Here is a 130,317-nt window from a genome sequence, read left to right as displayed (position 1 = left end):
CTCATTAGCTTCTAGCCTGTTGGTGGCACCAAGTATGACTCATAACCTTTCATTAACAAAGCAGGAACAGGCAAGTTCTGGTTTTTGTGACTATGCCTAAGACTATGCAAAAGCCTTTGACTGTGTGGGCCACAGCAAACTATTGGTTTATTTTAAAGAAATGGGAGTGCTTGACCACCTCATCTGTCTCCTGAGAAATCTCTATGTGGGACAAGAAGCTATAGTTAGAACTGGGTATGGAACAACTGATTGGTTCAGAATTGGGAAAGGAGTACGACAAGGCTGTATTTTGTCTCCCTGCTTATTTAACTTATATGCAGAATACATCATGCGAAAGGCTGGGCTGGATGAATCCTAAGCCGGAATTAAGATTGCTGGAAGAAATATCAACAACCTCAGATATGCAGATGACACAAAATTGATGGCAGAAAGTGAGGAGGAATTAAAGAACCTTTTATTGAGGGTGAAAGAGGAGAGCGCAAAATATGGAATCTTTTATACAGTGGTACCTCTGGTTGTGAATGGGATCTGTTCCGGAGGCCCATTCGCAACATGAGCAGAACGCAACCCGCAGCGGTGTGTCTGCGCATGTGTGGATTGCGATTCGCCACTTCTGCACATGCGCATGACATCATTCTGCGCGTCTGCGCATGCGCAAGCAGCAAAAGCCAGAAGTAACCCTTTCCGGTACTTCCAGGTCGCCGCGGGACGCAACCTGAAAAAAACGTATCATGAAGCAAACTTAACACGAGGTATGACTGTATTGGCAAAGGATTTTCCCCAATTTTTTTGGGGGGGAGAACCAAACCCAACAAACTGGGCAGAATTAAACCCATTTCAGCAGGCTGCTCTGGAGTGAGATGGTGCTGGAGGAAAATGTGTCTGTTTCATCATGGCTGTTAAGATAAATCACACTGCCCCCACACGGGCCTTGGACTTGTCTGTTCATTCCCAACAGCAAGGGCTGGTGGACTGGGCTCTGTCTCCCGCTTGCTTGCTTACCCCAAAACCACCTCAGCTCCTGGCACCTAGCACCCCCTAGCCAGCCCCAGAGGCACCATTCGCCTGCAGAGCTTGTAGCCATGGCTGCTGTAATGAACAGCCATGCGAGCCTTGGGGAGGTAGACGTGTGAGGGCATGAGAGGACAGAGGGAAGGAAAGAGGGACAGAGGCAGGTGTTGCCCATAGCACCCCTGACCTTCATTCAAGGCACCCCAGGGTGCCACGCCACACTGGCTGAAAACCACTGCTCCATGCAATTAAAAGGTTTCTCCCCTGTGAGTTATTTGGTGCAAAGTAAGGTGAATATTCTGAATGAAGCTCTTTCCACACTCCTTGCATTTAAACGGTTTCTCCCCGGTGTGGATTCTCTGATGATTAATAAGGTGGTTGTGCTGTCTGAAGCTCTTTCCACACTCCCTGCACTGGAACGGTTTCTCTCCTGTGTGGGTTCTTTCATGTGAAGTAAGGCTACTTCTGTCGGTGAAGCTCTTTCCACATTCCATGCACTGAAATGGCTTTTCACCAGTATGGGTTCTTCGATGTATGGTAAGACTACTGCTGTGCCTGAAACGCTTCCCACATTCCTTGCATTTAAATGGCGTTTCCCCTGTGTGGGTTCTTTGATGTTCAGTAAGGCTACTCCTGAAACTGAAGCTCTTCCCGCACTCTGTGCATGGAAATGGCTTCTCACCTGTATGTGTTCTCTGATGACGAATAAGGTGAGAATGCCGTATAAAGGTCTTCCCACACTCGGTGCATTTAAATGGTTTCTCTCCTGTATGAATTCTGCGATGCCTATTCAAATACGATTCATATCTAAATGTTTTCCCACAGTCTGGACACGTTTTCTTGTTTTTGTCTTTTGGATCTTCTTGTAGTATCAGGAGTTCTTGGACGTTGATACCCTGAAAAATCAAGGATTTCTTCCTCCCATTCTTTGACTTGTTTCCTTCATGTGTTTCGGGTTCCTTTTGTGTTTCGAACTTATTTTTTCCTGCTTCATGCATAATTGTTTCTGAAGACACCACAGATGAGTCCCTGTAATTCCCATCGTTCTGCCAATCATCTGGTGGGGGGGGGGAGGCAGAGAAAGAATTTCATGTGTGAATTTCAAGGGATAAAAAATGGCAGAGAAAGGCGTGTTCTTAGATCTTCTGCCAATGCATAGGGCAGGGCTTGTAGATCTAGCAGGATCCACCTGGTATTTGTGAACAGGCATGGTGGAAGCCAAGCCATATTTCTAACTATGGGGAATATCTCAACATGTGGAAGGGAAACCGCAAGCTGGAAGACATCTTTATAAGAAGAGTCCCACAGGATCAAGCCAAAAACCTATCTAGTAGAGTAGTGGTGGCCAAACTTGGCCCTCCAGCTGTTTTTGGACTACAACTCCCATCATCCCTAGTTAACAGGACCAGTGGCCAGAGATGATGGGAATTGTAGTCCCAAAACAGCTGGAGGGCCAAGTTTGACCACTACCGTAGTATAGCTAACAGTCTTCTCCTGCTGTTGTTGTCCTGATTCCAGAGGTATCAAGCACATGGTCACCATAACAAGTAGCCTTTGGGAGCTTTCTCATCCATGAATTTGTCTGATCCCCCTCTAAGTCCCACTGGGTCTATCTGCCCTGGATGATATTACACAGGAATGGAAAAATCCTTCCCCCAAAATGCCCCGTAAGACATCTAAGATACCTATTGATATCACCACTTCTTTGGGATCATGAATGAACGGACCTTCTCCTTCTTCCCAACAGGAACTGAGGTCCAATTCTGCAAAGGACACAGAAGAGACTAGTTACTTTGGAACTCAAACTATTCAGCCAATCCAAACTGAGCCATTGCTTATGACCTCAAGCCGAAAAAAGAGGAATAATTTTGATATTATAATTCCTGCACCACAGATAGGACAGGGCTGTATGGTCACAGCAGGATCAGTCTGGCACTTGTGGAAATGTGATCACTGGATCTGAAGCTCAGTGTGATCTACCTTTTGGAAATGATACTGGAGAATTTAACAAACCCCAATGCTTTCCTTCATTTTATCACACAATATTTTTTAAAAATCACCCTTCCTTCTCCTCCAAAAGTGATTCAGTGGTATATCCCCCAAAAATTACACTTTTCAGTGTTGTGAGAATGGATTTGCAATTGATTCATGGTGGCAGCAGGTGGAAAAAGATATCTCTAATATCACAGCTCTGAAACTGAAATAATGGTACACTGCACATTAATGGTCCCATTGTAAACATGTCCCCCCCTCCGAAGAATGTATTTTTCAGTTCTTCAGAGACAACATTCAAATGAGCATTGTGGGATTGCAAGCTTCATTTTAATTTCCAGTTTATGACTGTTATAATTCATATATTGACAGGAGTGGGGCAGGTTGATTGAAAGATGTTTTTGCACCGGTTATGCAACAGATAAATTGGGAAGGAGTTTTTTTTATATCCCACTTTTTCCAGACCTAAAAAATACAACTCATTAAAAGGGTTTGACAGGGTTTTCCAAATTAGTATGCCCTGTAACATACAACAATGTATTTAGGGGTGATGTAGTGAGAGCCAGTGTGGTGTAGTGGTTAAGAGCGGTGGTCTCGTAATCTGGTGAACCGGGTTTGCTTCCCCGCGCCTCCACATGCAACTGCTGTGTGACCTTGGGCCAGTCACATTTCTCTGAAGTCTCTCAGCCCCACTCACCTCACAGAGTGTTTGTTGTGGGGTAGGAAGGGAAAGGAGAATGTTAGCCGCTTTGAGACTCCTTCGGCTAGTGATAAAGCAGGATATCAAATCCAAACTCTTCCTCATCTTGATCTTAAATTTGTTGGCGTTGAAAGGCGCCGAAATAAGACGTTAAGTGTAGACATTTTAAGTGTTGGCATCAATGATCCAAAAACCCTCTAAGGCTACAGGAAGTTGCATGTCAGACTCTTTGTCTTTTGAGGCCCAGCACTGACCACTCAAACTAGGACTGGATCTCCAGGATATTGGGCAGAGAAATGTATTTCCTATCAGTTGCTCCCTGATCCTTTACCCCTCTAGCACATGCGTAGGCAAACTAAGGACCGGGGGCCAGATCCAGCCTAATCACCTTTTAAATCTGGCCTGCGGACAGTCCAGGAATCAGCATATTTTTACATGAGTAGAATGTGTCCTTTTATTTAAAATGCACCTCTGGGTTATTTGTGGGGCCTGCCTGGTGTTTTTACATGAGTAGAATGTGTGCTTTTATTTAAAATGCATCTCTGGGTTATTTGTGGGGCATAGGAATCTGTTCTCCCCCCCCCCCAAAAAAAAATATAGTCTGGCCCTCCAGAAGGTCTGAGAGAGAGTGGACCGGCCCCCTGCTAAAAAAGTTTGCTGACCACTGCTCTAGCATCTTCTGCATATAAATCAAGGGCCTTCCCAAATATCCGGAGCACATGGTCCAGACCCCCGTCTCCATAACAGCCTCCCAACTGTGCCCAAGTAATGATTTCAAGCCTTCCAGCACCTAGCAGTCATAGAAATAAGACGCGTGATGTTTACCTAGAGAGGCCACCATCTCATAATTCTCCTCCATGACTTCTCTGTGCAGAGCTCTTTGGCCAGGATCCAGCAGAGCCCACTCCTCCTCCGTGAAAAACACAGCCACCTCCTCAAAGGTCAAGAGGGCCTGGAAGAAACCCTGGGGAAAGAGAATAAAATATGGTTTCTTCAACATCTTGGGGGTGTGTGTGTGTGTGTGGAGTGGGGATCCTGGAAATTATAGGCCAGTTAGCTTAACCAATATTCTGGGGAAGCTAGTGGGAGACATTCCAGCATGTCTTGTGCAAAGTTCAGCCTTGTCTTAACAAGCATGTAGAGGCGCTTCAGTTGACATAGCAGACTTTCTTTTCTTAAAAAAAATATTTTTATTGAGTTTTACAAATAATTTCCGAAAATCATATCCCATACTTTTTTATCTTATACAATGTTTTTGGACTTCCATCCACCGCATCTGAAGATTTTTCAATCTTTATCACTTAATCTACATTTCTTAATTTCTCTATTACTTTTAATCGTCCTTAAGTAATAACTCTCTTCATAATCTTCCCTGCAATATTTCACATAATTCTCCTTACAAAACTTCTTGCAGTCCTACTAGCGTAATCTGTTTATTACAATTGCTTTTCAAATAGTTCAAATATTTACTCCAGTCCTCTGAGAATCTCTGGTCCCGTGACATAGCAGACTTTCAAACGGGTTTTGACGAACCAGCTCACTAACAATTACTGAGACACTGTGTTCTCGTTTTGTATTTTTATGTTGTGAGCTGTGCCCTGTGATCGTCGGATGATGGGTGGTAAAAGGTAAAGGGACCCCTGACCATTAGGTCCAGTCATGGCCGACTCTGGGGTTGCGGCGCTCATCGCTTTATTGGCCAAGGGAGCCGGCGTACAGCTTCCGGGTCATGTGACAGGGGGAAGCATCTGCACTGCCTGCTTTGCGTATCCCCAATTATCTTTCCCTTACCTGAGATGGCTGCTTGGAAGCTGTTTCTACTCCTCCCCAAAGAAAAGAGGGTTCGGGTGGTGCCTCTGAAGCCATTGTGCTGGATGGAGTGAGAGACATAAATTGGGCCACCTCTGGGACTCTCACAGCAGTTGCCACGATGCACAGGTGCACTTCAAAAGAGGGAGAAGCTATCCAGTACCTGGGGGAGAGATGGACCAAGGGAAGGTCATCCTTTACAGTGGTACCTGGGTTACAGACGCTTCAGGTTACAGACGCTTGAGGTTACAGACTCCGCTAACCCAGAAATAGTACCTTGGGTTAAGAACTTTGCCCCATTAGCTAAAGTGGTACCTCAGGTTAAGAACGGTTTCAGGTTAAGAACAGACCTCTGGAACGAATTAAGTTCTTAACCCAAGGTACCACTGTATATAAATTTGGGTTTCATTGCTTTAAAAACTATAAAGCTGCTGAAGACAACTGTCGCTTTGCACCTGTGGGAGGCTGTGGGGGAATCCTTTTGGCTCCTAATGATGATGATGATACTAATACTAATACTAATACTAATAATAATTTTCTTTATACCCCACCCATCTGAATGGTTTTCTCCAGTCATTCTGGGCAGCTTACAGAATATATAAAACATAATAAAGCATCAAACATTAAAAACTTCCTGATACAAGGCTAACTTCAGATGTCTTCTAAAAGTTGTATAGTTCTTTATCTCCTTGACATCTGAAGGGAGGGCGTTCCACAGGGAGGGGGCCACCACCGAGAAGGCCCTGTGCCTGGTTCCCTGTAACTTCACTTCTCGCAGGGAGGGAACCAGCAAAAGACCCTCGGAGCAGGACCTCAGTGTCTGGGGTTGAGCGATGGGGGTGGAGACACTCTTTCAGATATACTGGGCCGAGGCTGTTTAGGGCTTTAAAGTTCAGCACCAACACTTTGTGAAGTGTGCTCAGAAACTTACTGGGAGCCAGAATACATCCTTTAAGACCAGTGTTATATGGTCCCGGTGGCCGCCCCCAGTCACCAGTCCAGCTGCCGCATTCTGGATTAGTTGTAGTTTCTGAGTCACCTTCAAAAGTAGCCCCATGTAGAGCACATTGCAGTAGTCCAAGCGGGAAGGCCTGATCTGTATCAGGATTTGCCAAAGAGACTCCCAATCAACTGTAGGAAGGATGAGAAAAAGTGATACATTCAGGCGACGGCTTTCTTCTCTCTCTTCCACACATTTAGGAAAGCTTTTAATGTTTGATGCATTATTGTATTTTAATGTTTTGTTGGAAGCCGCCCAGAGTGGCTGGCGAAGCCCAGCCAGATGGGCGGGGTATAAATAAATTATTATTATTATTATTATTATTATTATTATTATTATTATTATTATTAGTCCTAGAACAATAGGATTCAGAATGCAGCAGTCTGATTGGTCCTAGAACAATGCAGCAGTATGATTGGTTGGCAGGAACTACCCAATCATGCTCCAGATAGAAGTGAATCCACAACCTGATTGGCTTACAGTAGAATTCCGGAATTAGCCAATCATGTGCAGCCCAATGTGTAAATAATGTATATAAAGCAGATACTTTGAGGGGACATTCATTCATTCCTCCTCACCACTATGAGCTGAATAAAGAGCATGAAATCACTTTGCGACTCTGAGTATATTTCATTATTATTATTATTATTATTACAGGCGGAGGAAGGAGAGAAAGGAAGCAGAATGGAAATAATGTAGCCAGCAGAGAAAGGTTTCGGAAAGCTCAATCTAGCTGCAGTTTCAAAGAGGGAGCAAGGGACACACAAAGGCTTTCACCCACATTTGAGAGTCTCTCCCTGGACCCCCATCCTCCACCTTTCAGCAGAGAGAAGGTCCAGGGTGCTTTAACTGAGTTTCTTTAGCTGAAATTCCTGCACTGCAATGGGTTGGAACAGATGACTTTTGGGGTCCCCTTCCAACTTTGCAATGCTACGAAATCCAAAAGGTGTTTCGCCCTTGTTAAGGAAAAATCTAGGTGCAAGGCTGCTCAGTCACCCAGCTCATTGGGCAAAGCCCGCGGGTCCCTGCAGAATAAAGGAAGGAGTCCAGCCACCAACCGGAGCAAATAGCTGTAGACCAAAGTTTATTGTGCAACAGGTTCAAAGAATAATTTTGAATCCTGAGGATGGGATGACAAGGACTATTGAAACTTTCCCACCATATCCCAGAATACAGCATCATTGATACAGCATTGCTACATCACTGACATGTCACAAAAGGGGAGGGGTAGGCAGGGGTTAGGGACGCGGGTGGCGCTGTGGGTTAAACCACAGAGCCTAGGACTTGCCAGTCAGAAGGTCGGCGGTTTGAATCCCCGCGACGGGGTGAGCTGCCGTTGCTTGGTCCCTGCTCCTGCCAACCTAGCAGTTTGAAAGCACGTCAAAGTGCAAGTAGATAAATAGATACCGCTCCGGCAGGAAGGTAAATGGCGTTTCCGTGCGCTGCTCTGGTTCGCCAGAAGCGGCTTAGTCCTGCTGGCCACGACCTGCAAGCTGTACGCCGGCTCCCTCGGCCAGTGAAGCGAGATGAGCGTTGCAACCCCAGAGTCGTCCGCGACTGGACCTAAGGGTTAGGGGTCCCTTTACCTTTACCCAGACAGGGGTTACATTAATTTAACCTTGGCAAACATGTCCAGACAAGTCCTTGGTAGAAGATTAGCATAAGCAGATATGTCAGCACAAGACCAAGGTGTAAGATGAGCAAAGGCAAACACCTCTGAAGTCCCACCTCCCAAAGTACAATATAACTTCCTTTGCATGTCTGGACCCCTTGGCAAGTTATAGTGATGGGATTAGGCTTTCCTTGGCCAACAACCAGCTCAGGAATTGTCACCTCTGGGCACTTCCTGGGGTAGGAGGTGTGCTGGGGGAGGTGGCAGGGAAAAGAGTCATTTTTTCCAAGGGCAAAATAGTGCTGAAATGGAGAAAACTGGCAAAGGAGTTGATTTTATATGACGGTTAAAGCTAGGTAACTTCCCTGAGCTGCCAAGTCGAAAGGATACATTTATGCATAATATTTGTAACATCTAACAACTTTACAGATGTGCCCCCCCCCGGATTTCCGAAACAGCCAGTGGGGCCCAATCCCCACACAATTTGTATCCTTGCTCGATAGGAAAGCATCCTTTCCCCCTGCCTAAGTTGCAGGTTTTATCTCATTCCCTCCTCTGCAAAAAAAGCAACATTTCCTCCATCACCCCCAATTATTGCACCTTTTTCCTCCTCTGCAGCCTCCTCCTTAACCAAGCCTGTTTCTCCTCCCAGGCTGTGAGCGGGGTACCTCTCCCCCCCCCAATACTGTCTTCCCTCCCCCCCTTCCTTTCGATGGGCGACTTCCTGCCTCTCTAAGAACCAGAGCTCAGTTCCTTGGCCCAGGAAGAGGACCGAGTGGCAGGAACACCTCCCCTCGTGCAAGCCTCAAGATTTCCCACCGCTGCTTAGTAGTGTTACCGGAAAAATCCGAGGGCTCCCTTGGACAAAAGTAAAGACACCAACCAGGATAATTTGGAGCAAAACAGCAGCCTGTAGGCTTGGTCTTTATTGAACTGTTGCAACAGGGTGTTCCCCTCACTTGCAAGAGAGAGGAAAGACCCAGAAAAATAGTGTGCAAGGTCTTATAAAAACTTTTTGAAATTCCCCTCCTCTAGGTCAAGCCCACCCCCAGAAACATCATGCATACATTACAGAAAGGAGGGGTTGAGGGAGGAGTTGGTGGTAACCTGAGTGTCTTGTCACCTGGCTGGTTCCTCCTTTCCCCCCTCCCCATGAGTCACTTCCAGGAGACAAAGGGGAGTTTGCAGTTTCCTGCCCCCAGAGGGAAGATCTGATCATTGTCCTTTGTTTCAGTCCATGCTGAATCCACTCCCATATGCAAGTTCTTTGTGATCTTGATTGTCTTCTGTCTGGGATCATCAGGGTTGGCATAGCAACTGGGCAGGGCTCCTGTGGATGTGCTGAGAAGGTGAAGGGATTATGGCTGACCAGGACCAAGCCACCCCCCCTTTGATAGTTCTTGTCATATGGAGTAAAATAAAATGGAACAGTGCAAATCCGATGTATGGTTGATTTTCTATGAATTTATAACAGAAATGTGGCGTATGTAGTGTGTGAGTGTGTGTGTGTGTGTGAAGTTTGTACAAACAGAATGATTGGGGTGGGGGGGTTCCTGCTACAGTTGTGACTTATCAAGCTTGGAAAAGTTGGACCACCGTTTCTGCCGAGTTAAACTAAATCGTTTGGATTGGGTTTTGCACAAGTGTGCAATTCACTTGCTGTTTTGAATTTATCTTTGTTAGCAGGTTGTGCAAAGTGTCCCTATTTTCCAGGGAAGGTCCTGGATTTACAGAAGCTGCCCCAGTTTCTTGACTTTATAGAATCATAGAATCGTAGAGTCGGAAGGGACCCGAGGGTCATCTAGTCCAACCCCCTGTGATGATGATGATACATTTTATTATACCCCACCCTCCCCAGCCAGAACCAGGCTCAGGGCGGCTAACACCGGTAAAATTACAATAGAAACATAATGGGGGGAAGGACCAATTTAAAATACAGGTTAAAATGCAATTTAAAAAGCAGCCTCATTTTAAAAGTAGCCCATAAATTGAAACCGTATGGGGAGGGAAGACATAAGGGTCCAACTGAGTCCAAACCAAAGGCCAGGTGGAACAGCTCTGTCTTGCAGGCCCTGAGGAAAGATGCAGGACCACGCAGCTGTCCCGTGCGGGGATCGAACCTGCAACCTTGACATCCCTATTTCCATAGGGTTCGGGTTCCCTAGTGGCTAGGGAAACCAAGCTGGATGGGGAGGGGAAGCTACCAGCATGAGTCTGAGCAAACTACGGGAAGCAGTGGAAGACAGGAGTGCCTGGCGTGCTCTGGTCCAGGGGGTCACGAAGAGTCGGACACAACTAAACAACAACAACAACAACAATAATAATAATGTATGAAGTTACATTGAAAGACCTACATTGGCTCCCTGTACGTTTCTGAGCACAGTTCAAAGTGTTGGTGTTGACCTTTAAAGCCCTAAACGGCCTCGGCCCAGTATACCTGAAGGAGCATCTCCACCCCCATCATTCTGCCCGGACACTGAGGTCCAGCGCAGAGTGCCTTCTGGTGGTTCTCTCACTGCAAGAAGCTAACTTACTGGGAACCAGGCAGAGGGCCTTCTCGGTGGTGGCACCCGCCCTGTGGAACGCCCTCCCACCAGATGTCAAAGAGAATAACAACTACCAGACTTTTAGAAGACATCCGAAGGCAGCCCTGTTTAGGGAAGCTTTTAATGTTTGACGTATTAATATTTTTTTGGAAGCCGCCCAGAGTGGCTGGGGAAGCCCAGCCAGATGGGCAGGGTATAATTTATTTTTATTTTTATTTTTATTAGACACCCCCCAAGCCAAGGAGATAAGTAACTCTACAACTTCAGAAGACATCTGAAGGGAAGTTTTTAAAAAATGTTTCATGTTTTATTATATTTTTATCCAAGGTGACTGGGGCAGCCCAGTCAGATGGGAAGGGTATAAATAATAAAATTATTACTATTATTATTATTATGGAATAGGGCGTGTTACCGGAAAAATCCGAGGGCTCCCTTGGGCAAAAAGTAAAGACACCAACCAGGATAACTTGGAGCAAAACAGCAGCCTTTATTGAACTGTTGCAACAGGGTGTTCCCCTCACTTGCAAGAGAGAGGAAAGAACCAGAAAAATAGTGTGCAAGGTCTTATAAAAACTTTTTGAAATTCCCCTCCTCTAAGTCAAGCCCACCCCCAGAAACATCATGCATACATTACAGAAAGGAGGGGTTGAGGGAGGAGTTGGTGGTAACCTGAGTGTCTTGTCACCTGGCTAGTTCCTCCTTTCCCCCCTCCCCATGAGTCACTTCCAGGAGACAAAGGGGAGTTTGCAGTTTCCTGCCCCCAGAGGGAAGATCTGATCATTGTCCTTTGTTTCAGTCCATGCTGAATCCACTCCCATATGCAACTTCTTTGTGATCTTGATGGTCTTCTGTCTGGGATCATCAGGGTTGGCATAGCAACTGGGCAGGGCTCCTGTGGATGTGCTGAGACGGTGAAGGGATTATGGCTGACCAGGACCAAGCCACCCCCCTTTGATAGTTCTTGTCATATGGAGTAAAATAAAATGGAACAGTGCAAATCTGATGTATGGTTGATTTTCTATGAATTTATAACAGAAATGTGGCGTATGTAGTGTGTGAGTGTGTGTGTGTGTGAAGTTTGTACAAACAGAATGATTGGGGTGGGGGGGTTCCTGCTACAGTTGTGACTTATCAAGCTTGGAAAAGTTGGACCACCGTTTCTGCCGAGTTAAACTAAATCGTTTGGATTGGGTTTTGCACAAGTGTGCAATTCACTTGCTGTTTTGAATTTATCTTTGTTAGCAGGTTGTGCAAAGTGTCCCTATTTTCCAGGGAAGGTCCCGGATTTACAGAAGCTGCCCCAGTTTCTTGACTTTATAGAATCATAGAATCGTAGAGTCGGAAGGGACCCGAGGGTCATCTAGTCCAACCCCCTGTGATGATGATGATACATTTTATTATACCCCACCCTCCCCAGCCAGAACCAGGCTCAGGGCGGCTAACACCGGTAAAATTACAATAGAAACATAATGGGGGGAAGGACCAATTTAAAATACAGGTTAAAATGCAATTTAAAAAGCAGCCTCATTTTAAAAGTAGCCCATAAATTGAAACCGTATGGGGAGGGAAGACATAAGGGTCCAACTGAGTCCAAACCAAAGGCCAGGTGGAACAGCTCTGTCTTGCAGGCCCTGAGGAAAGATGCAGGACCACGCAGCTGTCCCGTGCGGGGATCGAACCTGCAACCTTGACATCCCTATTTCCATAGGGTTCGGGTTCCCTAGTGGCTAGGGAAACCAAGCTGGATGGGGAGGGGAAGCTACCAGCATGAGTCTGACCAAACTGCGGGAAGCAGTGGAAGACAGGAGTGCCTGGCGTGCTCTGGTCCAGGGGGTCACGAAGAGTCGGACACAACTAAACGACTAAACAACAACAACAACAATAATGTATGAAGTTACATTGAAAGACCTACATTGGCTCCCTGTACGTTTCTGAGCACAATTCAAAGTGTTGGTGTTGACCTTTAAAGCCCTAAACGGCCTCGGCCCAGTATACCTGAAGGAGCATCTCCACCCCCATCATTCTGCCTGGACACTGAGGTCCAGCACCAAGTGCCTTCTGGTGGTTCCCTCACTGCAAGAAGCTAACTTACTGGGAACCAGGCAGAGGGCCTTCTCGGTGGTGGCACCCGCCCTGTTGAACGCCCTCCCACCAGATGTCAAAGAGAAGAAAAACTACCAGACTTTTAGAAGACATCCGAAGGCAGCCCAGTTTAGGGAAGCTTTTAATGTTTGACGTATTAATATTTTTTTGGAAGCTGCCCAGAGTGGCTGGGGAAGCCCAGCCAGATGGGCAGGGTATAATTTATTTTTATTTTTATTAGACACCCCCCAAGCCAAGGAGATAAGTAACTCTACAACTTCAGAAGACATCTGAAGGGAAGTTTTTTAAAATATGTTTTATTATATTTTTATCCAAGGTGACTGGGGCAGCCCAGTCAGATGGGAAGGGTATAAATAATAAAATTATTACTATTATTATTATTATTATGGAATAGGGCGTCTCAATTTTCTTTGATGAAATGTTGCAAGGTATTCCAATTAATGCTTTTTATAGGATATTGGACACGGTGCGAGTTTATGGCTGCCAAGTATTGGCCTGAAAGGAAGCGCAGCCGGCGTCATGGAACTGCCGGAGGATGGAGCTTGCAAGTGTTAGAATGCAAAACGCGGACAGGTTCAGGCGCGCAAGAAGGTGGGGGAAAGGGGAGCCCGGATGGCTCAGTTTAAGAGCACGGCGCTGATAAGGCCAAGGTTGCAGGTTCGATCCCTTGTAGGGGGCAGCGGCGTATTACTGCATTGCAGCGGGTGGGACTAGATGACCCTCGGCTCCCTTCCAGCTCGACAGATTCTATGAAAGCGCATGGAGCGCGGAAGTTGCATTGCAAGTAGTACGCAAGGGGGGGCGCAAGGGTTGCAGAGAGAGGGAGGGAGGGGGGACTCGGTCCTCCGCTGGACGACTGACCCGGCCGGGCTCTGTTTCCCAGGGAAGCAGGAAGTTGCAATCGAAAGGCGGCGGCGGCGCTGGGGGCGTTGCAGAAGCGCCCTGCTCCCTCTTCCGCGGAGGGAAACGCTCCTGCGGAGGCGAGAGGCAGCGAGGAGGCGACGAGGTGAGGCTTTTGTGGGGGAGTGAGAGGCAAGACGGGGAGGGACCCCAAGGAGGATTTGCACGAGGGAGAATGAAGGGGAAACGCGCCTCCCACGCGGAGCACTTTTCCCCGGGAAATGCACGGGGTGGGGTCGTGGCTGATCCGTGCTGCGCGCTCGCGTCGTGCGGCCCAAAGTGCTGCAGGATCGCCAATGCAAGACCCCCTTTTAAAACCTCCCCCTCCCCCAGCTCTGAAAAAAAGGGGAAAGGGGGAACATGCAGCCCAGAGAGAGGGAGGAACCCGCTATGGGGGAAGCAGCCTTGCTGGGGTGGATTAACATAAATCAAATATCCTTTATTAGGCATAGCAAACCACACATTTATCAAACAGACACCGTATACAAATTGTGCAGAATACGAGCTCAGCATAACAGGGTTTGTCCCAGTCAGATCTTTAACTCCAGAGGAAATCAATTTGCATAAATAATACAGTACAACACTACCACTATATATACTATATATTTCTTAATGCACCAACTTGAAGAAGTCAGTATTTGCAAGCAGCGAGCTCAGGTAAGGGAAGGAGGATTGGGGCAGGCAGAGCAGGCGGCCTGGGTTCCTCCTTCAGTCTTGAGTGCTGAATATGCTTCTTTTTTTTGTCTTTGCTGACCTAGTTATAGGGCCTAGTAGTGATTTGGTGGAAGGCTGTTATCACCTCCCATTGGAGCTGGGAGGATGGAGCAGGAAACACAAGAAAATCCTGCTGGGTTGACCACGTTTCAGCTTTAAAATACACAAAATGATGAAGGATCATTTCCGACAGATCCTCTTCGAACTTCTCTGTCTCCCTTTTTGTTTTAGCCGCCCTGAGCAATTGTGCAGCCACAGCTCACATGTTCTCATTGCTCACCCTGAACTCTAAATCATTCTTGATCTGTTTTGAAAGACAGGTTCTGAATACTTATCCCTCATAAGAACAGATATGCTCTTCTAAATCCTTGCTATCTGTCTTCAGCCAAACTTTCTCGCAATGTTCCCAGTATATCAGTTAGCCTGTAATTTCATTTTTTAAATATATAAATTTATTTATTTGGTTTCTCAGATTAAAATTTTACAGTCACATATACAACAGAGAAACAAGATTCCAAAGAATCTTCTGGACTTCCTTTCTCCACTTTGTAGGTCCTATTGGTAGTCCTTTCCTCCTGCATATTTTATAATAATCCAAATATTTTACCTCTCCATTGTGTCCAAAATTCACCATGAAACTACAAGTGTTTTTCCAATCCTACTAACTATTTTAACTACTTTCAATGGTTTTTAAGAGAAATTATAAATTTCCCCCATTCCTTATTAACATTTTGGTCTTCCTGATTTCTGAGTCTTCCAGTCATTTTAGCCATTTCGGCATAATCCATCAATTTGATCTGCTGATGTTCTCTGTTAGGGACTTTATCTTCTTTCCATCGCTCCTGGTATGTCCCGTGGAGGACCTTAAGGTCCACAAAAGACAACATTTTGGAGGTCCCAGGTCGCAAGGTGGTTAGATTGGTTGCAACTAGGGCCAGGGCTTTTTCAGTACTGGCCCTGACTTGGTAGAACGCTCGTGTCACAAGAGACTAGGGCCCTGCGGGACGGGACATCTCTCCGCAGGGCCTGCAAGACAGAGCTGTTCCGCCTGGCCTTTGGTTTGGACTCAGTCTGACCCTTATGTTTCCATCCCCTTATGGCAGGGGTCTGCAACCTTTAAGACAAAAAGAGCCACTTGGACCCGTTTCCGAAGAAGAAAAAACTGGGAGCCGCAAAACTCGTCATTATAAACATAACTTTTTTGTCACTTTTTTATTATTTCTTTGTTTGACCCCTCAGAATTACTCCTCCTCATAGAAATACACGTTAAATTAACAAGTTACCTTTTTTTTGTGTGTGTTCTTCACTCCCCTTCAAAACAGTGACCAGCATACATGCCCCTTACAATGTAGCGGGCGGGCGGGAAGGTGACGTCGGGACGGTGCGTGACTAACGCACGCACCGCCCCCATGCGACGTCACAGCCAGTACAGCGCCCGCCACAGTGGGGAGTGTCGGGGCACACAATGCGCCTCCTCCCCTCGCTAGTATCCACCCCGGTACCGCGGCAAAGGTGTAAAAGAGCCACATGCGGCTCTGGAGCCGCGGGTTGCAGACCCCTGCCTTATGGTTTTGATCTATGGGCTACAGTACTTTTAAAATAAACTTTGTATACAGTATAAACATTGTATACATGCTGAAAATTATATTATAATAAGCCTCGTGATGTAATATGATAATGTTTACCGATGTAACATAAGAACGTTAATAAATAATTAAAACTCAAAAAGAAAAATCAAGAGCAGGTGATGTCAGGTACTCCCAAGGCCCAGCTAAGGAACCTCTCCTGGCTCTCTAGCCAGTAAGTCTCATTCTGCATCTTCTCATCAGTGGGAATGACGTGCAGAGAGAGAATTTTATCATTAGAGCTGCCTTTTAGTCCAGAAGGGACGCGGGTGGCGCTGTGGGTTAAACCACAGAGCCTAGGACTTGCCGATCAGAAGGTTGACAGTTCAAATCCCCACGACGGGGTGTGCTCCTGTTGCTCGGTCCCTGCTCCTGCCAACCTAGCAGTTCAAAAGCACATGAAAGTGCAAGTAGATAAATAGGTACCGCTCCGGCGGGAAGGTAAATGGCGTTTCCGTGCGCTGCTCTGGTTCACCAGAAGCGACTTAGTGATGCTGGCCACATGACCCGGAAGCTGTACGCCGGCTCCCTTGGCCAATAAAGCGAGATGAGCACCGCAACCCCAAAGTCGTCCATGACTGGACCTAATGGTCAGGGATCCCTTTACCTTTAGTCCAGAACCCCTAATGCAGCTTCCTAGTGCAGTTTATGAGCAGTGCTGGGAGCAGCTGGGTCCTAGCTACAAGTCCTGGACTCAGAATCACTGTCAAGGCTCATGGCATGCCTAATGGGGGACAGAAATTCTGGAAAAACAACAACAACATTGTTGTCTTCCGTTGGAAAAGGAAGATTCTCTTTTTCAAATTCACACATGTTCAGGTTCATAATTTGCATCGCTTAATCCAGATGAATTTCTTTTTTTGAGGGGGGGGAGCATTCTGCCTAGCACGATTTTTTACCCTACCTGTGCCTCCATTTCTCGATCCCTCTTCATATACAGATTAAGAAGATCCCTGGATATTTTGTTCCCAGAAAGATCTAGCTTGGAAAGAAATTCTCCCAGTGGACTTGATGTCTTCGTTGGAAGGGAAAGAACCAGTTTGCCAAGTCTCTAAGGAAGGAGAGAGAATGGCAGGTACAGATTTTTTAAACCCATAATGGGGAAGGTTATAGTGGGAATAACACAAACCTGCAAACCTGGGTTGCATTGACCTTGGGCCAACCCTGCCTTAATGGCATAGCTGTCAACGTTTCCCTTTTTTAAAGGGAAATTCCCTTATTCCGAATAGGATTCCTCACAAGAAAAGTTGACAGCTATGCTTGGTGTTGGTGGTGGAGAACCCAGAGATCAGTGTTAGAACTGTTAGCTTTTTCGCAGATTAGTTGGGCTGCAGTAGGCGTGCTGGGGAGACCACACCAAGTAACTTTTGCTTGGTTTAATAACAAAAAACAACAACTCATTTTACACTAAATTACATTATATCAATAAGTGTAACCAATCCACCAGGGTACTGAGAGAGATTCATGCTGCTCTTAAGATACTGTACCCAAGAGCTTAATTAACAGAACTTAACAGCACCTGCTACAGTGGTACCTTGGGTTACATACGCTTCAGGTTACATACACTTCAGGTTACAGACTCCGCTAACCCAGAAATACTGCTTCAGGTTAAGAACTTTGCTTCAGGATGAGAACAGAAATCGTGCTCCTGCGGTGCAGCAGCAGCAGGAGGCCCCATTAGCCAAATTGGTGCTTCAGGTTAAGAACAGTTTCAGATTAAGAACGGACCTCTGGGATGAATTAAGTACTTAACCAGAGGTACCACTGTATACTGCTTCACAGCTGTAAAACTAGGTCATGTTATTTGCTCAGGCCCTTAAAGATATACACATCTTGTGAAACAATAATGAAACCTAAAATTTAAAGAAACCATTCAACAGGAACACAGTCTTTGGATGTAGAAATCCGAAGGTTCAGTCCTGTCCTTGCAATCAACAGTGTTCCCATCTGAAACCCTGCAGAGGGTGGTTTTCAACCAGTGTGCTGTGGCACCCTGGGGTGCCCTGAATGATGCTCAAGGGTGACTTGGCCAACATTGGCCTCTGTCCTTCTTTCCTTCCCTCCCTCCTCGCATGCCCTCTTGCGTCTCTGTGTCCCAAAGGCTTGCACAGCTGTTTGTGGCAGCAGCCCTGGCTACCAGCTTGCCAGGTGAATGGTCCTCTGGGGCTGGCCAGAGGGTGCTTCCCAGGCCCCTGTGGGGCAGTGTGAGGAGGCAGTGCAAGGAGGTGGGGCAGCTCAGAGACCTGGCCAGGCAACAGCAGCTGCCCAGAGGTCTCCCAAGGAGAGGAGGCTGAGGGAACACTCCACAAGGGTGTTCAAAAAAGGATGAGAGGCTGCCAGCTCTGCAGGCAAGGGGTGGCGTAACTGGGCTCCTGAGCCCCACAGGGGTGCTGCAGAATGATTGCAGTTGGTTGAGGGAGCCTTGGGCCCAAAAAAGGTTGAAAACCTCTGCTGCAGAGGGATCTGAAGACAAGGGAAAAGACACACCTGTGCCTGCTGAGGTGAAGTGGGATATTGGCCTGGCTGGAGTTTATATTGTCCTCCTGGAGGGCAGCATATTCAGAAGGCAAACCCAGCATTTGGTGTCTGCAAATAACATTAAATAATGCACCCATATACACAAAATTTGAAATCCTTTGTTTTCTGCTGGAAATTCAAAAAAGTTTCCTTTTTCTCAACCCCCACCCCAGATGATGGGCAGAATAATGGGAATTCTATGCTGTCGTCAGAAACTCCTGCAGCTGAAGAAGGAAAAGAGATGGTTGCAGATGAAAGTGAACTTAAGAAGCACGGAGAAGAGAAATCCTCACCTCCTATGGAGGTTAATGCCCGTGAACCCCAAATCCTGCAGGAAGATGGACAAGGAAACAGCCAGAAAATATGCCCTGTGTGTGGGAAGATATTTAGATACGAGTCAAAGTTAAATAGGCATTGCAGAAGCCACACGGGGGAGAAGCCATTTAAGTGCACTGAGTGTGGAAAGAGCCTGAGCTCCAGCTGCAGCCTTCTTAAACATCTAAGAAGCCACACCGGCCTGAAACCGTTTAAATGCATGGAGTGTGGAAAGAGTTTCTGTGAGAGCAGTACCCTCCTTACGCATACGAGAACGCACACTGGGGAGAAACCATTTAAATGCACGGAATGTGGGAAAACCTTCAGTAGGAACATGCAACTTACTTTGCATCAGAGAACACACACAAGGGAGAAGCCATTTAAGTGCTTTGAGTGTGGACGGACCTTCAATCAGCTCATTAATCTGACTTCACATAGCATTATCCACACAGAGGAGAAGCTATTTAAATGCATGGAATGTGGGAAGTGCTTTGGCGACAGCAGCGGCCTTACTCAACATCAGAGAACCCACACAGGGGAGAAACCATTTAAATGTACAGAGTGTGGAAAGGGTTTCAAGCAGCCCAACCACCTTACTATACACTACAGAACGCACACCGGGGAGAAGCCATTCAAATGCATGGAATGCGGGAAGAACTTCAGCCAGCTGGTTAACCTTACTTCCCATCAGAGAATACACACCGGGGAGAAACCCTTTAAATGCATGGAATGCGGGAAGAGCTTCACTGATAGTAGCGGCCTTGCTCAACATCAGAGAACCCACACAGGGGAGAAACCCTTTAAATGCACAGAGTGCGGAAAGCGCTTCCAACAGCCCAGCCGCCTTACTCTACATTATAGAATCCACACGGGGGAGAAGCCATTTAAGTGCACGGAGTGTGGAAAGAGCTTCAGGCAGCTCATTAACCTCGCTTCCCATCGCAGGACCCACACAGGGGAGAAACCCTTTGAGTGCAGGGAGTGTGGGAAGAGGTTTTGTAACAGCAGCAACCTCAATTCTCATAGCAGAACACACACTGGGGAGAAACCGTTTAAATGTGCAGAATGTGGGAGGAGCTTCGCAAAGAAGAAAAGCCTTACTTTACACCACAAAAAACACACAGAAGGAACCATTTAGATGTGTTGGACGTGGGAAAAAGCTTCTGTAAGCTCAGCTTACTTTCCATCACGGGACACAGCTTTCTGGGTGGGGAAAGCTTTTACGTGCAGAGAATGTGGAAGGCTTAGTGTGAGCAGTAGCCTTCCTTTAAATCGAAGAAGACACACAGAGGATAATGAGCACATAAAAAGTGTCTTGGCGGATCAGGCCCATAGTCTATTTAGTCCAGCGTCTGATTTTCACAACCAGTAAACACATTTGAATGTAGAGTGAAGAAAGAGTTTAGTGTTAGCAATGTCCTTCCTTTACATCAAAGAATGCCCAGTGTGGAGTTTTCTTGAGGGTCCAGGCCTTCCTGTAGAAAGTACTCCTCTTTCTCTTCCTCAAAGGACCCACAAAGAGAAGGAAACCTATAACTGTATGAAATGGGGAAAGCGCTTCAGGGACAGGAGTTACCTTCCACGAAAGAATGCACCCAGCAGGAATCCCAACAAATTACCGTATTTTTCGCACCATAGGACGCACTTTTTCCCTCCTAAAAAGCAAGGGAAAATGTGTGTGCGTCCTATGGAGCGAATGCAGGCTTTCGCTGAAGCCTGGAGAGTGAGAGGGGTCGGTGCGCACCGACCCCTCTCGCTCTCCAGGCTTCAGGAAGCCATCCGCTAGCCGTGGGAGACCCAGCTCTCCCACGGCTAGCGGAGCGCTGCATTAATCCCGAAGCTTGGGGCTTGCGGAGCTCAGCGCGCCCCAAGCTTCTGGGTGCCGGCAAGGTCTCCGCTAGCCGTCTAGACCTTGCCGGCACCCAGAAGCTTGGGGCGCGCTGAGCTGCGAACGCCCCAAGCTTCGGGATTAGCGCTCCGCTAGCCGTGTCTAGGCTGCGGATAGCAGCCTGCTTCCCGGAGCGTCGGGCGCCCTGAAAGCAGAGCGCCCGGCGCTTCGGGAACACATCCGCAGCGTGGGGAGAATTAGCTGTGGGGTGTCAGAGCGGATGATCTTTATAAAAGGGGAAGGGAAGGGAAATAAAAGATCAGGCTGAATTCAAATTAAAGGCCAGGCGGAATAGCTCTGTCTTACAGGCCCGACAGAAGGAAGTTAAATCCTGAAGGGCCTTAGTCTCATGGGACAGAGCATTCCACCAGGTCAGGGGTCCCTTTACCTTTACCCAGACAGGGGTTACATTAATTTAACCTTGGCAAACATGTCCAGACAAGTCCTTGGTAGAAGATTCGCATAAGCAGACATGTCAGCACAAGACCAAGGTATAAGATGAGCAAAGGCAAACACCTCTGAAGTCCCACCACCCAAAGTACAACATAACTTCCTTTGCATGTCTGGACCCCTTGGCAAGTTATAGTGATGGGATTAGGCTTTCCTTGGCCAACAACCAGCTCAGCAATTGTCACCTCTGGGCACTTCCTGGGGTAGGAGGTGTGCTTGGGGAAAAGCGTCATTTTTTCCAAGGGCAAAATAGTGCTGAAATGGAGAAAACTGGCAAAGGAGTTGATTTTATATGACGGTTAAAGCTAGGTAACTTCCCTGAGCTGCCAAGTCGAAAGGATACATTTATGCATAATATTTGTAACATCTAACAACTTTACAGATGTGCCCCCCTCCGGATTTCCGTAACAGCCAGTGGGGCCCAATCCCCACACAATTTGTATCCTTGCTCGCTAGGAAAGCATCCTTTCCCCCTGCCTAAGTTGCAGGTTTTATCTCATCCCCTCCTCTGCAAAAAAAGCAACATTTCCTCCATCACCCCCAATTATTGCACCTTTTTCCTCCTCTGCAGCCTCCTCCTTAACCAAACCTGTTTCTCCTCCCAGGCTGTGAGCGGGGTACCTCTCTCCCCCCCCCCAATACTGTCTTCCCTCCCCCCTCCTTTCTATGTGCAACTTCCTGCCTCTCTACGAACCAGAGCTCATTTCCTTGGCCCAGGAAGAGGACTGAGTTTCAGGAACACCTCCCCTCGTGCAAGCCTTAAGATTTCCCACCGCTGCTTAGTAGTGTTACCGGAAAAATCCGAGGGCTCCCTTGGACAAAAAGTAAAGACACCAACCAGGATAAGTTGGAGCAAAACAGCAGCCTGTAGGCTTGGTCTTTATTGAACTGTTGCAACAGGGTGTTCCCCTCACTTGCAAGAGAGAGGAAAGACCCAGAAAAATAGTGTGCAAGGTCTTATAAAAACTTTTTGAAATTCCCCTCCTCTAGGTCAAGCCCACCCCCAGAAACATCATGCATACATTACAGAAAGGAGGGGTTGAGGGAGGAGTTGGTGGTAACCTGAGTGCCTTGTCACCTGGCTGGTTCCTCCTTTCCCCCCTCCCCATGAGTCACTTCCAGGAGACAAAGGGGGGTTTGCAGTTTCCTGCCCCCAGAGGGAAGATCTGATCATTGTCCTTTGTTTCAGTCCATGCTGAATCCACTCCCATATGCAACTTCTTTGTGATCTTGATTGTCTTCTGTCTGGGATCATCAGGGTTGGCATAGCAACTGGGCAGGGCTCCTGTGGATGTGCTGAGACGGTGAAGGGATTATGGCTTACCAGGACCAAGCCACCCCCCTTTGATAGTTCTTGTCATATGGAGTAAAATAAAATGGAACAGTGCAAATCCGATGTATGGTTGATTTTCTATGAATTTATAACAGAAATGTGGCGTATGTAGTGTGTGAGTGTGTGTGTGTGTGTGAAGTTTGTACAAACAGAATGATTGGGGTGGGGGGGTTCCTGCTACAGTTGTGACTTATCTAGCTTGGAAAAGTTGGACCACCGTTTCTGCCGAGTTAAACTAAATCGTTTGGATTGGGTTTTGCACAAGTGTGAAATTCACTTGCTGTTTTGAATTAATCTTTGTTAGCGGGTCGTGCAAAGTGTCCCTATTTTCCAGGGACGGTCCCGGATTTACAGAAGCTGCCCCAGTTTCTTGACTTTATAGAATCATAGAATCGTAGAGTCGGAAGGGACCCGAGGGTCATCTAGTCCAACCCCCTGTGATGATGATGATGCATTTTATTATACCCCACCCTCCCCAGCCAGAACCAGGCTCAGGGCGGCTAACACCGGTAAAATTACAATAGAAACATAATGGGGGGAAGGACCAATTTAAAATACAGGTTAAAATGCAATTTAAAAAGCAGCCTCATTTTAAAAGTAGCCCATAAATTGAAACCGTATGGGGAGGGAAGACATAAGGGTCCAAGTGAGTCCAAACCAAAGGCCAGGTGGAACAGCTCTGTCTTGCAGGCCCTGAGGAAAGATGCAGGACCACGCAGCTGTCCCGTGCGGGGATCGAACCTGCAACCTTGACATCCCTATTTCCATAGGGTTCGGGTTCCCTAGTGGCTAGGGAAACCAAGCTGGATGGGGAGGGGAAGCTACCAGCATGAGTCTGACCAAACTGCGGGAAGCAGTGGAAGACAGGAGTGCCTGGCGTGCTCTGGTCCAGGGGGTCACGAAGAGTCGGACACAACTAAACGACTAAACAACAACAACAACAATAATGTATGAAGTTACATTGAAAGACCTACATTGGCTCCCTGTACGTTTCTGAGCACAATTCAAAGTGTTGGTGTTGACCTTTAAAGCCTTAAACGGCCTCGGCCCAGTATACCTGAAGGAGCATCTCCACCCCCATCATTCTGCCCGGACACTGAGGTCCAGCGCCGAGTGCCTTCTGGTGGTTCCCTCACTGCAAGAAGCTAACTTACTGGGAACCAGGCAGAGGGCCTTCTCGGTGGTGGCACCCGCCCTGTTGAACGCCCTCCCACCAGATGTCAAAGAGAAGAAAAACTACCAGACTTTTAGAAGACATCCGAAGGCAGCCCAGTTTAGGGAAGCTTTTAATGTTTGACGTATTAATATTTTTTTGGAAGCTGCCCAGAGTGGCTGGGGAAGCCCAGCCAGATGGGCAGGGTATAATTTATTTTTATTTTTATTAGACACCCCCCAAGCCAAGGAGATAAGTAACTCTACAACTTCAGAAGACATCTGAAGGGAAGTTTTTTAAAATATGTTTTATTATATTTTTATCCAAGGTGACTGGGGCAGCCCAGTCAGATGGGAAGGGTATAAATAATAAAATTATTACTATTATTATTATTATTATGGAATAGGGCGTCTCAATTTTCTTTGATGAAATGTTGCAAGGTATTCCAATTAATGCTTTTTATAGGATATTGGACACGGTGCGAGTTTATGGCTGCCAAGTATTGGCCTGAAAGGAAGCGCAGCCGGCGTCATGGAACTGCCGGAGGATGGAGCTTGCAAGTGTTAGAATGCAAAACGCGGACAGGTTCAGGCGCGCAAGAAGGTGGGGGAAAGGGGAGCCCGGATGGCTCAGTTTAAGAGCACGGCGCTGATAAGGCCAAGGTTGCAGGTTCGATCCCTTGCAGGGGGCAGCGGCGTATCACTGCATTGCAGCGGGTGGGACTAGATGACCCTCGGCTCCCTTCCAGCTCGACAGATTCTATGAAAGCGCATGGAGCGCGGAAGTTGCATTGCAAGTAGTACGCAAGGGGGGGGGGCGCAAGGGTTGCAGAGAGAGGGAGGGAGGGGGGACTCGGTCCTCTCCTGGACGACTGACCCGGCCGGGCTCTGTTTCCCAGGGAAGCAGGAAGTTGCAATCGAAAGGCGGCGGCGGCGCTGGGGGCGTTGCAGAAGCGCCCTGCCCCCTCTTCCGCGGAGGGAAACGCTCCTGCGGAGGCGAGAGGCAGCGAGGAGGCGACGAGGTGAGGCTTTTGTGGGGGAGTGAGAGGCAAGACGGGGAGGGACCCCAAGGAGGATTTGCACGAGGGAGAATGAAGGGGAAACGCGCCTCCCACGCGGAGCACTTTTCCCCGGGAAATGCACGGGGTGGGGTCGTGGCTGATCCGTGCTGCGCGCTCGCGTCGTGCGGCCCAAAGTGCTGCAGGATCGCCAATGCAAGACCCCCTTTTAAAACCTCCCCCTCCCCCAGCTCTGAAAAAAAGGGGAAAGGGGGAACATGCAGCCCAGAGAGAGGGAGGAACCCGCTATGGGGGAAGCAGCCTTGCTGGGGTGGATTAACATAAATCAAATATCCTTTATTAGGCATAGCAAACCACACATTTATCAAACAGACACCGTATACAAATTGTGCAGAATACGAGCACAGCATAACAAGGTTTGTCCCAATCAGATCTTTAACTCCAGAGGAAATCAATTTGCATAAAGAATACAGTACAACACTACCACTATATATACTATATATTTCTTAATGCACCAAATTTAAGAAGTCAGTTACAGAAAGGTAGCCGTGTTGGTCTGCCATAGTCAAAACAAAAAAAAAAATTTTTTTTACCAAACTTAAAACCATGGAGAGACCTGGTCTGAACAAAGACATTGGATTCTTATCTCATTATACATGACAAAGCCATTTTTCACCTTCTCACCCCTTGCTTTTTCCTGTAAGACCTATTGCAGTCGTTAAGAGTCGTCAACAGGCTCATCACAGCTATCTGCCAATCACCCATTCCCACCACCCTTCTGAGTAATACCCCTCCCCACCTTCTCACTATATAGAAGGATCTGGCAACTTCTGTTTCAGTGTATCTGAATAAGTGTGCATGCACACGAAAGCTCATACCAAGAACTAACTTAGTTGGTCTTTAAGGTGCTACTGGAAGGAAAAAAAAAATTTGTTTTAAAGAAGTCAGTATATCCAAGCAGCGAGCTCAGGTAAGGGAAGGAGGATTGGGGCAGGCAGAGCAGGCGGCCTGGGTTCCTCCTTCAGTCTTGAGTGCTGAATATGATTCCCCCCCCCCCTTGGTCTTTGCTGACCTAGTTATAGGGCCTAGTAGTGATTTGGTGGAAGGCTGTTATCACCTCCCCTTGGAACTGGGAGGATGGAGCAGGAAACACAAGAAAATCCTGCTGGGTTGACCACGTTTCAGCTTTAAAATACACAAAATGATGAAGGATCATTTCCGACAGATCCTCTTCGAACTTCTCTGTCTCCCTTTTTGTTTTAGCCGCCCTGAGCAATTGTGCAGCCACAGCTCACGTGTTCTCATTGCTCACCCTGAACTCTAAATCATTCTTGATCTGTTTTGAAAGACAGGTTCTGAATACTTATCCCTCATAAGAACAGATATGCTCTTCTAAATCCTTGCTATCTGTCTTCAGCCAAACTTTCTCGCAATGTTCCCAGTATATCAGTTAGCCTGTAATTTCATTTTTTAAATATATAAATTTATTTATTTGGTTTCTCAGATTAAAATTTTACAGTCACATATACAACAGAGAAACAAGATTCCAAAGACTCTTCTGGACTTCCTTTCTCCCCTTTGTAGGTCCTATTGGTAGTCCTTTCCTCCTGCATATTTTATAATAATCCAAATATTTTACCTCTCCATTGTGTCCATTAAACTACAAGTGTTATACCAATCCTACTAACGATTTTAACTGCTTTAAATGGTTTTTAAGATAAATTTCCCCCATTCCTTATTAACATTTTGGTCTTCCTGATTTCTGAGTCTTCCAGTCATTTTAGCCATTTCGGCATAATCCATCAACTTGATCTTTTGATCTTCTCTGGTAGGGACTTTATCTTCTTTCCATCGCTCCTGGTATGTCCCGTGGAGGACCTTAAGGTCCACAAAATACAACATTTTGGAGGTCCCAGGTTGCAAGGTGGTTAGATTGGTTGCAACTAGGGCCAGGGCCTTTTCAGTACTGGCCCCGACTTGGTGGAACGCTCTGTCCCAAGAGACTAGGGCCCTGCGGCACTTGATACCTTTCTGCAGGGCCTGCAAGACAGCTGTTCCGCCCGGCCTTTGGTTTGGACTCGGTCTGACCCTTATGTTTCCCTCCCCTTATGGTCTTGATCCATGGGTTACTTTTAAAATAAACTTTGTATACAGTGGTACCTCGGGTTACATATGCTTCAGGTTACAGACTCCGCTAACCCAGAAATATTACTTCGGGTTAAGAACTTTGCTTCAGGATGAGAACAGAAATCGTGCGGCGGCAGCCGGAGGCCGCATTAGTTAAAGTGGTGCTTCAGATTAAGAACAATTTCAGGTTAAGAACGGACCTCCGGAACGAATTAAGTTCTTAATCCGAGGTACCACCGTATAAACTTTGTATACATGCTGAAAGTTACCGTATATTATAATAAGCCTCGTGATGTAATATGATAATGTTTAATGATGCAACATACATACATAAATAAATAAATAAATAAATAAATAAATAAATCTCAAAAAGAGAAATCAGGAGCAGGTGATGGCAGGTACTCCCAAGGCCCAGCTAAGGTGCCTCTCTAGCCAGTAAGTCTCAGTCTGCATCTTCTCATCAGTGGGAATGATGTGCAGAGAGAGAATTTTATCATTGGAGCTGCCTATTAGTCCAGAACCCCTAATGCAGCGTCCTAGTGCAGTTTATGAGCAGTGCTGGGAGCAGTTGCATCCTATGTACAAGTACAGTGGTACCTCAGGTTACATATGCTTCAGGTTACAGACTCCGCTAACCCAGAAATAGTGCTTCAGGTTAAGAACTTTGCTTCAGGATGAGAACAGAAATCGCGTGGTGGCAGCGGGAGGCCCCATTAGCTAAAGTGGTACTTCAGGTTAAGAACAGTTTCAGGTTAAGAACGGACTTCTGGAACGAACTACCGTATTTTTCGCTCTATAGGACGCACCGGACAATAGGACGCACCTTGTTTTAGAGGGGGGAGAACAAGAAAAAAAAATCTCCCCCTCTCTGCCCAGTGCCCCTTCAGCGAAGCGGCAGGAGGCACTGCGCAGAGAGGGGAGAATCCCCCCCCCCCTGTTTCCCCCTTCTAAAACAAGGTGCCGTTCAAGGTGCGTTCAGGCGGCTACCTTGGAAGCCTGGAGAGCGAGAGGGGTCGGTGCACACCGACCCCTCTCGCTCTCCAGGCTTCAGGTTCCTTTCGACCTGCTCTTTGGGGCTGGTGGGGGGAAGCCCACCACCAGCCCCAAAGAGCAGGTCGGGGAGCAGCGGAAAGGTGCGCAGCGGAGAGGCTGCTGCCATAGCCGCGCGCCACCTCTCCAGCCGGGAGAGGGTCGCAGGGCTATGGCAATACCCCCACCTCCCGCAAAAGCCCACAGCCTTTAAGGAGCACGCGGCTCCTGTGGGCTTTTCTACGAGGAGGGAGAAGGGACTGACTGGCCGCGTCAGTCCCTTGTCCCTCCTGAGGAAAAGCCCGCAAGAGCCGCACGGAGCTTGTGTGCGACTTTTGGGGGCTTTCCCTGTCTGCCTCCCCCCTGCATTCGCTCCATAGGACGCACACACATTTCCCCTTCATTTTTGGAGGGGGAAAAGTGCGTTCTATAGAGCGAAAAATATGGTAAGTACTTAACCCGAGGTACCACTGTACTGGACTCAGAATCACTGTCAAGGCTCATGGCATGCCTAATAGGGGACAGAAACTCTTGAAGAACAACAACAACACTGTTGTCTTCCGTTGGAAAAGGAAGATTCTCTTTTCCAAATTCACACATGTTCAGGTTCATAATTTGCATCGCTTAATCCAGATGAGTTTCTTTTTTTGAGGTTGGGGGAACAGTCTGCCTAGCACGATTTTTTACCATACCTGTGCCTCCATTTCTCGATCCCTCTTCATATACAGATTAAGAAGATCCCTGGATATTTTGTTCCCAGAAAGATCTAGCCTTGGAAAGAAATTCTCCCAGTGGACTTGATGTCTTCGTTGGAAGGGAAAGAACCAGTTTGCCAAGTCTCTAAGGAAGGAGAGAGAATGGCAGGTACAGATTTTTTTTAACCCATAGTGGGGAAGGTTATAGTGGGAATAACACAAACCTGGGTTGCATTGACCTTGGGCCAACCCTGCCTTGGTGGCATAGCTGTCAACGTTTCCCTTTTTTAAAGGGAAATTCCCTTATTCCGAATAGGATTCCTTGCAAGAAAAGGGAAAGGTTGACAGCTATCCTTGGTGTTGTTGGTGGAGAACCCAGAGATCAGTGTTAGAACTGTTAGCTTTTTCGCAGATTAGTTGGGCTGAAGAAGGCGTGCTGGGGAGACCACACCAAGTAACCTTTGCTTGGTTTAATAACAAAAACAAAAACTCATTTTACACTAAATTACATTATATCAATAAGTGTAACCAATCCACCAGGGTACTGAGAGAGCTTCATGCTGCTCTTAAGATACTGTACCCAAGAGCTTAATTAACAGAACTTAACAGCAGCTGCTATACTGCTTCACAGCTGTAAAACTAGGTCATGTTATTTGCTCCCGCCCTTAAAGATATACAGTGGTACCTCGGGTTAAGTACTTAATTCGTTCCGGAGGTCCATTCTTAACCTGAAACTGTTCTTAACCTGAAGCACCACTTTAGCTAATGGGGCCTCCTGCTGCCGGAGCACAATTTCTGTTCTCATCCTGAAGCAAAGTTCTTAACCTGAAGCACGATTTCTGGGTTAGCGGAGTCTGTAACCTGAAGCGTATGTAACCTGAAGGGTATGTAACCCGAGGTTCCACTGTACACATCTTGTGAAACAATAATGAAACCTAAAATTTAAAGAAACCATTCAACAGGAACACAGTCTTTGGATGTAGAAATCCGAAGGTTCAGTCCTGTCCTTGCAATCAACAGTGTTCCCATCTGAAACCCTGCAGAGGGTGGTTTTCAACCAGTGTGCTGTGGCACCCTGGGGTGCCCTGAATGATGCTCAAGGGTGCCTTGGCCAACATTGGCCTCTGTCCTTCTTTCCTTCCCTCCCTCCTCGGATGCCCTCTTGCGTCTCTGTGTCCCAAAGGCTTGCACAGCTGTTTGTGGCAGCAGCCCTGGCCACCACCTCGCCAGGTGAATGGTCCTCTGGGGCTGGCCAGAGGGTGCTTCCCAGGCCCCTGTGGGGCAGTGTGAGGAGCAGTGCAAGGAGGTGGGGCAGCTCAGAGACCTGGCCAGGCAACAGCAGCTGCCCAGAGGTCTCCCAAGGAGAGGAGGCTGAGGGAACACTCCACAAGGGTGTTCAAAAAAGGATGAGAGGCTGCCAGCTCTGCAGGCAAGGGGTGGCGTAACTGGGCTCCTGAGCCCCACAGGGGTGCTGCAGAATGATTGCAGTTGGTTGAGGGAGCCTTGGGCCCAAAAAAGGTTGAAAACCTCTGCTGCAGAGGGATCTGAAGACAAGGGAAAAGACACACCTGTGCCTGCTGAGGTGAAGTGGGATATTGGCCTGGCTGGAGTTTATATTGTCCTCCTGGAGGGCAGCATATTCAGAAGGCAAACCCAGCATTTGGTGTCTGCAAATAACATTAAATAATGCACCCATATACACAAAATTTGAAATCCTTTGTTTTCTGCTGGAAATTCAAAAAACTTTCCTTTTTCTCAACCCCCACCCCAGATGATGGGCAGAATAATGGGAATTCTATGCTGTCGTCAGAAACTCCTGCAGCTGAAGAAGGAAAAGAGATGGTTGCAGATGAAAGTGAACTTAAGAAGCACGGAGAAGAGAAATCCTCACCGTCTCTGGAGGTTAATGCCCGTGAACCCCAAATCCTGCAGGAAGATGGACAAGGAAACAGCCAGAAAATATGCCCTGTGTGTGGGAAGATATTTAGATACGAGTCAAAGTTAAATAGGCATTGCAGAAGCCACACGGGGGAGAAGCCATTTAAGTGCACTGAGTGTGGACGGACCTTCAATCAGCTCATTAATCTGACTTCACATAGCATTATCCACACAGAGGAGAAGCTATTTAAATGCATGGAATGTGGGAAGTGCTTTGGCGACAGCAGCGGCCTTACTCAACATCAGAGAACCCACACAGGGGAGAAACCATTTAAATGTACAGAGTGTGGAAAGGGTTTCAAGCAGCCCAACCACCTTACTATACACTACAGAACGCACACCGGGGAGAAGCCATTCAAATGCATGGAATGCGGGAAGAACTTCAGCCAGCTGGTTAACCTTACTTCCCATCAGAGAATACACACCGGGGAGAAACCCTTTAAATGCATGGAATGCGGGAAGAGCTTCACTGATAGTAGCGGCCTTGCTCAACATCAGAGAACCCACACAGGGGAGAAACCCTTTAAATGCACAGAGTGCGGAAAGCGCTTCCAACAGCCCAGCCGCCTTACTCTACATTATAGAATCCACACGGGGGAGAAGCCATTTAAGTGCACGGAGTGTGGAAAGAGCCTGAGCTCCAGCTGCAGCCTTCTTAAACATCTAAGAAGCCACACCGGCCTGAAACCGTTTAAATGCATGGAGTGTGGAAAGAGTTTCCGTGAGAGCAGTACCCTCCTTACGCATACGAGAACGCACACTAGGGAGAAACCATTTAAATGCACGGAATGTGGGAAAACCTTCAGTAGGAACACGCAACTTACTTTGCATCAGAGAACACACACAAGAGAGAAGCCATTTAAGTGCTTTGAGTGTGGACGGACCTTCAATCAGCTCATTAATCTGACTTCACATAGCATTATCCACACAGAGGAGAAGCTATTTAAATGCATGGAATGTGGGAAGTGCTTTGGCGACAGCAGCGGCCTTACTCAACATCAGAGAACCCACACAGGGGAGAAACCATTTAAATGTACAGAGTGTGGAAAGGGTTTCAAGCAGCCCAACCACCTTACTATACACTACAGAACGCACACCGGGGAGAAGCCATTCAAATGCATGGAATGCGGGAAGAACTTCAGCCAGCTGGTTAACCTTACTTCCCATCAGAGAATACACACCGGGGAGAAACCCTTTAAATGCATGGAATGCGGGAAGAGCTTCACTGATAGTAGCGGCCTTGCTCAACATCAGAGAACCCACACAGGGGAGAAACCCTTTAAATGCACAGAGTGCGGAAAGAGCTTCCAACAGCCCAGCCGCCTTACTCTACATTATAGAATCCACACCGGGGAAAAGCCATTTAAATGCCTGGACTGTGGGAAGAGCTTCAGGCAGCTCATTAACCTTGCTTCCCATCGCAGGACCCACACAGGGGAGAAACCCTTTGAGTGCAGGGAGTGTGGGAAGAGGTTTTGTAACAGCAGCAACCTCAATTCTCATAGCAGAACACACACTGGGGAGAAACCGTTTAAATGTGCAGAATGTGGGAGGAGCTTCGCAAAGAAGAAAAGCCTTACTTTACACCACAAAAAACACACAGAAGGAACCATTTAGATGTGTTGGACGTGGGAAAAAGCTTCTGTAAGCTCAGCTTACTTTCCATCACGGGACACAGCTTTCTGGGTGGGGAAAGCTTTTACGTGCAGAGAATGTGGAAGGCTTAGTGTGAGCAGTAGCCTTCCTTCAAATCGAAGAAGACACACAGAGGATAATGAGCACATAAAGAAGTGTCTTGGTGGATCAGGCCCATAGTCTATTTAGTCCAGCGTCTGATTTTCACAACCAGTAAACACATTTGAATGTAGAGTGAAGAAAGAGTTTAGTGTTAGCAATGTCCTTCCTTTACATCAAAGAATGCCCAGTGTGGAGTTTTCTTGAGGGTACAGCCCCTACTGTAGAAAGTACTCCTCTTTCTCTTCCTCAAAGGACCCACAAAGAGAAGGAAACCTATAACTGTATGAAATGGGAAAAGCGCTTCAGGGACAGGAGTTACCTTCCACGAAAGAATGCACCCAGCAGGAATCCCAACAAATTACCATATTTTTCGCACCATAGGACGCACTTTTTCCCTCCTAAAAAGCAAGGGAAAATGTGTGTGCGTCCTATGGAGCGAATGCAGGCTTTCACTGAAGCCTGGAGAGTGAGAGGGGTCGGTGCGCACCGACCCCTCTCACTCTCCAGGCTTCAGGAAGCCATCCGCTAGCCGTGGGAGACCCGGCGCTTCGGGAACACATCCGCAGCGTGGGGAGCCTTGAAGGAGTTCCCCGCAAGGGTCCCCACGCTGCGGATAGCAGCCTGCTTCCCGGAGCGTCGGGCGCCCTGAAAGCAGAGCGCCCGGCGCTTCGGGAACACATCCGCAGCGTGGGGAGCCTTGCAGGAGTTCCCGCAAGGCTCCCCACGCTGCGGATAGCAGCCTGCTTCCCAGAGTGTCGGGCGCCCTGAAAGCAGAGCGCCCGGCGCTTCGGGAACACATCCGCAGCGTGGGGAGCCTTGCAGGAGTTCCCCGCAAGGCTCCCCACGCTGCGGATAGCAGCCTGCCGCCCGGCGGGTGGGGCGCCCTGAAGCAGAGCGCTCCGCGCGCCAGGCAGACATCAGCCAGCCCCACAAGCTCGGGGGACAGCAGGGAGGCGCAGCGCCACTATCCCGCTGTTCCTCGACCTGGTTCGGTTTCCCTGACCTGCTTTTGGGGGGGAAATAAAGGGAAAATTTTTTTCCTTTATTTCTCCCCCAAAAAACTAGGTGCGCCCTATGGTCCGGTGCGTCCAATCGTGCGAAAAATACGGTAATTGAACCTCAAAAGAGCATCAGTGACAGAGCACTCTTGTTTGTTTCACATGGAAGAAGCTACCCCAGGAAGACCGTATGAATGAAGGGAAGTTCGAAAGAGGTCTTTCGACACCTGAAAATCTAAGCACATTGATTGAGGAGCACGCTTTCATTTCCTACAATCAATTAGATGCTGGACTAGTGGTTCTGTAAACAGTAACGTTTGAGAGAAATGAACGGCAATGTAATACATGCAAAAGTATTATGAACTGTAGAAAATAGAATGTTTGACCCATTTCGTTACTAGCATTCCTGTGTCAATTATAGGTGTAGTGGAATAGCGAACCGTGATCACAATTGATTGCAAAAGAACTGCTTGACAAGTTCTTATCAGGGTCAGCCCCAGTCATCCTGCAACTTAAGGAAAAGGTGTTGGCCCCTCCCTGTTCCCTGGAGAGAACCCAACAGGGCTGACTTTAATCTTTCTTCTGCACTAGAGAGGTAATAGCATCTTTCACTTCTCTGAAGAGAAGAAGAGTAGAAGAAGAGTTTGGATTTGATATCCCGCTTTATCACTACCCGAAGGAGTCTCAAAGCGGCTAACAATCTCCTTTCCCTTCCTCCCCCACAACAAACACTCTGTGAGGTGAGTGGGGCTGAGATACTTCAGAAAAGTGTGACTAGCCCAAGGTCACCCAGCAGCTGCATGTGGAGGAGCGGAGACGCGAACCCAGTTCACCAGATTACGAATCTACCACTCTTAACCACTATACCACACTGGCTCTCTGGAGTCAACAGGCCAGGAATTTGGACCCTAGGATAGGCAGGGTGGCCATAGAGAGGAATGACTTCCGGGGGGGGGGCAGGAGAAATAGTATGTGGGAAAATCAGCTGTAGTAGTAATAATAATAATAATAATTTTTTTTATTTATATCCTGCCCTTCCTAGTTCAGAAACCGGGCTCAGGGCAGCTAAACAAATTTAAAACACTTAAGTATAAAAGCAGCATAAAATACAGTATAAAAACATGCATAACAATAAAATTCAAAAATAAATTAGATAATCCCCAGGGCTAGCTGGCTGAATTGGTCCTACTTGGGCCAGCGAGGAGGCCAGGGGAGAATTAGCTGTGGGGTCTCAGAGCGGGTGATCTTCATAAAAGGGGAAGGGAAGGGAAATAAAAGATCAGGCTGAATTCAAATTAAAGGCCAGGCGGAATAGCTCTGTCTTACAGGCCCGACAGAAGGAAGTTAAATCCTGAAGGGCCTTAGTTTCATGGGACAGAGCATTCCACCAGGTCAGAGCCATCACTGAAAAGGCCCTGGCCCTGGTGGACAATAGTCTGACTTCCTTAGGGCCCGGGACCTCTAAACTATGGTTATTCATAGTTGGTTTTTGCCACTAACATAAGTTGGTTTTTGCCACTAACATAAAAATGGGGAATTTGGGGAGAGATTTAGGGCCGACCTTAGCAAAAGATTGTCAAGAATAAGTGTTGGGGTATAAAGACTGAGATTTTTAAGTTTAAATAGGTTAATTAAATTGATGGGGGAATTTAGGAAAAGTATGTTAAGAATAAGTTTTGAAATATAAAGATTGAGGTTTAGAAGTTAAAATTGATTAAGTAAATTTAATTAGAGGAAATAAGGTAAAGTGGGGGGGATAAAAATTGCTGAGCTAAAAATTGGAATTGGAATACAAGAAGGGCAGGTGTGGGGAAGTCAAGGAAATTGGGTATGGAATGTAATTAAGGTGAACTTTTTCAATTGTTGTCTTTTCTTCTTCTTTTCTTTTTTCTTTCTTTTTTTCTTTTCTGTTTTTCTTTTATACTCTTTTGAAAATTTTAATAAACATAATTTAAAAAAATAAATAAAATAAACTATGGTTATTCATGGACCTTAAGGTCCTCCGCAGGGCATACCAGGAGAGGCAGTCCCATAGTAATGAAGTGAGCAGACATTGTAGAATTTCTTGCAAGGGTCTTCAGCTTATTTTAGAAGGGATGGTCAAGGATCTGGAAGCCGAGCCTTGTGAGGAATGGTTGAAGGAGCTAGGTATGTTTAGCCTGGAAAAGAGGAGACTGAGAGGAGGCACGATATCCATCTTCAAATATCTGAAGGGCTGTCACATGGGAGATGGAGCAAGCTTGTTTTCTCCTGCTCTGGAAGGTAGGACTCGAACCAATGGCTTCCAGTTACAAGAAAGGAGATTCCGACTAAACATATGGAAAAACTTTCTGACAGCTTTTCAACAGTGGAACAGTCTCCCTTGGGAGGTTGTGGACTCTTCTTCCTTGGAAGTTTTTAAGCAGAGGTTGGGTGGCCATCTGTCAGGGGTGCTTTATCCAAAATTCCAGCATTGCAGGGGGTTAAGATCCTATGATTCTATGAAAACATTGGGGAGAGGAAGGTTTAACTAGGGTTTGGGAGTGATGAGTTTGTAAATGAAGAACAAGCACAGGGATGAAAGCTTTCTCAGGCTTCTCAAGGAAGCTGACATTTCCCTGTAGCCAGCAAACCTTGGCAAAGCAGACAATAAAACCTAGCAGAACTTCTAGGGCAGGAAATGAAGATTTAGTTGGGATGGGGATATACCTGTCCTTTGCAAGATGTGAATTGTTGCAGGAAGGAAGGAGGGAGGGAGGGAAGGAAGGTAAAGTAAGTAAGTAAGTATTGGAGAGAGTAGAGATTAACTTTCAGGAAGTGATGGGAAGGATGGCAGAAGTGAAGAGGCAAATTTCGGGACCACGTGAGTTTTTTTGAGAATGTAAATAAGAAAAATGGGAGGCAATCCATGATCTTAATTCCTGGGCTGCTTCCTGCAATCCTGCGTGTAAAACCCCCAGAAGCCTGTTCCCTTCTAATGCTTTGAAGTCAAGGCAGATGAAAATGTAGGAAACTTTACCTAAAGGGTTGGGGAAATTTAGATGGGCCAGTGTAGGATTTAGCAGTGGATAAGTTGTTTTTTTTTAAAAAAAAGTTGCTTGATGTAGCACAAATGTATAACAGCCTCTACCTAATACTTGGATATAGTTTTATTTTCCCACATAATCTTGGCATCCTAATAGTTTCTATGTATAATGCACCTTTGATTTTCCTTGATACTTTGTGGGTTAAACTTACGTCTTTCATAAACTGAAATGCATTCATTTGTCTTTTGTTGACGTGTTTTTAATAAAGCAGATACCACAGAAAAAGAACACTTTTTGAGGATGTTGTACAGCACACAGCTGATGTTCCAGGAGGTCCTAATCTGACACTCCATATTGGCTTTGATTATAGTACTTTGATTAATAATAATAATAATTTATTATTTATACCCCGCCCATCTGGCTGGGTTTCCCCAGCCACTCTGGGCAGCTTCCAACAGAATATTAAAATACAATAGTCTATTAAACATTAAAAGCTTCCCTCAACAGGGCTACCTTCAGATGTCCAAGATCCAAGATCAGCAGAGATAGAGGGCAGCCCTGCTTTGTACATCTCCTCAGCTGAATGTGGGGAGACTCCATACCATTTGTGCAAATGGCTGCCCACAAAGTGGAACGCATTTGGTTAAGATGCAAAAAGTGTTTTCCAAGTCCTAATTGTGCCAAGAAAGCCTTGAGGATTCGCCATTCCACCCTGTCAGATGCCATAAAGGCGTCCAAGAACATTAGAGCCGCTGGGAGCTTATGTACATTAATTGTGGGTATGGTATTTAGTTGGCATCCATCGGTTTTGGGAGGTGTGCACCTTTGGGGGTGAAATCTGCTGTTGGAAGGTTAGAAAACCTACAGTGGCTGCAGAGATAGATAGGGGAGTGATCTATTCCATTGCAGCTTGGGCAGATAAAGCTGTTCAGTTGCGCTTTTGCAGATGAACCATGGCGTCTCTTCTCTCTGCACTTCTCCCAGACATCATTCCTCCTCTGGTCGCTGCAACGGATGCACAACCTGATTGTCCCCAGGCACTGCGGTTGTCTGCAAGGGATTCCCACATGGAGGGATTGGTGTTGCAGGCCTGCATGCAGCGCTTGCACACATCTTTGTAATGTAGAGTTCGTCTGCCCGCGGGTCTGGTGCCTGAAGCCAGCTCTCCTTGGGATCTTGCCATTTTCCATTCTCTGGACAGGACCAAGACAGCGTGGATGTTGCCAAGACAGGTGAAGATGCTGGGAAAGTTTGCTTGGAGAGTGCATCTTTCTTTGATGCTCTGTCCCGATATTTAAAAGCCCTAGAAATGACACCCGTGGTGCTGTTGGAAGGGATCAAACTACAGTGGTACCTCGGGTTACAGATGCTTCAGGTTACAGACTCTGCTAACCCAGAAATAGTACCTCGGGTTAAGAACTTTGGTTCAGGATGAGAACAGAATTCGTGCAGCAGCAGGAGGCCCCATTAGCTAATGTAGTACCTCAGGTTAAGAACAGTTTCAGGTTAAGAATGGACCTCCAGAACGAATTAAGTTCTTAACCCGAGGTACCACTGTAGTTTGGTAGGTGAAATGCGGTGACCAATGAAAATTTAGGCAATTAACCATTACCGATGACAGGATTTTTACATCCTGGTTAGTTGGGCAGTAAGAGCTTACTAGCTGAAAGTTCCTTCCCCAGCTGCTCTGGGCGGCTCCCAACAGAATATTATTATTAATAAAGCGATAAAGTATCAAATGTTAAAAACTTCCCTAAACAGCCTTCAGATGTCTTCTAAAAGTCAGATAGTTGTTTATTTCCTTGACATCCGGTGGGAGGGTGTTCCACAGGGCGGGTGCCACTACCAAGAAGGCCCTTTGCCTGGCTCCCTGTAACCTCACTTCTTGCAGGGACGGAACTGCCAGAAGGCCCTCAGAGTTGGACCTCAGTGTCCGGGCTGAACGATGGAGGTGGAGGCGCTCCTTCAGGTATACTGGGCCAAGGTCCGTTAGGGCTTTAAAGGTCAGCACCAACACTTTGAAATGTGCTTGGTAACGTACCGGGAGCCAATGTACGTCTTTCAGGACCAGTGTTATATGGTCTCCTCAGTCACAAGTCTAGCTGCCACATTAGCACGCTCCAATATGCTGCTATATGACCAGGTGAGCCACAGTGCTGGTTCAGTTTTAAATGCTTTATTAAACATGTAACTGGTTGTCCCAACCATCAGTGGAGCTGGGCCTTGGTAGCAAGTCACAGGCTTCTCTTAGACCAGGCTTCCTCAACCTTGGCCCTCCAGATGTTTTGAGACTACAGTTCCCATCATCCCTGACCACTGGCCCTGCTAGGTAGGGTTCATGGGAGTTGTAGGCCAAAAACATCTGGAGGGCCGAGGTTGAGGAAGTCTGACCTAGATGAAGTGGCTCAATCACTGTAGCAGAGCTAGAGGAGGAGCTCCACTATAGCCTGCTAGGAGACACCAGAGGCATAGCAAAGTAGTTAATATATGCTGTAAGCTACCTAGTGTGGCTGGGGAAACCCAGCCAGACGGGTGGGGTATTAATAATAATAATAATAGCAATTGCACATAGCAGTGCGTGCCAGAGACTAAACCTTTGAAGTCGCTGCAAGCGAGGAGCCCTGTGTATTTGTGTAGGCTACTCAAACTAAGAATTTTGTGGAAACCCCAAGCATACTCCTGCAGACGGTGGTGGTTTCTGCTCCTGAGACTGCAAACATAGAGTCCTTATTGCTGGGTTTAGATGCAGAGATCCGTGAGTGTAATTTCTTTCACACAAGCACTTGTACATATGTAGAGAAATTGTGAGCGTTCTCTTTTCTTTCTTTCTTTTATTAATATTTTATTGAAAAGGTTTCAGAATAAAGTGATGCAAAGAAAAAGAGAAGAGAAAAAGGCACAAAAATGGGTAGGGACCCCCCCAAATATACAATATACAAAAAGCACCCTAACCCACACATTCTTTTATAAACAAAAATTTTTTTTCCTTCCAGTAGCACCTTAAAGACCAACTAAGTTAGTTCTTGGTATGAGCTTTTGTGTGCATGCACACTTCTTCAGATACACTTCTTCAGATTCTTTTATAAATTTGATATTACTATCCTAATACATATGTAAAGATTAATAGGCAACTACATTTTGTATAAACCCCTTCCAAATACTGTTGTTATTTATCCAAAGAAAGTTTATGTCCAAAATCTAGGGCAGAGCTTTCCTAACTTTTCACGTTGGCGACACACTTTTTGGACATGCATCATTTCGCAACACAGCGATTCAGTTTTGCAGGCAAACCAGAGGTTAAACTAACCCCTTTAGTTTGAGTTACAGAAAGGTAGCCGTGTTGGTCTGCCATAGTCAAAACAAAAAATTTTTTTCCTTCCAGTAGCACCTTAAAGACCAACTAAGTTAGTTCTTGGTATGAGCTTTCGTGTGCATGCACACTTCTTCAGATACACTATCTGTATCTGAAGTGTATCTGAAGAAGTGTGCATGCACACGAAAGCTCATACCAAGAACTAACTTAGTTGGTCTTTAAGGTGCTACTGGAAGGAAAAGCCCTTTAGTTTGGAAAGTTCTGGTCTAGGGTTTCTATCTCCTTTGTAGGTCAAGTATCCTGAAGCAAACTTTGCATAAAGGGAACCCCCAAAACGGCCTAGTTTCCACCTCTTTCTCAGTCTCCTGCAAAAGTACTTCTACACAACCCACAGGCACCCCCCCATTGCCTTGTCACATTGTAGGGGAGTCCAAAATTTGATGCCCCTCCCACTTGCACAGCCTTCCGAAAACTGGGGAAGTGAAGTGTTGGGCTTTGGGAAGGAGGTGAGAGGCTCTGGCAGGGTGTGGTGTAGTGGTTAAGAGCAGTGGACTCGTAATCTGGTGAACCGGGTTCGCTTCCCCGCTCCTCCACACGCAGCTGCTGGGTGACCTTGGGCCAGTCACACTTCTCTGAAGTCTCTCAGCCTCACTCACTTCACAGAGTGTTTGTTGTGGGGGAGGAAGGGAAAGGAGATTGTTAGCCGCTTTGAGACTCCTTAGGGTAGTGCTAAAGCGGGATATCAAATCCAAACTCTTCTCCTCCTCCTCCTCTTCTTACCTAAGCTGGGGAAATGCTTACTAGAGTTTGGGAAGGAGATGGTGTGAGGGGCTGGGCTGAGGAGGAGTGGTGGAGGCCCCATCCTGACCCTTTCAGGGAGGAGGAAGACAGTACAATGGTACCTCGGGTTAAGTACTTAATTTGTTCCGGAGGTCTGTTCTTAACCTGAAACTGTTCTTAACCTGAAGCACCACTTTAGCTAATGGGGCCTCCTGCTGCTGCCGCGCTGCCGGAGCCCAATTTCTGTTCTTATCCTGAAGCAAAGTTCTTAACCTGAAGCACTATTTCTGGGTTAGCGGAGTGTGTAACCTGAAGCGTATGTAACCTGAGGTACCATTGTACAGATTTACAACGGGTTTGAGGTTACAACGGCTTAGAGGCAGATGAGGGGGAAAGTTGGGAAATGATGGGAGAGGCAGAGCAGCAGCAGGCTGATCAGTTGCCACTAGAAAGCATTTCAGACCCACCATCTCCCAGAACCCGGCGAGCCTTAAAAGTAGGAGAACAAAGAGCTCAAAGACAGAGGGCATGTGGCACCCGTAGAGGAGGCGATGATGATGAGAAAGTGGGAGAGACTGGGGGTGGAGATTCACTCGGGACAACGCCATTATCCAAGAGGCTGGGTTTTATGGCCTCTCTGTAAGCTTGGGAGGGAGGGGAAAGGACTGTAAGAATTTTTTTCTTGTCTTTATACTTTCCTGGGCCAGGAGCTGCTGACTGCACCCTGACAGGTGGGAAGACTTTAGGACCCCCTCAGAGCCTTCATGCCTCCTTCCCAAAGCCCAGCACCTTGTTTACCTGGCTTTGGGAAGGGAGCAAGAGGGATGGGCGGGGGGACGTTGAATGTTGCCAAGGGCAAAAAAAGGCCTCAAGGAATGAAACTGATGCTGTCACAAAAGTTCTTTCCACGCATGAAGCATTTAAAGGGTTCCTCTCCAGTGGGTGTTATTGTATGCAGTCTATTCCTGTAAATAAACTTTCTCCCACATTCCCCGTTTCTAAATGGTTTCTCCCCAGTGTGTTCTCTAATGTAATGTGAGGTAAGCTGAGTGAGATTACAGTAGTTTTTCACACATTCCATGCAACTAAATGGTTCCTCCTGTGTGCGTCTGGTGGTGCAAAGCAAGGCTTCCATTCTTCCTGAAGCGCTTCCCACATTTCGTACACTCAAATGGTTTCCCCCGTGTGTGTGTTGTCTGATGTATAGTAAGGTGACCAGACTGGCTGAAGCTCTTCCCACATTCCAGGCATTTAAATGGCTTCTCCCCGGTGTGGGTTCTGTAATGTAGAATAAGGCGACTGGGACGTTGGAAGCCTTTCCCGCACGCGGTACATCTAAATGGCTTCTCCCCTGTGTGAGTTCTCTGATGTTGAGCAAGGCCGCTACTATCAGTGAAGCTCTTCCCACATTCCATGCACTGAAAGGGTTTATCCCCTGTGTGTATTCTTTGATGTGAAGTCAGGTTAATGAGCTGGCTAAATCTCTTCCCGCATTCCATGCATTTGAATGGCTTCTCCCCGGTGTGTGTTCTGTAATGTATAGTAAGGTGGTTGGGCTGCTTGAAACCCTTTCCGCACTCTGTACATTTAAATGGTTTATCCCCTGTGTGTATTCTTTGATGTGAAGTCAGGTTAATGAGCTGGCTGAATCTCTTCCCGCATTCCATGCATTTCAATGGCTTCTCCCCGGTGTGTGTTCTGTAATGTATAGTAAGGTGGTTGGGCTGCTTGAAACCCTTTCCGCACTCTGTACATTTAAATGGTTTTTCTCCTGTGTGGGTTCTTTGATGTTGAGTAAGGCCACTACTATCAGTATAGCTCTTTCCACACTCCATGCATTTAAAAGGTTTCTCCCCCGTGTGAGTTCTCTGATGGGAAGTAAGGTGAGTGTTCCTACTGAAGGTTTTCCCACATTCCATGCATTTAAATGGTTTCTCCCCAGTGTGTGTTCTCGTATGTGTAAGGAGGGTACTGCTCTCACTGAAACTCTTTCCACAGTCTACACATTTAAATGGTTTCACCCCTCTGTGGGTTCTTAGATGTGTAAGAAGGCTCCAATTTGAGCTCAAGCTCTTTCCACACTCAGTGCACTTAAATGGCTTCTCCCCCGTGTGGCTTCTGCAATGCCTATTTAAGTTTGATTCGTATCTAAATATCTTTCCACACACAGGGCATATTTTCTGGCTGTTTCCTTGTCCATCTTCCTGCAGGATTTGGGGTTCATGGGCATTAACCTCCGGAGACGGTGAGGATTTCTCTTCTCTGTGCTTCTTAAGTTCACTTTCATCTGCAACCATCTCTTTTCCTTCTTCAGCTGCAGGAATTTCGGACGATAGCATAGAATTCCCATTATTCTGCCCATCATCTGGGGTAGGGGTTAAGAAAAAGAAAACTTTTTTGAATTTCCAGCAGAAAACAAAGGATTGTGAGCTTTGTGTATATGGGTGCATTATTTAATGTTATTTGCAGACACCAAAAGCTGGGTTTACCTTCTGAATATGCTGCCCTCCAGGAGGACAATATAAAATCCAGTCAGGCCAATACAGTGGTGCCCCGCAAGACGAATGCCTCGCAAGACGGAAAACCCGCTAGACGAAAGGGTTTTCCGTTTTGGAGGTGCTTCGCAAAACGAATTTCCTATGGGCTTGCTTCGCAAGACGAAAATGTCTTGCGAGTTCCTGCGGGCTTTTTTTCCTTTCCCCCCCTTTTCCCAAGCCGCTAAGCCGCTTAACAGCTGATCCTCTAAGCCGCTTAACAGCTGATCGCTAAGCCGCTTATCAGCTGATCCGCTAAGCCGCTTAACAGCTGATCCGCTAAGCCGCTTATCAGCTGATCCGCTAAGCCGCTTAACAGCTGATCGCTAAGCCGCTTATCAGCTGATCCGCTAAGCCGCTTAACAGCTGATCCGCTAAGCCGCTTAACAGCTGATCCTCTAAGCCGCTTAACAGCTGATCGCTAAGCCGCTTATCAGCTGATCCGCTAAGTCGCTTAACAGCTGATCCGCTAAGCCGCTTAGCCGCTTATCAGCTGATCCGCCAAACCGCTTATCAGCTGATCCGCTAAGCCCGCTAATAGCGCTAATCCGCTAATGGGCTTGCTTCGCAAGACGAAGAAACCGCAAGACGAAGAGACTCGCGGAACGGATTCTTTTCGTCTTGCGAGGCACCACTGTATCCCGCTTGACATCAGATGTGTCTGTTCCCTTACTTTCATATCCCTCTGCAGCAGAGGTTTTCAAACTTTTTTGGGCCCAGGATTCCCCCAACCAACAGCAATCATTCTGCAGCACCCCTGTGGGGCTCAGGAGCCTAGTTATGTCACCCCTTGCTTGCAGAACTGGCCGCCCTCACCGTTTTTCGAACACATTCCCTTGTGGAGTGTTCCCTCAGCCTCCTCTCCTCTCCCATCTCCATGGGAGACCTCTGGGCAGCTGCTGTTGTCTCTGAGCTGCCCCACCTCCTTGCACTGACTCCTCACACTGCCCCACAGGGGCCTGGGAAGCACCCTCTGGCCAGCCCCAGAGGACCATTCACCTGGCGAGGTGGTGGCCAGGGCTGCTGCCACAAACAGCTGTGCAAGCCTTTGGGACGCAGAGACGCAAGAGGGCATGCGAGGAGGGAGGGAAGAAAGGAAGGAAAGAAAGAAAAAGAAAGAGGTGGGTGTTGCCCAAGGCACCCCAGGGTGCCAGGGCACACTGGTTGAAAACCACTGCTCTGCACTGTAGCAGGAACCCCCCCACCCCAATCATTCTGTTTGTACAAACTTCACACACACACACACTCACACACTACATACGCCACATTTCTGTTATAAATTCATAGAAAATCAACCATACATCGGATTTGCCCTGTTCCATTTTATTTTACTCCATATGACAAGAACTATCAAAGGGGGGTGGCTTGGTCCTGGTCAGCCATAATCCCTTCACCGTCTCAGCACATCCACAGGAGCCCTGCCCAGTTGCTATGCCAACCCTGATGATCCCAGACAGAAGACAATCAAGATCACAAAGAACTTGCATATGGGAGTGGATTCAGCATGGACTGAAACAAAGGACAATGATCAGATCTTCCCTCTGGGGGCAGGAAACTGCAAACTCCCCTTTGTCTCCTGGAAGTGACTCATGGGGAGGGGGGAAAGGAGGAACCAGCCAGGTGACAAGACACTCAGGTTACCACCAACTCCTCCCTCAACCCCTCCTTTCTGTAATGTATGCATGATGTTTCTGGGGGTGGGCTTGACCTAGAGGAGGGGAATTTCAAAAAGTTTTTATAAGACCTTGCACACTATTTTTCTGGGTCTTTCCTCTCTCTTGCAAGTGAGGGGAACACCCTGTTGCAACAGTTCAATAAAGGCCAAGCCTACAGGCTGCTGTTTTGCTCCAAGTTATCCTGGTTGGTGTCTTTACTTTTGTCCAAGGGAGCCCTCGGATTTTTCCGGTAACAGCACAAAGACAGGACTGAACCTTCGGATTTCTACATCCAAAGACTGTGTTCTAACACTGATCTCTGGGTTTTCCCCAAAGGGAGTGAGTGGCTCAAGATTAACGCTACCCAAATTTGCTACTTTGTGCTCTTCCCTTTTCTGTATAGCCTTTTCCCTTGACGGTTCAAAAATCTGTACCTGCCAATCTCTCTCCTTCCCCAGAGGCCGGGAGAATTGGTTCTTCTCTTTCCATAGAAGACATCGAGTCTTGCTTTGAGAATGTCTTTCCAGGAAACACAGCAGGCCGAGTCTTTTCCTGAGAACAAAAAATCCAGGGATCCAAAGTAAACCCATTGCATTGCTCTATGAAACCATCCCGGAAGCCGACCTCAGTTTTAAACACGCGGCGCCCCGTCCCGCCCACTATTTAAACCCGTCAGGCTTTCTGATGACCTCGGGCATTCAAAGCTCCGGGGGCGCAAAAGTCTCACGCAAACCCCCCACCCTGCCCCCACCCCCTCAGCAAGGCTGTTTTCCCCATAGCGAGTTTCTCCTGTCCGGGCTGCATGTTCCCCCGCTCCCATCAATGAAGGCTGCGCCTTTCTTTTCCGAGCTGGGGGGTGGTTTTAAAAGGGGGGGTCCTTGCATTGGGCGATCCTGCAGCACCCTGGGCCGCACGACGCAAGTGCACAGCGCGGATCATCCACGACCCCACCCCGTGCATTTCCCGGGGAAAAGTGCTCCGCGTGGGAGGCGGGGGGGGGAAAGGTGTTTTCCCCTCCATTACCCTCAAACAAATCCTCCTTGGGTTCCCTCCCCCGTCTTTCCTTTCAATGACCCACAAAAGTCGCACCTCGGCGCTTTGCAGCCTCTCCTTTGCGCGCGCGCTTCCCCAGGGCGCTTCTGCAACGCCCCCAGCGCCGCCGCCGCCGCCTTTGGATGGCAATTTCCTGCTTCTCCGGGAAGCAGAGCCCGGCCGGGTCAGTCGCCCAGTGGAGGACCGAGTGCCCCACCTCCCCTTTGCCTTCCGCTGGTTGCAACTTCCCCCCATTTAATGTGGAGAAGAAGAAAAATACCTCTCCTCTCGCGTCCATCTGGCGCTCGGTTCCTCCATGAAGGCTCGCTGAGTATTCCTCCAGCCCCCACACACCCCGGTGTTGTATTTTAGCGCAGGGAGCTTATGGGGAGGGAGAGTTAAGGGTGCGGAGGGGGGGCACGTTCCCCAAATGGGACAAAGAGAGCTGGAAATGCCCCTGTGCAAAGGATCATAGGGGATCTTCAAAGTGACGCAGCGTTTGCATTGCAAGATCATCTTCGGGTCCCTGTGGATCAGCTCAGTCTCCCCTGGGTAGGGGGTGTTATTCAGCTTGGGAGGGAAAGGGCACAATCATGCAGGAGAAGCATCTGAAGGCAGCCCTGTTTAGGGAAGTTTTTAATGTTTAATAGACTATTGTATTTTAATATTCTGCTGGAAGCCGCCCAGAGTGGCTGGGAAAACCCAGCCAGATGGCCAGGGTATAAGTAATAAATTATTGTTGTTGTTGTTGTTGTTGTTGTTGTTTAGTCGTTTAGTCGTGTCCGACTCTTCGTGACCCCCTGGACCAGAGCACGCCAGGCACCTCTGTCCTCCACTACCTCCCGCAGTTTGGTCAAACTCCTGCTAGTAACCTCGAAAACACTATCCAACCATCTCGTCCTCTGTCGCCCCCTTCTCCTTGTGCCCTCCATCTTTCCCAGCATCAGTGTCTTCTCCAGGGAGTCTTCTCTTCTCATGAGGTGGCCAAAGTACTGGAGCCTCAGCTTCACGATCTGTCCTTCCAGTGAGCACTCAGGGCTGATTTCCTTAAGAATGGATGCGTTTGATCTTCTTGCAGTCCATGGGACTCTCAAGAGTCTTCTCCAGCACCATAATTCAAAAGCATCAATTCTTCGGCGATCAGCCTTCTTTATGGTCCAGCTCTCACTTCCATACATTACTACTGGGAAAACCATGGCTTTAACTATACAAACCTTTGTTGGCAAGGTGACGTCTCTACTTCTCAAGATGCTGTCTAGGCCTGTCATTGCCCTTCTCCCAAGAAGCAGGCGTCTTTTAATTTCGTGGCTGCTGTCACTATCTGCAGTGATCATGGAGCCCAAGAAAGTAAAATCTCTCACTGCCTCCATTTCTTCCTCTTCTATTTGCCAGGAGGTGATGGGACCAGTGGCCATGATCTTCGTTTTTTTGATGTTGAGCTTCAGACCATATTTTGCGCTCTCCTCTTTCACCCTCATTAAAAGGTTCTTTAATTCCTCCTCACTTTCTGTCATCAAGGTTGTGTCATCTGCATATCTGAGGCTGTTGATATTTCTTCCGGCAATCTTAATTCCAGCTTGGGATTCATCCAGCCCAGCCTTTCGCATGATGTATTCTGCATATAAATTAAATAAGCAGGGAGACAAAATACAGCCTTGTCGTACTCCTTTCCCAATTTTGAACCAATCAGTTGTTCCATATCCAGTTCTAACTGTAGCTTCTTGTCCCACATAGAGATTTCTCAGGAGACAGATGAGGTGATCAGGCACTCCCATTTCTTTAAGAACTTGCCATAGTTTGCTGTGGTCGACACAGTCAAAGGCTTTTGCATAGTCAATGAAGCAGAAGTAGATGTCTTTCTGGAACTCTCTAGCTTTCTCCATAATCCAGCGCATGTTTGCAATTTGGTCTCTGGTTCCTCTGCCTCTTCTAAATCCAGCTTGCATTATTATTATCAGGTAAAGGTAAAGGGACCCCTGACCATTAGGTCCAGTCGTGGCCGACTCTGGGGTTGCGGCGCTCATCTCGCATTATTGGCCGAGGGAGCCGCCGTACAGCTTCTGGGTCATGTGGCCAGCATGACTAAGCCACTTCTGGCGAACCAGAGCAGCGCACGGAAACGCCATTTACCTTCCCGCCGGAGCGGTACCTATTTATCTACTTGCACTTTGACGTGCTTTCGAAGTGCTAGGTTGGCAGGAGCAGGGACCGAGCAACAGGAGCTCACTCCTGTTTGAACCACCGACCTTCTGATTGGCAAGCCCTAGGCTCTGTGGTTTAGACCACAGCACCACCTGTGTATTATTATTATGATTATTATGATTATTATGATTATTATGATGATTATGATGATTATGATGATTATGATTATTATTATTATTATTAAGCAGCCTTGGGGAGGAGGCGGAGACACCTGCATTTTGCTCCATTGTGCTATTTTTAAGCGCTGCAGCTGGGGAGTCCTTTTGCAGGCTCCCCAAATCTCCCAATGTTAACTGAGAAATCTGAGGGCTCTCTTGGACAAAAAACAAGGGCACCAGCCAGGAATACCAGAGAAAAACAGCAGCCAGTAGGCTTGGTCTTTATTGAAGACTGTCGAGACAGGACTCCCACCTGCCACAAGGTGGAACAAGATGGAAGCCTTGAACAAAAGAGCCCACAAACTTTTATTAGCTGCTAATCCCCATGTTGGACGCGGGTGGCACTGTGGGTAAAACCTCAGCGCCTAGGACTTGCCGATCGCATGGTCGGCGGTTCGAAACCCCGCGGCGGGGTGCGCTCCCGTCGTTCGGTCCCAGCGCCTGCCAACCTAGCAGTTCGAAAGCACCCCCAGGTGCAAGTAGATAAATAGGGACCGCTTACCAGTGGGAAGGTAAACGGCGTTCTGTGTGCTGCGCTGGCTTGCCAGATGCAGCTTGTCACGCTGGCCATGTGACCCAGAAGTGTCTGCGGACAGCGCTGGCTCCCGGCCTATAGAGTGAGATGAGCGCACAACCCTAGAGTCTGGCAAGACTGGCCCGTACGGGCAGGGGTACCTTTACCTTTACCTTTAATCCCCATGTTACACCCCCCCCAAACTACATCACCAATACATCATGGTTACATCATGAAAGGGCAGGTCTGGTGGCAGTAATCTGAGCATCGTGGACCCTGCCCCACGGTTCTCCTTGCCCTCCACCAAACACCCATCAAGTGTAACAAAAGAGATCTTTACTTTTCCTTATTTCCCAGCCAAGTTAATCACACCTTTTTGTCCTCTTATTTCTGGAATGTCTACCTGTCTGGCACTCAGGTATCAAGATGCCAGGAATTATCACTCAGGCAGAGGGGCTGCTGAGTAGCTGAGCTCACATGTCTATATGTATTTCTGAAGTTTTCCCAGTGAGCCAGTACATAGATACATTTATCAGTGAATTCTTACATTTGGTATCATGCAGCAGAATAGATAGGAAGAAACTGCGGGAAGCGTTTTGTGGTGACAAATCACAAAAGTCACAAAAGCGATTGTGCTGATTTTGGTAGTGGGCTGCATGTGCATGATATCTGCTGGAGGGGCAACCTCCCCCCCCCCAATCTATACATAAATTCCTGCAACACCGAGGAGGAAGAGAGCTAGAAACGTTGCATGATGATAGAATTGCAGAGTTGGAAGGGACACCAAGGGCCATCTAGTCCAGCCCCCTGCTGTTCAAGAATCTCAGCGCAGGATGGGGAAAGCCTGGCCAGATGTGTCCCTCACCTGCGTTGCTTTCTGCAGCCTCCAGCACAGCGTCAAGGGATTAGCAAGAGGAAAGTGGGTGCAGGTAGCTCCTGTCAGTATGACAGTATGGTGTAGTGGTTAAGAGCGGTAGTCTCGTAATCTGGGGAACCGGGTTCGTGTCTCCGCTCCTCCACATGCAGCTGCTGGGTGACCTTGGGCCAGTCACACTTCTCTCAGCCCCACTCACCCCACAGAGTGTTTGTTGTGGGGGAGGAAGGGAAAGGAGAATGTTAGCCGCTTTGAGACTCCTTAAAGGGAGTGAAAGGCGGGATATCAAATCCAAACTCCTCCTCTTCTTCTTCTTCTTCTTCTTCTTCTTCTTCTTCTTCTTCTTCTTCTTCTGTCGCTCAGTCCTCCCACTAGACAGATGAGCAGAGCTGTGGTTTCCTAGAGAGGCAGGAAGCTGCCGTGGCAAGGGGAGTGGGGAGTGGGGCTGTTGGAAACCCCTCCATACTCAATGGGAGAGGACGAGTCTTGGAGAGAGGGAGGCTGGAGCGCGCAGAGGACAAAGAGGTGCAATGCATGGGGATGGCGTGGGGGCTAGGGGGCAGGAGGAAAGAGCCCCCCCACTCCATGGGCATAGCCAGGAGGGGTTGCAGCTGCACCCCGCCCCCCTAAATCGAGTAAATAAATAAAAATACTTAACTAAAAGTAGAAATTGTAGATAGGTGGTTTTTTAAAAATATATATATATATTAACAGTTTAACATAACAAATTCACAAAACAAATCATCTCCATTATTTCCCCCCCTTTTCCCCTCCCACCGCCCCAACAAACCCTCCCTCCCCCCCACTTCCCTCAACTCCTCTCTCTGATTTCTCAACTCATATTATTCTCTGCATACTGTAAAATTGTATACAGCCTTATATTATCTGTCTACTATATTAACCCTCAATAAATCTGTGCATGTTTATTCAAAACCTGCCCAGGAGTCCAGTTGTCTTTTAAAATAATTTGTGAAAAGTTCCCGTTCTTCTTTAAAGCCACGAAAATTGTAGATAGGTTTTGGAGCACTTGGGGTCAAAAGGAAGCAGTTTGAAACAACGCCAGACTTTTCATTCCGAATCTGCTGGGCAATAGCCAGGCCGAGGATGATGACAGGGTGTGTGTGTGTGTGTGTGTGTGTGTGTCTCCTACTCCCCACCCCTCAACATAAATCCTGGCTACGCGCATGCCTCAGGGTGTGGGGTCTGATCTGTGCAATTCGGCTGCAAGGTGTGGGACAGACTGCTGCAGAAATTGCAAAATCCTCTTGGTAGCCACTCAGTATCCCCAGGGGCATATTCAGCTTGGGTAGGGGGACCAGATAGAATAGAATTTATTATTTATACCCGCCCATCTGGCTGGGTTTCCCCAGCCACTCTGGGCAGCTTCCAAAAAGTATTAAAATACAGTGGTCTAAACAAACAAATAAATAAAAACAATACAGTGGTCTGTTAAACATTAAAAGCTTCCCTAAAGAGGGCTGCCTTCAGATGTCTTCTAAAAGTCTGGTAGTTCTTCTCTTTGACATCTGGTGGGAGGGCGTTCCACAGGGCGGGTGCCACTACCGAGAAGGCCCTCTGCTTGGTTCCCTGTAACTTCACTTCTTGCAGTGAGGGAACCGCCAGAAGGCCCTCAGCGCTGGATCTCAGTGTCCAGGCAGAATGATGGGGGTGCATTGGTGAAGAGGAAGCAGCATTTGGGAGTAGGGTGAGGGTAACAACAGCAACAACAACAACAACTTATTTATACCCTGCACAACAACAACAATTTATACTCCACCCATGTGGCTGGGTTTCCCCAGCCACTCTGGGCGGCTCCCAACAGAATATTACTAAAAAAGCAATAAAACATCAAACATTTAAAGACTTCCCTAAGCAGAGCTGCCTTCAGATGTCTTCTTAAAGTCAGATGTAAGGATTGACATGCTGGCCTGTGCTGTTTTTAGAGAGCTCACATAGGCTTAGCCAGGGGGCTGCAACTGCTCCCCCTAAATCAAGTAAGTAAATAAAAATGCTTAACTAACTGACCAATTGCATCACAGGTAACTCAGTTCTGCCCCCCTAACATAAAGCTTGTTTTCCCCGAAAATAAATCCTGGCTATGCCCATGCGGGCTCATAGAGCGTTTACATGATACTTTCATAATATTTAGTAAATCAAAAAGGGAGTTCCTGGCCATATTTGCCTCCTGGGGGGAGCAAGTTCCATAGTTGACTCTGTGCTTCATGAAGAAGTGCTTCCTTTCTTTTTCCTAAATCTTCCAGCGTTAGCTTCATGGGATGCTCATGAGAGAGGGAGAAGAAAAATTCTGTATATTCTCTTTCTCCAGGGTCTGGATAAACGTTCAAAGAGGTGGCTGTTCATTTCACCGAAGAGGCATTGGGCCCTGCTGGATCCAGACCAAAGGTCATGGAGGCAAATTATGAGACACAGTCCTCTCTAGGTAAGGACACATCCCCCCCGCCCTACCCCCATTCCTTGATTGAAATATGTTTGGGGCATATTCCCCATTTATTATTTATACCCCGCCCATTTGGCTGGGTTTCCCCAGCTACTTTGGGCGGCTCCCAACAGAATATTAAAAACACAACAAAGCATCAAATATTTAAAACTTACCTAAACAGGGCTGCCTTCAGATGTCTTCTAAAAGTCAGACAGTTGTTTATTTCCTTGACATCTGATGGGAGGGAGTTCCACAGGGCGGGCGCCACTACCGAGAAGGCCCTCTTCCTGGTTCCCTGTAACCTCACTTCTCGCAGGGAGGGAATCTCCAGAAGCCCCTTGGAGCTGGATGTCAATGTCCCATTTGGATGATGGGGGTGGAGACACTTCTTCAGGTATACAAAGCTGAAGCCATTTAGGGCTTTAAAGTCAGCACCAAACTTTGAATTGTGCTTGGAAACGTACTGGGAGTCAGTGTAGGTCTTTCAGGGCTGGTGTTATGTGGTCTCAGCGGCCGCTCCCAGTCACCAGTCTAGCTGCCGCATTCTGGATTAGTTGTGGTTTCCGGGTCACCTTCAGTGGTAGCCCCACATATGTCTAGAAAAGGAACCTGGCTGCACACAGAGGATCCTATGTTCAACCTCTGGCATCTCCATGGGGGAAGAGGGATCAGCTAGCAGCTGGTGGGAAAGCCCTGAGATCATGTAGTTGAATGAGTCCATGTGGAGGTTTGATGAAGAATCAGTTTGACCGGGCATGAGGAAGCCTCCAAATGTTCTTGAGGGCTTTTTAAGGGTTTGAAAAGTTCCCATCTCTGCCCCAAGGCCAGAAGGCCTGCCCTTGCCACAGCAGGACAAGGAAAAGGCAGGTGCCCCAAACGCCAAAACAGCATCTTCTTCTGAATATCCAGTAGGTAACTGATGCTCCACTTGTTTTCCCCCCAAAAATTCCTTCCAGTAGCACCTTAGACAACAACTAAGTTTGTTATTGGTATGAGCTTTTGTGTGCATGCACACTTCTTCAGATACCCAAAGTTAGAATAATGGCTGAGATCCTGGAGGTCCACTGTTAGGTGGTGCAGGGAATCCTTGGCTAGCAGTACAATGCTCCCACATTTCTTGGGAATGCTAAAATCAGAGAAGCAGCAAATTGTGGTCAACCTGTGATAATATCCCATGTTTCTACCTTGAAGTTCATACATACAGTGGTACCTCGGGATGGGAACGGGATCCATTCTGGAGCCCCATTAGCATCCCGAACGGAACGCAAGACGCAGTGGAAGTGTTTCGCCACTTCTTCGCACGTGCGTGATGTCATTTTGAGCGTCTGCGCATGCGCGAGCAGCGAAACCCGGAAGTAACGTGCTCCGTTACTTCCGGGTTGCCGTGGAGCGCAACTCAAACGCGCTCAGCCCAAAGCACATTCAACTCGAGGTATGACTGTAAATTTTTTTCCTCATCCCCCAGGGAATGATGGATTGAGCAGTGAGAAATATATGGGAAAATGTTTGGTGTCACTGGAAAAAGCCGAGCATGAATCAGGAAAAAAGATGTTTGGAAATCAAAGAGGACCAAAAAGGGATGAGAGAAACCACTCAGAGGATAGGAAGAAGGAGGTCCCTGCTTCCCAAAGTGCTGTTGTCCAGGAACCCCTGTCCCAACAGGAAGATCACAAAAGGAACAACAGGAAAACATGCCTGGTGTGTGGGAAAGCATTTAGACATCAATCAAACTTAAATATACATTGCAGAATCCACACAGGAGAGAAACCATATACATGCGCCGAGTGTGGAAAGAGCTTCATTGAGGTCAGTAGCCTTACTAAACATCAGAGAATCCACAGAGGGGAAAAGCCATTTAAATGCAAAGAGTGCGGAAAGAGCTTCAGTCAGAGCGGTAACCTGATGTTACATCAAAGAACACACACAGGGGAAAAGCCATGTCAGTGTACGGAGTGTGGAAAGTGCTTCCGTAGCAGCAGCAGCCTTACTTTACATCAGAGAATCCACACGGGGGAGAAACCATATACATGCATCGAGTGTGGGAAAAGCTTCAGCGCTCGTAGTAGCTTTACTTCACATCAGAGAACGCACACAGAGGAGAAGCCGTTTAAATGTGTGGAGTGTGGGAAAAGCTTTAGTCAGAGCAGTAGCCTGACGACACATCAGAGAACGCACACAGGGGAGAAGCCGTACAAATGTGTCAGCTGTGGGAAGTGCTTCAACGACAGCAGTGGCCTTACTTTACATCAAAGGACCCACACAGGGGAGAGACCCTTTAAATGCACTGTGTGCGGGAAAAGCTTCAGTCTGAGTAGTAACCTTAGCAGACATCAAAAAACACATACGGGAAAGAAGCCGTATAAATGTATGGAGTGTGGAAAGTGCTTTATTGACAGCAGTGCTCTTACTTTACACCAGAGAACGCACACAGGCGAGAAACCATTTAAATGCACGGTGTGTGGAAAGAGCTTCAGTGCAAACAGTCGGCTTGCTAGACATCAAAGAATACATACGGGAGAGAAAACATGGTGTGGGAAAAGCTTCGGTGACAAAGCAAACCTTTCGGGACATCAGAAAACCCACACAGGCGAAAACCTGTAAAACTGCATGGGGTGTGGACATTGGTAGACTTCCTAAACACTAAAACACACAGTGGCGAAGTTATGGAAAGGTACGAAGTGTGGAAAAAGCCATGTGAGCACCAGCCTTCTTCAACATCTGAGAACCCTTGGAGACGCGCTTTCGCCAATGGGGCCTCCCCGCCCAAAAGGGATGTAATTAAAAAAAATATAATCCAAAAAAAAAGGGGACACACAGTTATATAATAATAATAATAATAATAATTTATTATTTATACTCCGCCCATCTGGCTGGGCCTCCCCAGCCACTCTGGGCGGCTTCCATAAAAACCAAAAATACAGTAAAATATCACACGTTAAAAACTTCCCTGAACAGGGCTGCCTTAAGATGTCTTCTGAATGTCAGGTAGTTGTTTATCGCTTTGACATCTGCTGGAAGGGCGTTCCACAGGGCGGGCGCCACTACCGAGAAGGCCCTCTGCCTGGTTCCCTGTAGCTTTGCTTCTTGCAATGAGGGAACCGCCAGAAGGCCCTCGGTGCTGGACCTCAGCGTCCGGGCAGAATGATGGGGGTGGAGACGCTCCTTCAGGTATACTGGACCGAGGCCGTTTAGGGTTTTAAAGGTCAGCACCAACACTTTGAATTGTGCTCGGAAACGTACTGGGAGCCATATAACACCGGTCTTTCAAGACCGGTGTTATATGGTCTCGGCGGCCGCCCCCAGTAACCAGTCTAGCTGCCGCATTCTGGATTAGTTGTAGTTTCCGAGTCACCTTCAAAGGTAGCCCCACGTAGAGTGCATTGCAGTAGTCCAAGCGGGAGATAACCAGAGCATGCACCACTCTGGCGAGACAGTCCGCAGGTTTGACACTTCCGGGTTTGACGTGGTTGTAATCCAAAACGGTTACAAACCAAGGTACCACTGTATCCCATCCCAACTTTACAACAGATTTGTTTACAAAATCTATGGCACGATCAGCTGAAAGGGTTCAGCTCCCAGGAACTTTTAACATGGATGCTTCTGACGGCCGGAATTTCATTTGCCTCCAAATGGAGAAGCTTATGGGACTGGCAACTTTTAATTTGGTGTGAAGTTTAGCGCTAACTGGAAAAAAATAGCACCTGCCAATGGGCTCTGAGGGTCCTGCATGGTTTGGTGTGATTTTTGTCATGCATACAACAAATACAGATACGCAGGACTCCATCTCTAGAAGACTGGCTTTTCTCATGGTTCTAACCTGATTTAAGTCTCTTCCAGATATACTGTGCTGCCTTTTTTTGTATTTGTACTTCCATTATTATTATTTAAATCTTTATTAATTTAAATTACACACATATACTGAGAATTTACAAAGAATTTACAATCTCATACTTCAAAAATAAAATTAAAGAAAAAACAATACAGAAAAAAGAAAATACAGAAAAAAGAAAGAAGAAGAAGCAGATTTACGTGCATAAAAAAAACTTAATCTTCCTAATTAATACTTAAATAAACACTTAAATAAAAAAGACTTCTGACAAAACAAGTCTTCCAATCATTCTCATTGTACTGTTTATACTGTCGTTTTTTCCACAGTTTTATATTCTTTAATATTGTTCCCGTCTTCTCCACAAACGGTATTTGTTGTGTTTACAAGTATCACTCAAGTTCTGCTAATATGGTGTGGTTGGTACAATATGATCTTATATGATCCTTAAATATTCTCCATTCTCCAAACATTTTCTGGTTCAATACTCCTCTAACTCTTCCCGTCAGTTTTGCTAGTTGTAAATATTCTAACAGGAGTATCTGCCAATCTGTGATTGTTAGTATTGTTTAGTTTTCCCGCTTCCTCGCCACAAGGATTCTTGCTGCTGTGGTGGCACACATGAACAGTGGTCTTATGTCTTTTTTAATTTCTAATGGTAAAATGCCTAAAAGAAAGATCAATAGATTTTATTGCATTAGCCGTGTGGCCATAGCATAATATACATAGAAATAACAACATAAAATGGGGGTGGGGAGGTAACGGTGGATATCGTCCTGTGCAAATACTTACAGGGAAAAAAAAAAGAGATAACAGAAGCGACAAGGGATTTAAAACATCGAGTGACTGATAATACAAAAACAAAAAGACAAAAAAAACCTGCTGAGGGTGGAGGAGGATCGTTAAAGGGGTCCTTCAGCTCCTCGGATTTGTCCTAGCCCCATTGACCTTGTACAATAAAGCTACTTGGAACTTCGTTCGATTGTGCAGCGTATCGACTGCAGCTGTGGTGTTAAAAAGAAGTTAGTGCCGCTTTCCTCTTCATCACACTGAGCAGGAAGTTAGCTGTCATCTTGGTAATCCAACAATCAGAATCCTGCAAAAAAAGGGACACTATCCAGGGCTGGATTGGGAGATGAAGCTTGTTCATGAGAGGAGTTAAAAACCGAGATCTTTCATCTGTCCAGTTGGGACAGAAGAGCATTACATGTTCCATAGTCTCCAGAGCCGTGTCATTACAGGTGCATGTTCTGTTTGCGATGGGGACTCTGGAATAACGACCCGGCAGAACTGCTGTAGGAAAACAGTTGAGACGGGCACAGGTAAAGGCCCTTCGCTTAGCCTCCGAAGAAATTGTGAAGCAGTATAGAGGGATCCCTTCAGGGGGAGGAATAGCTAGGGCTAGGCCTGAACACGGCCCTCTTGCATCGGCAGCTGTGTTAGAGAAGTCAAGTTGCTGTAGCTTCAAAAGAAAGATCTCTGCCTTTGTTTTTTTAAAGTGAGTCTGATCACAGCTCAATCACAGCTGAGGAGGAGGGAGGGCGCCTGGGAGACCAACCCCCCAGCCTCAATTACCTGCCGCCTGATTTTAAAAAGACAGGCCATACTGCCCTCTGCTGCAATACCAGACAAATAGGAATAATAATAATAATAATAATTATTATTATTATTATTATTATTATTATTATTTATTTATACCCCGCCCATCTGGCTGGGCTTCCCCAGCCACTCTGGGTGGCTTCCAACAAAATATTAAAAGACAGTAATGCATCAAACAAGTGGATTCCAGAAGGAAAAAAGCTGGGAAGAACGGGGTGCACAATATATGGGGTGGGGGTGGGGACTGCCAGACAAACACAGGGGTGAAACCAGGCTTTCTTTCACCCGGGTCAAAGACTCAGTTCAGCACCCCCAGCTATGTTCTTTTGCAAACAGAAAAGTGTTCCATGCACCCATCCACACCGCTAAACAAATTCGTTCTTAAAGGGCATAAAAAGGCATAAAAACTTCGAGTTCAAAGTTTTATTTTTTAAAAAATAGTATTTTTTTTATCTCCAGCATAACAAAATATCCAACATAACTTATATATATATATTTAAAAAAACAATTTTCATTTTTCATTTTCACCTTTTACAAATATTTCAACAAGCAAAACAAAATATTTTTATTTCTGCATATCCAGCTCAGATACTAATTATCTTCCCCTTAATTATTTCTTACTGCACGTGTTTATATCAGTCCCGCTAATGTTTCAATTGGTTTTTCCCCTGCGTGTGTTCTATAATGTATAGTAATCTGCATTGGCCATCAGAAGCTCTTTCAACACTCCATGCACTTAAGTGGTTTCTCCCCTGTGTGTGTCCTTGTAATGCCTGTTTAGGTGTGATTCACATCTAAATATTTCCCCACACGTGAAACACATTCTCTGGCTGTTTCCTTGTTCATCTTCCTGCAGGATTTGGGGTTCAAGGACATTAGCACCCTGAGAAAGTGAGGATTTCTCTTTTCCATGCTTTATAGGTTTTCTTTGATTTGCAACCATTTCTTTTCCTTCTTCCACCGCAGGAGTTTCTGACGACAGCATAGAATTCCCATTATTCTGCCCATCATCTGGGGTGAGGGTTGAGAAAAAGAAAACATTTTTGAATTTCCAGCAGAAAACAAAGGATTTTGCGCTTGTTTGACCGTTTGTATGGGTATATTATTATTGCATGTCTACATTCCCCACTTTTATTTATGCACACCTGAAGCTGGGTTTGCCTTCTGAATATGCTGCCCTCCAGGAGGACAATATGAATTCTATGCTGGCCAATATCCCACTCAACAGATGTGTCTGTTCCCCAGCCTTCATATCCCTCTGCAGGATTTCAGATCGGGACTTTGGTGATCACACGGACAGGACTGAACCTAGGAATTTCCACATGCAAAGATGGTGGTCTAACACTGATCTCTGGGTTTTCCCCAAAGGCAGCGGCAGCGGTGGAGTGCAAATCTCCTGACTCTTCAGCCAGTTATCCTTGCCTGGCCCTTGGGAGCAGTGGCAACAGCAAGGCTAGTATTTTGGTCCAGGGACAGTAGCAGATGATGGCTGGAATGGGTGTATTTCAAGAGTTTGCATCAAAAAGCCCTCAAGTCCAGAGGAAACTCATCTCTCAGGGGTGACGTTTTGTACCTCCAGACCAGCCACAGCTGCTCAGATTAGGAGCTGAATGTCCAGGATACTAGCCAGAGAAAGGCCTTTCCCACTAGCAACTGAACCTTCTGCATGCAGAGCAGCTGTTCTCCCACTGAGCTAGACTCCCCAAACATCCAGAGCGATACGATACGATATCTTTATTGTCATTGTCCCATACAGAACAATGAAATTGGGAAATCTACATAAGACATTCAAAACCCCTAAAAACTCTGAAACCCCATTTTAAATTACAATATACTCCTATAGAGACTCCTTATACTGCGTTTAAAACCAGAATTGCATTTGGGTAGAAACTGTTTCTCAGGCAGCTAGTCCTAGTCTTTATAATCCTGTACCTTCTTCCAGAAGGCAGAAGCTGAAAAAGATCATTTCCGGGGTGCGCACTATCTCTGCAGCTTTCTTATGGCACCTGGAAGCATAGATTTGATCCAAGATGGGAAGAGGGCACCCAATTATTCTCTCCGCAGTCTTTGCAACCCTGGACAGCACTGTTTTTTCGCTGACCGTGCAGCTCCCAAACCACACACACAGACCATAAGTTAATACACTCTCCACAGTGCAATGGTAAAATGCCATCAACAGGTCCTTTGAGAGATTGCTTTTCTGGAGGATTCTCAGAAAATATAACCTCTGCTGTGCTCTCTTCATCAGGTCTTTACTGTTTTCTCCCCAGGTTAGGTCCTCTCTCAACTCCATTCCCAGAAATCGAAACACCGAGACCTGTTCCACGCACTTCCCCTCAATAATAAGTGGCTGAATATTCAATTTACATTTCCTACAGTCCACAATAATCTCTTTTGTTTTCTTTAAGTTAAGGAGTAAGGAGCACAACCATTTATAAGAGCAACAGCGTAGGGATCGATGGGTCAAAAAGTAACCCCATCCTTTCAGTGCCTATCGGTCAAGGAAACAAGGTGTCCTTACTGAGAGAGGCCAGCATCTTGTAATTCTGCTCCATGACTTCCTTGTGCAGAGCTCTTTGGCCTGGATCCAGCAGAGCCCATTCCTCCTCTGTGAAAAACACAGCCACCTCCTCAAAGGTGATCAGATCCTGGAAGAAGAAGGAAAAGTTACGGCACTGTGTATCATTCTTCCAGTTGGGTGAGGGGAGCTTTTATTGGCTTATAACCTGAAATTACAGGCTAGTGAGCTTAACCAATATACTGGGAACATTGCAAGAAAGTATTACTGAATACAGTTACCGAGGATATAGAAGAGCAATTATATTCTTTTGTGGATTGGTGCTGGCTCCCGTGCTTTAAAAATCGTTCAGGAATGATTTAGAGCGTGTGTAGGCAAACTAAGGCCTGGGGGCCAGATCTGGCCCTGCGGACAGTTTGGGAATCAGTGTGTTTTTACATGAGAAGAATGTGTCCTTTTACTTAAAATGCATCTCTGGGTTGTTTGTGGGGCATAGGAATTAATTCAATTTCTTTTTTCATAATATAGTCCGGCCCACCACAAGGTCTGAAGGACAGTGGACCAGCCCACAGCTGGAAAAGTTTGCGGACCCCTGATTTAGAGTTAAGGGTGAGCAAGAAGACCATGTGAGCTGTGGCTTCGCAATTGTTCAGGGTGGCTAAAAAGGGGGGGGGAAGGATGGGGAGACGTTCCAAAAGGATCTGATGGCTCCTTTTTGTGTCCTGCCCCATCCTCCAAGCTCTCACGATTTGCATATAAGTTTGTCATGTAGTTTGAGGTGGGCCATAATATTGAAAGCGATCATTTACCTCCAACAATGGTACTAGCAGGCCCAGTGTTTAACAATTCTTCCCGAAAACCTCAATGTATCTCTAATGCAAACTTAAGTGTGACTGCAGGCAATAGAATCAAGTGGACGCCAGCACTCAGTCTAGCACTGACCACCTTCATAGCAGATGGCATAAGGGCTATTCATACTGCTATTATCTCAGCTATCTCTGCTGCTGAGTCTATGCCCCACCCTCCGACCCTAGGAGTCCTCATAAGGGAGCTGTTCCTGGAGGAAGAACTGGGAGGGGAGAGACTTCATCAAGCAAGGCCTCTTTCCACCTGCCTTGCCCCACCCTCTAGTCTCTGCTTCTCAATTTGTATTGTATTATTTTATGTACTGTGGCTTACCATTGTTTTACTGATTATAGTTTAGAAATTATTTATTGTAACTGTTGAGTGGACTTCTCTTTAACTTTTATATGCTGATATTACTATATTGTACTACTCTAATAATTGTTGGTGGGACGCGGGTGGTGCTCTGGGTTACACCACAGAGCCTGGGACTTGCCGATCAGAAGGTCGGTGGTTCGAATCCCCGCGACGGGGTGAGCTCCCATTGCTCGGTCCCTGCTCCTGCCAACCTAGCAGTTTGAAAGCACGTCAAAGTGCAAGTAGATAAATAGGTACCGCTCTGGCGGGAAGTTCCGTGTGCTGCTCTGGTTCGCCAGAAGTGCCTTAGTCATGCTGGCCACATGACCCGGAAGCTGTATGCCGGCTCCCTTGGCCAATAAAGCGAGATGAGAGCCGCAACCCCAGAGTTGGCCACGACCGGACCTAATGGTCAGGGGTCCCTTCACCTTTACTAATTGTTGAATGTTACTTTATATGATGTATGTTGCTTATTTTAAAGTTTTGTTTTATTGTCACATTTTTGTATTGCATTAGATTGTTATAAGATGTACATTTTTTGTTTCTTCAGCTTGTAAACCGCCTTGAGTATTGCAAGATAGAAAGACGATATACAAATAAAAAAATGATGATGATGATGATGTATTTCTTGAAGTTCTTGACTGACAGGCTGCAAGACCGCCTGAGAACTGAGATCAAGAACAGTGGCTCAAGAAGATCAATGGGATCTCATAGCTGGTTCGACAAAGACAGCAAGCAAGCTAAAAGCCAGCTGAAGAGAGTTTACTGTAAAGGGGAAGGGATAATGGCCTACTGTATAGGGGAAGTGATAATGGCCTTTCAGCAAATTATCAGCCCTATAACTAGGTCAGCAGGTAAAGGTAAAGGGTGCTTTCGAACTGCTAGGTTGGCAGGAGCAGGGACCGAGCAACGGGAGCTCACCCCGGTCGCAGGGATTCGAACCGCTGACCTTCTGATCAGCAAGTCCTAGGCTCTGTGGTTTAACCCACAGCGCCACCCGTGTCCCTTCAGGTCAGCAGAGAGAGAGAGAAAAAGGATATTCAGAACACAAAGACAGGGCCCGCCCCCTTCTCTCATGTATCTCCCTTATTCTCTGAGTCCTTTCTTACCTGAAGTGGCTGCCTAGCAGCTATTTCCACGGCACTCAAAAGAAAACACAGTCCAGATGGTGCCTCCGAGGCCATTGCGTTGCTGGAGGGGGAGACAAAGCAGCACAAACTAGGACCCTTCTGAAACTCCTGCAGCTGCTGCAGCGGTGGGGCAGATCCAGAATCTGTGTGGGAGAGGCAGAGATGGAAAGAATTTCACCCTTCTCCCAAATTTCAGTAGGAAAAACAATAAGAAGAGTCTTCTGGACAAGGCCAATGGCTTATCATGTCCAGCGTCCCACTCTCACAGCAACTGGCCAGATTCCCCAATTGGACGCCGACAAGCAGCAACCGAGTGCAAGGCCATTTCCCCATCCTATGGTTTCAGGCAACTAGTTTCCAGAAGCATATGACCGCCGACAGTGGAACTTAGGCATTGCGGGTAGTTTCATGGGTTAAATATTACGAGGCACCTGAAGCTTTCGGAGTACAGGAAGTTAAAAGTGCGGCTTAAATTTGCGACCTTACAAAAATAAATATCGCTGCTGGAACAGACCTACGGTAAAACAGAACAAAGAAATGTTTTCTTGCCAATTTGCAAGCTTGAGTGCCTGCGGAATTGTAGAAATTGGAATAGCGACTTGCGATTTTAGCGATTGTACAGTAACTTTTGCAGGCTTGCAGGATGAAAGGCTTAAATTGGCTCGGTCTTACACCACAGCGATTTTCAGCCTGTAACCCAATTTCCCTCCCCCTTGAATTTTAAAGGTGCGGCTTATTTGCGGGAGCGGCTTATATTTGGGCTAATACAGTATTTAAATAAATGAAAACCTGGGTAAATATACCAGTCTCTTCCCTCCCTGCAAGTCTTCTCCTCCCTCCTTATTTTAACCATCATCCTGTGCCATTATGTGGCTCCTTCAGACAGCAAGGGCTGGATCAAGACCTTCAGCGGGCCCTAGCACAAAAAAGGTTATGGTGGGTCCCGCACAATACATAATTCACAATACAAACAATACTAAACCATAAAATAAAATTTTATCTTATTTGAAACGATACCAAACTTACATACACGGTGAATTGTGGACTACTGCAATGTGCTCTATGTGCGGTTACCTTTGAAGGTGACTTGGAAACTACAGCTAATCCAGAATGTGGCAGCTAGACTGGTGACTGGGAGCGGCCACTGGGACCATGTAACTGTTGAGGTTCCTTTAATGGTTGTTAAGGAAAATCTGGTGCACGTTCTTCCCTTATTTTGCACCTGCAAGTCTTGTGATTAGTGTTTGATGGGCACTGACCTGCCAATCTGCCAAGTAGGTCACTGTGGTCTGACAACTGGACAAGGGTGTGGTCATTCTTGGGTATATTACAAGGTGTTTATAAGAATTCTGAGATCTCAAATATAGAATAAATGTTCATAAATGTACACGGCAAATGCATGCCTAAGTATATAAATCACAAGACTGAAATAGCACAGGAGAGCAATCCTGAAGCCATTTTGACTCTCCCAAATTGACCTTCTCTGCAAGGAGGAAGGCAATGGGGAAAACTTTCCAGTTGTCTTTGGACTGTAGGGGCTTACACTTTCTGGCAAATACAGTCTGGCAAGTATCTGTTAAGCTGAGCACACTATCAATATGCCTAAGAGATTCAGGAACCAAAGTATAGTGGTTTCTCGGTTTCTGAAAGTAATCTGTTTCCGGAAGACTGTTTGAGTTCTGAAATGTTCAAAAATCGAGGCGCGGTTTCCCATAGAAAGTAATGCAAAATGGATTAATCCGTTCCAGACCTTTAAAATAAACCCCTAAAACAGCAATTTAATGTAGATTTTACTATCTAATGAAACCACAGATCCATAAAATGGCACACAATGAAAGCAATAAACAGAATATACTGTACTATAAAAGCAATAAATAAGCACAATGTAAAAGCAGCACCGGGGATGATAAAAACAAAAATGTAATTTTTTTCTTACCTGCAATGATGACAGTCATGGTTTGGATGGAGGGATCCCCTTCAATAATCACAGTAGGTGACTGTCGTTCAGGTGTTCTGTGGTCCTCTTCCAGAATCACTGTAGGTGGCTGATCCCTTGCCATTCTTTCCCTTGATTTTTTTACACCACTGACACCTGGTTCAGACTCACTGAATCTTTTCTTCACTAAAAATTTTTCAGCTGGCATTTGCTTTTTCCGATGTTTTAATATTTGTCCAAAATGAGAGATGACATTATCGTTGAAAGTCTTAGTGGCATGACTTACAGCAGCTTTATCAGGGTGATATTTCTCAACAAAAGTTTGCACTTCAGCCCATTTTGCACACATTTCTTGGATCGGTGCAGGAGAAACACCTTCTCTCCTCTCCTCCTCCTCTGAAGACAATTCCTCAGTTGCCGCCTGTTGCTGCTCCTCCGGAGCCTGTTGCTGCTCCGTCAGAATGTCTTGAAGTTCTTCTGTGGTGAGCTCAGTCTTGTGGTCCTCCACTAACTCCTCCACATCATCACTACTCACCTGCAAGCCCATGGACTTTCCCAGAGACACAATATCCTCAACAACAGGAGCATCTCCTTCAACATCCTGAAATACATCTTCAGGAACAGCTGCTGGCCACAATTCCTTCCATGCTGACTTCAGTGTTCTCTGAGTCACATCACCCCATGCTTTGTCTATGAGATGTAAGCAATGGAAGATATTGAAATGGTTCTTCCAGAACTCTCTGAGGGTTAGCTTTGTGTCCGAGGTCACCTCAAAGCACCTTTGGAACAGTGCTTTGGTGTAAAGCTTCTTAAAATTTGATATGACCTGCTGGTTCATGGGCTGGATGAGAGGAGTCGTGTTGGGGGGCAAAAACTTTACACTGATAAAACCGAACTCTTCCATCAACTCGTCCTCCAATCCTGGAGGGTGACCTGGAGCATTATCCATAACAAGCAGGCACTTCAGTGGAAGATTTTTGTCTTGGAGGTATTTTTTTACACTTGGCCCAAACACTTCATGAACCCACTCAATAAAAAATTGCCTGGTTACCCGAGCTCTGCCGTTCACCCTCCACATCACATGCAATTTGCTTTTTATGATGTTGTTTTTCCTAAACGCCCTGGGGTTCTCAGAATGGTAGACTAGCAAAGGCTTCAGCTTAAAATCGCCGCTTGCATTCGCACAAAATAAAAGGGTCAGCCTGTCTTTCATGGGCTTATGCCCTGGCAATGCTTTCTCCTCCTTTGTTATGTAGGTCCTCTTTGGCATTTTCTTCCAAAAGAGACCTGTCTCGTCACAGCTAAAAACTTGCTGGGGAACAAAGCCCTGCGACTCGACATAATCTTTAAATTCCAAAACAAACCGGTCGGCGTCTAATTTGTTGGCACTGGCGGCTTCACAATGTCTCACCGCACTGTGGATGCCACTTCTCATCTTAAACTTTTCAAACCACCCTCTGCTTGCCTTGAAAGTCTCACCCTCAGCACTTCCTCCAGGGGTGTTTTTGATGAGGTCGGCATGCAAACTTAAAGCTTTTTCACAAATTATGCTTGGAGAAATGCTGTCACCGGACAGCTGTTTTTCAGTTATCCATATTAAAAGCAATTTTTCCACTTCTTCAATTGTCTGTGTTCGTTGCCTTGTGAGTGTTTTAACACCCTTTGCAACACTGGCTCCCTTAATGGCATCCTTATTTTTTAAGATGGTACTAATTGTAGTTCTGGGCATACCAAACTGCGTTGCCAGATCACTTACACGGACCCCGCTCTCATGCTTGGAAATAATTTTCTTCTTTACCTCTAGAGTTATCATGGTTCTTTTGCCTTTGCTGCTTTTATCCATGTCAGTAGTCCCACAGCCAATCAATCAAGAGCTGAACTGGGTTCCACACTGTCACAAAAACAAATCAACCGAAAAAGCCGCAATAAACAGTAAAAAGCAAAATAAACAGTAAAAAAAAAGCGCCAAATATCAGCTCCGTGTTGCGTGGGTGCTCAGGACACCACAGCCGACAGACCTCAGCGTGGCACTCAGAACAGAAGCGTGGCACTCAAAATGTAAGTGTAGCACTCAAACCGGAAGTGTAACATTCAAATCAGAAGTGTAACACTCAAAATAGAGCACGCTTGGCTTCTGGAAAAAAGTTCACAAACCGGAACCCTTACTTCTGGGTTTGCAGCATTGGGGTTCCAAGTTGTTCGACAACTAAGTCGTTAGAGAACCAAGTGTGGCGTTTGCCTCCTAGGATGGGTCATAAGGAAAGGGTTAAAATAGGTGTGATGTGATTGGCCAGTGAGAAGGCAAGGGGTTAATAACAGAGTGGGAGGTTTTGAAAGTCAGTTGAGGTTTGGGAGTTGAAGAAGGACGAGGGAGGTTTAGGTGTGGGTTGGTAGAGATGTATTGTGAGAGAGTGAGAGGAATTGTTAGGTGGAGTCAGATAGATAGTTGGAATAATCAGTTTGGAGTTGTTAGGAACTAAGAATAAGAAACTGACAAGTAAAACTAACTGAAACCATAAGCTTGTTCCCGCATTTAAAAATAAACTTGATTATTTGTTTATGTTAACAACTGACTGGACTCCGTGGGTCCCCGTGAGATACGGGGTGGTGGCAGCGGAAAAAGCAATCACAGTGGCGGCACAGGGTCAATAGACCGTCAAACGTCTGGGGGCCCTCTGTGTGATCGCCACACCAAGGTACCACCGTAATGGGATTACACTCTTAATTAGGATCTTCTCTTAGTTTCAGCAGGTGGTGGACAGGACAGTCGTGGTTCCCGGGTCTCATCAGAAGGAACCAGGTGTGATGAAGGCATTCTTACGCAGTCTGGTGACGGCCATCAAATCCCAGCCAGGAGAAACACTGCCTGGGGAAAAAACCAAAGTGTTCAGAAGCAAATCTACTCTCAACTCACACTGCAGAATCCACACAGAGGAGAAAGCACACAAATGCTTGGAGTGTGGGAAGAGCTTCCTTGAGCATTCAGAACTCACTGTACACGAGCGAATCCCCACGGGAGAAAAAAAGGTTTATATGCTCGGAGTGTGGAAAGAGCTTAAATAGTAGCAGCTCCCGCAGTAAACATTGTGGAACTCACAAGCCAGGGTAACCATACAAATGCTCGGAGCATGGAAAAGGCTTCTGTCACTGCTCAAATCTTAAAGTACAGTGGTACCTCAGGTTAAGAACTTAATTCATTCTGGAGGTCCATTTTTAACCTGAAACTGTTCTTATCCTGAAGCACCACTTTAGCTAATGGGGCCTCCTGCTGCTGCTGCGCCACCTGAGCACGAGTTCTGTTCTCATCCTGAAGAAAAGTTCTTAACCCGAGGTACTATTTATGGGTTAGCGGAGTCTGTAACCTGAAGCGTATGGAAGAATCCATATGCCTGTCTAGAGTGTGGAAAGGCCTTCACTAACAGCTCAGGCCTTATATATCATCAAAAAATTCACACAGGGGAGAAACCGTATACCTGTTTTGACTGTGGAAAGAGTTTCCGTCTCAGTGCACTCTAAAACCACTGCTAAAACTAAGAGCCCAATTAAGAGCATAATCCCCATTACAATCTCAGCAAGACTTGGAAGCCCCTTGCGGCTGGTAGCTGCAAAATGCAACTGTGTGCCTTGCTGAGAAGGAGTCTTTTCAGTCCCTCATCCCCCAATGGCGGCAGCTGCCAGGCAGCCTCCAGGCCCCCTTTGAGCTGCTGTTTTACGTTTATTATGCTCTTATTACTATGCTTGAGGAGCAAGAGCGCCTTTGCCATTAGCAGACAGACGGCACTGGCCCATACTGACCAGTGATGTTTCCCTCACCCAACAAAGCCTTTTGGTGGCAGCTGAGACAGTCATGTGACTCTTTGGCAAACCAAGCCTGAGAGCAGAGCAAGTCACAGCGAGCTGCCTTTATACATCTGCTGGGCAGAAATGGACCAGAGCTGAAGGCCACCCCAGGGCCAAGTTCCTAACATCAGGCATTGCACTTTAGTTCTAATTTGCCAACATCTTCAGGGGGACAAAGCAAAGGAAGGATTTTTAATTAGGTCAAACTCTCCCCGCTGGCATCTTTCTCCCTGTTGCTAATAAACACATTATAATATTATTTCCAGAATGCCTATTAATTCTGAGATGATTGTGGGCCTTTGATGTGCTCCATTGAGTGTGGGGTGGGACTGATTCAATATCCCATCTAAGCTCCTACAAAGAAAGCTTGCAGGAGAGATGCTGTGAGCTGTGAAAATGGACACAAATTCTCACCCCAATGGGTCAAACCAATCCTGGATGAACCATAAAATCGTAGAGTTGGAAGGGACCACAAGGGTCATCTAGTCCAACCCCCTGCAATGCAGCAATCTTTCGTCAAAGGTGGGGCTACCAACTAGGCTGTGGGAGCCTCCCCATGTGTGGAGCTCCCACTCACAGTTTCCGTGGTAAAAGTGGGGTGTCTTTCTCCTGAGACCCACCAGAAAAGAAAGAAGGAGTCATGCCTGAAAGAGGATCTTTTTCACATCACCATTAAAAACATTTCCTTTCCTTTCCTGTCTATCTTTAATCTGGCTCTGCAGCCTTCCTCATTTTCTTGCCAGGGGGGCTTCCTCACTCCCAGCATCCTTCTGAGGGTCCTGGGAGAGAACGCTTGGAGGTGGTGGGGAAAGATGCAGGCTCCTGGGAGGGAGGAAGAAGCAAAGGCAGCCTCAGAGGCCCTGCAGGCATTTTTCCGCCCAAGACATTTTCTTGGCGAATGATAAGCCTGCCTAGGTGTGGAGCCTGTTGTCTTTGTCCATTGAGTTTTCTTGGCAGGGATACAGGAGTGGCTTGCCGGTTCCTCCTCCAGGTGGATCACGTTTGGTCAAAACTCTCCACTATGACATGTTCATCTTGGTGCCCCGCTCGGCATAGTTCATAGCTTCTCTAAGTTATTCAAGCCCCTTCGCCACGGCAAGGCAGTGATCCATGAAGGGGTAAAAGGGGTGAAAAGTAGAGACATTACCTTGCCAACAAAGGTCCGTATAGTTAAAGCTATGGTTTTCCCAGTAGTGATGTATGGAAGTGAGAGCTGGACAATAAAGAAGGCTGATCGCCCAAGAATTGATGCTTTTGAATTATGGTGCTGGAGGAGACTCTTGAGAGTCCCATGGACTGCAAGAAGAACAAACCTCTCCATTTTTAAGGAAATCAGCCCTGAGTGCTCACTGGAAGGACAGATCCTGAAGCTGAGGCTCCAATACTTTGGCCACCACATGAGAAGAGAAGACTCTCTGGAAAAGACCCTGATGTTGGAGAAGGGGACGACAGAGGACAAGATGGTTGGACAGTGTTCTCGAAGCTACCAGCATGGATTTGGCCAAACTGCGGGAGGCAGTGGAAGACAGGAGTGCCTGCTGTGCTCTGGTCCATGGGGTCATGAAGAGTCGGACACGACTAAACAACAATAACAGGTGTGGAGTTCCCATATGCCGTTTCCATAATAAAAGAGGAGTGCCTGGCTCCTGAACCTTGCCATGTGAGGAAAGTGGAGTCATGCCTGAAAGAGGATCTTCTTCCCACCTCCTTTAAAAACATCCCTTTTCTTTTCCCTCTGCGATCCTGGAGCTGTAACACGGCTGCCTCCCTTCCATTCCTCCTCTTCTCTTTCCCCTCACCGGTAGCGGGCGTCCCCCAGCCCTGATGTGTGGCTCAGTCTGTAGAGCATCCAACTCTTAATCTCAGGGTCATGGGGTTTGAGCTCCATGCTGGGCCAAACTTTCCTGCATTGCAGGGGGTTGAGCTAGATGACCCTCAAGGTCCCTTCCAACCAGGCAATTCTATCATGCTTCTTGCAGACCCCAGGAGGTGAGCCAGAGACTTTCTGCACGCAGAGCAGAGGCTCCACCACCAGTCCTCTTCTTATGCGTGCTAGCAGGGACCAAATCCTGGGTGGTCTCCTGCCCTCCCCACCCAGCACAGCCCCCCCTCCTTTCCCAACCAGCGCCTGCCTTCCTCCTTCCTCCCAGAGCCATCCTGCTTCGCCTTCCATCGGATGCGCATCCTCTCGCGTCTTACCTCCCAAATCCGTTTCTCCAACCTGGCATCGTTTCCTGGGGAGCCGCTGCACGACCATCCTTTGCGCCCACTGCAACTTTCTTTGAGCTGAATTTTTGGGGGATGGTCCCATGCATCTCCCCCACCCCCCACTCCAAGACCCCCTTTCTGGAACCGTCCCTTTCCTTCCCCTCTTTTCCTAACCTTGGGCGGGGGGAAACAGCATCTCCTGCGCGCAGCACAATCGCATTCTTCCCAGTTTTTCAGATGGAGAAGGGGACGCGCGCTCTTTCACGTTCCTGCCCCTCCCTCGGAAGTCCCCTCTAAGACTGCAAAGAGGAAGGGGAGGGGACCTGGCTGAAATAGAAGGGGAGATTCTAATCTAAGACTTTATTTAGGGATCCCTCTGTTGTGCAAAGAAGCAACTAAAAGCAGGGAATTGCATGGATTCCGTGATCTCCTTCATAACGCAGGAATAAGTCCTACTCTTTTGTCATCCATCTACAAGTTGCAAGGAGAATGTGGGACACGGTTGGAACAAAGGAAGGCAATGCACAATGACTAAAAACGTTTCTAAACAAATTTCTAAACAAACACGAATCCTAGCGCGCTAGAACCGACCAAGGGTCTGTGTAAAGGAGCCTATCTATGGCTCTAAACTTACATCGCACTAAATAATCCACACAGGAGAGAAATCATATAGATGTTTGGAGTGCGGAAGGAACTTTGCCCATGGAATTAGCCTTACTTTACGCAAGGTGCTTGGAATGTGGAAAGAGTTTCCGTCAGAGTGCACATCTCCGCTCACATCAGAGAACTCATATTGGTGAAAAGCCATATAAAAGTTTGGAGTGTGGAAAGAGCTTCAGCAACGCTCGGACTGCGGGTGGGGGGGTGGGCTCTTCCCTCTTTGACATCAATCGCCCCTCCCCCAAATGCAAATCCTCCTCCTCCCGCCCCGCATCTCCCACTCCCATTTCATTGCACCTTTCCGTCCCCTACGCGCCCAGGCTCCTTCTCTTCACTTCCCATAAATATCTCTGTGACGTTTTCTTTTCTTCAAAAGCCAGAGAGCAAGCAAGTAAGAAACGTTTGCATTTTGGAAATCCCCCAGGTCCCCACCCAGGCACAGTTAGAGGGGACTTTCGGGGAGGGGCAGAAGCGCCCGCGCGCGCGCGCGAGAGAGCGCGTGTCCCCTCCACCCACGTTTGAAAAGCTGCGAGGGAGGCGGTTGTGCTGCGCGCAGGAGATACTGCTCTTCCGCCTACCCCCCCGCCCCAAGGTTAGGAAAGGGGCAGTTCCAGAAAGGGGATCTTGGAGGAGGGGGGAGGTTGGAAAAGGAGGGGGGGTCTGTGCTGGGTGGGGAGGGCAGGAGACCACCCAGGATTTGATCCCTGCTAGCACGCATAAGAAGAGGACTGGTGGTGGAGCCTCTGCTCTGCGTGCAGAAAGTCTCTGGCTCACCTCCTGGGGTCTGCAAGAAGCATGATAGAATTGCCTGGTTGGAAGGGACCTTGAGGGTCATCTAGCTCAACCCCCTGCGATGCAGGAAAGTTTGGCCCAACATGGGGCTCAAACCCCATGACCCTGAGATTAAGAGTTGGATGCTCTACGGACTGAGGGCTGGGGGAATGTCCTCTGGCTGAAACCCTGAACCCCCGCTGCCAGTGAGGGGAAAGAGAGGAGGAGGAATGGAAGTGAGGCAGCCGTGTTACAGCTCCAGGATGGCAGAGGGAAAAGAAAAGGGGTGTTTTTAAAGGTGGTGGGAAGAAGATCTTCTTTCAGGCATGACTCCACTTTCCTCGCATGGTGGGGTTCAGGAGGGAGGCGCTCCTCTTTTATCATGGAAACTGCAAGTGGGAGCTCCACACCCAGGCAGGCTTATCATTTGCCAAGAAAATATCTTGGGCGGGAAAGTGCCTGCAGGGCCTCTGAGGCTGCCTTTGCTTCTATCGCTCTCCCAGGAACTTGCAGCTTCTGAGCTCCTCAGGAAGGGTGGAAGAGGCTGATCCTGCAAACCTAGCAAGGATGGAAGGGGGAAGATGGACGGTTGACCTGGTCAGGCTGCCTCCTGCATTCCTCCCAACGACCTCCAAGCTTTCCTTCCCAGGACCCTCTGAGAGATCTGGTGAGTGACAGGGAATGGAGAGGGGGGACACGGGGAGATGCTGGGAGTGAGGAAGTTCCTCTGGCAAGAAAACAAGGGAGGCTGCAGGTTAAGAACAGAGACAAACGGAGGAAAGAAAGGAGAGGAATGTTTTTTAATGGTGGTGCAAAGAAGATTCTGTTGGGGACTGTTGCAGAGGGGATGCCCCATTTGGGCTTCTTCAGGGGCAGGAGAATCCCTGCAGGTCCTCAGAGGCTCCTTTTGCTTAATTTTTCCGTCCCAGGAAAATGCCTTCTGAGCTCCTCAGCAAGGATAAAAGAAGCTGATCCCGCAGTCCTAGAGAGGATGGAAGGGGGAAGATGGACAGTTGACCTGGTCAGGCTGCCTCCTGCATTTCTCCCAACGACCTCCAAGCTTTCCCTCCCAGGACCCTCAGAGAGATCTGGTGAGTTGCAGGGAATGGAGAGGGGGAACATGGGGAGATGTTGGGAGTGAGGAAGTTCCTCTGGCAAGAAAACAAGGGAGGCTGCAGGTTAAGAACAGAGACAAACGGAGGAAAGAAAGGAGAGGAATGTCTTTTTAATGGTGGTGCAAAGAAGATTCTATTGGGGACTGTTGCAGAGGGGATGCCCCATTTGGGCTTCTTCAGGGGCCGGAGAATATCTGGGACAGGAGAATCCCTGCAGATCCTCTGAGACTCCTGTAGCTTATTTTTCCGTCCTAGGAAAATGCCTTCTGAGCTCCTCAGCAAGGATAAAAGAGGCTGATCCCACAATCCTAGCGAGGATGGAAGGGGGAAGATGGACAGTTGACCTGGTCAGGCCGTCTCCCACAACCTCTGACCGTTCCTCTCCAGGACCCTCAGAGAGATTTGGTGAGTGGCAGGGAATGGAGATGGGGACCTGGGGAGATGTTGGGAGTGAGGAAGCTCCTTTAGCAATAAAACGAGGGAGGCTGCAGGGCCAAAGCTCCAGGCTAGCAGAGATAAAAGGTAAGAAGAAAGGAAAGGAATGATTTAATGGTGATGTGTAGAAGATTCATTTTCTTTTTTCTCTGGTGGGGATCAGGAGGAAGACACCGCACTTTTACCATGGAAACTGCAAGTGGGAGCTCCACACATGGGGAGGCTCCCACAGCCTAGTTGGTAGCCCCACCTTGGACAATAGATTGCAGCATTGCAGGGGGTTGGACTAGATGACCCTCGTGGTCCCTTCCAACTCTACAATTTTATGATTCATCCAGGATTGGTTTGACCCATTGGGGTGAGAATCTGTGTCCGTTTCCACAGCTCACAGCATCTCTCCTGCAAGCTTTCTTTGTAGGAGCTTAGCTGGGATGTTGAATCAGTCCCCACCCCCCACTAGACGAAGCACATCAAATGCCCACGATCATCTCAGAATTAATGGCCATTCTGGAATTAATATTATAATGCATTTATTAGGAAGAGAGAGAAAAATGCCACCGTGGAGAGTTTGCCATTATTAAAAACCTTTGCTTTGCTTTGTCCTCCTTTGGCAGATGATGGACTGAAAAGACTCCTTCTCAGTTTGCATTTTGCAGCAACCAGCCACGAGGGGCTTGCAAGTCTTGCTGGGATTGTAATGGGGATTATGCTCTTAATTTGGATCTTCCCTTAGTTTCAGCAGGTGGACAGAAGGACAGTCGTCGTTCCCGGGTCTCGTCGGACATAACCAAGCGTGATAAAGGCATTCTTGCGCGGCCTGATGACAGCCATAAGATCCCAGTCCAGGAGAAAGACCGCCAGGGAGAGAAAACAAATCAGTGCCCATCGTGTGGGAAAGCGTTCAGAAGCAAATCTGCCCTCAACTCACATTGCAGAATCCACACGGAGGAGAAAGCACACAAATGCTTGGAGTGTGCAAAGAGCTTCCGTAGGCATTCACAACTTACTGAACACGAGCGAATCCACACAGGAGAAAAACCGTTTATATGCTTGGAGTGTGGAAAGGGCTTCCATTGCTGCTTAAATCTTAAAAAACATCAAAACATTCACACAGGGAAGAAATCATATGCCTGTCTAGAGTGTGGAAAGGCCTTCAGTAACAGCTCAGGCCTTGTATATCATAAAAAAATTCACACAGGGGAGAAACCGTATACCTGTTTTGACTGTGGAAAGAGCTTCCATCATAGCCAAGGTCTTCTAACTCATCAAAAAATCCACACAGGGGAGAAGCCGTATAAATGTCTGGAGTGTGGAATGAGCTTCGCTTATGGTTCAAGCCTTGCATCACATCAAAAAATCCACACCGGAGAAAAATCATATAGCTGTTTGGAGTGCGGAAGAAACTTTGCCCATCTAATTAGCCTTACTTTACACAAGAGAACTCACACAGGGGAGAAACCATATAAATGCTTGGAATGTGGAAAGAGTTTCCGCCAGAGTCCACATCTCAGTTCACATCGGAGAACTCATACCGGTGAGAAGCCATATAAATGCTCAGAGTGTGGAAAGAGCTTCAGTCAGAGTTCACACCTTAAAGTGCATGTGCGATACCATACAGGTGAAAAACTATATAAGTGTGTGACGTGTGGAAAGGGTTTCTGTACTAACACAGAACTTATTTGCCATCACAGGATCCATACAGGGGAGAAGCCATACGAGTGCTTTGAGTGTGGAAAGAGCTTCAGCCAGGGTATAAGCCTTCGTATACATAAAAAAATTCACAGAGGAGAAAGACCATATGCATGTTTTGAATGTGGAAAGAGCTTTGGCCAGAGTTCAAGCCTTAGCAGACATCTGCGAATTCACAGAGGGTAAAAGCCGTATTCTTGTTTTGAATGTGGAATGACCTTTACTTGCAGCTCAGCCCTTCATTCTCATCACAAAACCCACGTGGGAAAGAAACCATAAAGATTCTTGCAATATAGTGGAAAATTAGGTTTATAACCATTCAATGAATTCATAGAAGCAAGAAGCCACAACAAACTCACACCAAGTTAAAAGTATTCATATTTTTCTCTGAAAATATAAGAGGGTGTGTCTGTTCTAGCCAGCAGCAAAGCTCAACACCTGTTTCTTTCTTGGGTGTCTGTAGTGCATCTCAAAAGCCCCCGCAGGCCATTGTGACAACATTTCAAATCCTATGAGTCGCCGTTCTGTTCTTTCCTCAAAAGAGGAATTCAAGAAGCTGAGCAAGTCACAGAAAATAACTGGAGGATGTTGACTGTAAGGAACAGCTTTGAATATAGACGAAAGGAAGGGCTAATATTTTCAAACTCTGTATGAAAGTATCTAACCTGGAAAAAGAACATGGACAGGCCGAAACATTCACATGCTGTATGTCAACTCCAGCAGGCTTTTGGCTGGTGCTCCTGGAGACAAGATGGCTCCTTCACAAAGACCCTTGGTCGTTTCCAGTGAACTAGCTCATTAAGTAAAGATTAATTGATTTGTTTTGTAATAGCCGGGTAGTTTAGAAATGTTTTTAGTGATTGTGCATTCCCTTTCTTTGTTCCAGCGGTGTCCCACATTCTCCCTGCACCTTGCACATGGATGACAAAGGAGCAGGACTTATTCCTGTATTATTAAGGGGATCACAGAATCCATAGAGTTCCCCGTTTTGCAGATTTAACCGGTCTGATCTTTTAAAACCTTAAGATGTTTAAGGGCTTCTCGAAATGTTAGTTGTTTCTTTGCTCAACGGAGGGATCTGTAAATAAACTCTTAGAACCGCCCCTTCCATTTTAGCCAGGGTTCTTGGAAGCACACAAATCTTGAGGATAAACTTTGGTAGCAGTTGGAGGCCTGCATGCCTGGAGTTCATTACAGGCACAATTAGTGCCAGCTAATTTAGATTAACTCAATTGGCAGCTGTCTAGGCAATGTGTTAAAATATATCTAATGGATTATCACAGGAAGGAAGGGGGGAATCCAGTTCAATAAGTGTTTTCATTTTGGAAACTTTAACCCACTTCTGGTCATACCATCGGGTGCCTCTGGTTTTTAGGCCAGGGAAGAATTGAAGCAATGCATGGCTCCATTTTGAGAACTGGATTTGATGTTCATCCCAAAGTGAAGAAAAGTTACTTATGTTGAGGGGGCTCAGAACTGACAGGGTTAAGAGTTCTGAGTGATGACGCCTCACATTCTGAGGGCGGGCATAGAACACGGAAGGGGTGTGGATTTCTCTGTGTGTTTTTCAGTCTGCGTGTTTGCTTCAAGGAGAGAGCAAGCAACATGTCGGCTCTCTCGCCAGGCAGGAAATTTATAGCTGTTGTGTTTTGCTAAGGAATAAAGACTTTAAAGATAAGGACACTGCCTGTCAGCCTGAGTTATTGCTACCACACGACAGAACGTTCAAGCTTCTACTTCCGCTGTGTTTTACGCTCTGCTGAGTCAAAGGTCCCGGGGGAAGACCAGAGCTGCGAGAGGAAAGTGTGCCGGACCCCGGTTGAACTTGACCCCGAACAACTTAAAAGTGTGTGTGTGTTAAAATTTTGATTTTGAAATACAGTAGACACTAATAGCTAAAGAAATAAAGGAATTTCTACAATAAGCAATCATTGTGTGCCTGTATGTATTTGGGGACAGGGGGGAGGAGTTTACTTGAAGGAAGGACTGGGGGGGTCTCAAGGAAAATAGCTGCTCCCTCTAGAGCTCAGACAGAAGGATAAGCAGCTCTCTCTACACAGAAAGAGCACTTGGAAAGAAAAGCCTTGCAGGGGTGGATTGGGACCACTGCTGTTTATTTTGAACATTTAATACTTCTCCGTTCAGTCAAATTATTTCAACACCAGTCAGATGGCTGGTGCTTTAAGGAAGCCCCTTGATGGCTGCACAAAGGGGGAAATTGAGTATCTCCTTCGCCGAGGAAGCAATTTGGATTCTCTCTTGCTGTCTGCCACAATATTCCATCTAACTATTCCATCTGCCTTACCAGGACAATCCGCACTGCCTCTTGGTCTGAGGGGTTGTTTGTGGTGTTTGGATCCAAACTACAAGAAAGAAGATTCCACCTAAACATTAGGAAGAACTTCCTGACAGTAAGAGCTGTTCGACAGTGGAATTTGCTGCCAAGGAGTGTGGCGGAGTCTCCTTCTTTGGAGGTCTTTAAGCAAAGGCTTGACAACCATATGTCAGGAGTGCTCTGATGGTGTTTCCTGCTTGGCAGGGGGTTGGACTCGATGGCCCTTGTGGTCTCTTCCAACTCTATGATTCTATGATTCTATGACCAGAGAGAGCAGAGATTGGGTTGAGGGCACTGAAATAAAAAAAATTAAGGTCTTATATATATAATAAATGTTCATAAATGTACCAAGCAAACACGTACATAAATATATAAACCACATGTCTGAAGCAGCACAGGAAAACAGCCCTGGAGCCATTTTTGACTCCCAAACTGACCAAATGTTTTCTCTGCAAAGTCAAATGGAAAAGCCTCCCCATTGTCTTTTCCTTCACAAATCCTCTCTTAAGGGTATGTCTGTGTATGAATAGTGTGAGCCTGTAAACTGGCTCAGGAACTAAGTATTTATCATTACAAAAGACTGGCCAGGCTCCCCAGGGTATCCAATCAAGTGAGCATTAACAGGTAACTTGCCAGACAGGAGGTAAACAAAACACTCAGATTTCTGCTGTTGACCGCCCTTTCTGTGATGTAGGTATGATGTATCTGGGGTGGTGGTCTTGAGCTACACCCCTTCTGTGATGTAGGTATGATGTTTCTGGGGGTGGTCTTGGACTCCAAGGCGGGCAATTTAAAATGTCTATATAAGGGCGGACACACCTTGGTTCTGGGTCCTCCTGCGTGTGAAGGGGGCACCCTGTTGCAACAGTTCAAGAAAGATAAAGCTTACTAGCTGCTTTGCTTCTCAATATTCTCTGGTTGGCCTCTGTTCTTTTCTCCGACCGATGGAGAACCTACAAAAGAACTCTATAAGAGCTCTTGTGTCCCTCATAAGGGAATAAGGGCAGATTTTCGTTTATTACAGCACCATGCTGCCCTTCAGCTTCCCTCACTGAGCTGAGGGATGTGGTGGTTTTGGAGAACCCTCTCACGATGGTGTTTGGCGTGGCATCCATACTGAGGCTGCCTCAAATAGGCCTAGTTACAGGTAGGTAGCCGTGTTGGTCTGCTGTAGTCAAAACAAAACAAAACAATTCCTTCCAGTAGCACCTTAGAGACCAACTAAGTTTGTTATTGGTATGAGCTTTCGTGTGCATGCACACTTCTTCAGGTGCCTGTGTGGGACTTCATGGCCTTCTCGACAACCATGGGGCTGTCTCGGGATCCCAGTGGCCCAACACATATGGCTGAACCAGGGTTTTTTTTTCCCAGCTAGAACACGCGGGAACTCGAGTCACGGCTCCTCTCAGGTAGGTGCCATTGCCATTATAAGAGAACGAGGGAGGGTTCATGGAGAGTTCTGGTGCCTCTTTTTCTGGAAAAATAGCCCTGGGCTGAACAAGTGCTCAATTTGTCGTCCTCCCACAAAAAGAGTGGATTGGAAGCCACCTAGAGTGGCTGGAGGAACACAGTCAAGATAGGCGGCATATAAATAAATTATTATTATTATTATTAGTGATATAGAAAATATAGGAATATTTTGTATGCATTCTGAATAATTTCTCCAGAGTTCAGTGCTAACCGGTACATTATACTATAATTTTTTTAAAGAAAAATAGGTCAGGATCAGGCCCAAGATAGATGATCCCCTTGTTGCTCCTTCCACCTTCTGGAAAATGAAATTGTTGGAGAAATGATGGAGGAAATTGTTGGAACGATGAGAGAAAAATAGAGAAATTTCAGAGGGGGCATCCTATTAGGCTGCAAAAGATTGTAATGGATTGCTTTGAAATAATTTCAGCAACAGATTGGGGGAGGGGGGAGTCACCCCCAACTGCCCTGTATTTTGCCAGAAGAAAGGTAGTAACCCTACTTTATGGGGTCCCATGAAGCAGAATCTGCAATGACCCCAGCGCATTACAGTTTTTTTTTAGCGGGGGGCGGGGGCGGAACACTGGCTGTTCAAGGGTTAAAGGCAGCGATTATATTGCTAGAGAGGACTTCCTGGGGAAGAGGGGAAGCGTCACTTCCTCCTACGTTTGTTACATTTGAAAAGCTGCGAGGGAGGAGATTCGGCAGAGCGGAAGACTGTGCCTTTTGCAAGGCAGGAAAAGAGGGGGATTTATTTTTGCGCGGGGAGGGGGCTCCCGTGTCAGAGCAGGAGAGAAGCCCTCCGGGGGAGGAGCATGCATGGGGTTGCACCCCACAACTGAGCCCCCAAAGAGCTGTGGGGAGAGCAAAGGACCTCGAGGGGTGCAGGGGCGCCCCAGGAGGAGAGCAAGCCAAGAAGGCGAGGCGGGGGGTGGAGGGAGTTGTAGGGTAGGAAACCCCCCAAAGGAAAGGGGACAGGATGGCTATGGGGAGAGGAGGAAGGAGGCGTGGATGTTTTGGAGAGAATGGGATCAATGCTGGGTAGAGAGGGCAGGGTTAGACCAAGGGGGGGTCTTGGATCGGGGGCTTTCTGCCTGCTGAGGAGATGCTCCGCCCTTGAGCTACAGCCCCTTCCCTTAAAGTGGGGCTGGGGGGGGGGCAGCCCTGTCACAGCTCCAGGCTGGCAAAGAGGAAAGGAAGCCAGCAAAGGAAATGAATGTTTTGAATGTCAGGGGGAAGAAGATCCTCTTTCAGGCATGACTCCACTTTCCTCACATGGTGGGGTTCAGGAGCGGGAAAATCCTCTTTTATCATGGACGCTGCAAGTGGGAGCTCCACACCTAGGCAGGCTTATCATTCACCAAGAAAATATCTTGGGTGGAAAAATGCCTGCAGGGCCTCTGAGGCTGCCTTTGCTTCTATCTCCCTCCCAGGAACCTGCAGCTTCTGAGCTCCTCAGGAAGGATGGAAGAGGCTGATCCTGCAAACCTAGCGAGGATGGAAGGAGGAAGGTGGACGGTAGACCTGGTCAGGTTGTCTCCTGCATTCCTCCCAACGGCCTCCAAGCTTTCCCTCCCAGGACCCTCAGAGAGATCTGGTGAGTTGCAGGGGATGGAGAGGGGGGCATGGAGAGATGTTGGGAGTGAGAAAGCTCCTTTGGCAATAAAAGGAGGGAGGCTGCAGGGCCAGAGCTCTGGACTGGCAGAGATAAAAGGTAAAAACAAAGGAAAGCAATGATTTAATGGTGATGTGTAGAAGATTCATTTTCACGCGCGACTCCTTTCTTCTCTGGTGGGGGTCAGGAGGAAGACACCCCACTTTTTGTTACGAAAAAGCAGCAATGCAGAAGCGAGCTCCAGGTGGCTGGAATGGTAAACAGGAAACTGGTGTTATTGGATTGTACCGTGGGAACCAGAGACAGTCTGTTCAGAGCTTTGAGCACCGGATGTTAGCTCAGAGTGACACATGACCCTGTACTGGAAGTACATGGGTGGAGTCTATTCTCTCTCTGCAGTTGGAATCAGAGTGTACAGACATGTTTTCTCTGTACTGGTGAAAGACAGGAATAAAGACATGTAAATATATTTCTGTCTGTCTCTTTCCCCCTCCCTGGGAGAGGAGGGGGAGGAATGGTGTGTTCTTCTTTCACGTTGGGAAGAATCGCCGAGGGAGACCTCCCTTGATCCTGCCGGGAGTCGCTGGCAGGGGAGGTCAATAAGGATTCAAGCCGGGCACCTGGAGGGTGGCCAAATTCCTCTGGACTAAGAGCTGGGACTGGCTCTGGTGGCTTGCAATCCGACATCTGGTAGCAGAGGTTACACTTTTACCATGGAAACTGTGACTGGGAGCTCCACGCATAATGAGGCTTCCACAGCCTCCTTACGATCTACTTTCAGGTCACTACTATGCCTACCATGCCCTGAAGGCTGGAAGGAAGACCTGCTCCCTGCTGCAAGGCCCATTTCCACCTGGCCTAGGGGGTGGAGCCCAGACTCCCCTTGAACAGCCAAAAGAGGCTCCTGGGAGGCCACTGGGACATTGCTGGAACATCTCTTGGGTTGGGGGCAAATGACAAAAATGTTTTATAATGTTTTAAGCAGTTCTCATTTTGGTTCCCCTGTTTTGTTTTCGTCGAGTTGGTGTTGGTTAAATGTTTATTTGGGGTTAGTGGTTCTTTTAATTTGGGTCTAACTGTAAACCTTTTATTACCTAGGGAGGATGGAAGGAGGAAGATGGACGGTTGACCTGGTCAGGCTGTCTCCCACCGCCTCTGACTGTTCTCTCCCAGGACCCTCAGAGAGATCTGGTGAGTCTCAGGGAATGGAGATGGGGACATGGGGAGATGTTGGGGGTGAGGAAGCCCCCCTGGGAAGAAAACGAGGAAGGCTGCAGGGCCAGAGCTCCGGATTGGCAGAGATAAAAGGTAGACAGAAAATGAAATGTTTTTAATGGTGATTTGTAGAAGACTCATTTTCAGGCAGGACTCCTTTCTTCTCTGTTTAGGGAGGCTTTTAATGTTTGATGTAGTACAGTATTTTAATATTTTGTTGGGAAGCCGCCCAGAGTGGCTAGGGAAGCGCAGCCAGATGGGCGGGGTATAAATAATAAATTATTATTATTATTATTTATTATCTTTGGTGGGGTTCAGGAGGAAGACACCCCACTTTTACCATGGAAACTGCGAGTGGGAGCTCTACACATGAGGAGGCTTCCACAGCCTCCTTATGATCTACTTTCAGGTCACTAATATGCCTACCATTCCCTGAAGGCTGGAAGGGAGACCTGCTCCCTGCTGCAAGGCCCATTTTCACCTGGCCTAGGGGGCGGAGCCCAGACTCACCTTGAACAGCCAAAAGAGGCTCCTGGGAGGCCACTGGGACATTGCTGGAACATCTCTTGGGTTGGGGGCAAATGACAAAAATGTTTTATAATGTTTTAAGCAGTTCTCGTTTTGGTTCCCCTGTTTTGTTTTTGTCGAGTTGGTGTTGCTTAAATGTTTATTTGGGGTTAGTGGTCCTTTTAATTTGGGTATAACTGTAAACCATTCATTACTGCTGCTGTTATTGTTATTGTTGTTGGTTTGTTTGTTGCCTGTATAGGATATTCTGTTTTTTATGTTTGATGTTTTGTTGTGTTTTCCTATAAGCTGTTAGCCGCACAGAGTGCCTGTGAGAAGCCAACTAGATTGAGGGATATAAATTTTATATATATACCCCATTTGGGCTTCTGCAGGGGCAGGAGAATATCTAGGGCAGATGAATCCCTGCAGCTTCTCTGAGGCTCCTTTTACTCCTCCCTCCCTCCCTCCCAAGGAACCTGCAGCTTGTTTAGGCTTCTGAGCTCCTCAGGAAGGATGAAAGAGGCTGATCCTCTTTCACCCTCTTACTGCTAACAACAACCCCTTGAAGATCTCCGGCCCCAGGGAAATTAGGCTGGCCTTGACTAGAGCCAGGGCCTTTTCAGCTGTGGCCCTGGCTTGGTGGACCACTCTCCCACAAGAGACTAGGGCCCTGCGGGATTGGACATCTTTCCACAGGGCCTGCAAGACGGAGCAGTTCCGCCAGGCCTTTGGGCAGGTTGTTGTTTGACTTACTTTCCTTTGTATAAAACAAGCCCAAAGGAGGCCCCAACCTGCTCACATGACCTTGTATGATCAGTGGAAACAGTTGGTCCTGGCAAGTATTAACCATGCTCAATTCCAACCTGATAATTGCCAACTGCTTAGATATTAACTTGTCTGAATTAATTTTAAGATGTATTTTAATTAATTGATGTCTGTTTTCATGCATATTGTGTTGTTTTTATGATGTTAGCCACTCTGGCCCCTGCCTCGGCCGGAGAGGGCAGGATAAAATATTATTATTATTATTATTATTATTATTCTCCTGCAGACCTAGCGAGGATGGAAGGGGGAAGATGGACGGTTGACTTGGTCAGGCTTTCTCCCACCACATTTGAATGTTCCGTCCCAGGACCCTCAGAGAGATCTGGTGAGTCTCAGGGAATGGAGAAGGTGGACCTGGGGAGATGTTGGGGGTGAGGAAGCTCCCCTGGCGACAAAACGAGGAAGGCTGCAGGGCCAGAGTTCTGGGCTGTGAGAGATGAAAGGTAGAAAAGCAAAGGAATGTTTTTCAGTGGTGGCAGGGGTGCAAGATTTATGGTGGGGGGGCAGGCCTTTTTAATGGGGGGGCAGCACTGGCATGATTGGCCAGTTAGTTAAGTATTTCTAATGCTTTACTTGATCTGGGGGCTGCCCCCCACCCCTCCTTGTCTATGCCAATGAATGGTGGTGTGAAGAAAATTCTTCTTCAGAATATAATATTTGTTGGGTCCTGAACCTTCCCACACTCGGTGGTAGCTGCAGCAATTGCCAGATGAGGTACTGAATGGGCTTCATCTCAATATGGAGACAGGTTTTTTCGGTTTGCAGCAGCCAAGCTGCCAGGTCAGCAGTGAGAGACTTGTGGGTCATGGCAGCAGTCCCTCTCTAGCCCACAAAGCCATTTTCCTCAAACCGTGTCAGCTGATGGCAGCTAACGGAATGAGGTTGAAACCTGACAAGACAGAAGTACTGCTATTGGGAGACAGGGGGCAGGTGGTTGTGGTGACTCTCTGGTCCTGAACAGGGTATCTGTGCCCTTGAAGGAGCAGGTGCACAGCCTGGGAGACATTTTGGATTCAGAGTTGTCCATGGAGGCGCAGGTCAATTCTGTGTCCAGGGCAGCTGTCAACCAGTTCCATCTGGGATGCAGGCTGAGACCCTCCCTGCCCATACAATGTCTCCCCAAAGTGGTGCATGCTCTAGTTATCTTCCGCTTGGATTACTCCAATGCACTCTGTGTGGGGCTACCTTTGAAGGTGACTCAGAAACTCCAATTTATCCAGAATGGGGCAGCTAGACTGGTGACTGGGAGCGGCTGCCAGTACCATATCACACTGGTCCTAAAGGATTTTCACTGGCTCCCAGTACATTTCCTTTTTGTTTATAAATAATATTTATTAAGTTTTCCAAGTAACAATCCAACAAAAATCACATTAAAGACATTCCAAATTATTATATAATCAAAGAGTCCGAATGTTGTGTCAAATTATGTCTTTTTTTATTTAGCCTCCCGTACTCTGACTTCAGAGGGTGGCTATCATCTCAAATTTGTTCAGCTTCCAAGTTAGTCCAGGTGTTTCCCATGAATCAGTCCGGTGTTATTCCTTCATTCATTTTTCACAGCCTCTGAGTTCATCCAGCAAACAAGTTAAATCAAACAATATGTTCCTGTCAAAACAAAACAAATTCTTGTAGTAGCACCTTATAGACCAACTAAGTTTGTTATTGTTATGAGATTTTGTGTGCATGCACACTTCTTCAGATACACGATAGCTCATACCAATAACAAACTTAGTTGGTCTCTAAGGTGCTGCTTAGGGACACGGGTGGCGCTGTGGGTTAAACCACAGAGCCTAGGACTTGCCGATCAGAAGGTTGGCGGTTCGAATCCCCGTGACGGGGTGAGCTCCCGTTGCTCGGTCCCTGCTCCTGCCAACCTAGCAGTTCGAAAGCACGTCAAAGTGCAAGTAGATGAATAGGTACCACTCTGGCGGGAAGGTAAACGGCATTTCCGTGCGCTGCTCTGGTTTGCCAGAAGCGGCTTAGTCATGCTGGCCACATGACCCGGAAGATGTACGCCGGCTCCCTCGGCCAATAAAGCGAGATGAGCGCCGCAACCCCAGAGTCGGTCACGACTGGACCTAATGGTCAGGGGTCCCTTTACATTTACCTTTAAGGTGCTACTAGAAGAATTTGTTTGGTTTTATTTTGACTACGGCAAACCCAACACGCCTACCTACCTGTATCTAGAAATATGTTCCTGTGTGGATGATTTCTTCTCCATGTCTTTACTTTCATTTCTTCATTCAAAATATGCACAATGACATGGCTTAAAATGGAGAAATTCTGGCTCTCTGCCAACTATTCCGGGCAGACATCCAAATAGATAAGCCCGCACTTTGGCCAGAAAGCCTTGACTCCCCAATCCACTTGTGAAAGTCCATTAAAAATAATATCATCTTTTTCATAAATCTTCTCCACACATTTAATGATGAAGTCAAAATAAGTTTCAAATATTATAGTGCACTCCAATCTCTCTTGCTTACATAGTCCACCGGCAGAGTCAATCCTTTCCAGGGGGTGGGGAGAATTTTGCCAGGTAAAATAGCAAATACAGAATATATCAAGAGAAACAAAGAAGGCTCACTCCCTGTCTTTGTTCTGACGTACCAGCTCCGTCGTGATGATAATCCCTCTTCAATTCAAATCTTTTTAGTTCCTCAGTGACTGAATCAGTTAGCAGAGTAACTTATCCCTCCTCACTCCGAGTATGCCCATTAATTAAATCCAATTTCTCATCTTCAAAAACAGTAATTTGTTTGCTCATGGCAGTGACTTTGGAGAGTTGCCAAAGAGTTGCCATCCCCCAGCGCCCCCATCCCCCTTATTCCTTTCCGGATTGGGGGCTGGTGTTGGGATTGGATGATTACCCCCATCTCATGCAAAAGATCTGCGATGTTATTTTCAGCCTCCGCCAGGGTGAGCCCAACCGGAAGTGCTGCCTCTGTGGCTCCCAGTACATTTCCGAGCACAATTCAAAGTGTTGGTGCTGACCTTTAAAGCCCTAAATGGTGGCAACCCTGTAGACGTGAAGGAATGTTTCCATCAGCCTTTTCTTCTCAGTGGTGGTGTTCTCCCTTCAGTTGACTACGTAACTTTTAGAAGACACCTGAAGGCAGCCCTGTATTGGGCAGTTTTTAATGTTTAATGTTTTACCATGTTTTATATACAGTGGTGCCCCGCAAGACGAAAAACTCGCAAGACGAAAAACTCGCTAGACGAAAGGGTTTTGCGTTTTTTGAGTCGTTCCGCAAGACGAATTTCCCTATGGGCTTGCTTCGCAAGACGAAACTTCTTGCGAGTTCTTGCGAGTTTGTTTCCTTTTTCTTAAAGCTGCTAAGCCGTTAATAGCCGCTAAGCCGTTAATAGCCGCTAAGCTGCTAATAGCCGTGCTTCGCAAGACGAAGAGACTCGCGGAACGGATTAATTTCGTCTTGCGAGGCACCACTGTATGCTGTAAGCTGCCCAGCATGGCTAGGGAAACCCAAACATATGGATGGGGTATAAATAATAAAATCACCATCAGATGTTACAGAAAGTCTAACTAGGATTATGATTTGGATTACATTTTTAATTGTCATCCTCCCTTAGCAGGTGATGAACACGACAGTCATTGTTCTTGGGTCTCATCAGAGAGAACCAAGAATGAGGTCAAAGGAAAGACCTTTCAAGATCAACAAGAAACAAGACCACAAGAGAAAAACCAAGAAGAGATTGGGAGGAATGATGGTCTTCTTATGCAGACTGATAACGGCCATAGAATCCCAGTTCAGAAAAAACATCAGAAGGGGAAGAGAACAAATGAGAGACCTTTATGTGGCAAAACATTCCAAAGTAAATCTAAGTTCAATTCACACTGCAGAATCCACACAGAGGAGAAACCGTGCAAATGCTTGGTGTGTGGAAAGAATTTCAGTGACAGCTCTGGCCTAAAATCACATGAAAGAATTCACGCAGGACAGGAATCATACAAATGCCTAGAATGTGGAAAGAGTTTCAAGCGCCACTTAAACCTTAAAAGACATCAGAAAGTCCACAGCAGGGAGAAACCACATAGGTGCTCTGAGTGTGGAAAGAGCTTCAGTCGCAGGGGAAACCTTACATTGCATCAAATAATTCACACTGGGGAGAAACCGCATACCTGTTTGGACTGTGGAAAGACCTTCCGTTACAGCTCAGGCCTTGCATCGCATCAAAAAACCCACACAGGGGAGAAGCCGTATAAATGTTTGGAGTGCGGAATGAGCTTCGGTCACGGCTCAAGTCTTACATCGCACCAAAGAATTCACACAGGAGAGAAATCTTATAAATGTATGGAGTGCGGAAGGAGCTTTGCTTACAGGGCTAACCTTACTTCACATAAGAGAACCCACACAGGGGAGAAACCATATAAATGCTTGGAATGTGGAAAGAGCTTCAGCCAGAGTTCACACCTTAGTTCTCATAAGAGAACTCACACTGGTGAGAAGCCGTATAAATGCTTTGAGTGTGGGAAGAGCTTCAGTCAGAGTTCACACCTTACTTTGCATGAGCGAATCCATACAGGGGAAAAACCATATAAATGTGTGACATGTGGAAAGAGCTTTAGTAACTGCACATACCTTGTTAGCCATCGCAGAATCCATACAGGGGAGAAGCCATATAAGTGCTTTGAGTGTGGAAAGAGCTTCATCCAGTGTACAAGCCTTCATATACATCAAAAAATTCACAGAGGTGAAAAACCGTATGCATGTTTTGAGTGTGGAAAGAGCTTCACTCAAAGCTCAAGCTTTAAATATCATCAAAGAATTCACACAGGGGAGAAACCATATACCTGTTTTGAGTGTGGAAAAAACTTCACTCAAAGCTCAAGCCTTAGATCTCATCAAAGAGTTCATACAGGGGAGAAACCATATAAATGTTTGGAGTGTGGAAAGAGATTTGCACATGGATTTAGCCTTACTTCTCATAAAAGAACTCACACAGGGGAGAAACCATAAAAATGTTTGGACTGTGGAAAGAGATTTGCACAGGGATCTAAGCTTACTTCTCATAAAAGAACTCACATGGGATAAACCATATATATACTTGGAATGTGGGAAAAGATTTGGTCAGATTTCACAACTCATTTTGCATAAGTGAATCAAGATGAGGAAAATATTTCGATGCTTGTAATGAGGAAAGCAGCAAATTAGCAAATTAGTGAATCAAGATGAGGAAAATATTTCGATGCTTGTAATGAGGAAAGCAGCAAATTAGCACCGCTAATTTGCAAGATATAGGTTTATTGGATTTGGAGGGACATAAGAATCGTTGGGCTTGGCACGCTTATTGAATTTATGGAAAGGCAAAAATACACAGAGATTTCTCAAATCATATTATAAGGAGATCACTTCTTAAAGTTTGGGAGAAATACAAAGATCGGTTGGAGCCTAAAATCCCGTGGTTGGCCTTTCCAAGCAGAGGCCACAGTGGTGAAGAAAAAAAAAATGTTGTGAAATTGGCCTACTTATAAAATAATTTTAAAAGAAGATAACCAACTGAAAGTTAAAGGTTTTGAGGAATTAAGAGATATTATGACAGATTGGTTCCAATATTATCCAATATTCGAAAAATTTAAAGTAGCAAAAAAGAGTTTGCCAAGGAAACCTCAAGATTTGAATCCAACGTAATAAACTCAAAAAGTAAAACTCTCTCTAAAGCTTATCGCCTCCTCCACTGGGGAGTCAAGGAGGAAGAAGTTACATCTGCCATGATAAAGTGGTCTCAAGACTTTGGGTATCTTATAACATTGTCCCAATGGGAAAATCTGTGGAAGAATAATTGGAAATTTACCATGTGCTGTGCCATAAGGGAAAGCTTTTTAAAAATGCAGCACCGGTGGTATTTAACTCCATGGAAATTAGCCAAAATGTACAAAGGAGCCAAAGGTTACTGTTGTGGAGATCAAACAGGCTCACTGTATCATATATGGTGGCAATGTAGTAAAATAAAATTTTGGGAGGCAATCCATTCAGAAGTAGAAAAAATGTTAAGACTTTCCTTTACAGTGTTACCTCGGGTTAAGAACTTAATTTGTTCTGGAGGTCCGTTCTTAACCTGAAACTCTTCTTAACCTGAGGTACCACTTTAGCTAATGGGGCCTCCTGCTGCTACTGTGCGATTTCTGTTCTCATCCTGAAGCAAAGTTCTTAACCTGAAGCACTATTTCTGGGTTAGCGGAGTCTGTAACCTGAAGGGTCTGTAACCTGAGGTACCACTGTAATAAAAAAGCCAGAGGCATATCTGTTGGGGATCACTGACTCAGATATTCAAAAAAATATTAAAGGTATTTTTTTGTATGCAACAGTGGCAGCGAGAGTCCTTATAGCCATCAAGGTGGAAAAGCGACATAATTCCTTCCAGACAGGAGTGGATTCAAAAATTGACTGAATATGCTGAATTAGATAGCTCATCAGGAAAAAATAAACCGAGAGCTGAATTTGTATCAAAATGGGAGGCCTTCAGAATATATCTTAAACAAAACTATACCATGTTAAAATCTATAGCTACTTTTGAGTGATCTCAGCAGTCTTTATTAATTGCTTATATAAATATTACTAAACTGTGTAAAAATAATATAAAAAATAGTATTTTGGTATGGCAGTAAAGTTATGTAGAAAGAACAAAGGAATAAACGGGAGGTTGGGTTTAATGATAATGAGATTTTTTTTACTGTAACATGAAATTGCAATCTCAAATTTATGTCATATTCTTTATCTTAATAATAACTCTTAATAATAACAATAGATAGTGTAAGTTTTCTTTTCCTCCCCCCCTTCTTAATTTGTACTCTTTATCGGTATTGCCTTTTTCTAATATTTTTCTCCAGTTATGTAATAAGCATGGAAAATATAATAATTTTTTTTAAAAAGAATAATAATAATTGGAGCTCCGCTGTTGTGAAACTTCATGGAATTCATACAAGAATTCACATGGGAGAAATCATACACCTGCTGTCAGGGGGGCTGTCAACTGCTCACTGGGCTAGCTGCCTGGTGAAATCAGTGGTGTGGAGAGCTTCTTTCACTTAAATCCATGTAAATACAGAGATTACAATTACCTCCTGGCTTTCCCACTCTTCCTGCATCTGTATTTTATGCAAGGAGTAAAAATACATCTAATCCTAAGCTTTAGGAAGAAATTTCTGACTGCCAGTGAGATGAGCTACCATGGAAGGTGGTGAACTCTCCTTCATTTTTTTAGGTTTTTCAGCAGAGGTCGGGTGGTTTTTCCTGCATTGCAGGGGGTTGGTCTAGATCAGGGATTGTCGACCTGGTCCCTACCGCCCACTAGTGGGCATTTCCGGATTCTAACTGGGCGGTAGGGGGTTCTGAATCCTCCTTCCATCAAGTCCTGGTGGGCGGTAAGGAAATTTTACCATCAAGAAAGAGGCATTAGTGGGCGGTAAGTATAAAAAGGTTGACTACCGCTGGACTGGGACGCGGGTGGTGCTGTGGTCTAATCCGCAGAACCTAGGGCTTTCCGATCAGGAGGTCGGTGGTTCGAATCCCTGCGACGGTGTGACCTCCCGTTGCTCGGTCCCACCTCCTGCCAACCTAGCAGTTCAAAAGCACATCAAAGTGCAAGTAGATAAATAGGTACCGCTCTGGTGGGAAGGTAAACGGCGTTTCCATGCGCTGCTCTGGTTTGCCAGAAGCGGCTTAATCATGCTTAATAATGCTGGCCACATGACCTGGAAGCTGTACGCTGGCTCCCTTGGGCAGTAAAGCGAGATGAGCGCTGCAACCCCAGAATCGTCCGTGACAGGACCTAATGGTCAGGGGTCCCTTTACCTTTACTCCTGGACTAGATGATTCTTGTGCTCCCTTCCAACCCTACATTTGTATTATTCCTTGACCTCGAGTTTCCAGTTCTGGTCTTGCACTATGGCAGCAGCTCTCTCAACATTGGAGGGAGGCACAAATGAGGCGGTAGGGAACGAAAGGGTTTAAGCATTCCCGGAAATCTGGCGTACAAGGGAGCAGGCTGACCCGCAGTCGCCTCAACAGCTCGCTCCCGTGCAGATCAGCATGGGGGCATATGGAGGTGTTGGGTCACCACATTTGCCATGATGCAACCCTCTCGGACTGCCATCAAAAGCAGACGTTCTCCTTATAATAGGATTTTAATTGGTATTAAGTCCCTAAGTTTATGATTTGGCAACCTTGGAGCGGACCCCCTGCAGAATGCAAATCCCACCGCCCTGAAAATGCAGGAAGAAAAGGAGAGCGGGCCCTCCAAGGGAGGGGGGCGCTTTGTGGGGTCCCCATAGGCGGAATCCGCAATGTCTCCAGCACCACGCAGTTTGGGTGGGGGGTGGGAGAGGCGCTGGTTCTTTAAGGGTTAAAAGCAGCGATTATATTATGAGAGAGGACTTCCTGGGGGAGGAGAGGGAAAGCGTCACTTCCTCCTCCAGTTGTCACATCCTCCTGCATTTGAACAACTGCGAGGGAGGAGATTTGGTAGCACGGAAGACTGTGCCTTTTGCAAGGTAGGAAAAAGAGGGAGGTGTGGGTGTTTTTTCTTGGGGGGGGGCTCCCGAGCCAGAGCAGCTCCTTCGCAGGAAAGAAGCCCTCCAGGGGAAAGCAGTTTTGCAAAGGGGCAGCGGTGGGAGGGCGCATGCGTGGGGTTGCACCCCCAATTCAGCCCCCCAAGGGCTGCGATGAGTGCAAAAGGCTTTTAGGGGTGCAGGGGCGCCCCAGGAGGAGAGCAGGCGGGGGAAGAGGCAGTTTTAGGGTGGGCGAGGAACCCCCCCCCCAAAAAAAGGAAAGGAGGCAGGATGGCTCTGGGAAGAGGAGGAGTGAGACATTGATGTTTTGGGAAAAGAGGGGGGGAGGGGAGGGTCAGCTGGAAACTCATTTCAACACTACGTGGCATGGGCCCTTTTATTCTTCGATGCCTTCCCAGGCTGGGGGGGGGGCGGGTTCAGGAGGAAAGCCCCCAAGGAGGGCGCAGTCTCTCTGTATAGCAGACCAGCCCTAGGAAGGAACCAAGGTGTTGGGAGAGATGGAGGAGGGAAGACTTTAAGGATGGGAAGAGGAGAACCACTGGCCATAAAATGTCATTCGTTTCTCACCACCAGCCACTGCTGCAGCAAAGTTGGCAGAGTGGAAAGGAAGCCAGGAAAGGAAGTAAATGTTTTTAATGGTGGTGGGAAGAAGATCCTCTTTCAGGCATGGTTCCAGTTTTCAGGCATGGCTTCACATTGACCAGGAAAATGTCTTGGGCAGGAAACTGACTGCAGGGTCTCTGAGGCTGCCTTTGCTTCTTCCTCCCTCCCAGGAACCTGCAGCTTCTGAGCTCTTCAGTCCAAGCGAGGATGGAAGGAGGAAGATGGACAGTTGACCTGGACAGACTGTCTCCTGCATCCCTCCCCACCACCTTTGAATGTTCCCTCCCAGGACCCTCAGAGACATCTGGTGAGTTGCAGGGGAGTGGAGATAGGGACTTGGGGGGATGGAGAGTGGAAGCAAGGAATAAGATAAAGGAGGGAGAGGAGGCTGTGGAAACTGGGTGGGCCTCTGATATATTGGGAGGCTTCCCCTCCAGCAGGAAAATCCCTGGAGGGGCTCTGAGGCCGCCTTTGCTTCTCCCTCACCCCCAAAAACCTGCAGCTTGTTTAGACTTCTGAGTCCTGCAAAATAGTTCCACAGAAGCTGGATTTGTGGTCCTAGGAAGGACCTGAGCTGGGACTCCCCGCCTCCGAGACTGGGAGAGGTTGGCTGAGTTTCAGGGGGTTGGGGGTGGAGACGGAGAAATGGATGGGTGGGGGCTGGAGGAAAACCCTCCCTCAAGCAAGCAGAAAAGACAGGAGAACATACAATGCAAGAAGGTCTTGACTTGGAGGAAGGCAGGGAAGAGGTCTTCTCCAAAGTCTCTCACCTGGAGCATGCACCAATATGTTGCCAGAAGAGGAGGAATAGGCAGAGGAGCCCTATATAGATATAAAAACCACTGCATTCAATGGGATCTACTTTCAGGTCACTACTGTGGCTCCCATGCCTTATGGCCTGGAAGGAAGACCGCTCCCTGGTGCAAGGCCCATGCCACCTGGCCCAGGCTCACTTTGAACAGCCAAAAGAGGCTCCGTAGAGGCCACTGGGACATTGCTGGAACAACTCTTGGGTTGGGGCAACTGGCTAAAATGCTTTAAAAGGTTCTGATTTTGGTTCCTCTGTTTTGTTTTCGTTGGGTTGGTGTTGGTTAATTGTTTTGTTGGGGTGGGTTCTTATTTTAATTTGGGTATAACTGTAAACATGTTGTTATTATTGTTGCTATTCTTATTATTGGTTTGTTTGTTGCCTGTATAGGATATTCTGTTTTTTATGTTTGATGTTTTGTTTTCCTATATGCTCTTAGCCGCACAGAGTGGCTGTGAGAAACCCACCAGATTGGGGGATATAAATTTTTAATATATGCCCCATTTGGGCTTCTGCAGGGGCTGGAGAATATCTAGGGCAGAGGAATCCCTGCAGCTTCTCTGAGGCTCCTTTTCTTCTCCCTCCCTCCCTCCCTCCCTCCCTCCCTCCCTCCCTCCCTCGGAACCTGCAGCTTCTTTAGGCTTCTGAGCTCCTCTTTCACCCTCTTACTGCTAACAACACCACCTTGAAGATCCCGGGCCCCAGGGAAATTAGACTGGCCTTGACTAGAGCCAGGGCCTTTTCAGCCGTGGCCCCGGCTTGGTGGACCACTCTCCCAGGGCCCTGTGGGATTTGACATCTTTCCGCAGGGCCTGCAAGATGGAGCAGTTCCGCCAGGCCTTTGGGCAGGATGCAGTTTGACTTAATTTCATTTGTATAAAACAAGCCCGAAGGAGGCCCCCAACCCGCTCACAGGTCCTTGTATCATCAGTGGAAACAGTTGGTCCTGGCAAGTATTAACCACTTTCAGTTCCAACCTGATAATTGCCAGCTGCTTAGATTTTAACTTGTCTGAATTAATTTTAAGATGTATTTTAATTAATAGATCTCTGTTTTTATACATATTGTGTTGTTTTTATGATGTTAGCCACTCTGGGCCCTGCCTCGGCCGAAGAGGGCAGGATACAAAAATTATTATTATTATTATTATTATTCTCTTGCGTACCTAGCAAGGATGGAAGGGGGAAGATGGACGGTTGACCTGGTCAGGCTGTCTCCCACCGCCTCTGACTGTTCTCTCCCAGGACCCTCAGAGAGATCTGGTGAGTCCCAGGGAATGGAGATGGGGACATGGGGAGATGTTGGGGGTGAGGAAGCCCCCCTGGCAAGAAAACGAGGAAGGCTGCAGGGCCAGAGCTCCGGATTGGCAGAGATAAAAGGTAGACAGAAAATGAAATGTTTTTAATGGTGATTTGTAGAAGACTCATTTTCAGGCAGGACTCCTTTCTTCTCTGTTTAGGGAGGCTTTTAATGTTTGATGTAGTACAGTATTTTAATATTTTGTTGGGAAGCCGCCCAGAGTGGCTAGGGAAGCACAGCCAGATGGGCGGGGTATAAATAATAAATTATTATTATTATTATTATTTATTATCTTTGGTGGGGTTCAGGAGGATGACACCCCACTTTTACCATGGAAACTGTGAATGGGAGCTCTACACATGAGGAGGCTTCCACAGCCTCCTTATGATCTACTTTCAGGTCACTACTATGCCTACCATTCCCTGAAGGCTGGAAGGGAGACCTGCTCCCTGCTGCAAGGCCCATTTCCACCTGGCCTAGGGGGCGGAGCCCAGACTCACCTTGAACAGCCAAAAGAGGCTCTTGGGAGGCCACTGGGACATTGCTGGAACATCTCTTGGGTTGGGGGCAAATGACAAAAATGTTTTATAATGTTTTAAGCAGTTCTCGTTTTGGTTCCCCTGTTTTGTTTTCGTCAAGTTGGTGTTGCTTAAATGTTTATTTGGGGTTAGTGGTGTTACGAAAAAGGAGCAATGCAGAAGCGAGCTCCAGGTGGCTGGAATGGTAAACAGGATGTGGATGTTATGGGACTATGCCGTGGGAACCAGGCACAGTCTATTCAGTGCACTGAGCGCCGGATGTTAGCTCAGAGTGGCACATGACCCTGTACTGGAAGTACATGGGTGGAGTTTATTCTCTCTCTGCAGCTGGGGATGTGAGGGTACAGACATGTTTTCTCTGTACTGCTGGAAAGACAGGAATAAAAGTATGTAGATATATTTCTGTCTGTCTCTTTCCCCCCCCCTGGCTATGGGAGGGGGAGGAGTGGTGTGTTCTTCTTCACGTTGAGAAGAATCGCCGATTGGAGACCTCCCTTGATCCTGCCGGGAGTCGCTGGCAGGGGAGGTCAAGAAGGATTCAAGCCGGGCACCTGGAGGGTGGCCAAATTCCTCGGAGCTTCGCTGGCTCTGCTGGCTTGAATTCGACATCTGGTAGCATTGCCGATGGATTCTGATCTATGAGAATCTGCATGAGAGGTGAGAGGTTGATGAATCGTTGCCATCCTCTGCACCTAAGGAGATAAAGAAAGCGTCTGCCTGCAGCCAGAAGCTGAAACAGACAGCTGGACACCGAGAGGAGTGTATTTCAAGGCAACGGAGCCCCAAAAGGTATGCTGCATTTCGGGCTAAAGAGAGTGAACGCAGAAAGGTTTAATTCTCTGGTTCACATAAAAGAGCTACGTTTGAAAAAAACAGCTCTGGAAGAAGGGTTGCATACCAGGAATTTTTGTGGTGAGATAAGATTCCCGTCCCCAGCAGGTTGCTAGGCAACGACGGCCAGTACTTGGAAAGTTACTGAATGGCTGGGAAAGAGCCTGGGAAGTGGAATTGTTTTGAATTCTGCGCAGCTGTGCAAGGATTTTGAAAACAGCCCGAAGGTTTGCCTGCCAGTGAAGCAGTAAACAGCCCAGAAGAGAACTTTTGGATTTTACTGGCTTGAAAGTGAAAGCTGGCCTGAGATTGAGAGCACACACTTGGATTCAGCATGGATGCCAGGAAGGGGGGAGCGTTACCTTGTCCACCTCCCCTGAGTGCCGTGGTTCTGGGTGAACACAGCCGGCATGCTGCACTGGAAGAAAAGGACAGGGGGAGGGAGGAACGGAGTTCTAATTCCCCCGCAGATGAAGCTACTGGAGAGAAAGCTGTAGCCTTGAACGTTGTCCAGTGTTACAATTGTGGACAGGCTGGGCATCTTCAGCGGAACTGTAAGAAGCCACGTCAGCCAAAAGGAGCGAAGGACCGCTCAGCTAAGCCTGAGGCGTCAGGCAAAGGTCATACCAAGCCTATGGTGAAACCTGCAAAGGCTTTGATGGCGAAAGGAACCACGCCAGATGTTGGGAACTCGTTTATTATTGACACTGGATGTGCGGTTCATATGTCCCCACACAGAGGACTCTTTTCAACGTTTAAGAAGCAAAGCTTCGCTGTGAAACAGGCCAACGGTCAGGAGCTGGAAGCGACCGGAAAAGGGACTGTCTATCTTAAGAGTCTGAACTTGACTATAAACAATGTTTATTTGGTTCCTGAACTGAAGTTCAATCTGCTGAGTGTTTCACAGACTGCAAAGAAAGGACTGAGACTGTCCTATGATGCTAAGAGCTGCAAGATCTACAAAGATGGAGAGTTATTTCTTTCTGCCAGAGAGAAAGATGGATTATATTTGTTGACTTTTGACAAAAGTGGTTACATGGAATGTAATTCATCTGTGTCTAACCTAGTTTCTCTTGCAGGTGTGAGCAAGAAGAAGACCGGGGTCAACAGAGCATTTCAGCGGGTGTATGCTGATGTCATTGGTCCTCTAGAACCATCTAGAGGCAATGCAAGATTTTATCTTGTGTGTGTGGATCATTTCTCTAACTATGTCTGGATTTATGTGTTGAGAAAGCCACAGGAAGCCTTGGAGAGGTTTCAGGAGTTTTGTGACAAGGTTAAAAGTATGCATGATGCTAACATTGATTGTCTATTCACAGATGAGAAGCAGATTTTTCTTTTACAGGATTTCCAGAGGTTCCTGCGGAAGAAAGGGATAAGACACAAAATTGCTGTTTCAGAGGAAGCGTGGAACAGGGGTGTCTGTGTACGGGTGAACAAAGAATTGCAAAAGGGGATGAATGCGCAATTGCTTAGTTCACATCTGCCACATGAGTTCTGGGCCGAGTCGCTGATGTCGTATAATTATACGATGATGAGAAAGGTTTCAAAAGAATTGGGAAGTTCTCCTTTTGAGAAACTGTTCCATAGAAAACCTTCTGTTGCCCATTTCAAGGTTTTTGGGTCTCATGTGAGGACAGAAGCTCCAGGTGGAGTAAAGAATGCCAGAGGCATTTTTGTGGGGTATGAAAAGGGTCTCTACAGAGTAATTTAGTCTGAATCTGGTCAGGTGATTCTCACAAAATTTCTAGAGAGTGCTCCTGAACAGGAGAGAGTGATAGTACACACATTTCCCACTGAGGACGATTCAGATGATGATGGTGATTTTACTGAGTACAGTGGTACTGAGAGTGACAGTGATAGCTCGGAGAGCTCAGTTGTCACAGTCATTGAGAGGAAATCTCACACAATGGATAGGCCTTCACAGGTGAAGGATGAACCACTGTTTACCATTGGAACTGGTTCTCCAAAGAGTCCTGAGACTGGACCAGTGAGCAGAGAGGATCAGCACCTCATACGTAGGTCTGAGAGAGTTACAAAGGGTCAACCACCCAAGAGGTACTCAAAAGAGTTTGCTAACTTAGCTGTTGCATGTGTTGCTGTTGTACACAACCGAGGACAGGTTGGAGCTGTGTCTAAGTCAGAGACAAAGACACCACAGAGAGTCGCTAGCCAAGGTAATGCAGATGCACTCATTCCTTGGAAGCCAGAGAACCAGAGAGGTACACTGGGGAAACCAGTGGCGGGGAGTTCCAAGGGTGGAACTGAAACAACAGGGGAGTGTTATGTGTATAACAACTGTTTGTTTTCTTCTCTGGATCACGCTTTGCTTGCCGCAGCACGCATTGATTCTTTTGGGGGAGGATGTTACGAAAAAGGAGCAATGCAGAAGCGAGCTCCAGGTGGCTGGAATGGTAAACAGGATGTGGATGTTATGGGACTATGCCGTGGGAACCAGGCACAGTCTATTCAGTGCACTGAGCACCGGATGTTAGCTCAGAGTGGCACATGACCCTGTACTGGAAGTACATGGGTGGAGTTTATTCTCTCTCTGCAGCTGGGGATGTGAGGGTACAGACATGTTTTCTCTGTACTGCTGGAAAGACAGGAATAAAAGTATGTAGATATATTTCTGTCTGTCTCTTTCCCCCCCTGGCTATGGGAGGGGGAGGAGTGGTGTGTTCTTCTTCACGTTGAGAAGAATCGCCGATTGGAGACCTCCCTTGATCCTGCCGGGAGTCGCTGGCAGGGGAGGTCAAGAAGGATTCAAGCCGGGCACCTGGAGGGTGGCCAAATTCCTCGGAGCTTCGCTGGCTCTGCTGGCTTGAACTCGACAAGTGGTTCTTTTAATTTGGGTATAACTGTAAACCATTCATTACTGCTGCTGTTATTGTTATTGTTGTTGGTTGGTTTGTTGCCTGTATAGGATATTCTGTTTTTTATGTTTGATGTTTTGTTGTGTTTTCCTATAAGCTGTTAGCCGCACAGAGTGCCTGTGAGAAGCCAACTAGATTGGGGGATATAAATTTTATGTATATACCCCATTTGGGCTTCTGCAGGGGCAGGAGAATATCTAGGGCAGAGGAATCCCTGCAGCTTCTCTGAGGCTCCTTTTACTCCTCCCTCCCTCCCTCCCTCCTTCCCTCCCTCCCAAGGAACCTGCAGCTTGTTTAGGCTTCTGGTGGACCACTCTCCCACAAGAGACCAGGGCCCGGCGGGATTGGACATCTTTCTGCAGGGCCTGCAAGACGGAGCTGTTCCGCCAGGCCTTTGGGCAGGTTGCTGTTTGACTTACTTTCCTTTGTATAAAACAAGCCCGAAGGAGGCCCCCAACCTGATCACATGACCTTGTATGATCAGTGGAAACAGTTGGTCCTGGCAAGTATTAACCACGCTCAATTCCAACCTGATAATTGCCAACTGCTTAGATATTAACTTGTCTGAATTAATTTTAAGATGTATTTTAATTAATTGATGTCTGTTTTTATGCATATTGTGTTGTTTTTATGATGCTAGCCACTCTGGGCCCTGCCTCGGCTGGAGAGGGCAGGATACAAAAATTATTATTATTATTATTATTATTTATTATTATTATTCTCCTGCAGACCTAGTGAGGATGGAAGGGGGAAGATGGACGGTTGACCTGGTCAGGCTGTCTCCCACCACCTCTGACTGTTCTCTCCCAGGACCCTCAGAGAGATCTGGTGAGTCCCAGGGAATGGAGAAGGTGGACCTGGGGAGATGTTGGGGGTGAGGAAGCCCCCTTGGCAAGAAAACGAGGAAGGCTGCAGGGCCAGAGCTCTGGGCTGTGCGAGATAAAAGGTAGAAAAGCAAAGGAATGTTTTTCAGTGGTGGCATGGGAGCAAGATTTTTGGTGGGGGGGGCAGGCCTTTTGTTAGGGGGGCAGAACTGTCGTGATTGGCTAGTTACTTAAGTATTTCTAATGTTCAAGTAAAACATCTGGGGGCTGCCCCCCACCCCTCCTGGGCTATGCCAATGAATGGTGGTGTGAAGAAAATTCTTTTTCAGAATATAATGTTGTGTTGGGTCCTGAACCTTTCCACACTAGGTGGTAGCTGCAGCAATTGCCAGATGAGGGACTGAATGGGCTTCATCTCAGAATGGAGACAGATTTCCCCCCAGTTTGCAGCAGCCAAGCTTCCAGGTCAGCAGTGAGAGACTTGTGGGTCATGGCAGCAGTCCCTCTCTAGCCCACGAAGCCATTTTCCTCAAACCATGTCAGCTGATGGCGGCTAACGGAATGAGGTTGAATCCTGACAAGACAGAAGTACTGCTATTGGGAGACAGGGGGCAGGTGGTTGTGGTGACTCTCTGGTCCTGAACAGGGTATCTGTGCCCTTGAAGGAGCAGGTGCACAGCCTGGGAGACATTTTGGACTCACAGCTGTCCATGGAGGCGCAGGTCAATTCTGTGTCCAGGGCAGCTGTCAACCAGTTCCATCTGGTATGCAGGCTGAGACCCTCCCTGCCCATAAACTGTCTTCAGAGTGGTGCATGCTCTAGTTGTCTCCTGTTTGGACTCCTACAATGCGCTCTGTGTGGGGCTACCTTTGAAGGTGACTCAGAAACTCCAATTTATCTAGAATGGGGCAGCTAGACTGGTGACTGAGAGCGGCTGCCAGGACCATATCACACTGGTCCTAAAGGATTTTCACTGGCTCCCAGTACATCTCCTTTTTTGTGTAAATTATATTTATTAAGTTTTCCAAGCAAACGATCCAATAAAAATCACATTAAAGACATTCCAAATTATTATATGATCAAACAATCCGAATGTTGTGTCAAATTATGTCTTTTTTTATTTAGCTTCCCGTACTCTGAGTTCGGAGGGTGGCTATCATCTCAAATTTGTTCTGCTTCCAAGTTAGTCCAGGTGTTTCCCATAAATCAGTCCGGTGTTATTCCTTCATTCATTTTTTATTGTTCATACGGCAAATGAGTTAAATCAAACAATATGTTCCTGTCAAAACAAACAAAACATATCAAAACAACAAAACAAAACAAATTCTTTTAGTAGCACCTTAGAGACCAACTAAGTTTGTTATTTTGTGTGCATGCACACTTCTTCAGATACACGAAAGTCAAAATAAGTCTCAAATATTATAGTGCACTTCAATCTCTCTTGCTTACATAGTCCATTGGCAGAGTCAGTCCTTTCTGGGGGGTGGGGAGAATTTTGCCAGGTAAAATAGCAAATACAGAATATATCAAGAGAAACAAAGAAGGCTCACTCCCCACTTTCGTTCCGACATTCCAGCTCCGTCATGATGATAATCCCTCTTCAACTCGAATCTTTTTAGCTCCTCAGTGACTGAATCAATTAGCAGAGTAACTTATCCCTCCTCACTCCGAGTATGCCCGTTAATTAAATCCAATTTCTCATCTTCAAGAACAGTAATCTGTTTGCTCATGGCAGCGACTTTGGAGAGTTGCCAAAGAGTTGCCATCCCCCAGCGCCCCCAGCCCCCTCATTCCTTTCCGGATTGGGGGCTGGTGTTGGGATTGGGAGGACGATTACCCCCATCTCATGCAACACAGCTGCAATGTTATTTTCAGCCTCTGCCATGGTGAGCCAAACCGGAAGTGCTGGCTGTGTGGCTCTCAGTACATTTCCGAGCACAATTCAAAGTGTTGGTGCTGACCTTTAAAGCCCTAAATGGTGGCAGCCCTGTAGACCTGAAGGAACGTTTCCATCAGCTTTTTCTTCTCAGTGGTGGTGCCCTCCCTGTGGAACGCCCTCCCTTCGGCTGACTACGTAACTTTTAGAAGACATCTGTGTTGGCTATTTGCAGTTTAGTAGCGCTGCAGAGAGCTTGCTGGGGAGACCATGCATTAAAAAGGACTCAGAAATAACTTAAACAAGGTTTTAATAACAAAAACGCCTTATACATTAAATACATCAACAACAAACCAGTAATGGGAGAGCTAGGTGCTGCTCCTTATATACTATACCCAAGTGCTGACACAGCTTGATTAACACAACTCAGCAGCACCTGCTATGTTTTACAGCTGCAAGATTGGGTCTCGTTATCTGCCTTGGCCCTGGCTCTTAAAGACATACACAACTTGTGAAATAATAACGAACCTTCACATTTTAAAGTGACCATTCAACAATCTGAAGGCAGCCCTGTATTGGGCAGTTTTTAATGTTTGATGTTTTACCATGTTTTATATATGCTCTTAAGCTGCCCAGCATGGCTGGGGAAACCCAAACATATGGATGGGGTATAAATAATAAAATCACCATCAGATGTTACAAAAAGTCTCACTAGGTTTGTGATTTGGATTACATTTTTGATTATGATCTTCCCTTAACTTTAGCAGGTAATCAAGACGAGAGTCATCTTTCTTGGGTCTCATCAGAAAGAACCAAGAATGAAGTCAAAGGAAAGACCTTTCAAGATCAACAAGAAACAAGACCACAAGAGAAAAACCAAGACGAGATTGGGAGGAATGATGGTCTTCTTATGCAGACTGATAACGGCCATAGAATCCCAGTCCAGAAAAAACATCAGAAGGGCAAGAGAACAAATGAGAGACCCTTAAGGGGCAAGACATTCCAAAGTAAATCTAAGTTCAATTCACACTGCAGAATCCACACAGAGGAGAAACCGTGTAAATGTTTGGTGTGTGGAAAGAATTTCAGTGACAGCTCTGGCCTAAAATCACATGAAAGAGTTCACGCAGGACAGGAATCATACAAATGCCTAGAATGTGGAAAGAGTTTCAAGCGCCACTTAAACCTTAAAATACACCAGAAAGTCCACAGCAGGGAGAAACCACATAGGTGCTCTGAGTGTGGAAAGAGCTTCAGTTGCAGGAGAAACCTTACAGAACATCAAAAACTTCACACAGGGGAGAAACCGCATACCTGTTTGGACTGTGGAAAGACCTTCCGTCACAGCTCAAGCCTTGCATCGCATCAAAAAACCCACACAGGGGAGAAGCCGTATAAATGTTTGGAGTGCGGAATGAGCTTCGCTCACAGCTCAAGTCTTATATCGCACCAAAGAATTCACACAGGAGAGAAATCTTATAAATGTACGGAGTGCGGAAGGAGCTTTGCCCATGAATGTAGCCTTACTTCACATAAGAGAACCCACACAGGGGAGAAACCATATAAATGCTTGGAATGTGGAAAGAGCTTCAGCCAGAGTTCACACCTTAGTTCTCATAAGAGAACTCACACTGGTGAGAAGCCATATAAATGCTTTGAGTGTGGGAAGAGCTTCAGTCAGAGTTCACACCTTACTGTGCATGAGCGAATCCATACAGGGGAAAAACCATATAAATGTGTGACATGTGGAAAGAGCTTTAGTAACTGCACATACCTCGTTAGCCATCGCAGAATCCATACAGGGGAGAAGCCATATAAGTGCTTTGAGTGTGGAAAGAGCTTCAGCCAGGTTACAAGCCTTCACATACATCAAAAAATTCACAGAGGTGAAAAACCGTATGCATGTTTTGAGTGTGGAAAGAGCTTCACTCAAAGCTCAAGCCTTAAATATCATCAAAGAATTCACACAGGGGTGAAACCATATACCTGTTTTGAGTGTGGAAAGAACTTCAGTCACAGCACAAGCCTTACATCGCACCAAAGAATTCACACAGGGGAGAAACCATATAAATGTTTGGAGTGTGGAAAGAGATTTGCACATGGATCTACGCTTACTTCTCATAAAAGAACTCACATGGGATAAACCATATATGTGCTAGGAATGTGGGAAAAGATTTGGTCAGATTTCACAACTCATTTTGCATAAGCGAATCAAGAGGAAAGAAATATTTAGGTGCTTGTAATGCGGAAAGCATTTTAATTAGAGTACCGCTGTTGCTAAACTTCATGGAATTCATACAAGATTTCACATGGGAGAAATCGTACACCTGCTGTCACGAAGGTGCCGTCAACCACAGGGCTGGCTGGCTTGCCTGGTGAAATCAGTGGTGCTGTGAGCTTCTTTCGCTTCTTTCATTTAAATCAACAAAAACACACAGAAACATGGAATGTACGTCCTCAAAAACCTGAGCTGTTGCCTAGAGTGTGTGTTCCTGCCCCCAGCAGCTACTTCCTGGCCTTGAGTCCCTTCCTGTTGTCTACGGGGGCCACTAATGGAATCTCTCTGTGTGTGTTTGGCTTTCTGCTCTGTGAGATGAAGGGCACGCCTGGTTGTAGGGGAAGGAGGGGACTCCAGTATACTAGAGACATCGTGTCGCTTGGCTGCTGTGATATTTCTAACGCAACAGGCTCCTGTCTCTGTTCAGGGCTGGAGCACCTGCTATCTTGTTCCTGTTGATCCACTATTTCCCAGCTCCTTCCTTCCTTCTGCGGTGTGTCCCATCTCAAACTACCACAAATCTAGGTCCATACTCCCTTCCTCTTCACCCTCTCTGAAGCCTATTGGAGTGGCAGTCTCCACCACTCTTGCTCATCTCATCTTTGAAAACAGACCAAAGGATGGCCTAATATGGTCACACTCTTATCTAAGGAAGCATGTTATGTGGAAAGGCAGGGACAGGCCTGGGCATCATGTACTGCTTCTGAACTCCTGCAGGTTTCTGGCTGGTGCTCTTGGGTACAAGATGGTGCCTTCCATGGACCTTGGGTTGATCCTGCAAAACAGTTATTGAAAGCGGACCAGGATTCATTGCTTTTGTTTTGTAGCAGTTGGGTAATTTGATTGTAGTTGGTAACGAGGCATTTCCCTTCTTTCCTCCAGGTATGTCCCACCTTTTCCTTGTAACTTCTAGATGAATTAAAGCATTATATTTGAGCATTATCATGGGGGTCAGAGTAATACATTTTGTTACATGTGTGCTGTTGTAGTTACCTTTTTCTGGAAAGGTGGAATATAATCAGGTATACCTATAAATGCACATGCACAAAAACACATGCATACTCAGAAATAATAAAATTCCTCGCTTATAAACCCCTGGAGGAGGAAGCAACGCCTTGAAGCAACATTCCAACATATTGTTAGTTACAAGCAGGCGAACTAATTCAGATTAACACCATCAGCTTCTGTCCATCTTTATAGAATAAGTAAAAAAGCTATATTCTTAACCATATTGGATTATCTTTTTTTAAAAAGGGAAGGGGGAAATTGAGTTCCCCTAAGTGTTTTCATTTTGAAAATCTTAACGCACTTCTAGTCATGCAAATTCTTCATAGCTTTCCTGAAAGCTCTAATGGAAACTTTTGGAACAGGGCAGAATTAAAGCAGTAAACAGCTCCATTTTAGGAAGAAAGTGAAGAAAACTGCCTTTTAAAAAAATACAGTGGTACCTCAGGTTACAGACGCTTCAGGTTACAGACTCTGCTAAGTCAGAAATAGTACCTCAGGTTAAGAACTTAGCTTCAGGATGAGAACAGAAATCGTGTGGCGGCGGCAGCAGGAGGCCCCATTAGCTAAAGTGGTACCTCAGGTTAAGAACAGTTTCAGGTTAAGAATGGACCTCCAGAACAAATTAAGTTCTTAACCCAAGGTACCACTGTAGTTGTTTATTCAATGTTGAATATTTATATACAGAATGATAAAAAGTACAAAAATGCAGATACTATGGACGTTAATAGTTTAAGGAATAAATTCACAATAAACAATCCCTGTGTACCTGTGTGTGTATATGGGGAGAGAGGAAGGAGGGGAGGAAAGTGTATCTGAAGGAATGGCTTGTGGTCTCAAGGATATGACATTCACTATTTACTCATACGCTTCAGGTTACAGACTCTGCTAACCCAGAAATAGTACCTCGGGTTAAGAACTTTGCTTCAGGATGAGAACAGAAATTGTGGTCCGGTGGCGCAGCAGCAGCAGCAGCGGGAGGCCGCATTAGCTAAAGTGGTGCTTCAGGTTAAGAACAGTTTCAGGTTAAGAACGGACCTCTGGAACGAATTAAGTACTTAACCTGAGGTACCACTGTAGAAGACATTGCAATTATTCGGCCTGGAACTTGCCAGAGCCTGGAGTTCAGTTGCCAAGTCACCTCTGTCCCGAAGGGGGCATAGCTGGCAAACCTGCAGAGGTGAGAAAAGCCATGGGGGGCCGAAGGTGATTGACTATATGGGACTGGCTGAGATGACGGGCAGAATCCGTGACCAAGGGAAAGAGACGGTGGAAAAAGATTGGAAGAAATTTAAACTTTATCTTAAGAACTGTTGTAAAATTATTGAGTGTTAAAATGTCATGGGTAAGGTAAAGCAGATTTGCAGCGATAAATGACTGGGTAAGAGAAAAAGGTTAAAGAAAGTGAATTATAAGTAATTGAGATCAGGGGTTGCTGAAAAAGTTTAAAACAGGGATGCAGAAAAGGGAGGCATGGGGAAGTCGTCGAAATTGGGCATAAGGAAAAAAGGTTATGAAATTATACATGTTTATATGTTTGTTTGTCTTTGTATTGTTATTTGTAATGTGTTATAATATATGTTGGAAAATCAATAAAAATTTTATATATAAAAAAAAGAAAAGCCATGGGGGGCAACCAGTGTGAGCGGAGAGGAGCCCCTCCGAAGTTTTGGAGGGAAGATCTTGAGAGGCCAGGGGCTGAGCTGGATTGGAAAGCAGTAAATAAAATGGAAACATTTCTTTTAAATAAAAGCATACATGTGCTAGGAACTCCGCAAGAGCTGAGCTATTGTTTAGAATAGAACAGAATGAATTGTAAGAATACTATTTAAGAACCTATTTATAAACTGAAAACAAGATTAGATGAGAAAATAAATATAATCAGCCCAACAGTTACCAATAAAGTGCATGTATTACTCAGCCATAAATAAAACTTCCAAAAATCCAACTTTGTTAGGAAGCACCCTAAATTGACAGCCTTTATAGCATATTTAACCTGAAGACTGGGGAAAGTCATTCTACACTTCAAGGTGGGATCCAAGGAATCGCTTCTGTCAACCGGAGGGAAAGTTCTGTTGAACAAATGAAATTGTTGGAGAGGCGAAGGAGGAAATGGTTGGAATGTTGATGAGAGAGAGAAATGCAAGATGGGGCATCATGTTGGGCTGCGACAGATTGTAATCATAAAATCATAGAGTTGGAAGAGACCACAAGGGCCATCGAGTCCAACCCCCTGCCAAGCAGGAAACACCATCAGAGCACTCCTGACATATGGTTGTCAAGCCTTTGCTTAAAGACCTCCAAAGAAGGAGACTCCACCACACTCCTTGGCAGCAAATTCCACTGTCGAACAGCTCTTACTGTCAGGAAGTTCTTCCTAATGTTTAGGTGGAATCTTCTTTCCTGCAGTTTGGATCCATTGCTCCGTGTCCGCTTCTCTGGAGCAGCAGAAAACAACCTTTCTCCCTCCTCTATGTGACATCCTTTTATATATTTGAACATGGCTATCATATCACCCCTTAACCTCCTCTTCTCCAGGCTAAACATGCCCAGCTCCCTTAGCCGTTCCTCATAAGGCATCGTTTCCAGGCTTTTGACCATTTTGGTTGCCCTCCTCTGGACACGTTCCAGTTTGTCAGTGTCCTTCTTGAACTGTGGTGCCCAGAACTGGACACAGTACTCCAGGTGAGGTCTGACCAGAGCAGAATACAGTGGCACTATTATGGATTGCTTCAGAAGTCGGTTCAGCAACAAATTGGGGGGTGGGAGGAATCACCCCCAACCGCCCTGTATTTCGCCAGAAGAAAGCTAGCAACCCTACTTTATGGGGTACAAAGAAGCAGAATCTGCAATGTCCCCAGCATGAATGTCCTCCATGCGAGGGAGGAGATTCTGCAGCGCGGAAGACTGTGCCTTTTGCAAGGTAGGAAGAAAGAGGGATATATTTTTTTTGGGGGGGGGGAGGGGGCTCCTGTGCCAGAGCAGCTGCTTTGTAGGAGAGAAGCCCTCCGGGGGAGGAGCATGCATGGGGTTGCACCCCACAATTGAGCCCCCAAAGAGCTGTGGGGAGAACAAAGGACCTCGAGGGGTGCAGGGGCACCCCAGGAGGAGAGCAAGGCAAGAAGGCGAGGCGGGGGAGGGAGTGAGTTGTAGGGTGGGGTAGGAACCCCCCCCTAAAAGGAAAGGGGGCAGGATGGCTATGGGGAGAGGAGGACGGAGGCATGGATGTTTTGGAAAGAAAGGGGTCGAGTAGAGAGGGCAGGATTAGACCAAAGGGGGGGGGGGTCTTGGATCGGGGACTTTCTGCCTGCTTAGGAGATGCTCCGCTCTTGAGCTACAGCCCCTTCCCCTAAAGTGGGGTTGGGGGAGGAGGTGGAATGGAGGGAGGCAGCCCTGTCACAGCTCCAGGCTGGCAGAGAAAGAAGGAAGCCAAAAAAGGAATGTTTTTAATGATGGTGGGTAGAATCATAGAATCATAGAGTTGGAAGAGACCACAAGGGCCATCGAGTCCAACCCCCTGCCAAGCAGGAAACACCATCAGAGCACTCCTGACATATGGTTGTCAAGCCTCTGCTTAAAGACCTCCAAAGAAGGAGACTCCACCACACTCCTTGGCAGCAAATTCCACTGTTGAACAGCTCTTACTGTCAGGAAGTTCTTCCTAATGTTTAGGTGGAATCTTCTTTCTTGTAGTTTGGATCCATTGCTCCGTGTCCGCTTCTCTGGAGCAGCAGCTGAAGATCCTCTTTCAGGCATGACTCCACTTTCCTCACATGGTGGGGTCCAGGAGGAAGGGGCCCCTCTTTTACCAAGGAAACTGCAAGTGGATGCCCACACCTAGGCAGGCCTATCTTTCACCAGGAAAATATGTTGGGTGGGAAAATGCCTGCAGGGCCTCTGAGGCTGCCTTTGCTTCTATCTCCCTCCCAGGAACCTGCATCTTCTGAGCTCCTCAGGAAGGATGGAAGAGTCTGATCCTGCAAACCTAGCGAGGATGGAAGGGGGAAGATGGACGGTTGACCTGGTCCGGCTGCCTCCCACAACCTCTGACCGTTCCCCTCCAGGACCCTCAGAGAGATCTGCTGAGTGGCAGGGAATGGAGATGGGGGCATGGAGGGATGGGGAGTGGAAAGTCTGTTGCAAGATAAGTGGGCACAAGATGTTGGACATAATATTATGTTCGCTGACTGGGAACAGTTATGGACCACAGGTATGAAGTTTACGGCATGCAATGCCTTAAGAGAGAATATTATGAAAATGATATACAGGTGGTACATGACCCCAGTCAAGCAGGCAAAAATTTATCACTTGCCCGATAATAAATGTTGGAAATGTAAAGAAACAGAAGGTACATTCTTTCACCTTTGGTGGACGTGCCCAAGGATTAAGGTTTTCTGGGAGATGATATATAATGAATTGAAAAAGGTATTTAAATATACCTTCTTGAAGAAACCAGAGGCCTTTCTTCTGGGCATAGTCGGCCAACAGGTGCTAAAGAAGGACAGAACTTTTTTTATGTATGCCAGAACAGCAGCAAGAATACTTATCGCAAAGTATTGGAAGACACAAGACCTACCCACCCTGGAAGAATGGCAGATGAAGGTGATGGACTATATGGAATTGGCAGAAATGACCGGCAGAATCCGAGACCAGGGAGAAGAGTCGGTGGAAGAAGATTGGAAGAAATTTAAAGACTATTTACAGAAATATTGCAAAATTAATGAATGTTAGAATGATGTTGGATTGAAAGTTATGTGGTTTTTAGCTATAATGCTATAAGGAGTATGAAAAAAATGGACTATTAATAAGCAAAAATCTAATGTTACATTATTTTAAGATTAAAGATTAGGATAAGCAAAGAGGGGAAGGATTTGCTGAACTGACAAATTAAACTGGAATACAAAAAGGGAGGTTATAGGAGGTCCGGAAATTAAGTAAATGAAAGAATGTAATGGAAAGATGGAACTGTTTTTTTTAATTTGTATTTTTCTGTTCCTTTTTTCATTTTGTAAAACTTTAATAAATATTTTATATAAAAAAAAGAAAAGAAAGTCTGTTGCAAGATAAATCCCTGCAGGTTCCCTTTGCTACTGCCTCCCTCCCAGGAACCTGCAGCTTGTTTAAACTTCTGGGTCCTGCAAAACAGTTTCAAAGAGGCTGGATCTGTGATCCTAGAAATGAGCTGAGCTGGGGCTCCCAACCTCCAGCACCATCTGAGGCTGAGTTACAGGGGGTTGGAGGGGAGGAGAAATGGATGGATGGGCGGGGGGGGGGGGAGAGGGAACCCCCCCCAAGTGAGCAGAAAAGACAGGGGGGAGAAAAGGCAAGAAAGTCTTGACTGGAAGAATGGAGGGGAAGAGGACCAATGTGGTTCTGTGTGTCAGAAGAGGGAGAATATGCACAGCAGTCCTTTGCAGATTTACTCCTAAGTAAGCTCCGCTGAGTTCAATGGGATCTACTTTCAGGTCACTACTGAGCGTACCATGCCGGCCTTAAGAAAGATAGAGGAAGCAGACAGATTAATTTGGAATCACAAAAACATGTTTAAAAACTGTTGGGGATTGTTGCAGAGGGGATGTCCAGCGGCAGGAGAATATCTAGGGCAGGAGAATTCCCTGCAGGGCTGCTGAGACTTCCTATGCTTCTTTTTCCGTCTCGGGAAAATGCCGCTTGTTTTGCCTTCTGAGCTCCTCAGGAAGGATGAAAGAGTCTGATTCTCCTGGTATGCCTCTCCTGGTATGCTCCGCAGAAGACCTTAAGGTCCATCAGTAATCATAGTTTAGAGGTCCCGGGCCCTAAGGAAGTCAGATTATCCTCCCTCAGGGCCAGGGCCTTCTCAGTGATGGCTCCGACCTGGTGGAATGCTCTCTGCTATGAGACCAGGGCCCTGCAGGATTTAACTTCCTTCCGCGGGGCCTGTAAGACAGAGCTATTCCACCTGGCTTTCAATTTCAACTTAGCCTGATCTTTTATTCCCCTTCCTTCCCTCCACCTTCCCTTTTTATGAAGATTACCTGCTCTGGGATCCCACAGCTAATTCTCCCCTGGTCTCCTCGCTGGCCCAAATAGGACTAATTTAGCCAGCTAGCCCTGGTGATCATCTAATGTTTATTGGATGGATTTCCCCCTAATTTGATTTTTGAATTCTGAATTTATTGTTATTCATGTGTTATACTGTATTTTATGCTGTTTTTTGTTGCATCAATTAAGTGTTTTAAATTTGTTCTTAGCTGCCCTGAGCCCGATGTTCTGAACCAGGAAGGGGCGGGATATAAAGATTTATTTATTTATTTATTTATTTATTTATTTATTTATTTATGTTATTGTTATTGTTATTGTTATTGTTATTGTTATTGTTATTGTGCAAACCTAGTGAGGATGGAAGGAGGAAGATGGACGGTTGACCTGGTCAGGCTGTCTCCCACCACCTCTGACTGTTCTCTCCCAGGACCTTCAGAGAGATCTGGTGAGTCCCAGGGAATGGAGATGGGGACATGGGGAGATGTTGGGGGGTGAGGAAGCTCCCCTGGCAAGAAAACGAGGAAGGCTGCAGGGCCGCTTGGATTGCTACAATGTGCTCTAGGTGGGGCTGCTTTTGAAGGTGACTTGGCAACTACAATTAATCCAGAAACAGCAGCTCAACTGGTGACTAGGAGCAGTTGCCGGGACCATATAACACCAGTCTTAAAGGATCTACATTGGTTCAGAGTATGTTTACGAGCACAACTCCGAGCCAGTGTTGGTGCTGACCTTTAAAGCCCTAAACAGACTCGGCCCTGTACACCTGAAGGAGCGTCTAGCAATAAGCGTACACTTTCACTCCTTGCAGTAGGAGAAAAGGTTTCATCAAAGCTTTCACCTTTTCTTTGAGTAAAGCCTCGTGCTACCAGCCTGGCTTTATACTTAACACCACCATCTGCCAAGTGTTTTATTTTATACACCCATCTACAGCCCACTGCCTTTATTCCTTCTGGCAATGGCTCAATGGTAAAGACATTGTGTTCTGCTAAAGATTTCATTTCTGCTTTCACTGCATTTTTCCACCTTACTATTTCCTGGTGTGGTAACCTTAAAACCTCCTCATAATCACGAGGTTCTTTCTTCACATCAACAGTTTTAACTTCTTGTATAGTAAACCTTTCTGGAGGTACCCCCTTATTGCTTCTTTGTGATCTTCTAACTTGAACACTTTCCCCCTCTGAACTATCTTCCCCTTCTGATTCATCTTGCTCAGGAGAAATTGGTTCAGCTTTAGGAGATTGTGTACTGGGATCCTTATCCTCTGAATCCTCACCACTATTACTTTCAGAACTTTCTTTAATTTGTGGCTTTTCTTCCTCAGATTTCACAAATTTACCTGTATCATCAGAAGATAAAACAACTTCTGAATTTCCATGTAAACGAGCCCAACCATCTTGCTCACAAAACTCTGCATGTCTTGATATCACAACTCTGCCATGCCCTAGTGCAAAACGATACCCCTTTGACCAAGTTTGATAGCCAACAAACCTAAGTTTCCTTGCCTTGGGTTCTCCTTTCCTCCTCTGTCCTTTTGGGATGTGAACCCAAGCCCAGCAACCAAAAGTTTTAACATGGTCTAAAAAGGGTTTTTTTCCATAAAGCAAAAAATGAGGGGTATTGTTTATGGTAGAATGAAACAATCTGTTCTGTACGTAGTTAGCACACAGAATTCCTTCCCCCCCAATACTTCCTGGATAAGCCAGAATCACATAGCATAGAATCTAGCATTGTTTGCAAAGACCTTATCTTGGGTTCTGCAACTGAATTTTCTTCAGGCGAAAAAGGACATGATTTACGGTGACTAATGCCACGCTTTTTCAACCAGACCTGGAGGGCTTCAGACATGAACTCGCCTCCACGATCACTCTGCAACTGGGTAACTTTGTAGGGAAACTGCCTTTCTATATAGTTGACCCAGTTCTTAATCAGTTGACCAGTTTCACTTTTGTGTTTTAACAAGTATACCCAAGTATACCTGCTATAATCATCCACAAGAACCAAAAAAAACTTTGCTCCTCCTTCAGACTCTGCAAATGGCCCACAAAGGTCTGAATGTACTAAAGCAAATGGCCTCTTGCTAATTCTAGTACTTTCAGGATAAGACCCTCGCTTACTTTTAGACTCCTTGCAGGTATTGCAGTCTAGAAAAACTGAGCATTTTTTCATTTTTATTCCCTTGCTTAATTCTGGCATTTTTGCAATACTGCGGAAATTGGCATGCCCCAAACGACGATGCCACAGATGCTGGCACTCATCATGCAAGGCTCTATTACAGGCTTTAACACATGCCCCAGACTCACTTACTACCTGGTCTTTCAAAACAAACAAACCATTTTGTAGTGACGCTGTAACCACTTTTCCAGCTTTCTCTATTTTACAGCCTGAACCAGAGAAGGTTACTTTAAATCCCTGCTTAACAAGACTTGTAACTGAAAGCAAATTATTTTCTAAACTTGGTACACATAAAACATTGGTAAACTTGGTATTTAAACAGTTGATATTCACACTACCCTTTCCAGCTGACTCATGCACTGTTCCGTCAGCTAGTACTACATTTACAGATTTACAAGGCTGCTTTTCTACAAGGGTTTGTGCAGACTTAACAAAGATGTTTGTCGCTGCTGAGTCTAAAATCCAGTCTTGTCCAACGTCGTGACTGGTGCCTCGAACTGCTGCAGAAACATACTGGACTCGACTCTTCCTGTCTCCTCGCTTCCCAGCAAACGCAGGCCGCCCTTTTCTTGTGTTTTCTCCCACAGACACAGTGCACTGACGTACTAAATGCTTGGTTGACCCACAACGATAGCATCTTCTGACTGTGAAAGCTGCTTCCTCTCTGTGGTCAACAGCCTCTTTAGGTTGCCGCTCATCTGTTGCATATCTTTTACTGGACTGCCTCCCATTTCTGGAGTTACGGTGAGGGGTTGTGGCCTTCCTCTCATGGCGTCCTTCCTCCTCATCAAGCAAACGCCCAGTTAAGAAATGCATTGTTAATTGGCTTTCTGGGATTGCCTCCAGAGTCATCACTAAATTGTCCCATGACTCAGGAAGTGAAGACAGCACAATATAAACCTTTCTCTGTTCAGAAAAATGTTCCCCAAGTTCATTTAACTGTGAACATAAATCACGCATTCTTTGAAGGTGTGATGAAACACATTCACCCTCACTTAGTCTGGCTCGGTACAGAGCTCTCATTAGAGTAATTTTGCTGCCAGCAGTGTCTCTAATATGTATGGCTCTCAGTGCTTGCCAAATCTCACTTGCTGTTTCAAGGTCTCGCACATGAGATAACTGAGACTTCTCTAAACTCAAAATTAAATTGGCATAGGCTTTGTCCTCCAGCCTTTGGTCTGCTTCATCTACTTCTTCATCCTCCTCTTTTGCAGGAGGGTTAACAATAACAGTCCAACATTGTTCTTTAAAAACGCCTGCATTTGTAAACTCCATGACATATAATTGGACTCTCCCAGTTTCTCTACTGGAAAATAGGAAGCTCCCCCTTGAGCTCCTGCTCCAAGTCCAGCCATGGCTCCACCCAGCTTTCAGCTTTCCACTCAGTCCTTACTCACACGTGGCTTGAAGAAATGTTCGGCTCCTGGTCTCAAACAGACACTCCCTGCCGATGCCTTCACACAGCCAGCTGCTTGAGAAACGCTGAGTTGCTTCCAGTCTCTGGGTTCTTTTCACGCTCTGTCTCTGCCCACTCAGGACTGGGGACTGGGCCCATAACCTGTTGGAGGGGGATTTCCAGCTGGTGGCAGAGGACAGAGTGACTCCAGGAGACATAGGTGTAAAAACCCAAACTAAAACAAAGACTTTATTACTAAGCAAATAAACACAAACTCTGGTGGGTGTTATTCCTGCTGGCAGGCTACAAAACTCAGCTTTTTCCTTTATAGCAATGGTCACCTGCAGCCAATTAATCCCAGAAACTCCGTAAAGGTATAAACACATGTTTCTGTGCCGAATGTTCCCTAACACTGCTTTGTGTCCGAAACCAGGTTGCTCCTGTGATGTACTGAGATCGCCCCACGGTTGCCATGCATGACCAACACAACACCTGACCTTACTTCTCCTGGCTCCTTCTGGTTGTTGTTTGCTTGCTGTAGGAAGAGCTGGCTAAAGACGCTTCTGCAATGGCCTTGGAAGGCTAAACTATTTTTTTTTTTAAATGAGCCAAGATGCAATTCAAGCAACGGTGTGAGTTTTGCTTCTGTCTGGGAGGGAGATGCTGTAAAGATGGGTGCCATGATGAACTTTTTACTGTGGTTTATTTCTATAGATCACGGCACTGGGACAGTTGACATAATTTTATTTATTGATTTATTTAATGAATTTATATACCTCCCTATACCCGGGGTTCTGAGGGCAGTTCTGGGGGCCTCAGGGCAGTGAATTGATATAGAATTTGATATGAAAAGAGATCCCCATGGTGACCTATTTTGACCCTGATGTCAGTCCTCAGCTTTATTATTATTATAATTATTATTATTATTAAACGTGTCCTGGAAGTTATGAGTAAATAATTTTAGGAAACTGTGTTTTTAAAAAAGTTTAATTGTAAAATAGTACAACGGGTATAGTCGGAAGGTTCATCATTTTTGTTATTCCTTATTTTAAATGAAATTAATTTCTACTTCTTTTTCTTTTTCTATTTTTTATGTTTTCTTTCTTTTCTTCTTTCTCTTTTGTAATTTACATGATTATTTGCAAAATATAATGTTTGTATTGTATGCATTTCAAGGCTTCTTTATAATAAAGGAATTTTTTTTTAAAAAAGGAAGTTACGAGTAAATATTCTCACATCCTCGTGCTTAATGTCAAGATCAGCACAGTAATCTTGTGTTTCAAGCAAATTTTATTGCATAGACAATAGAAGCTACCAAATATACACTCAGGAAACAAGTAGGATAACAATTTTTTACTAGGGTTGCACCCTTTCAACTACCAACTTGTTTACTAAAGGTAAACAAAAATGGGAAACAGAAGGCACTCACAGGAAACAATGTAACAGAGGAGTAAAGGTACAGTGGTACCTTGGTTCTCAAACGCATTAGTACTCAAACAACTTGGAATTCAAACTCCAAACCCAGAAGTAAATGTTCTGGTTTGTGAACTTTTTTTGGAAGCCGAAAATGCTCCATTTTGATTGTTACGCTTCTGATTTGAGTGTCCCATTCCTGTTCTGAGTGCCTCCACCCAGGAGGTTTGAATACGGAATCAGATTTCAACTGCTTTATTTAAGGATTTTTACACGTGGCTTCTATTTGTGTTTGCTATGTTAGATTTTGTATACTGTATCTTTAAATTTCCTGAAATTGCCTTTGATCTGCTACACCTGTGGATAGCCTTTTAAATTCCAATAGAGTTCTGCTATCGGTATCAGTCTACTGCACTTGCTAGTGAGAACTGATCCATCGTCATTATTTTTACCCGAGAGGACAATTTATTGGGTATGTATTTGTCATTCATTTATTTGTGTTTATTGATATGCAGGTTGGTCATTTCAATGTCTGTTTTACAATTTAATGTTATGTATTCAATTTCATTGTCAGCTGATGAAGAATTATCCTTGAAACAGTTCACCTTTCCTAGAAAAATTGCTTTCTCCTGCTTGCTGCTGCATTCTATAGCGCTTCAAATTAATCATTCCTACGTTTGGAGCACCTATCACTGCGATAATCCTGGATTTTGACTCCTGAAAGGCATCTCGCCTCCATTGTGGTGTTCCCTGATAACGATTGATTACTATTTCTTTCCTATCAACTTTTGCATAACTATGCATGTATCAGAGGTTGATGTTTATGATGTGTAAATATGACAGCTTGATCAAATCATTGGTAATACATTATTAGCCGCGTGTTGCTTTTAGGTCTGTTCAGATTACTCCAAGGGACTCTGGCAAGGAGGGGTGTGTGCTTTGTGGGGTCGCCATAGCCCGAATCCGCAACATCCTTAGCACCATACAGTTTGGGTGGGGGTGGGAGAGATACTGGCTCTTCAAGGGTTAAAGGCAGCGATTAAATTATTATAGAGGACTTGGGGGGGAGGGGGGGGAAAGCCTCACTTCCTTCTCCTTTTATCACATCCTCCTGCATTTGAAAAGCTGGGAGGGAGGGAGATTCTTTGCAAGGAAGGAAAAAGAGGGAGATTTTTTTTGGGGGGGGAGGCTCCAGTGTGTTGTAGTGGTTAAGAGCGGTAGTCACATAATCTGGGGAACCGGGTTCGCGTCTCCGCTCCTCCACATGCAGCTGCTGGGTGACCTTGGGCCAGTCACACTTCTCTGAAGTCTCTCAGCCTCACTTACCTCACAGAGTGTTTGTTGTGGGGGAGGAAGGGAAAGGAGAATGTTAGCCGCTTTGAGACTCCTTAAAGGGAGTGAAAGGCGGGATATCAAATCCAAACTCTTCTTCTTCTTCTTCCAGAGGGGCATGGCCTCTTTTATCTTAGATGCGGCCCTGTCTGGGGGGGGGGCGTGTTCCAGGCATGACTCCACTTTCCTTGCATGGTGGGGTTCAGGAAACTGCAAGTGGGAGCTCCACACCTAGGCTGGGTTATCATTCATCCAGCAAATTGTCTTGGGCAGGAAAATGCCTGCAGGGCCTCTGAGGCTGCCTTTGCTTCTTCCTCCCTCCCAGGAACCTGCAGCTTCTGAGCTCTTCAGTCCAAGCGAGGATGGAAGGAGGAAGATGGACGGTTGACCTGGTCAGGCTGTCTCCTACAGCCTTCCAATGTTCCTTCCCAGGACCCTCAGTAGGATCTGGTGAGTTGCAGAGAATGAAGATGGGGACATTGAGGGATGCTGGGAGTGAGGAAGCTCCCCTTGCAAGAAAACGAGGAAGAATGCAGGGCCAGAGCTCCGGGCTAGCAAAGATAAAAGAAAGAAAGGAAGGAAAGGAAGGAAAGGAAGGAAGGAAATGAATGTTTTCTAATGGTGACATGGGCGTAGCCAGGAACTGGGAACAGTTATGGACCACCAGTATAAAGTTTACGGCATGTAATGCCTTAAGAGAGAATATTATGAAAATGATTTATAGGTGGTACATGACCCCAGTCAAGCTTGCAAAAATCTATCATTTGCCCAATAATAAATGCTGGAAATGTAAGGAAACTGAAGGTACTTTCTATCACCTTTGGTGGACGTGCCCAAGGATTAAGGTCTTCTGGGAAATGATCTATAATGAAATTAAGAAGGTTCTTAAGTGTACCTTTCATAAGAAACCAGAGGCTTTTCTCCTGGGCATGGTAGGCCAATTGGTGTCAAAGAAAGATAGGACGTTCTTTATGTACGCTACAACAGCAGCAAGAGTTCTTTTAGCAAAGTATTGGAAGACACAAGAACTACCCACGCTGGAAGAATGGCAGACGAAGGTGATAGACTATATGGGACTGGCTGAGATGACGGGCAGAATCCGGGACCAAGGAAAAGAGACGGTGGAAGAAGATTGGAAGAAATTTAAACTTTATCTTAAGAACTGTTGTAAAATTAATGAGTGCTAAAATGCCATGGGTAATGTAAAATACATTTGCAGTGGTAAATGATTGGGTAAGAGAAAAAACGATTAAAGAAAGTGAACCATAAGTAATTGAGATCAGGGGTTGCTGAAAAAGTTGAAATAGGGATGCAGGAAAGGGAGGCATGGGGAAGTCATTGAAATTTGGCTTAAGAAAAAGAGGTTATGAAGTTATACGTGTTTATATGTTTGTTTGTTTATGTATTGTGTGTTGTGATGTGTCTTATTTTAGGTTGGAAAACTAATAAAAAATTATATATAAAAAAGCAAAGATAAAAGAAAGAAAGGAAGGAAATGAATGTTTTCTAATGGTGATATGGGCGTAGCCAGGATTTGGGGGCTGCTGTTTACCAGCTGCATCTGGTACACAGGCTGAGACCCTACCTGCACACAGACTGTGGTATATGCTTTGGTTATCTCCCACTTGGATTGCTACAATGCACTGTAGGTGGGGCTGCCTTTGAAGGTGACTCAGAAACTACAATTAATCCAGAAAGGGGCAGCTCAACTGGTGACTGGGAGCAGTTGCCAGGAGAATATAACACCGGTCTTAAAGGCTCTACATTGGCTCAGAGTATGTTTCTGAGCACTATTCAAAGTGTTGGTGCTGACCTTTAAAGCTCAGGCAGAGGGCCTGCTCAGTGGTGGCACCCTTCAGCTGTCAAGGAGATAAAGAACTACGTAACTTTTAGAAGACATCTGAAGGCAGCCCTGTATTGGGCAGTTTGATGTTTTATATACCGTATTTTTTGCTCTATAAGACGCACCAGACCACAAGACGCACCTAGTTTTTGGAAGAGGAAAACAAGAAACAAAATATTCTGAATCTCAGAAGCCAGAACAGCAAGAGGGATCGCTGCGCAGCAAAAGCAGCAATCCCTCTTGCTGTTCTGGCTTCTGGGATAGCTGTGCAGCCTGCATTCACTCCATAAGACGCACACACATTTCCCCTTACTTTTTAGGAGGGAAAAAGTGAGTCTTATAAAGCAAAAAATATGTTATGCTGTAAGCTGCACAGCGTGGCTGGGGAAAGCCAGCCAGATGGGCAGGATATAAATAATAAAATCACCATCATCATCATCAGATGTTACAGAAAGTCTCACTAGAATTGTGATTTGGATTACATTTTTAATTGTCATCCTCCCTTATCTTTAGCAGGTGATGAACACGACAGTCATTGTTCTTGGGTCTCATCAGAAAGAAGTAAGCATGAAGTCAAAGGAAAGACCTTTCAAGATCAAGAGGAAACAAGACCACAAGAGGAAAACCAAGAAGAAAATGGGAGGTATGAAGGCCTTCTAATGCAGACTGATAATGACCATCGAATTCCAGTCCAGAAAAAACATCAGAAGGGGAAGAGAACAAATGAGAGACCGTTATGTGGCAAAACATTCAAAAGTAAATCTAGATTCAATTCACACTGCAGAATCCACATAGAAGAGAAACTGTGTAAATGCTTGGTGTGTAGAAAGAATTTCAGTGACAGCTCAGGCCTAAAATCACATGAAAGAATTCATGCAGGACAGGAATCATACAAATGCCTAGAATGTGGAAAGAGTTTCAATCGCCACTCATACCTTAAAAGACATCACAAGGTCCACAGTGAGGAGAAACCATATGCCTGTCTAGAGTGTGGAAAGGCCTTCACTTACAGCTCAGGCCTTGTAGATCATAAAAAAATTCACACAGGGGAGAAACCGTATACCTGTTTGGACTGTGGAAAGACCTTCTGTCAAAGCTCAAACCTTGCATCGCATCAAAAAACCCACACAGGGGAGAAGCCGTATAAATGTTTGGAGTGCGGAATGAGCTTCGCTCACAGCTCAAGTCTTATATCGCACCACAGAATTCACACAGGAGAGAAATCTTATAAATGTACGGAGTGCAGAAGGAGCTTTGCTCACAGTGTTAGCCTTACTTCACATAAGAGAACCCACACAGGGGAGAAACCATATAAATGCTTGGTATGTGGAAAGACCTTCAGTCAGAGTTCACACCTTACTTCACATAAGAGAACTCACACTGGTGAGAAGCCGTATAAATGCTTTGAGTGTGGGAAGAGCTTCAGTCAGAGTTCACATCTTATTGTGCACGAGCGAATCCATACAGGGGAAAAACCATATAAATGTGTGACATGTGGAAAGAGCTTTAGTAACAGCACATACCTTGTTTGCCATCGCAGAATCCATACAAGAGAGAAGCCATATAAGTGCTTTGAGTGTGGAAAGAGCTTCACTCGAAGCTCAAGCCTTAAATCTCATCAAAGAATTCACACAGGGGAGAAACCATATGGATGTTTTGAGTGTGGAAAGACCTTCTGTCAAAGCTCAAGCCTTGCAAGGCACCAAAAAATCCACACAGGGGAGAAGCCATATAAATGTTTGGAGTGTGGAATGAGCTTCGCCCGCGGATATAGCCTTACTTATCATAAAAGAACTCACATGGGATAAACCATATATATGCTTGGAGTGTGGGAGAAGATTTGGTCAGCTTTAACGACTCATTTTGCAGAAGTGAATCAAGAGGAGAAAAATATTTAGATGCTCATAATGAGGAAAGCACTTTAATGAGACCGCTGTTGCTAAACTTCATGGAATTGATACAAGATTTCACATGGGAGAAATCAAGAGGGTGCAGAATAATAAAAAGTACAAAAATGCAGATAATATAGATGTTAATGGTTAAAGGAGTAAATTCACAATAAACAATCCCTGTGTACCTGTGTGTGTATATGGGGAGAGAGGAAGGAGGGGAGGCAAGTGTATCTGAAGGAAGGGCTCATGGTCTCAAGGATATGACATTCACCATTTACTCAGAAGCTGTTCAGTGGTTCAAGTGGTTGAACAAGGGTTTAGGATTTATATCAGAGGTGGAAGGAACCCCAGCCCGTAATCTGGACCCATGGAAGTTTCTGAGTCATCTTTAAGGGAAGCTCCAAACATTACAGTAACCCAGCCTGGAAGTTACCAGAGCCTGGAGTGCAGTTGCCAAGTCACCTGTGTCCAAAATAGGGTCCATTTGGGGAGCCAGCAGGAGGTGGAAAGAGTTAATGGGACAACCAGTAAAAGGGGGTCTGAGAGGAGAGGTTTTGGAAGGAAGACCTTGGGAGGGAGGGGGCTGAACTGGATTGGAAGGAAATTAGTATATAAAATGGAAATTTTTCTTCAAATCCAAGCACAGGTGTGATTGATAATAGGACTGATGGGATGTCTCTGAAAGTCAGTTGCTGAAGAGGGCGAGGGGGAGCAGAAATTGCCCATTTCTGAGAGAAATCTAGTTTGTGAGGCTCCTGGTAGAGATCAACTGCGACCCTTAGAGACAGATACAGCTTCCTTAGTGGTCTCTTCTCCTAATCTTCTGTGTCTGCTGGGCTTTGAATTTGCCCATCAGCAATGAGCAACTGGATCACAGTCTGAATCAAACAGACAAGTCTCCTGATTTCTGTCTGCTGCATTATGACGAGACCTTCTGCCTATGGGAATCCACAAAGTGCCCCCTCCTTGCCAGAGTCCCTTGGAGGGCATGCTACAGCATTTTTAGGGCTGTGGGATTTGCATTCTGCTGAGAGTCTGCTCCAAGGTTCACATGAGGCAGTTGTGGCATAGTGGTTAGAGTGCCTCTCTTGATATTAAGGTGGGACATTTCATAGTCTTGTTATGTTACAGTAGAACACAAAAGAATTCTTTCTCATCCCTGGTAAAGAGAAATAAGCACCCCATCCCAGATCTCCTAAGGCTATTTTCTGCAATATCAAAACCATAATGCCAGAACAGCCATCACGAAACCATGCCAACCTCACACAAGGTTACTGAGAAGATAAAGGGGGAGGGGGGCAGGACATAGACAAACCCTACAAGGATGTGCAGTTTCACAGATTTTGCTCACAGCTTAGCCCACCTCACAGGGTTGTTGTTGCAAAGGTAAGAGGGGAGAAAAGAAACCAGCAAGAAGCGGCTGGTGCAAATGTTTCATTTCAGCTTCACAGACCCAGCAGAGACACAAAACTGGTGCGAACCTCACCCTGCTCCATCACAATCGCTTAACTGCAAAATTGCACAGTCCTGATCCTTTACAGGGGGAAGAAAACACCGAAAAAGTAAAAATATATACAATTGACTTGAAGGCAGAGAGTTTTAAAGCTCTTTTTGCACAGGGCAGAGAGCTTTCCCAGGGGTTTGTCCCGACCATATGTGATTTCGACTTTACACACCTATCACCGAAATGTAACCCCTGCAAACGTTGTGTGTCAAACTCTGCACCCCATACAATAGTTTATTGTCACAATTCTCAACACCCTTAACCAGCAAAACAGCTCCCAGAAATCTTACGTGGTTTCATGGGGCTTTGGATATGTGGTGTGAATGTGGCCTAACAGATTTGTGCTTTTTGTGTGTCTACCCTCACGCAACCTCCAAACACGTTGGAAAGAAGCACACATTGATTAAAATGGTGCAGCATAAAATCACAGGTGCAGCCAGCTCTCTATCCTAGTATATTCACAACCCTATTCTAAAGAGTTTCTATATTAAGTGGGGGGGGGAGGGGAAAAACAAGCCCTTGAAGAGTGGAATAGCCACATTCAGTGCAAACGTCACCAGGAAATGGTCTGTCTACAAGAAAAGACCCACAATGGACCCCCGGTCCCAAGCAACACAACATTACCAATCTGCTTTGTGTCGAAAACCAGGCTGAGCCCGTGATGTACTGAGATCGCCCCATGGTTGCCATGCGTGATCAACTCAGCACCTAACCTTACTTCTCCTGGTTCCTTCTGGTTGTCGTTTGCTTGCTGTAGCAAGAGCTGGCTGAAGATGTTTCTGCAATGGCCTTGGAGGGCTAAAATAAGTTTTTTGAATGAGCCTAGAGGCAATTCAAACAGCAGCCTGAGTTTTGCTTCAGGCTGGGAGAGAGACGCTGTAAAGATGGGTGCCACGATGAACTTTTTACTATGGTTTATGGATCACGGCATCGGGACAGTTGGCATAATTTGATATAAGAAGAGATCCCTGTGATGACCTATTTCGACCCTGGTGCTAGTTCTTCTTCTTCTTCAATGTGTTCTGAAAGTTATGAGTAAATATTCTCACATCCTCATGCTTAATGTCAAGATCAGCACAGTAATCTTGCGTTTGAAGCAAACGTTACTGCATAGAAGTTTCCGCATAAACAATCAGGAACCGAGTAGGATAACAATTTTTACTAGGGTTACATCCTTTTAACTACCAACTGCCAACTAGTTTACTAAAGGTAAACAAAAATGGGAAACAGAAGGTACTTATAGGAAACAAACAATGTTACAGAGGCGTAAAGGTTTCAGGGAAGTAATAATATAGCCTTATAATAATTATTATTAATATTTTGGGAGCCACCCAGAGTGGCTGGGGAAATCTAGCCAGATGGGTGGGGTATAAATAAATTATTATTATTATTAGTAATAATAATAATAATAATAATCACTCATCCCAAATACCCCTCCACTCTCCATTGGAATACAGTGGTGCCTCGCAAGACGAAATTAATTCGTTCCGCGAATTTTTTCGTCTAGCGAATTTTTCGTCTTGCGAAGCACAAAATCCCATAGGAATGCATTGAAAATCAATTAATGCGTTCCTATGGTCAAAAAAAGTCCAAACAAAGCCAAATTTGGTACAACAAGAGTTTATTAAGTGCTCTTTAAAGTCACACATACTGTAAAGAGCATTTCAAAATTCAAACCCAGAATTTTTTTTTAAAAACAGCAGAGTGGCCCAATGGTCACAGAAAATCATAAAAATGCAGGAAAAAAACCACAAGCTTCCAGATTCTTGCAAACCCCTTCCCAACTGTTCCCCCAGCCACCCAGCACACAGAAATTCAAACCCAGAATTTTTTTAAAAAAACAGCAGAGTGGCCCAATGGTCACAGAAAATCAGAAAAATGCAGAAAAAAACCACAAGCTTCCAGATTCTTGCAAACCCCTTCCCAACTGTTCCCCCAGCCACCCAGCACACAGAAATTCAAATCCAGAATTTTTTTAAAAAAACAGCAGAGTGGCCCAATGGTCACAGAAAATCATAAAAATGCAGGAAAAAACCACAAACTTCCAGATTCTTGCAAACCCCTCCCCAACACCAAGTCGTTGAATTCCAAACACCCCAACCCAAAATCCAAACCCCCCCCAAAAAGTTTTAAAAGCTTAACTTACCAAATGGCTGCAAAAGAAGTTTTGGAAAAGCTTCAAAAATCACCAAAGTCTTTAAAAACCTCAAAAAAGGCTACTATGTACACTGCGTTCTATGAGTTGCTCCTCGAAGTCAAGTCGCAACTGTATTAATGGTGTTAAGAAAAAGGAAACAAACTTGCAAGACGTTTTCGTCTTGCGAAGCAAGCCCATAGGGAAATTCGTCTTGCGAAGCAGCTCAAAAAACCCTTTCGTCTAGCGAGTTTTCCGTCTTGCGAGGCATTCGTCTTGCAGGGCAACACTGTACACTGGCCCCAAACAGTATATAATGGTTTTCAGTGGTTGCCAGCTCGCCAAGTCCCCAAAGGACCCCCTCTATGCCTTTCATGGTTCTCAAGGACCAGCTTTATGCTTCCCTGGACGATGGACCAAGGAATGAGTGGAAGAGGTTCTGTAGCCTTGGTGCCACAGGTCATTGATGGGGAGCTCTCAAGCAAAAGGCACAGCTCTCTGGATCTCCTTTCATTTAAGACAGGTATTCCCTTCTCCTCCTTCCCTTACTTTTAGTGTGGGTCTGTTGCCAAGTTGTCACGCCAACTCGATCTTCAGGCTTTTGGAATCAAAAGGGATCCTTTAACTCATTAGATTAAGGTGCCAATTTTTTTTCTTTATTCCCCTTGGGGCATAGGTTTAAGGGTGAACATGTAGTCTGAACAGAGACACCTCCTAATTCCTGAAAAGGCCCTAATAATAATACAGTGGTACCTCGCAAGATGAACGCCTCGGAAGACGAAAAACTCGCTAAACGAAAGCATTTTTCGTTTTTTTAGCCGCTTCGCAAGATGCATTTCCCTATGGGCTTGCTTCGCAAGACGGAACGAAAACGTCTTGCAAGTTTGTTTCCGTTTTCTAAAAACTGCTACAAAACTGTAACTTCGAGGAGCAACTCTTAGCGCGCGGTGCGGTAGCCTTTTTTGAGGTTTTAGAAGCACTTTGTTGCCTTTTGCAGCTTTTTAAAAACTGCGTCGGAAGCCGCGCTTCGCAAGACGAAAAAACCGCAAGACGATAAAACTCGCAGAACGAATTAATTTCGTCTTGCGGGGCACCACTGTAATAATAAAATTTATTTATACCCTTAACCGAATTAAAAGCACAATAAAACATCAAACATTTAAAACTTCCCTAAACAGGGCTGCCTTCAGATGTCTTCTAAAAGTCAGGTAGTTGTTTATTTCCTTGACATCTGATGGGAGGGCATTCCACCTCTAAGTAATGGGTGTTGGACATGCATGTGGGTTAATCTTTTCTGAATTCCTTGAAGACCAGCAAGAAATATGGGCACTTCTAACTTGGTGTGGTGTCATTATGGTATCTCTATTATATACAAGCTTTGATGGAATATAAAGAGTCTTTTCACACTCCCAACATTTATGTGATTTCCCTCCCTGTATTTCTTTTTTTTTTGGATGATAATTAAAATGTGTCCACCACCTAAATCTTTTCCCACACTACAACCATTTGTCTGGTTTCTCTTCTCTGTGTTTTTTCTTATGAGCAAGATGAGAGTTGCAAGTAAACCTCCTTCCACATTCAAAACATGCATGCAGTTTCACCCCAATGAGAATTTTTTGATGTGTACTAAGGCTTGAACTCCGGCTGAAGGTTTTCCCACACACAAAGCACTTAGATGGCTTCTCCCTTGTACGGATCCTGTGATGGTAAGTAAGTTCTGTGTTAGTACAGAAACTCTTTCCACATGTCTAACAATTAACTAGTTGCTTCCTTTATGGATTCGCTCGTGCACAGTAAGGTGTGAACTCTTTCTGAAGCTCTTTCCAAATTCCAAGCATTTATATGGCTTCTCCTGTGTGTGGGTTCTCTTATGTTAAGTAAAGTGAGATCCACAAGCAAAGCTTTTTCCACTCAGAACAGGTATATGGTTTCTCCCCTGTGTGAATTTTTTGATGTACTGTAAGGCTCGATCTGTGAGTGAAGCTCTTTCCACACTCAAAACATCCATATGGTTTTTCACCTCTGTGAATTTTTTGATGTGATGTAAGGCTGGTGCCCTACCTGAAGCTCTCTCCACACTCAAAGCACTTATATGGCTTCTCTCCTGTATGGATTCTGTGATGGCAAACATGGTATGTGCAGTTACTAAAGCTCCTTCCACATGTCACCCATTTATATGGTTTTTCCCCTGTATGGATTCACTCATGCACAGTAAGGTGTGAACTCTGACTGAAGCTCTTCCCACACTCAAAGCATTTATACGGCTTCTCACCAGCGTGAGTTCTCTTGTGTGAACTAAGGTGTGAACTCTGGCTGAAGCTCTTTCCACATTCCAAGCATTTGTATGGTTTCTCCCCTGTGTGGGTTCTCTTATGTGAAGTAAAGTGAGATCCATGTGCAAAGCTTCTTCCACTCAGAACAGGTATACAGTTTCTCCCCTGTGTGAATTCTTTGATGATTTCGAAGTTTTACGCTTGTAGTGAAGCTCTTTCCACATTCAATACATGCATGCAGTTTCTCCCCACTGTGAATTTTTCGATGCGTACTAAGGCTTGAACTCTGGCTGAAGGTTTTACCACACTCAAAGCACTTATATGGCTTCTCCCCTGTATGGATTCTGCGATGGCTAACAAGGGATGTGCAGTTACTAAAGCTCTTTCCACATGCCACACATTTATATGGTTTTTCCCCTGTATGGATTCACTCATGCACGTTAAGATGTGAACTCTGACTGAAGCGCTTCCCACACTCAAAGCATTTATATGGTTTCTTCCCTGTGTGGGTTCTCTTATGTGAAGTAACGTTAGCACTGCGAGCAAAGCTCCTTCTGCACTCAAAACATTTATAAGATTTCTCTCCTGTGTAAATTCTTTGATGCGATGTAAGACTTGAGCTGTGAGCAAAGCTCATTCCGCACTCCAAACATTTATACGGCTTCTCTCCTGTGTGGATTTTTTGATGAACAAGAAGACCTTGGCTTAGACGGAAGCTCTTTCCACAGTCAAAACAGGTATACGGTTTCTCCCCCGTGTGAATTTTTTGATGAGATACAAGGCGTGAGCTGTAAGTGAAGCTTTTCCCACACTCAAAACAGGTATGTGGTTTCTCCCTGCTGTGGATTGTTTGATGTGATTTAAGGCCTCTTCTGTGAATGAAGCTCCTTCCACACTCAAAGCAGCTAAGTGGTTTCTCCTCGCTGTGGACTTCCTGATGCTTTCTAAGGTATGAGTAACGACTGAAACTCTTTCCACATTCTAGGCATTCGGAGGATTCCTGTCCTGCATGAATTCTTTTATGTGATTTTAGGCCTGAGCTGTCACTGAAGTTCTTTCCACACACCAAGCATTTACATGGTTTCTCCTCTGTGTGGATTCTGCAGTGTGAGTTGAAGCTAGATTTACTTTTGAATGTTTTGCCACACAAAGGTCTATCATTTGTTCTCTTTCCCTTCTGATGTTTTTCCTGGACGGGGATTTGATGGCCATTATCAGTCTGCATTAGAAGGCCTTTATTCCTCCCATTTTCTTCTAGATTTTTCATCTGTGATCTTGTTTCCTCTTTACCTTGAAAGGTCCTTCCTTTGACTTCATTCTTGGTCCTTTCTGATGAGCCCCAAGAATGATGACTGTCGGGACTTCCGGGTTAGCGCCATCGCCTAATGGCGGATTCCCTCCGAGCTCCGGAGGGAATCGGCTCAGCAGGGGTCGGGTCCTGCCGCGGCGGCGATGCGGGGACCCTCAGAAACCACAGGCGCTGAAGCCTGTGGACCTGGTGACTCGGCGGGCACCATTTGCGCCCCCCCGACCCGTGAAGGAGCCTTTTTAAAGGCTCCGGAACGGGGGATGGAGAGCGGTGCGGTGCTGTTAGTCGACTGCTTCCCCTGCTGAGTGAAGCCGCATGCCATGGACGGAGAGCGCTGACTTCTTTCTCTGAACATTTGGATTAAAAGCAACAACCCGTGAGTAATTACGGAAATTGGACTTAAAAGGGAAATTTTCTTTGGGAATTAGGCACGACCGGGTAAGGTGTAAAGAGGAAGTCCGCCTACCCGCCTTGTAAACATCGTAAAGCAAGGATTTTACAACTAAGGTTGTGAGAATACCTTTCTTCTTTGTGGATAAAAGCAATTAACTCCACGTTTTGGCAATTTAAGTGATTGTGCTGGAGGATAAGAGCTAACATTGAGAACGGAATTCACCCCTCCCCCAAGACCCGGGAGCGATCGGTGAGAGAGCCTTCGGAAGAGACATAAAGACTTTGACAGCTGTCAAACTAGCTGTCAAAGTTGGGAAAAAAGGAGAACTTTGTTTCTGCTGTCTTTGCTGGTTATATTCGTTACAATTTGGTAACAAATTGTTAAAAATAAAGAAGAAAAGGCTAATTTGACTTTTGGGTTGGAACTGGAAGATACTAAGAAACTAGAATCCCTCTAGAGGGGGTTTAGGACATTACAAAAATGGCTGTAAGTGGAAAAACACTGGCTGAACTGGAGAGGACTTTTTTTCTCTTGGGAAAGTTGCAGGAACAGAGTGATGTTTTGGCTACAAATGTTACAATACTGAATGGAACAGTAAATAAAGTTGCTGAGCCTGGGAGGGACTTGACTCAAGTTTTTGCAGCTGAACAGGAAAGTTTTGCAGTTGACTTAAATTTTTTTGCAGCTGAACAAGAAAAGAAATTTGAGAAATCTGTGAATGTGATGAAAGAGGAACATGATGATTTGAAGGAAAAAGAAGGAGGAGCTATAATGCCACAGATGATTGAGGAGAGCCAGAGGCCGGTTAAGATGGATATAAAGGAAAATAAGATCAGGATGATGAAAATTTGGTTTGAATTGAAGAAGGGAGAATGGAGAGATCTCTCTATGTGGAGATCTGAAGACCTATGGAATACAAACCTGGCTAAAGTGGAAACTGGAGCTTTTGGGACATTTGGACTTAAGAGAAGTAAGAAACAAGATTTTGGCTCCATTTTTAAATATGGAGGCCTGGCTGGAAGAAACATGGACCTTACTGGGACAGAGCTCCTTCGAGATTTGGAGTTTAATATAAAGGACTATCAAAAAAATCGGCAAAGAGGAATTGAGAGAGAATTGAGAGCCTCGGATGTGAGGTCGCCAGGCTGACTGCAGATGGACTGATGGACTTTTGTTGGGGTTCGAAACCGGGAAAGGGGGTGGTGGGGCTTTGGGAATCCAAAGGGGGTATAACTATATTCTGTTTCATTTAATTTGGTTTTGCCACTAACATAAAAATGGGGATTTTGGGGAAGGGAATTGGGGCCGACCTTAGAAAAAGACCTTTAAGAATAAGTATTGACGTATAAAGATTGAGGTTTATAAGTTAAAATTGGTTAACTAAAATGATGGGGCTGACCTTAGAAAAAGATTTTTAAGAATAAGTATTGATGTATAAAGATTGAGATTTATAAGTTAAAATTGGTTAACTAAAATGAATTAGAGAAAATAAGGTAAAGTTTGGGGACAAGAACTTGCTGAGCTAAGAATTGGAACTGGAATACAAGAGGGGGAGGTGTGGGGAGGTCAAGGAAGTTGGTTATTGACAGTAAGAAATGTAAATTTTATGTGTTTTTAATTGTATTTTTTATGTTTTTTCTTTATTTTTTGAAAATTTCAATAAATATCTTTTAAAAAAAAAAGAATGATGACTGTCGTTTTCATCACCTGCTAAAATTAAGGGAAGATTACAATTAAAAGTGTAATCCAAATTACAATCCTAGTGAAATTTCTGCAACATCTGATCATGTTGATGATGATGATAATAATAATAATATTCATATCCCGCACATCTGGCTGGGTTTCCGCAGTCACTCTGGGCGGCTTACAGCATATTTATAACATAGTAAAACATCAAACATTACAAATGTCCTGGTACACGGCTGCCTTCAGATGTCTTCTAAAAGTTATGTTGTTCTTTATCTCCTTGACACCTGAAGGGAGCGCATTCCACAGAGACAGCGCCACTACCGAGAAGGCCTTTTGTCTGGTTCTCTGTTACTTCCCTTCTTGCAGTGAGGGAACCAGAAGAAGACCCTGGGAGCTGGACCTCAGCGTCTGGGGTTGAGCGATGGGGGTAGAGATGCTCCTTTGGGGACTTCCGGTTAGCGCCAGCGCTTAATGGCGGATTTCTCCCGGAGCTCCGGGAGAGATCTGCTTCGTGGGTTCGGGTCCTGTCAGCTACGGCGGAGCGGGGACCCTCAAAAATCACAGGCGCGTAGCCTGTGAACCGGAGACTCGGCGGGCACATTTGCGCCCCCCCGACGCTGTGAAATAGCCTTTTTAAAGGCTGCGGATCAGCGGAGGGTGTGTGGAGCAGTGCTGAGAGTCGTCTTCACCCAGCCTGCGAAGCGAAGCCGCGTCGCCATTAGCGGAGAGCGCTGATCTCTTCCGGTGAATTTGGACTAAAAAGAACAACTATCCGTGAGTAGGATTGACCGCTAAGATATAATTGGACACTAAAATTAATGAAATTGGGCACCGAGACGGACAAGCACCAAAAAGGAAGTCTGC

At 46.1% G+C, this 130,317-nt stretch overlaps 4 protein-coding genes, 1 long non-coding RNA gene and 2 pseudogenes across 5 annotated transcripts in view; 4 read left to right on the top strand and 3 right to left on the bottom strand.

Moving 5' to 3' along the window:
- The window catches only part of LOC128408857 (zinc finger protein 420-like), an 18,747-nt gene extending 14,044 nt beyond the window's left edge, over nt 1–4,703 (bottom strand). Inside the window, exons 1-3 of the mRNA XM_053378877.1 lie at nt 4,529–4,703; nt 2,697–2,774; nt 1,262–2,068 (exon numbers count right to left, since the gene is read on the bottom strand). Coding sequence (XP_053234852.1) covers nt 1,262–2,068; nt 2,697–2,774; nt 4,529–4,703 — 1,060 coding nt within the window. The remainder of the gene's footprint in view (nt 1–1,261; nt 2,069–2,696; nt 2,775–4,528) is intronic.
- Nucleotides 4,704–12,884: 8,181 nt separating this feature from the next.
- Nucleotides 12,885–32,567, top strand: LOC128408856 (zinc finger protein 420-like). Its single transcript, XM_053378876.1, has 4 exons — nt 12,885–13,779; nt 18,703–19,973; nt 24,500–24,689; nt 30,309–32,567. Exons 1-4 carry the CDS (start codon nt 13,533–13,535, stop codon nt 32,090–32,092), a joined length of 3,492 nt encoding a protein of 1,163 aa, XP_053234851.1. The 5' UTR covers nt 12,885–13,532; the 3' UTR covers nt 32,093–32,567.
- Nucleotides 32,568–40,958: 8,391 nt separating this feature from the next.
- Nucleotides 40,959–45,843, bottom strand: LOC128409405 (zinc finger protein OZF-like). Its single transcript, XM_053379869.1, has 3 exons — nt 45,810–45,843; nt 44,932–45,049; nt 40,959–42,673 (listed from the first exon to the last, which is right to left on the bottom strand). Exons 1-3 carry the CDS (start codon nt 45,825–45,827, stop codon nt 41,394–41,396), a joined length of 1,416 nt encoding a protein of 471 aa, XP_053235844.1. The 5' UTR covers nt 45,828–45,843; the 3' UTR covers nt 40,959–41,393.
- A 3,836-nt stretch (nt 45,844–49,679) lies between these two features.
- Nucleotides 49,680–54,445, top strand: LOC128409428 (zinc finger protein 239-like). The gene is made up of 3 exons (XM_053379918.1): nt 49,680–49,802; nt 51,604–51,717; nt 53,183–54,445. The coding sequence occupies exons 2-3, from the start codon at nt 51,684–51,686 to the stop codon at nt 54,316–54,318; spliced, it is 1,170 nt and encodes a 389-aa protein (XP_053235893.1). The 5' UTR covers nt 49,680–49,802; nt 51,604–51,683; the 3' UTR covers nt 54,319–54,445.
- A 16,565-nt stretch (nt 54,446–71,010) lies between these two features.
- Nucleotides 71,011–120,334, top strand: LOC128408855 (zinc finger protein 658-like; annotated as a pseudogene).
- On the top strand, nt 92,149–92,571 carry LOC128409521 (uncharacterized). Its single transcript, XR_008329243.1, has 2 exons — nt 92,149–92,299; nt 92,494–92,571. It is a non-coding gene; the product is annotated as an uncharacterized LOC128409521 (long non-coding RNA).
- A 5,390-nt stretch (nt 120,335–125,724) lies between the features above and the next one.
- LOC128408854 (zinc finger protein OZF-like) lies at nt 125,725–127,328 on the bottom strand (annotated as a pseudogene).
- Nucleotides 127,329–130,317: the final 2,989 nt, after the last annotated feature.

This window comes from Podarcis raffonei, chromosome 2 (assembly GCF_027172205.1).
Source record: "Podarcis raffonei isolate rPodRaf1 chromosome 2, rPodRaf1.pri, whole genome shotgun sequence".
Classification (NCBI taxonomy): Eukaryota; Metazoa; Chordata; class Lepidosauria; order Squamata; family Lacertidae; genus Podarcis; species Podarcis raffonei.
This window is presented reverse-complemented; position numbering and strand designations above follow the sequence as displayed.

Bases quoted from the DNA above. Each gene is read 5' to 3' on its own strand.
- LOC128408856 (XM_053378876.1), top strand. From the start codon at position 13,533: ATGGAGCGCGGAAGTTGCATTGCAAGTAGTACGCAAGGGGGGGCGCAA. The intron at 19,974-24,499 runs ACCATTTAGATG...CAAGGGTTGCAG, and splicing joins ACAAAAAACACACAGAAGGA to AGAGAGGGAGGGAGGGGGGA. The intron at 24,690-30,308 runs GTGAGGCTTTTG...CCCCCACCCCAG, and splicing joins GGCAGCGAGGAGGCGACGAG to ATGATGGGCAGAATAATGGG.
- LOC128409405 (XM_053379869.1), bottom strand. The intron at 42,674-44,931 runs GTACAGATTTTT...CCCCTACCCCAG, and splicing joins GGAAGGAGAGAGATTGGCAG to ATGATGGGCAGAATAATGGG.
- LOC128409428 (XM_053379918.1), top strand. From the start codon at position 51,684: ATGGAGGCAAATTATGAGACACAGTCCTCTCTAG. The intron at 51,718-53,182 runs GTAAGGACACAT...CTCATCCCCCAG, and splicing joins TGAGACACAGTCCTCTCTAG to GGAATGATGGATTGAGCAGT.